Here is a 102,112-nt window from a genome sequence, read left to right as displayed (position 1 = left end):
TTTAACTTTTATGATTTTCATTCTCCACTTCTTTGATAATGTGCTTTTAAATGTCATTTTATAATTTGTTTCATTTGCACCTTGTCTCGATGCTTTTTAAGTTTTATGCAGAGCACTTTGAATTGCTCTCTTGCTGAAATGTGCTATATAAATTAACTCGTCTCAATTTGCCTCCTTTTAAAGGCAATAATGCAGGTTGCAATGCTTGGCACAGGATGGAAAAGATTGTGTATCAATGAAAAGTAAATGCGACAAAGTGCAATGGAAACACATTCAGCGAATAAATGATGACCTACAGTCGTGACATTGCCATCATTGCATAAGCCACTGCAAGCTCTCCTCGTCGTGTTTGGATGCTTATGTGACCCTTAATATAATGATAAAAAATATAAATAAAAAAATGCTAAGTAACGATGCACTGTTGCCCAAAATAATCATCAGCAAATGTAATCGTAATAACAAATGAATGTATCATATTGGCATTATTATCACTACTAGTATTACAGTTTACTGCAGCTCTGTGTGTGGTTTGTGCAGGAGGTATTTCTGTGCCGCAGCAAAACACGGCTCACAGGTGTATTAAATACCAATGCTGTTCCCGCCTTACAACAAAATGTGGCTTGTGCCTTGTTCCTTTAACTCTCTATCACCTGGCTGTAACCACTTCTCCATTCAAATCCCCCTCCACTTTCTCGACTTTAAAACTTAGCGACTGTCATTGTGCTCCTCCAGATGGTTGTTGCCGCCAAGTTCTGCCCTTTGCTCAACACAAGGCCAGTGAGGCATTCAAAGTGCTTTTGTGCTGCACTGATGACAGTGTGGGAAACTTTCACTGAGTCTTAACTCACTGGAACAACTTGTCACAAGACAGAAGGCACATCTGTTTCATCTGGACGACTCTGAGCTGAATGAGTCTGACTTTACTGCTATGCTAAATAACAACATGACAAAGCATGCATGAACAAATCTTTTTTGAATATTTGCAAGATTCTGTTATACCTGGTCACAACAGTTAAATATGTTCATTTAAAAAATTAAAGATGATTTTTAACACAATATCCTAACCATAAACTGATACTTGATTTAAAAGCAAAAATGCAACAATACACAAAAGTATAAAGTGTTTTTTAATGTTGAGGACAATCTCCCAGTCACTCTCCCACGTGTGTGATGTGATGATGAGCGTGTGCTCAGTCAAAGTCATTGATCCCAGCATCAGGCAGCAGATCTGCTCTCTCTACAGGGTCAACACTTTCCCAGATTCACACAGAGCTCTGTGAGTCTCTCTCCATCACCCCCCCAGTCCTCCACCTGTTCCCCTGAGATCTAACCATTGTCCCCCGGGGCAATACAAGAGCATTCAGCGTGTTGCCGCTCCACATGTCTTATTGTGTCACTGAGCTCTCTGATTGGCTGAGACTGTGAGAAAGTCCAGTGAAACCAGGACCCACACATTGATATGGAGATGTGGGACTATAAATAGGAGGGATGAAGCCAGCACAGATCAGATTCTCTCCACAGAGACCTCTACAGCACACAGATCCAGACATGGCACCTACAATCACTGCAGCAATGACCAATTCTCAGGAGCATCTCACTCTGACCCACAAGGTAAACTCAACATCCAACAACATTTAAATATTGTCAATGAGTGGTTGTTTTATTTCATGCAAACATTTACTCCAGAATAAGTTTATTAATGACTTTGTTGTTCTTCCTGCAGCTCAGAAAGCCTCTGGTGGAGAAGTTACGCAGAGAGCGAATCAACAGCAGCATTGAGCAGCTCAAGTCTCTCCTGGGTCCAGAGTTCCTCAAACAGCAGCCAGACTCCAAGCTGGAGAAAGCAGACATCCTGGAGATGACAGTTTGTGTCCTGACACAGCTGCAGCAGCAGCATCAAGCTGTGGACTCAGCAGCTGTCGGTCAGGGCTACTCCAGGTGTGTCCAAGAGGTGACACACTTCCTGTCCAAAGAGCAGGTGAAGACACAGTCCCAGAGAAGACTGCTGAACCACTTCAACAAGCTGCAGTCTTCCTCTGATAACAACCTGACAGAGGCTGACTTCTCTCCTCTGAGCTCCACAGTCCAGACCAGCATCACCAAACAACAGAGTCCAGTCAACAGCGCCCTCTGCAGGCCGTGGTAGACACCTACAGACTGGAGTTACTACCAGACAAACTCAGATGACCATATTGGTCAAAGATTATCAGACATATTATTCTGAAATGTGATAAATGTCTCTGTGCAAAGTGTTTTAATTCAAGTTCATACTGGACTGACATTTCCATTTATTCTTTGGAATATTTTTCAAAGATTAAGAAATCTTTTTTGTTGCGGCGCAACATTGTATTCTATGAATACCATATATTCTCTTATTGATTTGTCAATATAATCAAAAATTGGCCAACACTGGTCAGCATTATCATACCTGTCATTAACTTCTGTAAGTCTTCTGTATCATATTGATCCAGTGACAGGAGTCGGTGATCTCAGCTACTTTCTGGTGGCTCTTTCTCATTTATGTACCAAGCTGACTTTTTACTTTGTAAAAGATAATTGACCCATGTTGGGTTTTGAAGTTCTCATTTGTCATCAGTATGTCCTGTTGTGTCAACAGTACTAATGTATATCTGAAAGCCTCTCAATGAGAGAGCATTTGTTCACTTTGTTTAGTTTGAACTAAATGATTCCCAGTGTTTTGTAAAAAAAAACACTGAAGCTGTTTACTCTACTTTGAGTCCATTGTGTGGGACTACAACTTTATACTGTGATGCATCATCACCACGAGTGCCTCTATGATGTGGACCATTCAATATTTTTGAATAAAAAACATCAACTGAATCTTGAGCTGTCGTTTCATCCTTTACACTGACAACATGAACAGAGAACAACTTTATCTGAATACAATGACAGTGCAGGCATTCCATTATTAATTGGGCTGATTGTAGTGGATTACATTAGTTTGCATGGCTGTTGATATTATTGTCTCCTTCCCTCAGTTTGTAGCGTTAGCTTTACAGTACTACTGTGGCTCAAGACTACCATCTAGTGGTTAGTTTATGAATGTGCACTTAAATGCACAGAAACACATACAGTATTAGCTGCGTTACTAATGCAGTTGTAAAACACAGTGGGCCCTTTACATACAGGTTACTCATTTGTTTCCTCTTTAGTACATTTAAAGTTGAGAAAAACATCTGTATCAGCTTGTTCCAACTTTTCATTGAAGCTTTGTGATGTTATCACAGCATGAAACATTGAAACCCATGACTTCATATTTTAGGTTGCATGATTTCATCAAATATGTCACACATCTTGTGCATCTTTCTACATTTATTCTGCAAAATTCACCCTGGCATGTTTGGAACTTTTGGAAACTTTGGATTCAACACAATAATTTAAAAATAAAGCGTGGCTGCACAGCATAGTTTTTTTTTGACGAAACCACTTATGAGCTGCTGTTTGTTTATAATGTTTAATTATTCAGAACCTCTCACCTTAACAGCTACAACAATAATCTATTAGTTGAGATAAGTGGCTGTGGATACAGTAGTTGTTACCACACCTTTAAGTTCTGCTTCAGAAGACCATAATCAGTGGTTTGGCAAAAAATAGATTTGTTTCCTATCTTAAAAGTTTTTTTTTGTAGTAGTATGAGCAACTTAACAATTTAAAAAGAAGATTCCAAGAGGATTCTGGGTCACCAACCAATGTTTTATCCAGTGTTGGGGAGTAGTGAACTACATGTAATGAAACTAGAATGACTACATTCACATTTGCACAGTGATTCAAGAAGTAAAATTACCTTTTTGCCTTTTTTGTGTAGTTAAGACTGTAACTACAAGCATTTTGGGGCCATAAATGAGAGGGAATGATTTATTACTTTTATTTTACTTTCCCGACTGTAATCGAACCTCATTTGTCCACATTTAATCATAAGTACTGATCATTGCTATTCAGAGACATTGTAGCATGTTTTTTTAGAAGTTATCTGGCTGACTGAGTAATCCTGCTTGGTGCGTTATCTAAACCCGAACTATCTTTACTGATAGCAGGTGTCTGACTGATGGACACTGTGTACAAAACCAGAGCATTTCTGCTCTTCCCGCTCTTTCCCATGAATTTTTTTTTGTCTAAATTGTAAACAAGTGGGCATTTTTTTGCAGTGAACTCAGTTGTTGTTTTTTTTCTGCTTAGGCACTGTTCGTTACTTATGGGTGGAGGGTGGTGCAAAAAGGGGGAGGCATATGATTTTTAAAGCACTGGGGAGGGACTTTTTATTAGGGATTTTTATTTTGGCTTGGGAGATGGGCATACAAATATAAATGGTTGTATTTTCTTTTCTATTTTTTTACCCCAGATTTTTTAAAGAAAACAAGCATGTTGTCTCAAAATATCACCAAAATTACACCATTTATCATCGCCAGAAACTGTAAAAAAAAAATAAAAAAATAAAAAAAAGGAATTATTGTTGGATTTTAAATTCTCTGATGGTTTAGGACACATCATGTGGGACAAAATCTTCGGTCGGATAAAAAATTAACATAAAAATCAGGGTTTAGAATAGTGATTTTTCATTAAAATCACTTTTTGTCTCATTTAAAATTTGGCCAAAAATAAACCGTATGCACAAACTAACCAGCATGCACGACAACAGTGAAAATACAAGGCTTTTTTCAATTCCAGGACTTCATCTTCAACTTTTAACTTTCGAACATCAAAGGGTAAGTTTTAAAAATCTAATGACAAATTAATGGTGGAGGGAGGGTCATGCATTGTCCACCTGCCAGTCAGGGAGGCTCAAGTAAAAATAGGATAATGCATTTTTGAGGAGGGTAAAAAAGAAAGCCATCCACTCCTTTGACAAGTAAAGAACAGTCCCTTATGATTTCTTCTTCCTCTTCTTCTTTTTGTATCATATGTATATTGTCAATTTGATCTTTGTCTATAAGAAGCTTGGGTTTATCAAACTGTATGTAGCCTAAAGTAACTGGTGGCTTGCACAGCTATGCTTCAAAGTAGCTTCCCTAACATTGGTCATATCATATCATGTGTCAAATTTTCATACCAGTTTTGAGCAGACGTGCAGAGAGCCATTAATTAAATATGTCCTCTTGTCGTCAGATATAAAACAAGTGAACCAAAAGTGTTGAAAAGTCTCTGTAAGATGTTTTTCAATGTGTGTACTGTGTCCATGACGGCACTCAAGTGTTTACAGACGCCTCTCAGTGTGCGTGGCTGCTGATTGGCTGACGTGGGGTCACGCACGTATGCACGCGGCGCACGCAGCGTCAAATCGTTGCGGACCATGGCGGAATGTGTTCGGTTGGGGAGCAACACAAGTGGTCATACCATGGATAAAAGCATTATTCTGCCACCCGACGAAATATTCCGCAACTTGGAGAACGCAAAGCGCTTCGCGATAGACATAGGTACCCGGAAATACTAAAATTGTCCTTGTTTCTTCTTCCTGTTTAGCGCGAGCGCAGCCAATGTCCGTTATCACCAGTTATGCTGCAGCCTGATACTATGACAACACATGACTTTAAGTGGAAGTAAATAACACACAGCTAACGCTAGCCGCTTTAAATCGTGTTTAGGTTGAGTTTATTTGACAGACAGTCTGTTAGCTTTAAATATAGAAGCGTGACGAGGTGTCAGGATTATCTTTACCTCAGAAAACGGATTGTGTCAAACACGTCTGCTCAACTTTTACAAGTGAGACTGCGGTCAAGTGAGGCACCGTTGACGTTAGCTGCTAGCTAGCCTGTGTTGAAGTTTTCTCACATGTGTTTATACAGCTAACAGTAACGTTACAATCCACCAAGCTTTAAATCTGGACTTTAATCCCGTGTGTCAGCTGTCTAACGGGTTTCCTATCGGACGTTGTCCATGCTTCTGCTCCAACAGGGGGATCTCTCACAAAGCTTGCCTACTACTCAACTGTCCAACACAAGGTGGCCAAAGTGCGATCTTTCGACCACTCTACAAAGGTAATTATCTGCTGTAAATCAGTGTATGTAAAATCTGTGGCGTCCTGGGGATTGTGCCAAGTTTCCCTGCCTCCCACAGAGCCATAACTGCATGGTAGCCTGCATGTCTTTATGAGTAATACCTCCAACATATAACCTAACATATGTTAGCTGACCCGTTTTCACAGAAAAGGACATCACAGTGAAGCTCAAACCAGTCCTGCAGGTATTATACACTTCTCTGCACACGTATCTAGAATACTGCAAACACTCATACTCGCTGTACGTGCCAAAATACATTCTACCACACTATATAGTATGCCTGAAAAGTCCTTACACATAGTATGCCAAATACAGTGTGCCAAAAATACCAGGATGTTCTACTACATCTGGTCTGATTTTGCAGTATGCAAGCCAGCATGCTTTTCTGTCTATTCTGACCCACAATCCTCTGCAGCACATCAACTTAGTCACAGATGACAGCTTGTCAGAAGCCGTAATGGCTGATGACAGTGCATTCTAGTAACCAATGACCAGTTAAATAGTAATAATAGGAGTATTGATTGTTTAAGTGACCAAAATAATCACAAACACTATGAAAATGACAACGACAGTGAAACGACATCTGCAGTTCACTGTCGCAAATATGTTAGAATCGACAATCTGTGCCGTTATAACTTGAAAGGTAACCTGCATACATTGCAAAGTAACAACAGCAGAGCTCCCTGGGTTGATGTCCATCTCTGGTGAGCTCGGTGAACAGCGTTTTGTTTTATTTCCAAGGTAATGGATATAGAGTGTAACCTTTTAAGGAGGTAGTATGTCTTGATCGTGTGCATACTGCATGCAACAGTGCATTCTTTGCAAGGGCAGCTGCAGTGCCTATTAAAAGTAAGAGAGTGTATCTGATCAAATGCAGTATGCCAAAAATACCAGGATGTCCCACTACATCCTGTCCAGTTTTGCATTGACTTAGCCACAAACACAAGCTGATTGACTGTCAGGAGTTGTAATGACGGATGACAGCGCATTCAAGTAACTGATGACCAGTCGAATAGTAATGCTAGGAATATAGATTAGTGAACAAAATAAGAATGAATATTACAAATAACATCAGGACATAACTATGACAATAACTGACAGAATCTACAATCTGTGCACGTCTAACTTTAAAGTTAAATGACATACATTGCGCAGTCACAACAGCACATCTCTCCAGGTTGACCTCTGACTCTGGTGAACTCAGTTAGTGGCGTTTGTTTTATCTCCAAGGTCAGGGATATAACAGTAAGAGGGACAAAGTTCAGGACATTATGAGACAGTAGCGTGTCCCCATTGTGTGCATACTGCATGCAACAGTACATACTCTTTAAGAGCAGCTGCATCACCTACTAAAAGAAAAAGTATGTGATTCAGAATGCACCCTTGTGTCCCCAATAAATTGCGAAACACTTTACTTAAAGTTCAATCCTCACACTTTACTATTTGACCTTATTGTAACCTCTGTGTATGCACGCTGACTCAGCTGTCAACTCAGCCAAAAGACAGTTTGGTCCAGTCCAAACAACTTTATTTATCCCAGAGAGGCAGTTCAGTTTTACAATCTAAGCCACAGGCAGACACAAGCAGCGATCAGCAGTAGCAATATGTCAAAGAGAGAGGTCCTGTGCATACTGACTCACACGTGGACCAGGCAAAGAATAGTAATTTACATAATTAAATAAGTAAATTAGTAAATATAAATAACCATTCTAGTGCACTGCACATTACTTAACTACATTCGTGAAATGTACGAGCCTGCCATTCATGTGGAGAAGACCAGACAGAGTAAACCAACTATCCAGTCAAAGCTGTAAGTGTAAATAAAATTAAAAAGGACATCACAAAGTCCAAAATGTATTTCTGTTGTCTTTGTGATGTCATCTTGGCAAGGCAGGCTTAATATTTTCCAGTGTTATTGCAAAACCTGTGTTGAAGGGAACTGATGACCTCTCACCCAGTTGCCTTTGCTTTATTTCCAACTGGACGGCAGAGCTCAGCAGAGCCATCTACACTCCACTCTAGTGGGGGGCAGTGTCAACGGCAGGATGTAATGAAGTATTCACTCTTTCTCCTCCGTGTTTCCGTCTCATCTGTGTCCCCAGGAGGCCTCCAGTGACAAGCTCTATGAAATATCCGTGCAGGAAGAGGTCACTGCACGCCTGCACTTTATCAAGTTTGAAAATGCTTACATCGAAACATGCCTGGACTTCATCAAAGACCACCTGGTCAACACGGACACCAAAGTTATCAAAGCCACAGGTGGAGGGGCGCACAAGTTCAAAGAGCTCATCGAGAGGAAACTCGGACTCAAGTGAGTGGACGGACGCGCTGTGAATATAGCTAAGAAACTGTTGCTGTACTGTTGAACCTTATACAAAAACAGAACAGGAAGACAAATATCTGGCGTATTCTGCATGACTAAATTGGAATGAACAATGGCCCTGTGGCCTTGCTGTGACTTATTCAGACTCAGAGCAATATCCTGTCCTCTTCCTGCGAATAAGAGGACCAACCAGATTGTTTAGGAGACCTCGTGAGGGCTCTTCTGGAAAATATCAACTGTTTACTGCCTTGTAAACTGCTGCAACCACTTTGTTTGCTAACCAAACATCATGTGACAACATTTACATGAAACTTAACATGCTATTGTTGCATCTTTATGGCATCAGTGCAGCATTAGAGAGCCATATACATGTCAGTTTTTTCAGTTTTCCAGTTGAATGTTGCTCTAGGAGTTCAACTCAAAGAAAGAGACTCTCAATGTGCATACCTGCAGACAGCTGCTGAAGCTGCTGTAAATATCTAGTAATATTGTAAAAAACAGAAAGATATTGCACATTATACATAATTTACCAGATGCATGACAGAATAGTTAGTCTGCTCTGGCTGTTATTCACATTTGGCTGAGGATGATTCAATCTGATGGACTGTGTATGTGCTGCGTTGTGGCAGAGTGGACAAAGAGGATGAGATGACCTGCCTCATCAAGGGCTGTAACTTTGTGCTGAGGAACATACCCCACGAGGCTTTCGTGTATGCCAAGCACGCCGACTCAGAGTTCCGCTTTCAGACGACTCAACCTGACATCTTCCCCTACCTGCTCATAAACATCGGCTCTGGGGTGTCCATAGTCAAGGTAGTAACTAAAGTCAATGTGTATACTCTTAATCATCACGTATGACCCGCTTTCAGTGTGTGGCGGTGTATTTTCTTACTGTGTTCAGGACATTCCTGGGCACAGGTGAGGTTGGGCTTTATAAAAAGGTGGCTACAAAGTGCCAGACTGTAAGCAGCAGGCATCCAAGAGTAAGCTACGAAAATTATGGAAACAGGGCTGTAAAAAAGGCAAATACAGCGAACAAGAGTGAAACTGAGATTGGCTATTAGTGTGACTTTTGCAGGTGAAATTGTTACAAGCAGTTACCACAATTCCTGCATAGCATGCCTCCACGATATTAGTTCAGCGACAGAAAATTAATCAGTTGTTATTTTGATAATCCATTATGTTTGAGTAATTTATGAAGCAATATCATAAATCAGTCTCCGGTTTTGGCTTCTCCAATGTGATGATTTCATAGAGGAGTAACAAATGTATTAACCTGGGTCTCTCCCTCTTCAACAGGTTGAATCAGAGGACAAATTTGAGCGAATAGGAGGAAGCTCAATAGGCGGAGGGACGTTCTGGGGCCTCGGAGCCTTGCTTACCAAAACAAAGGTATCTGAAATTATTTTGTCTACTGTTACTGTCATGCTGTAATAGCCAGCCACTAAACATCGGCTTCTAAGTGCAATGATTTACATAGACTGTATAAAAGAAGTGGACATAGCCACCGTTAAGTCATCCATTGGTTTGTGGACGCTTTGAAGCCTCGAGTTTGGCATTTTGGTGGTCACCATCTTGCCATCTTGGTTTTTTTGGAGCCAGAGGTGACGTTATTTAAATGAGAGGGTGGAGCTGCAGAGGATAGGCTGTGCTGCGCCTCTATCCTGACTGACAGATCACCGTAGTAATGACCTTTGAGTCACAAGGTTGCCACATCCTAAAGCATACTGTGCTTTATCGTCTATGAACAGACTTAAAACTAGTGATTGGGACCATAATCACATTAGGAAAATGTTTACTGAGGTAATACATCAAATGACAAGTACAGTCATTTTCTCGCACACTTCCAACCAGTGCAGTGGCCTACTGCTGGCCATGAGAGAGAATTTAGGTTTAAGGCACTTTCACATTGGCTTAACATCTCAAATCTGGATGCTATTGTCATGGCAAACGATATCCTGGGCACTTCATACTACTACTTAAAGCAAACACTCATCTAGGGCTTCCAGGGCTTGGCTGCCAGTACATATATTAGAGGAGAGTGAGCATGAGGGTGCCAGGCTAAAGGTAAGGAAGATGGGCCTACCTGTTGTCTTACTGTCTTGGCCCTGTTCTGACGGCTGTCACTTGGTCTGCGTGCTCTCCGTGGTCTGACCCCGCTTAGTGTTGCCACTCCATTGACAGTTCATATGTAGACATTAGACATACTGACGATAACTTAAAAACAAAACTTCATAGGGAAAGGAGGAAACTCATGGTACTCAGAAACATCTCTCATCAACTTCAGCCCCCACCTGGTCTGAATCATCTCTCTTGATTACTTTGACACGCCCCCTTTCAAACACAGGCCCCACACCTAGGTAAGCCCAACCCACCTAGCCTGACAGCCATGCAAGACAGCCAAATAATGACACTATGTCCACTTCTTTCATACAGTCTGCCAATATTTTGTTCCCGTAAATCTTGTGAACTTTACCCTTTTCTCTCCTGTAGAGATTTGACGAGTTGCTACAGTTGGCGTCAAAAGGGCAGCACACGAGTGTGGACATGCTCGTCAAAGATATCTACGGAGGATCTTACGGGTCTTTGGGACTGACTGGAGATCTTATTGCGAGCAGTTTTGGAAAGTCTGCTACTGCCGACAAAGGTGACCATGGCGGGTAGATTGTTGCATGTGGCTGCCCAGTGGTGTTATTTATGTATATGTCCAGATCATTGCCATCAAAGACTTACAGACACTTTATATACAGTATTGTAGTTGGTATGTGCAGTTCATTCTGTTAATTAAAGCAGTACCCCGACCATCTTAAGAGTATGAAATACTCACCCTCTGTGGGCTTTAAAGGTGGCTGTTAAAGGAAAAGTTACCTTGAAGGGCAGCAGCTGGATTCAGCTTTGATTCATGGTTCAGAAAAATATATTTTAATGGTGACCCAGTTTCACAGTGATGTATCAACATTTCCACTGAAACTCAAACCACTCCTGCATGAATAATCCACCTCTCTACTGTCAGTCCGAACTCTCAAAATGTTGCAAACAGTTACTGCAATAAATGGCAAAATACACTACTTAAGTTTCAGTTCTCACACTCCACTATTGGAACTCATTGCAACCTCTGTGCATTCACACTGACTCCACCACTGCTGTTCACCAAACTTGAAAATAAAAGGGTGGAGTTCAGCTTGAAGTGTAGAAAATTAGTCAAAAAGTTCAGTGCGTATTTCTGTTGTCTTTGTGATGTCATCTTGGTAAGGCAGGCTTAAATGTACAGTGGTGGAAAAAAGTTTTCGGACATCCTTAAAATTTTACACAATCTCAAATATTATCATGAAATATTTGTGGAAGAATCTTTTTTTGTGTTTCAAAAGGTGTGGCTGCATTAGACAGATACAAACAAATACAAATTATATTTTTTTGTTTATTGTTTACAAGAAAAACTAACAAAACTAAATTCTTGACAGTTTCAATATGTCAGTTCTCAACATTGTCGGTATCAAAGTCAACAAAATAACAGAGAATGTGTTCAAAACTGAACAAAAAATAAATAAACCATCACATCATCAAATTAATATTTAGTAGTCTTGCCATTGGCACGTAGTAGAGCTCTAATCCTGGCTGGCATGTTCCCCACGAGCCTTTCACACTGTTGAGGGGTAATCTTGTCCCATTCTTCTTGAATTACTGCTTTTAATTCTTCCAAATTATTTGGTTTATGCTTTGAAACAGACCTTTTGATAATCCACCACAGATTTTCAATGGGGCTCATGTCCAGGGATTGAGCTGGCCACTCTAAGACCTGGATACTGTGCTCCTGCAGCCAAGTTCTACTGGCCTTGGATGTGTGGCAAGGGGCATTATCTTGTTGAAACATCCAGTTTTTACCTCGACGGAACAGTGCACGCGCAGAAGGGAGCATGTGGGTTTCGAGAATGGTGCAATACTTGGTAGAGTTCAATGTGCCATCACAGACAGTGAGATGACCAACACCAGCAGCACTCATGCATCCCCAAACCATGATACTGCCTCCATCATGCTTGACAGTAGGTACTGTACATGCTGGAGATAATGCTTCGCCTGGCCTTCTGCGTACCCTCACATTAGTAGGAGGAAGATAAAGCTGGAAACTGGACTCATCTGACCACAAAATCTTCTTCTTCCTGGCTGTCCAGTTCTTGTGTGCCTGGGCCCAACGACGCCGGGCTAACCTCTGTCTCTCATTGATCAGGGGCTTCTTGATAGCCTTGTAGGACCTTAAGCCATGATCTAAAAGTTGGCCACGTACAGCGCGGGTGGAGTGCTGGACACCAGTTTGGTTTGACCACTGCTGCTGAAGCTCCTGTGATGTCATTTGGCGGTTTTGCCTGCACATGCAGATCAGGATGCGGTCATTTCTTGCTGAAGAAACCCTTGGACGCCCAGATCTTGGTTTGTCTTCCAAGCTGTTGGTTCGTCTGTATTTCTGCAGAGTGTATCCAACTGCTGAAGGACTGCATCTGCACTTCCTGGCTATCTGGTGGCAGCTGTACCCTTCCTGGCTGAGAATCTTTATCTTCAGGCGTGTTTCCTGCGTTAGGTTCCTTGTTTTAACCATTTTTGTGTCTGAAGAACTTTCAGATGTGCTGGCTTTATGTAGACACGAAGCTTGGCTACAAAAATTGTGTCTTTTAATAAAAAGAACGACCTTCATCACTGGTACCAAAATGACCCAATACTCAAAATTTCTTATGTATTTTTATGGAACCAATCAATTTTAAGTTTTTAATGGCTTTTTTAGGATTTATTTAGTATTTTGGCTGTGACTGTACTAAAAGAAATTGCACTTGAAGACCTAAGAGTGATTCTTAATGCAATATTTCACAAATGCATGGGGTGTCCGAAAACTTTTTTCCACCACTGTACATTATGCAGGAGAGAGATACAACCCCAGACTGGCGTCTCACCTTGCTTTATTTGCATTTTTCGGTGATTTTTTTCACTTCCTCTTGGATGCCTGCTGCTTACTGTCTCGCCCTCGGTCATTATTTTTTTATAAAGTGCACACTGTGACCAGGAACGTGCCGTACATAACACAATAAGAAGAAAAGAACATACAGACAGAGGGCAGAGTCCACCACACACTTTAACTGGGTCATAAGTGATGATTGAGAGAGATTACGTCTGCATGAGTCTCTATGTTGTTTTTTAGGAAAATCCTGCATAGCATACCTTTACTATTTTCTAGTTTTATTGCAAAACCTGTGTGTAAGTGAACTGACGACCTTTCACCCAGTTCTGATACAGCTTTTCTCTCTCCATGCTCTGTATCTGTAACTGGGTGGCAGCACTCAACAGAAACTCACAGCTTTTACTTGATTATCACAGCAAATCCTGTTTCTATCCATCTCTGCAGTTTAAGTGTGAAAATATGGATCAGGATTTTGATATTTGTAGACCTCCTGAAGCAGCTTTCCACTTTTGTGATGTTTATATTGTGCCTGTGTGTTCATTTAACTCTGGTGTTAATTGCAGAGTTTTCTAAAGAAGACATGGCCAAGAGCTTACTCCACATGATAAGCAATGACATCGGGCAGCTGGCCTGTCTGTATGCCAAACTCCACAACCTGTCCAGAGTTTACTTTGGAGGCTTCTTCATCAGAGGACACCCCGTCACCATGCACACCATCACCTACAGCATCAACTTCTTCACCAAGGCAAAGCCTCCTCCTCTTCTTCCTCTGCTCACCTAAAACAAACTAACTAAAGAGTCTTTGTGCTTTACAAGAGTTCCTGATTGTCTGTCTGTTTTCCTCACTGCAGTGATATATTTCAGTTTAGTCCTGAAGTTGGTTTGTTATCTTATGTCGTTACCTTCATTTGTTTTGTTTCTTTTGTTGTAGGGTGAAGTTCAGGCCTTGTTCCTGAGACATGAAGGCTATCTCGGAGCCATTGGAGCATTTCTTAAAGGAGCAGAGGAGGACAGTAAGGAAACACTACACTGCACATTATTGTCCTGAGTTTGGTGTCAACAGCGTTACTGTACATACTGATAAATATTAGGCTGAAAGCTACAAACAGCACAGTGGGTAAAGGAAAGATATTTGGTCTATCTCTTTTTTTGTGATTCGGTTTTTATTCTACATTAAACTAGTAACAAATATTACAATTATAGAAAACAGCACTCACAAATGAGTACCTTTAAATAAGAATAACATGCATTATAATGTAACCGTTAGACCCTAACTATATCATGATTGCATCTTGTACCCCTCCAGATCCAAACCAGTACAGCTGGGGTGAGAATTACGCGGGAAGCTCCGGCCTGATGAGCGTCTCTCCAGATATGAATCCCATGCAACGTGCGCGCAGTGGAACGGTGAGTCTGCAAAGGAAGCAGAGAGTGATCAGATATGAAGACCTGAAGCTGGGTCGTGTGCCATGAGGCGCCCACTTAAACCTCATGACCTATTTTCACTCTGCTGCTGGTGCTTTGGTTTTTATTCCACCCGCCTTCTTCCATTGGGATATTTTTTACATCTGAACATTTTTATTTATGATCTTCTTCATCGTCACCGCTGTCCTCACTGAATCCACAAACATACAGAGACTAGGCCTGCCATGATAATTATGTTACTGACTTATGGAGGTCGACAAAAATTATTGAGGTCAGGTCTGTATATCATACGATATCGCCTGTTGTGTTTGCACACGTGTTTGTTTACACCAACATTTAGTCAACATGATGCCAAAACAAACAGCAGGGTTTGGCAGTGTATTACATGTGCCAAATGTCTATAAATATTTATTTAAGTGCAGTTTTTGTTAACAGAGCCCAAAGTCCATTTTATCTATAATGTTTGATTTATTTAAAATATTTAAATGTTTATTTCACATTCCAACTCCAATGTCTAAATACATTTAAGCATTTTAATTGTTTTATTATCAATATATTAGTGGCATAAAATGCTCTAATGTCAGTTATAGCAGTAGTAGTTATCGTGACAGGCCTAACGAAGACATTCATTAATCTCTTCTTTTCATTTCCTCTCCACACACTCCTCTGTCTACCTAACCCTCTCCTTCAGTTTCCCGTAAGTACCTCCGACTGCGTCACCTGTGTGCTCTGGTTTGATGACATGTGGCTCCTGCTCACTGCGCTTTGTTCTCTAATTGTAGACGCTCAGTATTTAGAGATGTCAGGCATTCACTTTGTTCACTTGCTCGAGGAGCAGAGAGATCTGAGAGCTTTAGCTTTGCTGAAGATCTTGCCTCTGTTTTGTCTGTTACCAAACTGTTTTTTGGTCAAATGATACTCTGTGAAGATGGGAGATGAGAGTGTTTGATGCTTTCGACAGCCACTTTGCTTGTTGATTCCTTGGTGTGATACTCAGAGCATGCAGGCCTCCGTAGACCTCCTCTGTTAACATTAGAGTCCACTCTCACCACTGAGATTCCTGCTCTTTTTCCAGCTTAGTTTTCATTAGAGCAAACTGGCAAAGTGTGATGCCGGACTGCAAATGAAATATTAGCTCATCTTTGGCGACTTACCACTCGAGAAACCTTCTATCGATGTAGTTTGTTCCTTAATGGGCTATTGATTGTGTCCCATTATTAATGAATCTGCTGGCTCCCACTGGCTTTTAGGAATAAATCTTTCTAGGACCTTCCCTTTCTCTTCCTTACCGCATCTTCCTCTCTGCTTGTTTGTTGCATCGATAAGGAAAATATACTAACAAGTGTGAAACCTTCCACAGTGTTGCTTAGAAAAAGAGAAATATTGTGAAATATGTCCTAGAATAAAAGAGTGACAGGTGGAATAGACTTTGGTGTTTGAGGAGTTGGAAGAATCTCTGTGCAGTCTCAGTTTGTGGACAAAACAGACAGCGTGCATCGTCTCTGTCTCTTTGTTGTGTCCAGTTTGACATGTTGGAGATGGACCGTCTGGAGAGGAAGCTGGTGAATCTGCCTCTGCTGCAGGACGCTTCGTCTTACATCCCCGACACTGTGGACCTCACAGAGGACGCTCTGGCCCGTGAATACTGGCTCTATTGCTTCGAAGAGGCCCTAGACGGGGTAGGATGGCGGCTCATGTTTTGGAATACAATAGCAGACTCTTGAATTAAGACGTGCCATACAGACAAAGTTTTAAACTTTTTCTTGAAAGAAAAAAAATCATAGACTGTGTAAAATAATGATTGTAGCCACCGTGATATCACCTGTTGGTTTGTGGACTCACGGTTTGAAGCCTCGAGTTTGGCATTTTGACCATCAACATCTTGGATTTTTGGAGCCAGAATTGACCATATTTGGACGAGAGGGTGGAAATAACCCAAACACTAGCCGCTAGCTTGGTTAGCATGTTGCATTTACAGTCTGTGGTTAACTGTGATAATGGTAATGCTAATTTTCTTTAACAAAAAACAAGCTTAAAACCATTAGAACAAAATGTCTTTACTGGAAAAACTGAGCATCTTACTCCTTAAATGTGTTTTAGTACAAACATGTGCAGAACAAGACTTTTTTATGCGACCAAAAAGCTACACTTATACTCTGTGAATCTGGGGTTACACCATGGTTATGTCACTTAACTATCGTTGTGATAGTGACTTGTCAAAGAATGGCACCTTCCTGTCACTGACAGAGACAACCCTCTTAATAATACACAACTTTAAGCCTCAATAATATGTAAACGGGTGAGTTATATAAAAATTAGCTGTAGAGATTAGCTGTAGCAATTGAAACCGTTTTTTGTACTAGTCTGTAAACATGTTTATTTCTGTTGCCAAGTTGGGCATTTTTAATACGGGGTCTGTGGGGTTTGACTCTCTCTTGGAACCAGTTTTTGGCACTTAAGCACTTGCTTAATTTTTCAATACTGGAGGTTGCTGCTTGGGGAAAATCTAGTAAAACAAAAGAAACATGATGATGAAAAAAAAGATACATTTCATAAGTGACTGAGGAAGTTTTGAAACTGTGATTCGAGCGTAGATGAGACTTAATCTCTGCCTCTTCTCATGGATTTATGTCTGTATGAATTTATAACAGACAAGACAAGACAGTGAATTAAGAAAGAAACTCTTGATCTTCCATCAAAATGTCACATTCACACTTGATATTTTAGACAGCTTACAGTAGAGAGTTTTTGTTGTCACGTTACATTGTATTTGGCGAAAAAAAAACAGTTCAATATCATATCAGGTCATCCATGTTAAGCCTGTTATCTGTGACAGGATTAAGATAAAAAAGGACAGAATTGCACAGCACATTCAGTGTTTACAGGTCAGTTTCTCATATGAGATAAATTGGTTTGACTTTGTAGTTTTTTTTTTAATCTGACTTAGTGCTTGTGGGATGCAGATGTCACAAATGTGGCCGATTAACGCTGTTCTGTTTTTTGTTGAGCAGGTGGTTAAGAGAGCTGTAGCGAGCCAGCCCGACATGCCGGAGGCAGCCGAGCGAGCCGAGAAGTTCCGTCAGAAGTACAGACACAAGCTTCAGACCCTCCGCCACCAGCCTTTGTAAGGATTGTTTTTGTTTTTGCATGCAAGGCCCATCTGTTTGACTACAGGTTGCTTTAAGTAGACTAGACCTCAAGTCTTTTCTTCAGCGTCTGCATTAGTTTCATGTCCTCATACCTGTTGTAACTGCCCATGAACTTTGTAAATGAAAAAGGGAGATCGTGATGGTGAAGGAATACTTTAACTTCCAAATGACCATTTGTGTATCAATTCCTCAAAAGAAAACCCCTCACATGCCTCCATGGTGAACAGAGAATCCAAAAAACTATAACAAAACTATATCAAAGCATCAGTTTACAAACTCTCACACAGCTTGTGCAGTATAATTCAAGTCTCATTTATCCAGTTGGATGCTCAGTACTTCCCATACAAACAGCGCTTTCTGACAGGGAGCTGCACTAAAAGTGAACCTTAACGATGATCTCTTCAAAGCCAGACTCCATTGAGAAAAACAGTATTTTTACCTTTGCTTAACACAGGAGTTGTTGGTCTACTGCTGCCTCGATCAGTTAGTTAGTTTGTGTTATTGTGTGACTTTTAGTGTTTTAAAGAGTTAGTTTAGGTTTAACGAAGTCAAAGAATAGCCCAAACAAACTATCAGGTGAGGCAGTGGTAGACCAGCAGCTCCCGTGTTCAGCGAGGTAAAATTGCTGTTTTTGTCAATGGAGTCTGGCTTTAAAGAGAGCACTGATAAGTTTCACAGAAAGGGCTGTCTGTTTGGGAAGTACTGAACATACAGCTGGATAAATGAGACTTTGATTATACGGCACGAGTTGTGTGAGAGTTTTCAAACAATTTTTTTATAATTGTTTTTTTACTGTTGGTTAAGAATTTTCTCTGTTTTTGGATTCTTCGTTCATTGTGGAGGCATGCGAGAAAAACTTCATGACTTTAATGTAACACGGGGTGAGAATTTGATGTACAAGTGGTCGTATGTGGGTTGAAGTATTCCTTTTGAATCTGTTTACTTCTGAGTTTTTAGGAGGTGGGTGTACTGAATAAGTATGTGTCAGTCAGTCTTATTAATCCTGTCAGACTGATGAACATGAATGAAACATGAAATTCGATGGAGGAAAAAAAAGCCAGACTTTCAGAAACCAGCTGCACATTTCAAAACAGAGTTTTCAAAAAGTCAGTTTGACAAAGTTAGTTTTTTTTTTTTTACAAGTAAAAATATCAGTGAAACCTCCCCAGGCCTCGATGTGTGTATGTTTTTCTCTTTGGCTAATGTAGAGTGCTTCTCTTCTCACCTAGTGCTTATGGATCCCTCACTGTCAGAAGTCTGTTAGACACAAGGGAACACTGTTTAAACGAGTTCAACTTTCCTGATCCCTACTCTAAGGTCTGACTGAAGTCTATCAACCTTTGTTGTTTTCTTGTGTGCTACACAGCTGCCTTGGCCCTCACTTATTTCTGTGTTTCATACTTATGTTTCATAATTTCCACAGACAGTTTGTCTCCACCCCTTAAGTTAAGCCTAGAATTCAGGCAATACGTTACTCTGAAAATCACATTTTCTCACGTCTCTGAATTCTTCTGATTACCAGTCTTTTATTCTGTTCAAAGTTGCTGCATCACCTCTCTGTTCTCTCATAGATCAAACAGAGGGAGAATGACATGGCTCTCAAGTACTACCAGAAGGCGGTGAAGTCCCTGGAGGAGTTGAGCTGGGAGGAGAGACAGTTCGCCCTGGTCAGGGGCGTCCTGGCTGGGAATGTCTTCGACTGGGGAGCCAAGGCTGTGTCAGAGTGAGTGGAGTTTATGGCTTTTATATCCTGCGAGCAGGCTGCTTGATTGGTTGCTGGCACAGCGTTGGTAGCGGTAGAGGCTCTTATCTTGCAGTTTCATGCTTCCACAGCTTTGAATGGGGAGTTTTTCCACCGCTGTGGTCGTGTATTTGGCAGCGTCTCATTGTTTTGATAAGTTAGCCACCCTGGGTTAGCCAGAGTGCACACAGTTGGCGGCATTGATTGAACATAAACAGAATGAAAAAATCTATGAAAGTATCTCAGGGCTGCTTACAGAACATCCCAGAAAAGAATCCCAATGACTTGTTATGATGTTTTTTAAGTTTCTGTTGCCCTGTGAGGCTTTGAATAAGTAAGTCTTTTCACGGGGACTCTGCAGAAAGGTCAACTATAGCCTGCTATTCGCTTCGGAACCACACGTCTGTTATAGAAATAAATTGATTAGGGCTGATTTGAGACAAGGGTTATTATCGTAAACTAAAACTGAAATATTTTCGGAAATTGAAACCAAATAAAAAGAGTAACAAATAGCCCAAATGACCAGCGAACAGAAGAGGAAGTATTGGCCTGGATATCCGCCGGCTACACCTGATTAACCTGACATATTGGCCCTCATGCTTAGAAGCTTTATCGTCACATGATAGCTGATGGGTTTAGATATTGCTGACAATCTTGCACAGCACACCTTTGAGAAAAACATAATTAATAGTGCCCGACTGAAAAGCTAATACAACAAAATAAATGCTCTAACTCTCTGTGACATTTAACCACAGAAATCAAACAGACTTGACATTCCAGGAGATGGCGGTATTCCGCAATCACTTCACAATTAATCCCTATTGTTTTTCACATGCAGTCGAGTCTTGTAGAGTTAAATGACAAGAACATGATTTAAATACTGTAGCAGATTTAAAGCCATTTAACCAAGCTGTTCAGCTCAGGTCTAATGTTAAACAAAAGTGGTCAGAATTAAACTACAGATGACAAGTTTTCCTCTGAGTGTGGTAGAGTGAGAGAGTACTCGAGTCAATTCCCAAATTATGAAACATTACGGCCATTCCTAAACAGTTCTTCAGCCATGTATTTTGTATTCACAGTACATGTAGCTACATAGTTATGAGACGTTATACCTGGCTCTAACAAAATCAAACCTTAAATAAAGCCACTGTAAAACTATGAAATTTAAACGGAACCTTTCTGAAAACCTAAAATTAAACTAAAACTATCAAACGTACAGTACAGGCCAAAAGTTTGGACACACCTTCTCATTCAATGCGTTTTCTTTATTTTCATGACTATTTACATTGTAGATTCTCACTGAAGGCATCAAAACTATGAATGAACACATGTGGAGTTATGTACTTAACAGAAAAAGGTGAAATAACTGAAAACATGTTTTATATTCTAGTTTCTTCAAAATAGCCACCCTTTGCTCTGATTACTGCTTTGCACACTCTTGGCATTCTCTCCATGAGCTTCAAGAGGTAGTCACCTGAAATGCTTTTCCAACAGTCTTGAAGGAGTTCCCAGAGGTGTTTAGCACTTGTTGGCCCCTTTGCCTTCACTCTGCGGTCCAGCTCACCCCAAACCATCTGGATTGGGTTCAGGTCCGGTGACTGTGGAGGCCAGGTCATCTGCCGCAGCACTCCATCACTCTCCTTCTTGGTCAAATAGCCCTTACACAGCCTGGAGGTGTGTTTGGGGTCATTGTCCTGTTGAAAAATAAATGATCGTCCAACTAAACGCAAACTGGATGGGATGGCATGTCGCTGCAGGATGCTGTGGTAGCCATGCTGGTTCAGTGTGCCTTCAATTTGAATAAATCCCCAACAGTGTCACCAGCAAAACACCCCCACACCATCACACCTCCTCCTCCATGCTTCACAGTGGGAACCAGGCATGTGGAATCCATCCGTTCACCTTTTCTGCGTCTCACAAAGACACGGCGGTTGGAACCAACGATCTCAAATTTGGACTCATCAGACCAAAGCACAGATTTCCACTGGTCTAATGTCCATTCCTTGTGTTTCTTGGCACAAACAAATTTCTTCTGCTTGTTGCCTCTCCTTAGCAGTGGTTTCCTAGCAGCTATTTGACCATGAAGGCCTGATTGGCGCAGTCTCCTCTTAACAGTTGTTCTAGAGATGGGTCTGCTGCTAGAACTCTGTGTGGCATTCATCTGGTCTCTGATCTGAGCTGCTGTTAACTTGCAATTTCTGAGGCTGGTGACTCGGATGAACTTATCCTCAGAAGCAGAGGTGACTCTTGGTCTTCCTTTCCTGGGTCGGTCCTCATGTGTGCCAGTTTCCTTGTAGCGCTTGATGGTTTTTGTGACTCCACTTGGGGACACATTTCAAGTTTTTGCAATTTTCCGGACTGACTGACCTTCATTTCTTAAAGTAATGATGGCCACTCGTTTTTCTTTAGTTAGCTGATTGGTTCTTGCCATAATATGAATTTTAACAGTTGTCCAATAGGGCTGTCGGCTGTGTATTAACCTGACTTCTGCACAACACAACTGATGGTCCCAACCCCATTGATAAAGCAAGAAATTCCACTAATTAACCCTGATAAGGCACACCTGTGAAGTGGAAACCATTTCAGGTGACTACCTCTTGAAGCTCATGGAGAGAATGCCAAGAGTGTGCAAAGCAGTAATCAGAGCAAAGGGTGGCTATTTTGAAGAAACTAGAATATAAAACATGTTTTCAGTTATTTCACCTTTTTTTGTTAAGTACATAACTCCACATGTGTTCATTCATAGTTTTGATGCCTTCAGTGAGAATCTACAATGTAAATAGTCATGAAAATAAAGAAAACGCATTGAATGAGAAGGTGTGTCCAAACTTTTGGCCTGTACTGTACTCTGAAAACTAACTAAAACTGAACTGGAATTTAATTAAAATGTCACAACTGAAATAAAAGTAAGAACTAATTGATGTTTTTACTCAGTGATCCAAACTCTTGTCTAACTGTTGCATATGTTATTTTACTGTCATGCAGTGTCCTTGAATCTGATCCTGAGTTTGGGTTTGAGCATGCTAAACGACAGCTGGAAGGTATCAAAGTATTTCTCTTCTCTCTGTCTTTGTTGTTGAACCATTTGAGTCAAGAGAAAACTGTCAAATTTGGGGACGTTGAGAATGACTCTGACTCAGCACTTCCTGAAACTGATTTGTTTGATCTCTTTTTTTCTGCGCAGAGCGGCCGTGGCTTGTTGATTCCTACAACCAGTGGTTCGAGAGACTAAAGGTCAGGCTCTTCCTCTGCTTTTCATTTCAAAGCCAAGTTATTTATTGAATACGTTAACATGCACACTAATATTCCACCATTATTGCAAATATGACAACATTTTAAATTTGATGTGGTCTTGTAAGCAGCATATTCTGTTGGATATTCAAAACTAGGCCTTTTTCCTGAATGTAGCTTTTTCTTTGGACATGTATACAGCGCATTCGGTGTCTTAATTTTGGTTTTAACCCCAGTTTGTGATACACGGCCTCTTGCCTGTTCACAGTCAGCTCTGTGTGTTGTCATGGATGTGTTGTGCACAAATCAACTAGCCAACAGACATGTTAGGGCACATTAACCGGAGGATACACAGCTGCTTGTAAACGTGTAAACAGCTCAGTAGGAATATTGTCTTCTTCAGTATAAGGGTAGAATCAAAATATTTTCTGTAATAAAGGTTTAATCAGCACCACATGCTGTTTAACAGGGAAACAAACACATATCTGAGGCACCAGGCACAGCCATGTTTTGATTAAGCACAAAGAGAAAACACAGATAACAGCTTTTTGTGCTCATTTGTAATGTTTTCTGTATTTGTAATAGTGTTTCTGTGTCTGTGATGATTAGTGCTTGAATACACTCCATCCTGGTTTTCTCTTGCAGGGTCCTCCTCATAAGTGTGCCTTGTTTTTCGTAGATAATAGTGGAGTAGACATCATTCTAGGCGTGATGCCTTTTGTCAGAGAGCTTCTCTCTCGAGGAACAGAGGTACACAACTCTAACAACACTTGAAAAAAAAAAAAAAAACTATATTTGATAAAATGTTATTCCAGCTCTTCTGTTTGTCTCCCTCAGGTTGTGTTGGCCAGCAACTCTGGTCCGGCTTTGAATGATGTAACAAACGGTGAACTGCAGATATTGACCGAAAGCATTGCTGCTATGGATCCAGTGATTCAGTGAGTGTTTATGAGTGTTTTTAAAAACAGACGAGATTAATTAAGACCACAGCTAATGAGCTATCATCACACAGACGGCAGTACAGAGTCAACGGACTTTTACACAACATCTTATTATCTTTCCTGAGCTGCCTCTAAGATATAATTTTCTCTGTCTGATCTCATGATTTCACACGTAAAAAGCTTTTTAAAACAGCTGAAGAAGATCGTCAGTGACCTGTGGTGTGTTTGTTGTGCAGGGCTGGTCTGAGGGACGACAGGCTGACGCTGGTACAGAGTGGTTCCAGTTCACCCTGTCTGGATCTGAGGTTGGTTATTCGGCAGTTTTACATTTGACCTTTTTACAGGGTGAGCTACTCAGCCTTTGATTTAGCTAGAGACGGTGTTGTGTGTAAGTAGGGTAAAAGAGCACGTTCATGACATGATCATGTAATCGGTGAACTGTATGAAAAGACAAATCCATTTACAGCTAATGAATCGCTCACTCTTGCGACAGTTAAAGGGAAACTTTGCCAATTTGTAACGAGTTTTGTATCATAATAATGTGGGTAGTGTGTAACAGAAATCTCCCTGCTCAACATTCAGCTTAAAATGTGTCATCCGGCAAATTTTGGCTGCCTCTAGGGCTGTTCGAACTACAGGTTGTACTTGGGCGTATTCGTATGTCCACCACCATGGACACAAAGAGTATAGAGGCAGATTGAGACAGAGATACCCGTCTCTCCAAACCAAGACTCTGTTACTGCGTTGCCTATTTCTCACCAAAAATGTTTGCAGAAACATATTTAGTTTGACATTTAACTGTAATTCGAGATAGTTTGTTGCCAGCCCGTCACCATATCGTTTTCTGTGTCAAAACCGCTAAGCTGGCATTGCATCACCCACCTGCGGGAGCATTTATTGGTCCTGTGCGGCGCAGTGCATTCTTGTAGTTGTAGGTTTTTTACCTCGAGTGAAACCAAATGCCACAGCCCTTTTTCTCTGTTTTCTCTGGTCATGTAGCACCAATTTCAAAAGTTATGGCATCATTCTACTGCATAGACTTCCCAGTTATATTGAAAGACCATTAATGACACTCACTGTGTTTTAACGTACTCAGCATGTCGGTGTTGTGTCAAAGATGGTTTCCCCCTCACCTAAATCTGAACCACAACTTTTCCTTTACATATCCATGGAGGTGGGAAACACTATTCGACAGGGGGACAGGCTTTGACACATTTTTTAAGGACTTTTATGAATAAATCTGTAAGACACAGATTCTAACAGAGAAAAAAATCTCACATTTTTTGCTAATTTTACTCAGTGGGTCTGAAAAAACAAGTAGAAATGTCAGCCACATCTATAACAAATTTATAATGCATCCGACCAGTCGTATGAAATATATGAAAATAAATGATGATCACAATATTTTATTTCATTTAATAAAACAACAACAACAAAAACAGGAGAAGTTAAAATAAAGTAGCTGTTTTTCTGGAACTGTGAACTTTCCTGTAAACGTGAACTAGTTAATTTCAATCTGTGTGAACTGAACTGTGAGTGAGCTCTGAAGTGTGAACGTGCACAACACTGCTTAGAATTACACTCCCCCTCTTTCTGAGATGCATTTCATCACATCTGGGTGAGAGGGTTGAGTTTGTGCTTCCCCTTTTTCACTTTGAAAAGCCAGAAATCTGAGCACCAGGTGAGTTCATTAAATGTACTCTGTTACAGTCATTTAGTGCAGCAAACATGTTGAATTCTGTACCTCTGCCTTCCCCTAGCCGTCTGGACAAAGTGCTGGCGATGGTGGTCCGGGAGAGAAAGACCGACCTGGTGATCATCGAGGGAATGGGCCGAGCCATCCACACCAACTACTACGCCATGCTCAGTTGCGAGAGCCTCAAGATGGCCGTCATCAAGAACTCATGGCTGGCCGACCGGCTGGGAGGAAAGCTGTTCAGCGTAGTCTTTAAATACGAGGTACCGGCTACTTGCCATGACCCTAAAGCACTGACGCCCTCCTGAGTGCGACAGAGCTCGCATTTGAGCAGGACAGAACGCCCAAGTCGAGCAACCAGGAACGGATTAGCTCTGAATGTACGGATGATGGTCGTATACTGCCACTAAGTGAACGACTGATTGCAAAAAGCTGATTGTAAAATAGAGGCGAGTTTTAAAGGCGATGATTGGCAGGGAGGTTTTACATTTTATTTTGAAACATTGTTGATTTTAGTGCTGGTTCATCAACACGAATGCTTTTCTCGCAGGTCTCTGTTCAGTATCATGTACAATCACTTAGTTTGCTGCCATCGTTGCTGCCTGTTGATCTCATTCAGCATCCAGAGTGTGTTGAATGTGAAGTCATCACTGGCTGGTTAACTTTAACAGACTGTTATGACAGATGAGATCTTCAGCTTGTAGAGGAATCAATGACAAACATTGATTAATTAATTTTGCATCAGTCACTGACATGCTGCCAACATGCGACACTGCGCACCCATATGGGCGAATTCGTCGGCTGGCATGTGTGTTAGAGAGAGAGAAAGAGCCGCAGGAGTAATGTGAGCTTTCAGCGGTAACACTTTTTACATAAAGTGTTTTTAATGTGCCTTGAGGCCAACGTGATAAAAGCACCACTCACTCAGATTTGCTTTTAGTTCCTGTTGAAACACATCAGAAATATCTTTTGTTTCCCAGCTGTCTCACGCCATAGATCAGCAAGATTCTCTTTTCCATTACTGCCAGTAAATTAACTCAGATTAAGACATGAATCATTGTCACTTGTGTAGCTGTTAAGGCGGCATCAGGGAAATTGTTTGACCAGCGGGAGAGGCTGCAAAGAGATTAGGTTGTGTTCCTCCACAAGGTGGCAGTATTCTACTGTGACGTGTGCTTTTTAAATGAGCTCTCAAATCTTTACCAAGGTGCTTGGTGTCAAAATTAACACTGCATATTTCAGGTTAAACATTCTGTCTCCGATCAAAGCATCACATTTTATCACTGCAGCTGACCAGGGATTGACAGCAATTAACCGGCATGTTCAAGTACAAACTGTAATCATCCATCCCTGAAATAAAAAATAATAATGCACTTGTTTGAAGGCAATAATGCTGCAACACCTCGTTGTAACAAACATCAGACACTGTGTGATCGTGAAGTGGCTCACTTCATCGTAAATATCCGAATTCAAGGCAGGATCTGATTCTAATCTGCCTCGGCGTGAAAATGTCTCCCAGAAGTTACTTGACATGCGGACTCACATTTCAATATTGTATTTGTCATCTGTACATATATGTGATATTTGCATCACTTCAGCTAAGCACACCAAGCACAGGTTTTGTGTATTATTCTCCTGACAATCGATTTTAATTAAATGGTGAAAACCTTTTATTTTATTCCTTTTATCTGTGTGTGTGTGTGTGTGCATGTGTGTTCATTTCTCTGCATGTGTCGGGGGAGTTCGCAGTCGTGTAGAGGAACAGGCAGAGTTGAAAGTTGTCCCATATTAAAAAACCCAACGTGCCCCCGGCGGTATAAAAGCTCGACACCCTGGTATGTGCTGGTTGATGCCTGCTGGGGAGCTGTGGGCTGATAATGCATGAGGAGGCCTGGCAGGGGGTCCTCCTGCTTTCCCTTCCGCTCATCACTCTGACTGCCAACACTGACTCACACACACACACATACACACTAGTTCTGCAAGACGCCCTTGTGGATTTAGTGACATCTATGTATAACATATGTAAGGTTTGCTCTGGTTTGTTTTTCCGTGTTTCCTTTTTTACTGTATATAATATCCAGTGTGGGCAGGAATGTTTCCTTCATCATCAGTGCACTCATGAGACAAAGGACCCCAAAGACACACAAAACACTTGTTGTGTCTATGTCAGTGAAATTTTTCAGGTGAGACAGAACTCAGGGTAGCCATGGGTCTGGAAAGTACTTGAAGGTGCTTGGATTCAAAAGAGGTCCTTGAAAGTGCTTGGATTTAGCCAGCCACAATCTGTTTTGAGCATCTGATAGTTGTTTGACTCTGGAAACAAGTTCAATAATCAATTCAATTGTGCAGTGTTTTTGGCATATTTGTGTCTCTGTGTCAGGCAGGGCCCACAGCACGAGCACCCCTTCCTCCTGTCGAAAGTAATGGGAGTATTTTTCCCCCTCTAACGTTATAATAAAGACTGAGTTGAGGTAGTAAGACTTATTGTATGTAAGTCTAGTAGTTGGATTTGTCACATGATGTGCTTTTGCCAGCCCGTTCTCATTCTGTAGTCGTCATATCGCTGCTTTGTGATTTCAGTATCAGACACTGACACCAAAAGCAACTTTTCGTGGTGATATGATAGGCCACCGCTCAGCTGGATGGCACCTGTTGCAGCAGTACGTATGATACGCCACAGGACAGGGTCAGTTTGAAATGCTGCCGGTAATGATAAAGAGCTGGAAATTCCCCATAGGGTCAGTGGGAGGGGTGGTGGATGGGTCCAACAAACCCTGGACTTTTACCTGGAAGGCCTCTGTTTGCTTCCCGTTTGAATATAGAGTCAAACCATGATGGGTTTTTTTTTCTAAATCTAACCACCTGGACCTAGCACATAATATGTAGACACCAAAGTCCACAGATAAACTGACAATATGTGACGACTGGGATGAGAACATGTTGGCTCTTGCAATATGGATTAATGATGAGTGCATTTAATATCCAGTAAAACACACAGACAACTAAAATATTTATTTATTTATTTAAAGCCAAATTCAAAGGTTAAATACCAACTCAAACCAGACACACCACTTCACCTGGCATGTGTTGGCTGTGGGAGGAAACCGGAGCTCCTGGAGAAAACCCACGGCAGACATGGAGATAACAGAAGTGTGAACCCCTGAGCCTCCACGCTGCCCCAATGCCAGGTTCATGCGACACATCATGTTTGTCTGTTCTGACGCTCTTTGCTCGCCTGATGCCAATAGCAGTACTCACCGGGTTGCTAAAGTGCCTCTGCTGTTTCACGCCATCACAGGCATCACAGACGTGGCATCAGTTACACTACACAAAATAATAGATGGATTAGCATGTACAACACTCAGTGTTATACACGATAATCCATCTATTATCACGATCCTAGCTGACTCTGTATGATGCTGCGTTGGGCTGTAATCTAGCTGATATCGTGTAGTGTGAACCTGGCATTAGTGCGAAGGTAAATCAACCTCAAAACATCTGGGAATGTGTCAGATAGATGTGTTTATGAATTTGTAGTCACTAAAATATAGTTCAAAGTTTTTCAGATATTGTCCACTTCCATTCATATGAATGGAGGTTTCTGTGAAGTACTATAAAGTTCAGTTGATTCAAAACACACCTAAAACACACTATAAACATGGCTTAAAAGTACACACATCAGCTTCACTGTAACTTGCAGCATTCACAGACTAAGCAATTGTCTTTATCTGGACACATTCAGGCCAAATCTGCATTTTTGTCACCATTTAAGTTCATTTTTAGTAACTCTTATACTTTTCTTACTTTTGTTGTTACTTTGATAGGCACTGGTTTTTGCTTTTTGCTCCTTAAACACTATATCTTGTATATTTTGAATATTTTGACAGACACTTAACACTCCATTGTTTTAAAAACTAGGCCCAGTGTGTGACTGTGACCGAATCAGACCACTGGTTGTTCTGGTCGTTACTGGCTTGTGAACGTTAATTTTGGATAAATAAACATCTGTTTAATTAAATTGAATTAATTTGTAACAGGGTGTGACTAATTTATTTACAAATATTCATTTTGTGGGTGAAGTATTCCTTTTAATTCGCAAAAGTTTCTGTATCAAGTGTGGAGTCTCTGCTGGTAACTTACTTCTTTAAATCCCAAAAACCAAAACTGATTTCTCCCACTTGAAATACATAAATTGTGATTTATTTATTTATTTATTTGTTTTTGACTCATTATCAATGAAGTAATATTACACAAGCAGGTGTGCTGTTAGGTGTGCGGTCAGGACCCAGGTGCTTGCACCAAGGTCTGTAAAGCCCCGTTTCCACCAAGCAGTACAATGCGGTACATTTCAGTTCAGTACGCTTTTTTTCTGTTTCCACTGTGAAAAGTTGTGGATGTTCCCAATGGAACTGTTCCGTACTGTCCCCATTTTTGGTCCCCCCTCTGTTGGGGTACCTAGCACACAGATCTGGTACTAAAAGGTGGAGCTGTGAACACTGCAGTCTGATTGGTCAATAGAGGACGGTCACTCTGCTCAGGGCTGAGTTGTGGCTGGTTTTCATACCGTGGAGAGTTTTATCAGTAGACTGTGACTATAGAATACCCGGTATCACTCTGAAGTCTTCAAAATCCAGTGCTTGGGCAGTGACTTGTGGCTAGAGAAACTTATGAAAAAAGGCGTCCTTAAACGTCATTATGATATGTGGCCAGTTGCTGTTATAGTTTAACGGCACCCAGCGGTGTCAGGTGGAAACATGGCGGGACAAGGACGAAAGTCAAGGCAGCGAAAGTCCAACTGGGGCAGGCGGAAGGGGTGGTGGATGGGTCCAACAAACACTGACTTTCACCCAAGAGAGCAGTGTTTGCGTCCTATAAGGTTCTAAAGCCAAACCATGTTTTTTTCTCCTTAACCTGGTTTCTGTCAAGTGCTGTACAGTTTAGTTGATTCAAAACACACATTAAACACACATTAAGTCCTAAAGTAATGTTGACATGAAGATCAGTTCTCGAAAAGTTCTTGAAATGTATCAAATACAAAAGAGCCACAACCTTGAGAACTCTGAGATGCTGCATATGAACTTGAATATTTTGTTCAGATCCACACTGACACTGCACGCACACTTCCCTTTGAAGCACGGAGCGCATCACCAGGCACAAAGATACAGTTTCAACAAACCTGTCTCAGCAGCTGCAGTGGGACAGACCATTTATCACATGACTTTTCACTGTGTAACTTTCTATTTACAGGCAAATCTCTGATACCAACAGGCCCTGAGAAAACAGAGCAGCATTGACCGTAACTGTTTGCATAACACTAATTACTGTAGTTACAGTAAACAGTTATTACAAAGGACGTTTTTCTTTCTTGAGCTTTGAATTGAACACACTGTAACTGAGGCTTCTGTGGATTCTGAGTAACAATAACATCAATTTGATTGGTTATGAGACCCCAAACGTACAATGCAGTTCTTTGTGTATCACTACATGTGAATACAGTAAGTTCCTCTTGAAGCTCCTGGGTAATCTATAGTGCCTATCTCCTTCCAAATGTTATTTGTAAGTGATTTAGTCGACTTAATGTGTTAAAAGGATGGAGCTTACTGTACTGGGACGTTCAAACAATGTCAGGGATCAGAGTTAAAGAGCCTTCAATAAGACACATTCCTCTGGCTCCTACAGTAATATATACTGCATTGGTTCCCAGTGGTCTCTTTTGTTTGACATACCTGATATTATTTAACGTTTAAAATGGATTGGGTTACAGTTATACAGGAACAGCCATCCCGGAGTTGTTGGCCTCTTTTTTTTTTCAGTAGGTTTGATCAAGTTGCTGCATGTTCCAGCTATTTATCCTTCACTTTTATCTACTATTTCTGCTTCTCTGATGGCTTTCAGTACTTTTAATGCACTTCCAATCGAAGCAGGTGATGTTCAGGTGTTTATTTTCCTCCAAAACTTAAAGGGATACCTTAGTCCCAAATCCAACACATTTTTCCTCTTACCTGTAGTGCTGTTTATCAGTCTAGATTGTTTTGGTGTGTGTTGCAGAGTGTTGGAGATATTGGCCGTAGAGACGTCTGCCTTCTCTCCAGTATAATGGAACTATTTTACATTGCGGTGCTCAAAGCGCAGAAGAATACATTTGAAAAACTCAACAGCAATGTCTCTTTACAGTGATTCATGATCTGGTTACGAGATAATCCACAGACCTTGTTGTGAGTAGTTTCATATGGGAACTATTTTCTTTTTACAGAACAACACCAGCCAATGGTATCACTGAGCAGAAGGAAGTGTGCATCTACTCGTGGACGAGAGGCTTGTACTTGTAACAGCACGCAGCACGTTTCTACAAACCATGAATACATTACATTTGCACATTATTTTGCAGCAGATACATTGAACTTTACGTTTCAACAGTGCAGTGGTTTACGTGGGATTATGTCAAGGCATAAAAACCATTTGGTTATGGTTAGGATACGATCATGTTTGGGCTTGCAGTTCCTGGTTTTTGAGGGCACAACCCCAGCGGAAAAGCAGCAACTCTGTAAAAAAAAACAACTGCTTTTAATGCCACTATCACTGCTGGAAAATCAGCGATGGGTTGCTTCAAAACACCCACATTTGGTGCCTTAAAAGCCACTGGAAACCCAGCAGTGACTCGCTAAATCACAACTGCTTTTGTCAGTCTCAAACAGTGGTCTGCAGTTTGGCTTGTGTCTCGTCTAGTAGACACATCATCCACCATACTGCGTCACTTTCGAAATGTTGATATGATACACAAGAAATGTGCAAATGTTACGCATTTGTGTTTGAAGAAATGTACAATGACAACATTTTCTTGTGGCGACTGGGCTGCAGTGAGAGATGTAAACACTAATGGTGTCCTCCTCGACTGAGCTGTGACGTTAGCTAGCGTAGTGGTGCTAGTTGAGCGGTAGATGAACACTTCAATCTGCATGATTACCAGTGTTGGGCAGTAACATGTTACAGTATTATAATTACTTTTTCCATTGACAAGTAGTGTAACTAATTACTAATAAAATTTCAGTAGTAATATTACAGTTAGCCCCCAAACCAAACAGTTCTTTACAATGTAAACGCCACGCAGGCACGTCACAAAGCAGCAAGCTAGTTTTGAACATTGAAACGCTTATATTAGCAGCTGGAAATATTCCCATTACTTTGATTTTATCAGGGGGATAGATGACAAGAACACTGTTTCTGCAAGACTTCGTATTAAAACTCTTTCCACTGCAAAGAACGTACTACAACCGACAGCACAACAACGTTAAGTTCCAGGAATTACACCCCACCAAAGGTGAGCCCTCCTTGGCCACAGACGTTGTCTGTAGCCCTACACTAACAACCAAATCTGGATTTTACTCATGGACAGCTGCAGCTACAAAGAAGTGATGAAGCTTGTGGCTGGATATGTGGGGGATGAAATGTTGCTCTATGAGTGACTCTCCATCTTTCAGACAGAGCCTTGAGAAAATACAGGTCACACTCACAGGCAACTGCAGACCCCAAGGTAAAAAAAAGAAAAATTATTTGCAAGCTTTCCAGCCTGAAATAGACTTACTGGCGTTTACCTCTACCTTATCTTGAGTAACCAGGTCATGATTTCTGGAAAGAGACATTGCTGTTGAGTTTTTCAAACATATCCTTCGGTGCTTTGAGCCCCACCAGCCGAGAGCCATCTAGTCCCATTATGTTGGAGAGAAGGCAGACATCTCTACAGCTGATATCTCCAACACTCAGGAACTCACATCAAATCAATCTAGGTTAATAAACAGCACTACAGGTAAGAGGAAAAATAATAAATTTGCTGTGAACTGTCCCTTTAAATATGTGGATATTTAAAGAGTTATTTCCTCAGCAGCTCCACAACATTTCCACGTAACTCCTGCTTGGGACTCACTGATCTGTTGCAACAAACTCCACCCCTCTGCATCTCCAGTGGAGAACACCTGCAGCTGCTCTTCATACCTGGCGGTGCTGCCAAATCCAAAACCTGTGAGAATACGTTTGACTCCCATCATATTATGATCTCTACCAAAAAAAAAGAGGCTCTTTCAGTCTCACAGGAGGCACACAGGAGCTACAGGGGGCCCATTCAAATGCCATCTCGTACTCCACAGAGCTGTTGATATCTTGCTCAAATTTGCCCAACGCAGACTGCGAGCATGAAGCAATACGTGGAAATCTCACCATGAAATGAAAGCAAAAAGAGAAGTGTTTTAATGTGTCTTTAAATACCAGGAATATTCAGTCGGATCAGCGTGCAAACTAGCCTCTTTAGTTCTTCAGCCTGTAAACATAAGAATAGATGCATCGATCAATGATGACACATGCACGAGTATGTAACCAGTTAAAACAAACCCACAGTGTGCATGTTTTATACAACTGAACTACAATATAAGACGCCTGAGCACTCAGTGCACATTTCTAAAGGCATTTTAAATGTTGGTGTGTTATCTTCCTTCAGCAGGCTCAGTCCCTCTGTGTTGCACTCACACTTCACTAAGTGGCTTGTCAGCATTGTTTGCAGTCAAACCAAATGAGTATAAAGCTTGTTTCATTGGGTTCAATAATGCTAACAAGCACATTCTTTTTTCAGGGGTGGACACACAAAACAAAATAAGAGACTAAGATTCTAAATGTCAACTAATTCCCTCGAGTGATTTATACACAATTATTCTCCACATATAAAAACATTAAGCCTGCCGACACACAACAGGCTTGTGGTGTAGACTTAGAACTGCTGGCGCTGGGACTTTGTAAGATCATGAAAGAGCGGGTCATGAGAAATAAAGCTACAGAGGACGTCCAGCAAACTGAACTCATCACTGAGTGTTATTTATCTTAATTCACTACATTGAGGAATAAACAGTTGGTCACATTTATTTTTCTCTTGAACAACTGAAGATTGATATTTGTAGAGTTTAGAAAAAGAAAACCCTTTCAGCTGCATGGCCAAAACTACTGTATGTGGACACACAAGCATTACAGATTTCTCTTTTTAAAACTAATGGGCATTAACCTGCTGCTATAACCTTTGAATTTTGGGACCTGCTTGCAGAAATCTGCTCCCTCTCAGCAACAACAGCATCAGTGACATGCAGCACTGATGTCGGGTAACAAGGTCTGGCGTCCCACTTCATCCCAAAGGTGCTGGATTCAAGGTTGTAACTACAAACTGAGGACACTGAGATTCTTACTTATATTCTGAATTTAAGCAATTTGAATTTTATTCCAGGTAGTGTGGAGGAGGCTTTGAAACACCATTTAGACTTTCATGTTGGGAAACAAAACCCACAGAGATTACACCTGAACAGTGAAGTGAATAAATAAAACAAGCCAAATACCAGTTATTCAGTAACCTTTCTGGTTTGGCTGGGTAAATGGGATGGAAATTTATGACCTCAGTGTCTCTAAAAATCCTCACCGAAGGCACTGGTTGGACTGGATCAGGATCAGAAGCAAGGTTTATTATCAAGTTGGTTTTCACTAACAAGGAATATGCTCTGGTGTTTGGTGCTCTTAACAAATAAACAATGAAATATTAGGAGCAAATAAGACAAAATATATATACATTGTAGTCTAGCTAGAATGAGAGAGCTGCAGAGTTTTGTGCAGGATGTTCTGCACAGATTCTGCCAGGGGAAGATCTTCCACAAGAAACTGGTACAAAAAACCAAACCAAACACTTCTTTGTGGACGTCACTGCACTGACAGCGGTCTTGTTGCATTGTGGGTAATTTAGGTGCCAGGTTTTGACGTGGAAGAAGTATGCATTCATTTATTCATTTTCTGTAACATTCATTTTCTGTAGGCTGGAGCCTGTCCCAGCTGACATTGGGTGAGAGGCAGTGTACACCCTGGACAGGGCACCAGACTATCACAGGGCTGACACATAGAGACAGACAACCATTCAAACTCACATTCACACCTACGGACAATTTAGTCACCGATTAACCTGCATGTCTTGGGACTGTGAGAGGAAGCTGGAGTACCTGGAGAACTCCACACCCAGGGGTTCAGCCAGAAAGTGCACCACATGCCGCCCTGGAAGAAGAATGCATGGAATAAAAGAAAAAATAATAATAGCTCTTGTTCTGCTGCGTCAGTTTTGATTCTTTTTACTGTCTGACAATGTTAAAGATTTTTCTAAAAAACAATGCATACACTTACACACAGGTACAGGTAATCCCTTTTGATCATCACTTATGACAGACTAGACGTGTTTGGCAGTGTATTTTTCTACAGAGACTCTGCCCTCTGCCTGCATTTTCTTATTTCCTTTTCATTTTCTGTACTGGCGACGTTTATGGGTGTGTACCCTCACAGGGCTCAGGTGAGCTCAGGCTTTATAAAAAGAGAGTGATCTCACACCACGTGTCCAAGAGACCCAGTGCCGAAAAAAACCTCAAATACAGCGAGGCAATTGTGAACCTTTTAGAGCGTGATGCAGAATCTCTTTTAAAGGTCCAGAGTGTAAGATTTCAGGGGATCTATTGGCATAATTTGAATAAGAATCATGTGTTTTCAATAGTTTATAATCACCTGAAAATAAGAATCATTGTGTTTTTGTTTCTTGGAATTAGACATTTACTACATACTGTGCAGGTCCTCTTTCATGAAGTCCGCCATGCTATTTCTACAGTAGCCCAGAATGGACAAACCTTGAGGCTATTTTAAAATTTTTATTTTTGTTATAAGTTCAACTTTAACAAAAACCTGTTCCTCTCATCATAAAATTTGTAGAATATATCTTTTATAATATAAAAATGATGTAAAAAAAAAAAAAAAAAGTTCAGTTGTACAACATTTAGGTAAAATGTAGGGAAACAAAATGAAAACAAAAACATTTGGGATCTGCTAAACATATGGAGTAAAACTGTAAAGTCCAGTTCAGACCAAACATTCGAGAGACGAGTTGAAACAGGAAACTACTTGCAATGCACCGGTCTGCAACGTTCTAAAAACCTACCAGTTCACACCAGTGCAACTAGATGAGACGGTGTATCATCTCTATGCAACAACTCTCTGTACTTCTGTTTTGATTTCCAGCTTTTCAGGCTTATTTTGTGGCTGAATATAATTTGCTGCTTCTTAAAATATGAATGAGGATAGTGATAGTGAGATACTGGCTACAGCTGCATTTGTAGTAGTGATGAAACGGTAAAAAACAAAAACAAAACAAGCATCAGATGGACTGTATTCATGATAAATACTCCACAGTAACATAAATAACCAGCACCAATCAATCAGTCAATGAGAATGTGTGTGTGGGAGGGGCATAAGCACATACAGTTATCAGCAGCAGTGACCCATTGTCTGACACCAGCACACCGTGAGGATGGAAACCAAGGGCTCGGCAGGGACAGAGCACCTGCCGCGGCACGCCAACATGCTGTCTGTGGTCATTTTGACTTGACCGGTGGACTTCACTACAGGCTGATTTTTTGTTGAAACAGCTGACGAGCTGAATGTTCTAAAACCAGTTGCCAGCAACTTGACCAGCTGAGTTGCAGCTGACACCATCAGTCGGCTTGAGTCGAGGTCAGCCCGGCCAGTTCACACCGCTGCAACTTTTCTCTGCAACATTCTAAAACAGTTTTGTCTTGTTGTTGCGAATCTTTGGTCTTTGGTCATGGACTTTCCACGTGCAGATATGACGTGCAAGGTACCCTGGGTGCGTTGGCTGTTGACGTTCTGGGACGAAGTGTCAAGTTCTGCCTGTTACATGCATTGTCTTATTTCAAAATAAACTTCCATTTTAACAGGAAATTTACCATTTACATACAGTCTCTTTCAAAATAAACGCACTACGTTAGTACAAGAAATTGACGTGGTTTTTTTTCCCTTCAACAACAAACACACATGGTTGGGTTTAGGAAAAAACAGTGTTTGGCTTTATAATCTTACGGGACATGAACACCGCTCTCCCGGGTGAAAGTCGCCCCACTCGGACTTTCGCTGCCTTAATTTCAGTTGTTGGCCCACTGTGTTCCCCCTGACACCGCCAAGCGCCATTAAACTATAATGGCGACCGCTCATGTATCATGTTGACTTTAAAGGACAGCTTTTTTCATCAGTGTCTGATTCCACAAGTCGCAGCCCAAGTGTTAAATTTGGACGACTTCAGAGTGAGACCAGGTTGGGGCGTAATGTCTAAATAATCTGATAGTTTTTGCCAGTTTATAATTTTTAAATTTCAGATTTTCAGTAGTGGTCAAACACATTTAGAAATTGGCATCTTTAAGAATATAAATGGAGGTTAGTCAGAACAGACAAACCAAACAGTGGTTGAGAAATGCACTCTTAGCGTTTTTGTGTTTCCACATAGGCCACTGTTCTCCTACATGCCTGGCACACAAAGTTTCAGTTCTGCGACTTCACCACTAGATGCCGCTAAATCCTTTACACTGGACCTTTAAGAACTAAATCATGCAGCCCAGACCATGAAAAGAGCCCCAGACCAAAACCACTCATGTGCACTTTGACTCTCATATTATGGGGAAAATTATTATAGGAAGAAATTGAATCTGTGAAGTTCCTCTTGGTTCCAGTCGAGGACATTTTGGACATTCAGATACTGTTAATCTCTGATGTGACAGGTTTGACAGGCTGTGAACAATCCATGATGGATCACTTATTTAAAAATAAAAAAAAAATAAAAACTCGGATGTCTCTCAGCCTCTGTTATCTTTCTCTCTCCACCCAGAACATTTACATAAAGTTCTGATACTACAGGCAGTATATTAATGTGATACTTGCTGGGACAAGCCTTCGCCGAGAGACAGCCTGACACGGACGCGCACTCGGGAGCGCGCAGCCGGAGCAGGTGGTGACTCTCCTCCTCATAAGAAGCAGGAGACAGTCCGGATGCTCGGCACATCCCGGGGTGGTGCACGGAGAGCGGACTACGGAGGTGCTGCTGCTGCTGCTGTGTGTCGGTCCTGTCCGCTGTCAGCCTGCAGCCATATGACCGAGCTGCTGCTCTGCAAACCATAAACAACAACAAAGGAAAACAACAAACAAACAAACGCGGGTAAGGAATTATCTTTTTGCACGAATTGTGTTATTCCCAGAGGAAGTGCTGGGGTTGGTTATTAGCGTTTTTGCGTAACGTAAAGCCACTAGTGTCGGTCCTTAAATGTCCCCACGGGGCTTTGTGGTGTTTCTGTGATGCTCAAATGAGTTTGCACTGACTTTATGGTCATTTATGTGATTTATAAACCCTTATTTTATGTTACTCATACATAGATTATCTGTAGTTTTCACTCCTGCAGATACAATTGACTTGAATCCTCATTAATATTAGAGGTTTATTACAACTGCCCCGTGCAATAAATACTGTAGGCTTCCACACTGATCTCCATCTGCGCGTAAAAACGCATCAGTCTCGCATCTCAATAATGTCACAAAAGTTAATAACTTAATTAATGCAAATGGTTTTGTTCCTAGTTTCACTGATAACAAGGCAGTTTGACTTGTAGAGATAGAGTCGATCAACAGAGACGATTGAGAGCAAGAATGACTGATGCCAAGCAGCAAATTAGATTGTGTCTGATAGCGGAAAAAAACAGAGTTAACCTGATAAACAATTTAACTTTTGTGATGGCGGTGTTTCCTGCTGCTGTCAGGCTTTAAAATCACATCAACATCACCGCGGAATTTACTGGATAAATGGTGAGGAGAAGCAGAAATGATTGCAGCCATTATCTCTTCTTGACAGCTCATTGTTGCTCAGTGCACACCAAAGACAGTGTGTGTGTGTGTGTGTGTGTGCATGTAAGAGTGCGCGTGTGCGTGCGTGCGTGTGTGTGTGTGTGTGTGTGTGTGTGTGTGTGAAAGAGAGATAAAGGAAGAGAGGGAATGGGGTGGGGATTAAAGTTAGGAGCCTCAGTATGACACCATGCAATTAAAAGTGAAACAGGGCTGCAGTGGAGCAACATTTGTGGACTCACATTAACAAGTTGATTTTAATTAATAGCAGGTCAGTCAGCGGGGGAAACATTAGACACAATCACAGTGAGTTGACCTCGGGCCAAAACAAAACTCAAATTCATTAATAAGTGAATTATATGAAAATGAACCCAGGTAGCCAAAATGACCAAACTCAGCATGCTGGAAGAAATAAGTTGGCCTGCATTTGGTTGCCTGACTCGGCTGACACTCGGGATGAATGATGCTCCAGAATCGTGCCAAATAAACTGGTCCGATGCTGGCTGCTGACACTGCCATCACTGGGTCATTATCAAAAATGATCTGGCTAAGCGTTGGCCCAAGCTCTGCAAACCGGAAGAAATGAGTTGGGCCGCAAGAATTTGCTTGACTCGACTGAGACTTGGGATGAGTGATGCCCCAGAATCATGCCAAATTAACTGGCCCGATTCTTGCTGCCGAAACTACCATCACTGGGCCATTATCAAAAATGACCTGGCCCAGCAGTGCCCAAACTCAGCACACCAAAAAAAAAAAAAAAAAAAGTCAGGCCACGTCCAGTTACCCAACTCAGCTGAGACTCGGGATGAATGACACCCCAGAATTTGGCCAAATGAACTGGCACAAGCTGTCGTCACTGCCATCATTTGGTTGTTATCAAGAATGACCTGGCCCAGCATCAGCCCAAACTCGGCACACCAGAAGAAATAGGGTGGGTTGCAAGAATTTGCTCGACTTGGCTGAGACTTGGGATAAATGACACGTCAGAATCAGGCCAAATAAACTGGTCCGATTCTGGCTGCCGACACTGCCATCACTGGGCCGTTATCAAGAATGACATGGGCCAGCATTGGCCCAAACTCCGCACACTGAAAGGAATAAGTCAGGCTACATCTGGTTTCCCAAGTCGGCTGAGACTCGGGATGAATGACGCCCCAGAATCGGGCTGAATAAACTGACCTGATTCCAGCTGCTGACACTGCTATCACTGGTGTAAGATAACCCAAGGACATCATGGACATCACAATGAAAAAATAAGTCGAGTTCGGTTTCCCAACTCGAAACTCGGAATAAATGATGCCCCAGATTCGGGCCAAATATACCGGTCCAGTTGTGGCTGCCATTATTGCCATCACTAGGCTGTTATCAAAAATGACCTGGCCGAGCATCAGCCCAAAATCAGCACACCAAAAGAAATAAGTCGGGCTGCTTCTGGTCACCCAACTGGCTTAGATATGGGATGAATGACACCCCAGAGTCGGGCCAAATAAACTGACCTGATTCCGGCCGCCGACACTGCCATCACTGGGAAAAGATGACCCAAACATCATTTGATGTTTGAGTGAAAAATAATTTAGTGTTGTCTCCAAAAAGTGTCTGAAATCATCTGCATTGTCATCATTCACCTAAAAGATTTAGAACACCCAGTGTAAGAGTGTTAAACAAGGACTCCAACAGCCTTTAAAGAATCCCAGTTTGTCTTCATTCTGTGCTTTCAGCCAGCTACAAAAGCAAATCTCTTCTGTTTCTTTCATCCTGAGTTTCAGCCAAAAGGCTACATTGCTAAACATCCACCCAGTCTCCTCCACCGTGGTGTGAAACTGGCCTTGAACATCACTGCCAAGCGTAGCTACATCTGTTTGATCAAGACTCTTTCAACATTGGCAGGCAGTCAACACTGCTTGCTTCCACCAAAAGGAGGGGGGGAGGAGGGGAGAGAGAAACTTTGGGTTCATATAATGCGTTTACATGCTTCACTTGATCATCTCTAAACAGGAGTGTTTCCCCCTGCTGACCGGCCAAACTGTCTGTCCAGACACAGACCCAGGTGTCCAGATTTCACGGGTTAGCAAAGAACAAGTTTTGTTGTTGGTTTGCGAAGCCAAAGCTTTGTTGTGTCCTTATGAAAGATGCCACCGACACTTTGTTCTAATTAAGACAGAATAAATCCTCCCTCTGTCTCTCTCTGCCGCTTTCATTTTTTACCGCCTCTCCTTTCCCTCTCTGTTTTGTTCTCCCTCTCCTCTCCTCTCTCTGCACATAACATCTTATTTTCTCCTTTCCTCTCACTTTCTCCCCCCCTTCCTCCTCCTCCTCCTCCTCCTCCTCCTCCCCTTTTGTCTCTCTCATTCTCTCTCCTCTCTGTGGGACGCCTCTTGCTGTGCTTCTGGTGCTGTTTGTGTCTCACAGCATTTTTGGAACATGCCTCCATGTGGGTGTCTGGAGGAGGTTTCCCCGCTGTGAGTGTGTGTGTTGTGTTCATGCATTGATTGTCTCTGTGTGCGAGTGTGTGTGTGCGTGCAGGCCTCAGTGCACTCAAACAGGAGATAAGGGGCCACGTCGCAGGATGTCGCTGATGTTACCATGCATCAGTGACAATGTTCTGGTCTCGCCCCACATCTGTTGTACCTGCGACCAAATTACCACTGAATCATTTGGTGTCTCCCTGCTCTCTTTGCTCCGGCTCACTTGCTGACAGATGGACCCTCCTTATGGCTCTTGTTTTTTTATCACCCTGTGTTGCTTCCAGGGGCCTTTGCCATCCAATACACACCTAAAAATCTGCAAAGAAAAACCCTCCCAGTCGATGTGTGAATCCACCGATATTGTTTGCGGAGGATTTTGGGAGACAAAGCACTTTTATATTGCTGAAGTCAGTTGTATTGGCCCTTGAGGAAATGAAGTTTTATGGTGTTAACTGCAGCTTGGCAGAGGTGTTTATTATGCAGAGGCATTAACGGGAGCTGTAATTTGGGTGCTTGTTATTGAGCTGATATTTATGATAATTTGGTGGCGCAAACTAGACCTATTTTACCCGAGAGGAGAGATGAAAAAGTGAGTGTTTATGCATCAAATATTCAGCATTATTACTTAAAGACAGGGAACAATGGCTCAGTATGAATAAATTGTATTTGTGTCACAACAGATAACACATTTATTTTCTCTCTGTGTCTATTATATTAAATCCTGCATTTTTCTTCTTATCATCTGTCGTGTCTGTTTAGAGCAGATACTTAAGCGGCTGCTCAGTGAACCGTGAAGCTCAAAGGATATTGTTTCTCTCTCTCTCTCAAAGTGACCTGTGTGCTAGACTATTTCTTAACTGGGAGCGGGAACTTCCTGGAGAAATAGTGCGGCACATAACCAGAATTTTCCTTTCTACCTTTTGGATTTTGAACAGATTAAACAAATGAGACCTAACATGTTAACTGAGCTTTACAAATGCTGGTAGGTAGATTCTGGTACCTTTGGACATCACTGAGCTAGCTGTTTCCAGCTGTTTCTTTATGCTAAGCTTATGCTAAGCTAAGCTAAACCATGAATACATTATATCTGCATGTTTCATACGTATCATATCAATGTTTTTAAAGTGATTTAGCATATTAGATGACGTTTGGGAGGTGGAGGGGATGGTGGATTGTGTGTCACATAAGTGCAGATCTTTGGGTTGTTTTCCACCATCTTGTCTTTAGCGGCACATCGCGATATTTCCCACTGTATTTGTGGCACCAAATATGGGTATTTTTTTACAGAACGTAGGGGTCTTTACTGGCACATCATGGCGTTTCCCAGCTGTGCTTGAGCCACTGATTCTGGGTGTTTTTAGCAGCACATCGCAGCATTTCCCAGCAGCATCTGTGGCACTGAACCTTGGTGTTTGTTAACTAAACGTGGGAGTCTGATGGCACACTGTGAGTTTCCCAGTGGCATTTGAGCTACCAAACCTGAGTATTTTTAATTGCACATTTCCCAGGGGCATTAAAGCCACCGAACCTGGGTGTTTCTGGCAGCACAGCGTGGCGTTTCCCATGGCCTTTGTGGCATCAAACGTGGGTATTTTTTTTACTGAACATGGGTGTCTCTAATGGCACATTGTGAGTTTTCCAGTGGCATTTGAGCGACCGAACCTGTGTGTTTTTTGCGGCACATCACGGTGTTTGCCAGTAGTGTTTAATCGGGTCCATATCATTGGTTCGACAGCCCATTGGTTCGACATCCCATTAGTCCGACTGTCCGCGGTGCTGAACGGCTCGCGGCGGGCGTATGGTGCGCCGCGAACGGCCTCAGGCGGAGCAGGCTCACGGCTTATGTGTTTGCCACTTTCTTTTTCATTTTAACCCACACCATGATCTTTTCCTGACCCTAACCAAGTGGTTTTTGTGCCTAAACCTAACCAGACCTTAACCACAGGGTATCATGATGATTTCGGAACGGACTTCGGAACAATGAGTTTAATATGGTTGGAACAATGGGATGTCGAACCAATGGGCAGTCGAACCAATGGGCAGTTCCCGTTTGACCGACCAAACCTGGGTGTTGTTGGTGGCACATCGTGGTTTTTCCTGCAGAATTTTTGGCACCAAACCTGGGTATTTTTTAACAAACGTGTCTTCAGAAGCACATTGAGGCAATTAATGAATCTGGGTGTTTTTAGTGGCACATCATGGCATTTCCCAGCAGTGTTTCTGGCACCAAACCTTAGTGTTTTGTTACTGAATGTGGGTGTAGTTAGTGGTTCATCGTAAGTATTCCCAGTGGCGTTTGAGCCATTGAACCTGGGTGTTTTTGACGGCACATCATGGTGTTTCCCATTGCATTTGTGGCATCAAACCTGGGTATTTTTTATAGCAGACATGGCTGTCTTTAGCGGCACATTGTTGGGCTTCCTAGTGGTATTTTAGCAACCAAAGCTGGTGTTTTCAGCAGCATATCACACCGTTTCCTAGCAGCGTCTACGGCACCAAACCTTCATGTCTTTGTACTGAACATGAGGGTTCTTAAGGGCTTCATTGCGAGTTTCCCAGTAACGTTTGAGCCACCAAACCTGGGTGTTTTTTTTTTTTTACCAAACATGGATGTCTTTAGCAGCACATTGTGGTGTTTCCCAGCAGCGTTTGTGGCACAGAACGTAGGTGTTATTTTTTACCGAACCTGGGTGTCTTTAGTGGTATATTGCTAGTTACCCAGTGGCGTTCAAGCCACCGAACCTGGGTGTCTTTAGCAGCACATCACTGTGTTTCCCAGCAACGTTTGAGCCACTGAACCTGGGTGTTTTTCACTGACCGATCCCTGCTTTTCCAGCGGCTTTTGTGCCACCAAAAGTGGGTGATATAAGCCAAAACATGATCTTTACCTTACCATGACCAAATGATTTTAGATACCTAAACCTAACCACACCTTCACCACAAGGTTGTTGAAAAGCTTAATGTTCCATTGTATTTACTACAAAATTATGTTCTGTGGTTTGCTAATACCACCATTTTTTTCTTGCAGTTGGGTTGCCTGGCTTCATACCTTCTCATCTACCCCTCTACTCTTCCTTTAATCCTCTAATCTCAGTATGTGGCCAGGAAAGAAAAGAATCTTGAAGGTGGCCTCTGCCTGACATGACAGCTCTGCTTCAACAGCCTGTGTCTGGAGTCTTTGTTTGCTGGATCCTTATGGCCCCGCTGGTTGCTATGAGAGATAAAACAACAGGAGCAGATGGCTCCTGGAGGTTTGGTGTCACAGCAGGTGAAGCTTAAAGATGCACACATACAGCAGTTTAATACCGGGGTCGCCTCGCTGCTCTTCCTCTCTCTCACCTTCCACAGTTCTGGGTCCACTCACTGTTAAGTATATTTTTATAACTAGTGTGTCACAGAGCCGCCGCCACGCTTAAGGGACAGACCGATTGATCACAGACTGCAGAGAGGTCTCTGATCTCATCAGATCTTAATCATCCAGCCCTCCAATAGTGCCCCCCTTGCAATTTCTTGAAGATTACCTATCACTTCATACTTACCACACTCTGCACTGAGTCATGTCTCCCCGGTGGCCGTCTCACACTGTACGCTGTGTTTATAAAAGCTTCTGGCACACACATATATTGTGTTTCCAACAAAATGTAAGCCCTGATAACCCAATTTTAGCTCCTGTGCTCTGGCTTCCTTAAAAAATGTAGAATTGATTTTTAAGATTTCATTATATTTTATATTGCGGTTCATATTTTCTCTCCATATGCTGCTGAGCTCAGACATCCATAAACCCAACATTACAACCTCAAGATCAAACAAAGATCCTGACCGAGGTCAAAGCGAGATATAAAATTGTCCAAGAACGTTCAGAAACCTTCATTTATTTTTTGGGTTTTTACTCGATTGCTTCTGTGCTGTAAATTTCCCCTGACGTCACGAGCATCCTCTACACTTCATACAGGATATCCTGATTCCAGACACATCTCAGCAGCCCACTGTAAACTCTGTAAAAGTGTGTATGCTCGACACACACATGCTGTTTTTATTTTGATAAACTACATTTTACCACCACTTCATTTTACTGTTCTTCTGTTGGCTGTAAGGACATTTAATTGACTATAAAGTCATTTTATCATTGGTGCTGCTACAGAGGTGTAAATGGAGTTATAATATAATGTACAACATCTAAACCGGTATAAAGTCATCATCTATCATCATCTATCTTGATTTTTTTCATCATCTATCTTGATTTACTTGTTTCATAATCAAGGAATTAACTCTGTCGTCATGTAAACGAACTCTGAATTTGGACCAAGTGTGTGCACATCCAGGCAAAAACACTCAGGTACAAGACACAAAACACTAAACTGCAGGGCATAAATGAGGTCAGCAAACTTTGGGCTCCAATTAAATAGTTTGTGTCTCTTTTTCTCTGTACAAGGCAATGTTTCGATCCACAACACTGAACAAATCTGTTTCACCAGATTCTGTTTTTTCACAAGTGGAGTTTAAAGAATTAAAGAATTGGCTGAATTGAAAAGGACTCTCACCATCATAGATGCTGTCGGCCCTCATATCATGTACGGCGTGACAGTGGCAGGTATGTTTCTTTAGTGTTCATTTCATGCGCACGCAAAAGAGAGTATCAAATCTCCAGCCTGAGGTAAAAGCTGTGATCAAATTGTGATTTAAATGTTGTTAAATCCTGATTGGTACACAGACATATGTGACATCATGCTTTACCAACAGAGCCCCGCCCACTTCAAAGCAGCGAGCTCAGTTAAAAATAGAAACGTCTCCATTTAAAAACTTTTCCCCACTTTGATAGAAAATATTTATGTTCATGAAGAACCCATCTGTAGATTAAATAGGTTTTCAGAAGTCTTAACATGTTTTTTATTCTTTGATCCCAGAACAATTGTGACGCCCTTAAAGCCATGGATTCCTGTTTTTTCATAGAGTATCAGTCACTGTTTCAATGTTGCCACTCAAACGCTGGATTATCTCATTTGGGAATGAGACTCGTCGGTTCCATGCCACTCGTTTGGCCTCCCGTCTCATCAGTAGCAGATGCTCGTCCTGCTGTGGCCTTCCTACAACACACAGCCATGTATAATACAGACTCTGGCAGGAGGCTGTGTTGTTCGCCGAGGTTGTTTATCACACACAAGAGACTGTGCTTAAAACCCGGAATGCCACCCAGCGTGCTCCATTATCGTCTCCATCCTGTGTCTCCTCAAAGGACCACCTGTTAGCGGCACATGAAAGTGTGCAAGAGGAAAACAGGGCACTGCTGTGCCGAGATACTCGGTCCCCCCTCCATCACCGCCTGCCTCCTCTTTCACATGACAGGTCTATTCAGGCCATAGATTTGATGGGGTTGACGCATGGTGGCTTCTGTTTCTATGGAGGCGTCACATCTTTCTTATATGTGCGGAAAATTAATTTTCTGAAGGGTCATGTTGTCGCGGTGTTGTGTAGCCTCTGCTATTATCTCCACCTCATTCTGAGTGTTAATCCTAAAAGAGATAAACGGGTACAGACAAGAAGTGGATGGATCCGCTTTTTTTCCCCTTTGATTCCAGAGCTCAATGAAAAAAAATTACATTAAAGGACTATTCCACCAGTTTATCTCAGTGTTTGATGCTTAAAGGTTAGATTTCTTAGGCGGAGAATTTTTATTTAGGAATAGTTCAAGATTTTGGGAGATAGGCTCATGAGCTTTGTTGGCAGGAGTTAGATGTGAGGAGTGACAACACTCTCATGTCTGTGCAGTCAATATGAAGCTGGAGCAGGTTAGCTTAGCTTAGCTTAGCAGAGTGGAAACATGGACGCCTGGCTCAGTCCAAAGGGAACAAAAATCAGCTCTAAAGCTCAATAATTAACACATTTTATTCATTTCTTTATTCTGTTTAAAGGTTTTTTAGAAAAATATATGTATAATAAAGTATAATGAAGATGTGCAGGACTATTCTTTGGTTGCCAGCAGTGAGTGCCAGGTTAGAGATTAACACATTTGTTCCACGTTGGAAAGCAAAGGTGTTTTTAATTGTTCTGAACAGACACACTTGAAGGCAGGTTGAAATGGTGGCTGTCAAAGAGAGGAGCGAGACGCAGTTTTGTTTTTGTATAAGGATAACATACATATTTTCTAATAGTCTCTACTGGATAGAGCGGGCCTACAAAGATTTTTTTTTCACTGAGAAGAGAACAACAAAAATATAAGTTAAACTTTCTCAGCAAAAACTGACAACATGTCATGCTGTTTTTCCAACCCTGATCTCACTCCGAAGTCATCGAAATCCGGCGCTTGGGCAGTCCTTTTGATGTCACATACCAGTCCTTTAACGTCGGCATGATACGCGGCTGGTTGCTGTTATACTTCAATGGTGGCCGGCAGCGTTAGGTGGAAATGCAGCAGGACAAGAATGAAAGTTAAGGCTGCTAAGTCCGAGTTAGGTGGATGGGAGGTGTGGTGGATGGGTTAACCGTGTGCTTTTGTTGCCTAAACTTAACCACATGTCCAACAAGAGTGGTGTTTGCGTCCCATAAGATTAAAAAGCCAAACCCTGTTCTTCTCTCTTAAACCTTACCATGTGAGTTAGTTGTTGAAGGAAAAAAACATCAGTTGCAGTGTTGTACTGACGCGGTGCATTTATTTTGAAAGAAGACAATGTATGTAACAGGCAGAACTTGACAAGGTGTCCCAGAATGTCAACAACCAACACACCCAGGGTAGCTTTTGTGTGGATGATCTGGAAGTGGAAAGTCCATGACCAAACAAAGCTCAGAGACGGACAACATGGACAGTTGAGGGAGGCTAAGTAAGTAAATCACTGTCCCCACACAGGAGTCTGTAGTTAAAAGAAATAACATCTTGTTGTATTAGATATTTTAAGTTAGACACCATTAATGAAGAAGACGTGAAAGAAAGTCACATGAATTCTATCTTCACAACCAGCCCATAATTTAAGTTAAATAAATCACATTTGGAGGTTGGTTTAAGAAAGTGGTGTAATTCTTGTCATATTGCAACAGTCATATGAATAAAACCTGGAACGCCACCCACCAGTGTACTAATGATTATATTCAGAAGTTCCTCACACGAAATTATAGGGAATAACACAAATGTATTTAAATCCTAGTACATGAAAGGTCTCTTTAATAATTATATAAAAAAAAATGCAAACCTAATCCTGCTTAGAACCGCAAAGCAGGATTTGTGTCGCACATGAGTCACACAAAAAGTGACAGAAATATTTGTGTAGTAAAAAAAAAAAAAGAGATGGGAGAAAGGTTAAAACCCAACTTACTTTCTAGTCTCCAAACACCGGGCCAATCGTTGCATGAAGTGGGTGTAAATGTTGTGATTATCGGTTTTGGATAGTTACTGACCTCACAACAATGTTGGGAGAGTGGGCTTCCGTAGCTGTTCGACCATCTGACAAGCAGTTGGGATGGAGTATACTGATGCCTTTAAGGAGCTCTGTACTGTTCAGTATATGTGACGTTCAGAGCATTGATATAGCAGCAAACAACTCTTTGCTTTGTAAAGATACAGAGCATGTGAGCAGACCTCGAGCAGGGAGCAGAGGGATGTTTAGGTGGAGCACAGAGCAGGTTTTTTAAAATGCTGGAGCACTGCCTTATCTCCAGCTCCAATTTCACCACTCATACCATGAGTTTAAAGCATGCGCGACCCAGAAATGCATCTGTGTGACCCCCACACACACTATTTTCTGTCTAAAACTGGCTGCTATGAGCTCGACATTGAAGTTTATAAAATACTTTCAATGGGATAATGAGCCCTTTGAGCAGGGCGCTCTACACTGCGCTCATACAGTGATTACTGCTAATAAAGCCATCCTTATTCCTTTAATATACAGTACATGTATATCAAAGGTGGATGTGATGTCATTTGTTAGACAATCCTCTATCTCATAAGTTTGGATGTTTTCTTTGCTTGTCTTAAATTAAATAAACCTTTTGGTCGCACAGCGTCTAGAAGCAGCGCCTCATGTGTTAAGCAGACACAGCGTAATCCTGGCTAAACACTTCTGTGCGTGACACGGCTGGTCGCCCTCCCCCCTCCTGACACTCTGAAGGCCTGTTAGGAGATAAAGGTCTCACCTCAGCAGCCAGCTTCACACTCTTGTTTGCAAACTGCACAGCTGGTCGAACTCCCAGAGGCCAGCCGACGCAGTCTGCCTCTAAATCCCTCAGGGCGCTGCCCGCACTCGCACTGCACATTTCCCCCCCGACATCACCAGCATCCTCTCCACACACACACACACACAGACACACACATACACAACCTGCTGCCTCTGCCCTGTTTTTAGAAACAACTAAATAACCCACTGTAAACCCAAAGGGTGTGTGATTTCAACTTGGTGTGTGTCAGTGTGATGAAAAAGCAGAGGCCTTATCCACCCCCCCCAACTCCGCCTCTCACACACACACACCAACACACACCCCATCACCAGCAGCTCAATACTTCTCCCTCATTGATTTTCTGTATGCTCTGCACCGCCGTTTGTCTTTTAACACAAAGGAGTCGCCTGCCACAGCACCATAATGGCGTTGTGTGTGTGAGTCTGTGCCGATGGATTCTCTCTTCACGTTAAAGTGGACGACAAAACAAACCAGATCATGTTTAGAGACAACACTATGGTCTGTGATCGAACAAGACATGACAGAGATTTAAAATGAGAAGAGCTGTTGTTCTCTTATCTCATAAAGAGTTTGAGTTCACACACACACACACACACGCAGGGAGGTGAAGACCAGCGTGAGCTTCAGTGAGCTTCAGTTCAAATTAAAACATGTCACACAACTCTTTTCCAGTACGCCACACTTTATTCACCTCTCACAATAATCTCAGCTGCCCTGCTCTTATTGGGGTGTCTGAGATTAGTTCAGATTTTCTTATAGAGTCCATCATACAGTCACTTATAGATTGCCATGGTGTACAAAACATTTTTATGATCATCTTCAGAAAAAACAACCATACACAGAAAATATAAGAGAATTATTAAAGAAACTCCAAAATGTACAACAATTATCTTTTAAAATATCCCAACACAAATACGGTCTTTCATTGTAAACCTTTAATATTTACTCAGTACGTATGGATTTTTACAGAAAATGGCAATACTATTGTTTAGTATCGATGGGGATGGACGGTATGTAAGGAGCCACACACTACCTCAGACTGGTGAAGTCAGTGTTTGGTGAGGTGAATACAGTGTGTGGTAGAGGAGAAAAGCTGCAACACATCTTAATTTTGATAGATGAATATTGAATCTACAGTTTTAGAGGAAGAGTGTTGATTCCAGTGTTGGGAAGATAACTTTTGAAATGCAATAGGTCACAGATTACTAGTTAGCCTTTTAGAAATATAATACTTAATTTAGTATTTTAATTACTTCATCCAACTTAAGCAACTTATTACATTTTTTATTTTATTTTTTAAAATTACTTTTCTAACACTGCATCAGTAATAAAATGTCCAGGCTGTGTCAAAAGATGTCATTATTGTATGAGGAAAAGATGCAAAGCAACAGAGTGAATTTTATATTCTACACGTAAACTTCTTACCGAAAACAAAAAATCTGGATGTAACCCCTTTGTAATCATCAACATCTTGATGAATAACTGTAATTTAATTACATGTTTACCAACATTTTTCTCAGTAAATGGAACTGATCACAGTTGCATTCATTTTCTAATGCAATTATATGTAACAAGTTCCTACCCAACACTGATTGTGCCTGTGTGTCACGTCATCCAAACGTGCTATATCCAAGTCTGAAAAGTGAAGGCGATGTGGAAGGCCTCAAACCTGCTTTCTTTCAAATGGTCAGCAGGGGGCAGTATAGAAGTTTGTATAGAAGTCTATGAAAGAATGACGCAATATCTTACTTAATATATTACCTCAGTAAACCTTTTCCTAATGAGTTTATGGTCTCAGTTGCTTGTATCAGGTCGTCTTTAATGTTTATTTTGCAAATTATAGTTCCATTTGTAAAATAGCCGATAATGCAAGGGATGATTCAGGGCATAGCTACCTCGTGATTGACAAATAGGTACCACAGTGTAGTCCTTGGGTTCTCAGTCAGATCCACCCCTCACTACTCCATTTGGTCACATGTGGCTCCAAAAAACCAAGATGGCAACGACCAAAATGCCAAACTTGAGGCTTCAGAATGGGAGCCCACAAACCAATGGGTGACATCAGGTTGGCTACATCCACTTCTTTTATACTGTCTATGATCGTCATGGTATTGTTTATCAGTTTAGATGTTTCCTTTGTTTTATTGTTATATCTCCCTTCAAATTTTTCCCCCATTTTTTTTTTAAACTAAATTCTAAATAAATGATTTCAAGCAAATTAGAGTAGTAAAAACCAACAAACATGAGTTATTTAGGTTTTTCTACAATCCGTGAAGAGTGTAATGCGTATTAGTGAACTACATTAAACATCAGTTTGCAGGACTTATACGTAACATTGAATTTACATACCTTATGTGTTCTGATATTTCAAATTAAATACACCCACACTTTCTCTTTGTGGCTTCCTAATGCTATAATCATTTTAAAATACATGTAGTACTAAATATCATGTTATAAATGCAATAAATATTAACCTAAGTCCTGAATGTAATGTAGGTTGGAACGTTAAGATGTGAATCCAACCACCATCATTTTCCTCATGTCTGTACGCGGTGCTGGGCTTTTAATGTAGACACACAGAACCTCATATTTCACTTCAGTCACACCTCACAGATGTGTTGACTTTTGTAATGAAAGGGACGGTTGGAGGGCTCTCGAGGCCGCTGAACAGGCAGTGATGACGGATGCACGCAGTGCAGTATCTCATACTGAGCAAAGTGTGAAGGTACAGCAATGAAGGCTGCGGTTTCTGAAAGGAGGCACAAGTGTCTGCCCATCTCTTTATCGCCTCCTCAGACCCAACAGGTGCTGATAAATGCGCCATCTCAACAGGCTGAGAGCGGTGTAGTCTGAATTTGTAGGAAGGCTGATGGGATGAATGAATGCAGCAGGAGAAAGGACACAAAACCTGAGGACTTCCGTGGTTTCAGAAAGAGGCTTCTGCATCGAGGGTGGAAGTTAGCTGAGGATGGTCTTTTGAAAAAAGTTAGTCATTTATGTCCCTGATATTTGCACAGGGGAATAAAAGATCATGCTCATATTCTAATATCGTCTTTCAAAATACATGTGTAAATTAAGCTTGAGGTTTACTGTTAGTTATTGGTGAAAGACTGTTTACATACTGTGCATACAAAGTCTGCAGCCATGCTAGCAGCTCTGAAAGGCTGTACCTGCTGTAGGCGCTGAGTTGCTTTGAGCTAAATGCTAATGTCAGCATCCTCACTAAGTCCACAATTATTGCTTTGGGATTTTCATTCATGTCTCCAGTGTTGTGTCGTCAAATTCTTTAATACAAACTGTACATGTAATCCAAGAAGTCACTGCATGTAGGGCTGTAACAGTTTTTATTTTTATAGCAATTAATCAGCCAATTACTTTCTTGATTCAGCCCAGTGGGAAGAAGAAAATGTTAGCATTGTATTTTTCGGTAAACCTCAAATACTTTACATTTGTACGTTTCATATGTACCATATCAACGTTTATAAAGTGGTGTATATGAGCTGAGGGAAGGGGTGAGAGCTAGACAAGAGACCTACCAAGCTACAGACTACCATTCGAGAGCAACAAAACAACGCCGCTTCTGTTTTGGCGAGTTATCGCTCGGTTTCCAGCAGTTGTTTAGCAACCTGTCACTGCTTTTTTACCATGGATAGTGGCACAAAAGCATTTGTTTTTTTTTATATATTTATTTATTTATTTATTTACCAAGACATTGCTGCTTTTCTTGCTGACATAGAGGCAACAAAAGTAGGGCTTTAAAACCAAAAAATGATCTTTTTCTAACCATAACCATGGCTATTTTCTCCATTTTCTTAACCACAGCGTCGTTGAAATGTAAACATACATTAAGTTTCAAGTTATTCACTATATAATAACATACAAATGTGACATATTTGTGGTTTGCAGAAACATACAATGCCAACATGTTTTCTGGCAATTGGACTAATGATAAATTGATTTATCATTTGATCCATAAAATGCAGATGACTTTCACCCAAAGTGATATCTTTTCATTAGCCAGAACTACAAAATATTCAGTTTATAATTCATGTAAGACAAAGAAAAGTATTAAACCCACATAGTTGCCTTTCAAAATAAATTAATCAATTATCAAAATAGTTGTCAGTGAGGGTGTGTCGTGTACTTTATGGTGTGTTTAGTGTATATGAAGGAAAGCAGCTCCCTCAGGGTGTCATGGTGAAGACGGCAGGCTGCAAAGAGTGATGACAGTCAGCAGAATTAAGTGTCTAGATAAGCTCAGGGCTACTGTTAAACCTCATGAGAAGGCCATGCTTGTTTTGTTGTGAAGACTGCAATAAAGCCATTGTTGGTGTACGGCACCCCAACACCTTGCTATCCTCTCTTCTGCAGAGTGGTCCGGACTGCTAGTAGATAGTTACTAGCTAATAACGAGCCAAACTAATTTAATGTTGATGAGCTAACGTGTTCGCAACTTGGGTTCGGAGCCAGTAAGCTGTCACTGAGAGAGGTAACACTAGTTAATTCAGCAGAACAGAGCGACCTCTAGCTCACCTGGTAGAGTATGCGCCCCATATAGGCTGAGGCCTTGCAGCAACATGGATTCAATTCCGACCTGTGGCCCTTTGCTCTCTCTGTCCCTCCTTTCCTGTCAATCTTAAGCTGTACTATCAGAAAAAGGGAAAATGCCAAAGAAGCAGCCCACCATATTGTTTGGTATGAACAGTCAGCAGTGGTGCTTAAGTTGACAAGCAGAATGTGTGCAGTACTGAGATGTATTTGCTCTTCCCAGCAGGTGGCGCTGTGCTGTACAGACAATGGCTCTCTCCTGGAGTCTCCTCCTGGCGTTCTTTGCCATCCTGACACTGTCACACAGCACTGAGCCCGGAGCTCCTCACGGCAAGAGGAGACAGGCACAGACCTCAGCAGGTGGCAGCAACGCCCTGCAGCACCCTCTGCAAGGTCTACAGGGCCACCGTTACAGCAGGGACCGCAGCGGCGGGCATGGGGGCCAGGGGGCCCGAGCTCCCAAAGCTGGAGCCGGGCTGCTATCCCACAGGCCCCTGCACCCCCTGGCCAGGCCTGAGGATGATGGGATGGGCCTGGAGAGTTTGAGCCCGGTGAGACTGGAGATGGGCCCGGGCAGGGACAGAGACAGAGTGAGAATGAGTGTGAAGAGTCCGTCCCAGGGCCGGGAAAACCAGCTTCTGGGGACACGCAAGGGAAGGGGGCACGGACACGGGAATGGGCATGGACACCATTTTGAGCACAGGAAACAAGGGAGTCGTCGTGATAAAGAGCGGCATGGAAAAGGTGAGCCGTCAACTGATCCTGATACACAGATACACGACTGCAGTGCTGTCTCACAGGGAGCCTTTTTCATTGCAGACATTTTGATATGTGGCAGTCGGAAATGCAGAGATGTAAATAATGAAATGAATGCTTTGGTTGTCATGACTTAAACAGGTCAGATCTGATGGTGCTCATATCATTAATACAATTCTATCCATAAACAGTGTTGTGCATGGTGACTCCAGATAATATAAAGATGTCACACAGAGATGTCTGTGAATTATTCAGAGTAACCAGTATTTTGTTTCTGAGAAAAAGATCTCGAATTTGAGCACCGCACATGAAAATCTATCCAACTCCACTGAAATGAAGAGGTGGCAGAAATTTCACCAAACAGATATCTGAAAAACAGACAAAATCAAAATGATGATCGAAGGTTTGCTCCTGACCTTGAAACAGTCGTTGTGGACAGTGGATTGTATCAAACAATTCTTCTCAGCACATAAAGTTCACCCAATTTTAGATGTTCAGAATTCAGTTTTCATCTTTTAATCTCACACTGGAGAGAAGCCTTGAGAGTGCATCAAAAATTTCTACGATTACATGGAAAAGCAGGCAACGTCCATTGGCTGAGGACGATGATTTGATCCAAGATAAAGCTCCTGATCAGCTTCTGATTGGATGTTGTGGTGAGACTGTTTTAAGGAAGAAAACATGTTTGTTGTAATTGTAGTTAAAGGAATACTTCACCCCTCAAATGACTATTTGTGTATCCAATTTCTCATCCTGTGCTACATTAAATTTGTGAGGGAAACCTTTGTTTTTCTCGCATGCCTATACAAGAAAAGTAGAATCCAAAAAGTGAGAATATTCTTGATGCATTAAAGTAAAGAATCTGCATTTAACAACAGCAAACTATATCAAAACATTAGTTTACAAACTCACACACATCTCAAGCAGTATAATCCAAGTCTGATTTGTCCAGTCGTATGCTCAGTACTTCCCAAACAAATGCATTCTTGCTAAAATGTTACTTGTCCTGCATTCCCAGGTCGGCAAATATCAATGATTTATCTCACCCCTGGGCATCTCATAGCAACACACAGGGCACCCTTTTGTGTATCCATGTGACATAAGCACATTATAACACAGGGTTAATGTTGTGAAACGGTTGCAATTAGCAAAACTACTTGGTTAGGTTTGGAAAAAGATCATGTTTTGGGTTAGAATAAGCATTTTTGTTATGTAATTTAAAGTGACGTAAATACAACCAAATGTAAATTAGGAAACTTTACATTAAAACAACACTGACGGAATACGAACTGCAGTCTCCTGGATGAAAGTCCAGTTTTGTTTGACTCATCCATCTTCCCTCCCTCCAGCCCTATGTGGACTTTCTCACTCTTTAAACAAAGTCAGATGCTTTCTAATTTCTAACCTCAATGTATTGAAGTTAGTTAAAAGCCTGGTGCGTCTCATAAAGACGCTCAAGGCCATCTTTGGTGTTGATATCACACATAGAGGGGCATGACAAAGCGGCTGTATTTGACACCCTGGGAAAGAGAAAGGGCTGTTCAAGCAAATCAAATCAAGTGTATTTATACAGCACATTTAAAAACAACCACAGTTGACCAAAGTGCTGTACAAAAAAAAAAGAATGGTACACAAATATGTAGCAATGTAACATGTACACGAATATAAAACAGAAAAACTCCGTAGGAACAATTACATACATAAAAAGATTATAAAATACTAAAATATCAAAACCACTACGAACATCCAAAGGCAAAACATGTATGTCTTAAGATTTGCCTTGAAAGTGTCAATGGAGGGCTAGTCCAGAGCTTTGGAGCAGCTACTGCAAAGGCATGATCAGGCAGGATGAATAACGTTTTAGCAAAATTGCACGTTTTTGAGAAGTCCTGAGCAAACGACTGGATAAATCCAACTTTGATAATACTGCAATAGTTGTTTGAGAGGTGTAAACAGATGTTTTGATATTGTTTTGCTGTGGTTAAACACAGACCCCTATGACATCTCTTGAAAGGTTTGGTTACATTAGATTTTTTTAATTTAGATAAGTAAATAAAACAAAATGGTTCCATAATTTGTTAATTGTACATTTTGTGGTGATAACACATGATTATTGATCTGGTATCGTCTCTTTCTGCGTGTCCAGGGTTTCTCCCAGAGCCTGAGCTGAGCTCTGCGTTTAAGGACAGAGATCTGTTTGAGGATTCTCTCTCCTCCTCTGCCACCTCCCCCTCGCTCAGCATGACCCCACCCAGTGAAACCCCCTCCCCCATCGCCGCCGTCTTTGGCTCCGGCTCCTCCATGGTTACCACGGTGATGAACGAGCATCCCCCAACGCTGCCCCCGGCCTCTACCAAACCCCAGGTAACCCCAACGAAACCCAAGTGCTTATTAAAGGCTGCGTCTGTTGTGCCTCAGTGTGATTCCAGTGTGCGGGGGAAAATGGGCCCCATTACTGCCGTTATGCCTCCGCAAACCTCATAGCTCATCTCAGAAATGACACACTCTACAGTGTGAACCTGAAAGTGCTGCCGGTGAAAAATATCCTCCAGCAGGCCAAAGTCAGCAGCTCTTGGTCACAGTGTGTATGATAGATGTGACCGTGTTCTGTATAATGAAACTACGCCTCTGGGATCAAAATCACACACTTCAGAGTCCAGCAGCACATTTTCTGTAACTACCTTCCTTTATTAAAACCATGGCAGGTGAAATGTATGTGAGCACGGAGAGTCTCTTCGGTGTCCGGCTGTGGGCACATGCACTGAAAAATCTGCACTCACGCAGCATGACGCTTCAACAGTACGCATAAACAGCATTTATATTAAAAAAATAACACCTGTTTTCTCAAGCCTCCTTCAGTGTTGGAACCGTTACAAATGAGATTCTTAAAGACAAGATGGAACCTGATGTCAAAAGATACCGAGCCAGCGTTCACTTCATGAAAGCTTTTACATTTGTCACAGCTGCTGATACAAACACCCGACAGCTTGTAGGGCGTCCGTGGGAAATATCTGCCTCAGTCGCAGGATCACAGATGCTGTTTGATTGACAGTTGTTTTGTTGAGGAGCGGTGCTCAAGGCAACACAGTAAAGATGTTACAGGGAAATAAAAACATTAAATATAGATTAAAAATGAGGTGATTAACAGGTGGAAATGACATAAACAGATACAACTGAGCATTTTGTTTGGAGGAAACCATACCACTGGACTGGAGTTTTGATTCTGCAGTTGTAATTATTAATCCCCATGTTACTTGTCCCAGCAGTAGGACAGGTCCAGCTACTAAAACCAGTTCTGTTGTGACAACAGTTAAAACTGAGGAAGCCTCAGAAATATCCTCAGTCAAAACTGCTGTCCAGTGATTTGAAGCAAACGTTTCAGACATTTTATTTGACTGAGATGAACTTTGACAAAAGTACTGAGTGCTTTTATTTTTATGCTATTGGTCTACTGTACAGGGGCAGTCCTCATTGATTAACAGAAAAAAAGAGCCAGTAAGCCACAGAAAGCCAATTTTCATTTTTATCGGCACCATCAAAATCGATTTTTTTAGAGTTAAAACAAATGTTGGCTTCAAAAAAGGCCAAGTTTAAAGGGTAAGCTTGGTATTTTTCAACCAGGACTCTATGTTTTTGTGTGTGAGTGACCAATGGGAACAATGGGTTTTTAAATTGGCCTGCATTAAGCAAAACCACTGCAGCCAGCAGTGGCGAAACAGGCTGCAATGTAACCACTCAGGGCAATCGTGCACCGACACTTTACGCCTTCTAGAAGTGCTTGATTTTGACACTAACAGGCTCAGATTATTTTAAGCATCTGACATTATTATGGAAAGGAGATAAACCTTTTTTGTTAAGGAGTAAGATCCTATTATTTGACCAGAAACAGCCCCAAAATGTCCATTGTCAAACCCACCAGACTCCATTTAAATAAAAGTAATTTTAGTGTGTATAGAGCCAACATGTTTTCAGATCTGGTGAAAAGGTAGGTTCAGCACACAGAAGGTCTATCAGTGGAGGCAAACAAATCCAAAAGGGGTGAGGCAGAAGCAGAGGCAATCAGTCTAAATCCAAAAAACCAAGAAAGGGACACAGGGAACCAAAAGGCTGGAGCACTCAACACACAAAGAGCTAAGACGAACTGGCACTGACAGAAAACAAGACACACTCTAAACACTCTGGTGAGGGGAAGGATGACGAGACACAGATGAGGCTAATCAGGGCGGGACAGACAATCAGACACAGGTGAAGTCATCAAAAGGGAGGGAAAACACAGGGGCAGGAAGTGAGGGGATCTGAAAAGAGAGGAGATGTGAGTTTCAAAGTAAAACAGGAAACAACATGAATGAATGAAATAAAAAAAAACATAACCTAAGAAACTTGAGCTGTGGCAAAAATAAACACCTTAGCGGACATAAATTGACGGTGTGAACACGCCCTGAGTGGTTACATTGCTGGCTGCAGCGCTCTCTCAATACTGGACCCTTTTCAAAAAATGTTTTTCCCATTAGTCACAAAAACATGGGAAAAATGTTTGTCTTCACTCTCAGAGCTATGGTCTAAATTTCTTGTTTAGTGTAATGTGGGCTTTGGGGCTCTACCTCATCATATTTCCATTATGAGGTGACGTGACGAAGAAACAAAATGTTCACTTGCATCATCTGCATTTTTAGCAAGTCTTCTTGTGGTTTGTAGTTTTGCTGATTTCGCACAAACTGTTGCCACAAAATCGTTTTTTGTTCCCACACATTAGGGGCCCTCCTCTATGGTTTTCCAGTAACACAGACAAGGAAGTGGTAACTCTCAACAAATCCTCCAACTTAAATGAGGAAATACTTCATTTGTCATTGCCATCCAAAACAACTCTTATGAGTGTTTTCTGCTCTGACGTTCCCATCTGCAAAATAACATTGTTTGAAAGTTTCTGATCTGCCTCCTCACCCTCATTCTCATTCCCCTGGCGTCAAAAACGGCAGCCTGGTCACTGGCCCACTGGTTCAGTTACAAATGTACAAGGCACCTTACAGACTCTGTGTAATGTGCACCACGCTTTCAAATAACTAGATTTTCCACAGCAATAATGTAGGAGAAGGAGCGAGAGGGTCTGAGGAGGTCATTGACCGTGGTTGTGGTGCGATAGGATTTTTGGAAATTTATGAGAATCTTAAGGGTTCTATTGGAAAAAAATGAAACTTGTATAGGACTTTTTGATTAGGGAATCACCGTGGATTGTTGGTAGTAGATCGAATGTGAAATCAAACTCTTTGTCCACCCAGCTTTCTTGAAGTTTTTCAGTCCTATATCTATGTATGTCATCCCAGTTCCACCACAGATTTTTAGGAAAATATTGAGCATAGCGTTAGTTCAGGCAGGAGACGATGTCCAGCTCAGCTTACATCCCAGCTCCATCAGCTGATCTCAAACAGCTCAATCAACTGATGGAGCTGCTGACTGATGAAGGGAGTCAGCTGATAGATCATATGATTGCTTTATAAGCAACCAATTGGTGAATCTTATTCAGGGCGCCCTATTGAAACTGCTCTGGCCTGCCTACTGTTGCTGCTTCCTGTGCAAGCAACTTTGCAACCCACCTCCACCCCAGCTCCTCCTTTTCATGCTGTGTCTGACTTATCGATGTCATTTCTGTTTGTCACTGGTGCTTGCTCTGTTTTGCTCCTGGGGGGTCTTTGCTGCTGCTCTCCCTGCCTTAGACTTTCCTCATAGGCACATGGAAGGGCAGGGAGGTTTGCTCCCTCTGTCTCAGGCTTTCCTTTTTTTGCATGTAGAAGGGCAGAGAGGTGTGCTCTCTCTGTCTCAAGCTTTGCCCAGATCAAATGTTATTTTAGATGATTAATCAAATAACCAGTGCCATCTATTTACTGGTAAGGAGACTCCCCAGTTTAGAAAAAATACAAATTTCTTGCAACATTCAGATTTTCAGATGGTGGCTCCGTGTGATCACTCCCCTGGTCAGTGTGTGTGTTAAATGTCTGCAGACTGGCCTGTAGGTGTGCTTGGTTTTCTGCTTACAAAATGACTGAGAGTTCAGCAGTGTGTCTTTACTATAAGAGGAGTCAAACATTATTGGACCACAGAAGGGAAAAAAAACCCTTTCCTGAGCCTTGCTTCAGTGGCGCGAGCATGCGGCAAGGCTTCTTAATTAATGTTCGATCCTCTGTTGATGGTTTAATGAGTAGCCGAGCACAGGCAGATAGCCCCCTGCAATTAATCTAATTGATATTTCCATATAGGCTTATTTACTGAGGGTGAGAGTATGGATCTGTTTTCATCAAGAGGTTGATTCTTATTTTATGATGGATGTCTTTCATGGACCGGGTTTTCCCCCAGAGACGTCTCAAAGTCCTGCTTAATTAATTATATGTCTAACATTTCTGTTTTGCTCCCTCTGTGTTAGGAAAGTGACAGAGGTAGCGTTTTTATGGCTTTTATTGCAGAAGTTTATGCATGAGCAAACCACAAAGGAGTTTTGTTTTATAGCAAAGTCATCAAACACTCATCTCAGTGACAATATTTTACTGAGGTAGAATATTTGGATTTATGACACTCCTACTTTTATATGAATTTATGGATAAGTGCAAAGGTATCCTACTGCTGACATTAAGTATTCAGGGAGCAAGCTAAACTTTAAACTGTTCATTATGATTTCATTTTCCCATCCCTACTGCTACAGAAAAGTACACACAAGAAGCAGCATCTTGAACATAAAATAAATAAAAATATATGAATATAAGTATGATTGATACAAAATGTTAGAGTAGTCAGATCACTGTGCAGTATTTTAATTTAAAGTTTCTCCTCTTGGGAGCCTGAATGTTCTCAACAATCTGCCTTTTTTCATGATGTGATATCCACCGTGGCGTTCTGGCATTTCAGACAAAGTTTTGCGCAAGAGGAAAGGTCAGTTGTGTGTTCTCTGAGGAACAAAAATATCTTCATTAGCTTTAGATGTCTCAGAATAAAGTTTTTCTTTTAACTTCTTAAAGTGTGTGGCTCTTAAAAGAAGTACAGAGTGACTTCAGAGAGCGCAGTTTGTATCCTGTATCCTACCAACAGTCACGGTGGTTTCTTTCAACCATTAACAGGATCTTTCATTAAAAGGAGAATTCACTAACTTTTATGTGGACGTCTAATCAGTGCTGACAGTAAATGTAGTTGACTGAAGCAACATATTGCTGAGTTCACAGCTGCAAAACCTGCATTTTACCTTTTTCAAAAAATTGCAGCACTTGGTCATTTAGATAATATTTCCACGAAATGTGCAGCTCCAGTGTTGGGTCCTTTAATTTAAGGGAATTCAGCCTGGAACATGCCTGGATTGGATTTTCAAGAAGGTGTGGGAACCCTGATTTTAGTAGTAGGTGAGGTGAGGGTTTAGGAGTGCTGAGCCAGAGTTTGTGGAGCAGCAGGGCAGCCTGAGTGAGCGGGGTTGTTGGCTGGGAAGCAGACTGATGAGATAGTGGGTGAATCAGGCAGAGATCACAGGAAACAATGGACCATGTAGGCAAACTGAATGATCTGAAGAGTGAAGCGTAGAACTGTGGTATATCAGCACTACAGGAGCATAATGAGTGGATCAGTTGCAGGTGTGCAGGTAGATTGGCAGCAGGAGGGAAATGGAGTGCCACGCCAAACAGTAGAAACTGCAGAAAACACTATGAGGGAGAGGCACAGCCTGGCCAAGACAGAAATCTTGTTAACTACTGACTTTTAAAGGGAGGTAACATCTTGAAGTAGTTTATATTTGTCATATGGATTATTGTAATTTTATTATGTTGATCTGTTCTGTACACACAACATCTTCTGCATTTCTGTCCGTCCTGGAAGAGGAATCCCTCCTCAGTTGCTCTTCCTGAGGTTTATACAATTTTTTCCCCTTTTTAAAGGGGTAAGTGGTCTTAGTACCTGCTGTGAGGGTCCAAGGACAGAGGGATGTCGTGCAAAATTGAATTGAGTTGAATTAAAGTAAGAAGTTTCTTTTTAAAGTACCTTTTCCCAACAATGCAGGCTGCTCTCATGCACTGTTCTTACATTTTCCTATAAAAAGTAATGTACCAAATTTGTACATATCCCACCTAATCATGAGCCAGTAATTTGTGTATAATCATTAATTGGGAAGCCTGCAATCATGTGACCATTGCGCTGACGAGAGTCAAAAAGGAAGCAGTCCTGAGAAGTCCTGAAAGTATAGGCAGTGTGGTTGTGGTGGTGGATAGTGTCTAAACTTAATAAAACTTTGTCTAAACTTTCAATTATGTACCTTCTTGGAAGTAATGACGTTTTAAAATAAATTTATTTATGTAGCACTTTTAAAAATGGATAGATGTTACAAAGTACTTCAAAAGACATTAAAGACAGTTCAGTCAGGAACACTTTAATCAAAGAAAACTTTATTTCCATTTGCAGTATTATATTTAGCGGTGTGGCTCTGTTCTGGGGCCCCTCTGCCTTTCCTAGGCCTACGCAGAATGCCTAAAGCAGAGAGAGCAAACCTGTCTGCCCTTCCATGTGCCTCCATGGAAAGCCTAAGGCAGGAAGAGCAGCAGCAAAGACAACAAACAAACAGTAGACAGTATGAAAAGGAGGAGCTGGGGTGGAGGTGGGTTGCAAAACTAATGCTATGCTCACTTTAAATGGAGCAGTATAAACAATGAGGTATCTGTAAATAATAAAGTGTTGAAACAAAGTACTAAAAGAAATACATGAGTGTGTATGAATATGTACATGCATCCACACAAATAGGCACACACATAAATATATCCATACACACACAAGCTCTGGGCACAGGCTTTAGCACACATGTGCACAAAACCATATATACAAACATTATATCAGGTATGTAACGTTGTTTGTGGGGCGCTGATTCGTAGGATATTATATGAACTGTTATATGAGGATATGGTGAACAATGCTGTGAATCTCTCACTAAAACTAGAAGATGACTTGACTCAGAAATTTATTTAACATAAAATCACATAGACGATACATGAATAATAAAATGTCCACCCAGGATCACTTGCAGGCTGCATTAGTTTCCTGCCGCCTTCACTGGAGAAAAATAAACCCTGTGGTTATGTGTAATGAAGTGTATGTTCAAGTCTGTATATTGTATATGTATCAACAATACAAATGATGTGATATATAAATATATTTGTATTCCAGGCTGTGGGCAGTCATGTTCTCTGTTACCAATCGATTTTCTTTTAAAGCTCTGCCTCTGTCTCTGTTCACTGTGAGCGTGTTTTATGAATCAATCAATGAAGCATTACTGCAACTCGTCACAACACGAGTCCGATGTGTTTCATTAGGAACACCCTGAACGTGTTTACCTGCAGTCCTGACAGAAAACACAGTCAACAAATCAAAACATAGTCATCTGTTGAGCTGCTGTGATGTAACTGTAGTATGTGAACATCAATCTGAAGAGACAGGATTGATCTCTTCAATGTATTCTCTACAGCAGCTCGTACGCCGGATTGCTTCACATTTAGGATTAGTTTTTAATACACATCTTCATATTCTGATCACAATTGTCTTTGAATACATAAATAAAGATGATATTTCAAATATTACTATGGAAGCAGAAATTACACAGCATGCTGAAACTAATTGAAGATGGGATTAGGTGTTACAGATCTGCATATTGGCGTGTTTGTTCTCTTCTGTTTGGATTTCTTATGGAGAACATGAGTTAATCCAGTGTGCAAATGTCCCAGCTGAAATGTAGATGAAATAACAGTTATAAAATGTAAGGTGTCGTCTTTTTTTTTTTTTTTTTCCAGAGGTCCGGAAGAGGAAAAGGACAAGGAGAGGTGATGCCAACATTGGACATGGCGCTATTCGATTGGACAGACTATGAGGACATGAAACCTGTGGACACCTGGCCGTCCTCCAGGAAGAAAGGTTAGTGTTCAGCTGTAACTGTGAATCTGTGATCATTAAAGGCTCTGATTTGATTTGGTGGAAATAATCCAAATCACACCTAAATCTCTCTTGTATCAGATTATTTTATTATATTTAAAGGGACAGTTCAGCCCAAAGATTTTTTTTCTTTCCAGAAATCATGACCAGGTTACTCAAGATAACCCGCAGACCATGTTGTGAGCAGTTTCATATAGGAACTATTTTTCTTTCTACCAAACTACAATTCCCGACTACATCAAAGTACAGAGGGAAGTGTGCATCTAGCACCACTGAGGTAGCTATGGTCACAGGAGGACACAGTGTCATGAGCTGAGCCACTCGTCCATGAGTAGATGCACACTGGTTGAACTGTCCCTTTAAGATAAATGCTTATTATTATAAAGACAATGCTAGCGTGTTTGTTTAGCAGGTATAATCTTTGATCACTATCTCGGTTTAGCATGTTAACATTCTTAAGTGCAGCTGAGGCTGATGGGAATGTCATTACTTTTCAGGTATTTGGTCATAAACATGATATTGGGCAAGGTTTGACCTCATGGTGGTACTAGATAAAGATCAAGGGGTCAAAGTTATTATGACTTGTTGTAATGCATCCATGAATGTCTGTGCCAAATTTCACAGCAATCCATCCAGTCTCAAGTCTTAATCCCAACGGTCTCAATGCTGATTGGCTATCGCGGTGCAAATTGGTCAACTTTTGTGATAAAGCATATAACGCGAAGTCACGCTCCTTGCTTTACTAGCGCCACGTCATTAGCTTGATTCGAGTCATTCGTGTTGCATTCATTGTGTCTAATCACGTCTTCGCATTGACATGTAATTCAGCCGCACAAATTGTTTTATTCATGCCTGGTGTGAACACAACATAAAAACTACATAAGTGACACTTTATTGAAAACCAAACACAGACATTCAATATCTAAACTACTTAAAGTGCAACTGTGAGTATTTAAATTAATTCGGCTTTTTATTCACACATTACAGTCACTTTATAGGAAGCTGAGTAGCCAGTGACTACTGCACTATCCAACGTTAGTGTGACCAGTGTGAGTTTTTGATTAGAACTTGACTAGATTTTCACTTTTTGCGATTTCTGTCATCAGATCATTGCTCCCTGCTATAATTAGTAAACATTCAGTGTATTTCACATTTTGGGGATTGTCAGCTGACCCATATCTGACCTGTGTTGAAATCATTATGTATGAATCAAATTAAAAACTTGCACAAACAGTAATGGCTTCACCAGAAAATACCTGATACAAAAGCATTATGTTGATACTGAGTGACCAACTGATTGATCTGTTTGGCTGTGGCTGTGTATTGAGCAGACGTTTTCAGGATCAAACTGTTGTGTTCATTTATTTTTGTTCCTGCTGCAGACAAGAGGCGGAGTAAGAACCTCAGCAGTGGAAATGTGACTGTAGACGCTGACGCCATCGAGCCATGTGACCACCACCTGGACTGCCTCCCAGGTCAGTCTGCATCATACAAGTCGATCCTGACCATAGTAACACTCTCTGATGCTCCCAGATACAAAAGGGCTTATTCACTAAAATATTTATATAACTCAGGGATAAGTTGACAGAATATGGTTTGTGGTCCTCCTTTGCCTCATTCCTACTGCACGGTTCAACTCTTCTCGACTGACTTTGGTACCAGGTGCTTTTCTAGATTTTGTTTACAGCTGCAGACAATACCCCAATGCAGGTGGGATTCTTAACTGATTATTTTAGTAACACCACATGAAACTGCCATGCCATCATCTTTAACACAACACAACAAATGTCGCTCCATCCAGCTCTTGCTTGATCAGTTCATCCGCAACCAAACAGAGGAACATCTGCACATCATCAGCTGACCATAGAATGGTTTTTCAGGCTTTTTTTTTTTTAAAGAGAGATATTTATACATCCAACTGTCTCAGGTGCAGATGCTTTGGAAATATTAATTGAGTCGCTGAACAGAAAATCTGGCACACTGTTCTTGCTCAGCTTCACAATTTATTAGTTACACTAACATTTTGATCCTACTGGACCTTTGTCTGGAGTGTTCAACACCATTTTTGGTCTTTTTGATTTTTAATAGATACTGCTCCACTCATTTCATATGCACAGGTATGGGGGACTTAATCAGCTGTGGGTGTGTCTCTCAATTAGGGCTGCAACGATTAGTCGACTAATCGATGACTAATCAACTATTAAAATAATCGGTGACTATTTTAGTAGTCGTCTAATCAGTTTGAGTCATTTTTCATAGAAAAATACTATAAAAGTACCCCAAAATACTCTTATTGCAGCTTCTTACGTTCAAATATTGGCAGCTTTACACACTCTCCCATGACGGTGAACTAAAACCCTTTGGTGTGAGAATGAAACAAGACATTAGATGACGTAATGTTGGAGTCTGGGAGAGACAGACCGACATTTTTCAACATTTCAACACATTTTTTGATAAAATGATTAGTCGACTAATTGAACAAATAAGACACATTAATCAACAGTGAAAATAATCGTTAGTTGCAGCCCTACTCAATAATTGACAACAACCTGTGTATCATATGTCACATTATATACCCAACAACAGAATGGTTAGAGTGAATTTAAAAAAATGCTGTTGCTATTGACTTGACCATCTATAAATGTCGGGTTTGTGCAGGATGTCCCATGTCTCGATAGTAACGATCCTCTCTGACCAATCAGTGGTCCGCAGTGTTTTAACTCAACCTTCTAGAATCGTGTCAGTTCACTTGAACCTCAACCAAGGTGGTATCAGTATCAGGCACCACCCACAACTTTTGCTGATGGACAACCAAAAAACAGCAGTCAAGTGAGTCGAGTTGTGCCGTGCAGTGGCAATGAGGCATTTGTGATTTAAGGGCCATGAACACTTTTCAAAGGTTGAAGTTCTGAGAAAAACACCCTGACATGTTATTTAACACTCAAAAAAATTGACTAATTTGCTACATAACCAAACAACCCTGCAACTACCATCAGACTTTGATTCAAACATTGCTAAATCTTGGGCCCTATTTCAGAAAGCAGGAATAGTCTCCACCATACATCAAATATTATACATCGTGTATTTGCATGATCAGAGCAAGTTTTATGCATTGCCCTTCGATTCTTCGGCAATTCAGCTGAATTAGAAGATACTAATGATCTAAAAATATATGGACATTGTTAATATATAAAAATGGCTCTATATTTTCTATATATTAGACACGCATTAGCGCATCACATTACGTAACGTCACTTAACATTACCTACGATCTTTCCATGCCACCTCACTGTTTAGCTGCAGCTGCCGTATTCGATTTTTTTTTTTTTTTTTTTTTGAGGACATGTTCAAAGTCCACATACACAGTCATTAAAAATCTCCAATTCGGTTGGGGTAAAATAAGTGGCTCAACTTTTAACTCCACTTTCTGCCACTGAAAATCATGTCACCTGCACTCAATTGATGGTGCTCACCGTAGACACCGTTGAGCTAATTCTGATCAGCTGTTCTGGAACCGGAAACTCAGAGTTTCTCAACTCAAGCTCAGTCAAATCGGAGATGGGGATTAGGCTCAGTTTGATGTTCCTGCTCTCTGAAATAGGGCCCTGACTGATTAATACAAACTTGTGACATCATGTTTTTCAACCTAGATCTGCCAATGAGAAAAACACAAAAACAGAAATACTTTAACGTGAAACAACCAAAACTGTTCTAACTTTGGCAGATTATTTTGTCTTCTTTTAGGACCTTATCTCTCATAGTAAGAAGCAGATTGAGAAATTAAGTATTCAGGTCCTTTAAGATGATAATTAGGATCATGCAGTTTCTTGTAGAAGCTTTGACTTACACAACGTGAAGTCTTTGGTTGCTGAATATCATGTGTTTGTTCTGTTAAAGGTTCTTGTTGTGACTTGAGACAACACGAGTGCAAACCTCACAACAGAGGCCTCAACAACAAATGCTACGATGACTGCATGTGTGAGGAAGGTGAGTGAGGAGGACGTGGTCAAACTGATTGTTACGGCTCAGGAGAGAAAGAGGTTTGAACCCATTTGACTCAGAGACAAACACGACAGGTAAAGGCTTGCTTTCAAAATGAAACAAAAACAGGCAGGCAGGCAAAACTGGGGCCTGTATCACGAAGCGAGATCAACCTTTCCTGGGTTACCCAGACCTATCGTGGGTTGACTAACCCTAACAATGGCTATCAGGATAATCGGTATCACGATGCTGGATATTAACTCGGTAACTCAACCCAGGGTTGCTTTATCAAGAGTTGTGAACGCAGCAGACCAATCACAATCATGAGAGAAGCGCAGCGTCACTGAGCATCCTCACAGAGCGCCGTATGTGAGGGGAAAAAACAGTATTTCTCGTGAGGATCAGAGATTAATTCTACTAAAATATGAGGAGGAGAAAAGCAACATTACAGAAAAGGCTAACACCGTGGCAGCTGCAGGAGGAGGAAACATGCGTGGCAACGCATAACGGGATGAATAATGTTTAGTTTTAGTTTAGATTAGTTTATTTGCACATAATGTTAAAAACAGACAGTATAACATTTACAAGATTAAAAAAAAAGAAAAGTGCCGGAGAGGTTAGAAGCCACTAAAAGCTTATCAAAGAAATTCCCCTGTCAAAACATCAATGAAATCACATAGCTAATAGAGAAGAAAAAAAACGGGTAAGGAAAGAAGAAATAGAGGAGGAGAGAGGGAAAAATCAAGACAAATCAAGGTAGCAAATAAAATGATGTGTAGGTTAAATGACTCATCACTGGTTCAAGTAGCTACAGTACCTGTACCTGTACATCTGACACTGATCACACCCTTGAATCCCATGAAATCAATGCTGCGCAGATGAATTGCATGTATTACAATTATCGTCTAACATCATTGCGTCTGATAAATTGGTCTTCTTTGTCATAACGTTATATATGCTACAATAAAGCTTAAAGCTGACGCCACAATTAAATCATATCAACACCAAATTGATAGTCTGAATAAAATCATCCTGATATTGAGCTGTGTTAGAAATTAACAGCTGCGCAAAAATATACCTAGTCTCCCTCTTTAAAAAACAAGAAGGAAAATCCCTCAAACACCATCAAGTGTAGACATGATAGGCTACTTTCCACATTTCCAGCAGCAAAGCTGTCAATTAGGCCCATTATCTTTAACAGGGATCATTTCCTCCAACAAAACAAAATGTTGGCACTAATTAATGGTGCTATTAAGTGTCCGCAAGTGATCAGTTTCTTTCTTATGACATTTCGACTTCTTTCCACTCCTTTTTGAACAATCTTTTCATTGTCTGTTGTTGTTCCTTTCTTTTCTTTTTTAATGTTCAAAATAAACTTTCAAATCAAAATCAATCAAATGAATTAAACTTCCCATCATGACTGGGCTGCATTTCTGTCAGCGGAGTCATTTTCTTCCGAACTGCTGATTGGCCAGTGGGTGGTGCTTTTTATAGGACCAGATTCAACCCTGAACTTACCCTGCTCCGGAGCAGGATAGCCGTTCAGAGTACGTTACCATGGTGATCTACCCCGATAAGAACTGAACCGGCTTCGTGAGACCGAAAACCCAGGGTTAACCCTGAAGTTACCTAGCTAAGACATTAATCCTGCTTCGTGATACAGGCCCCTGGACTGAGTGGAAACAGGCCGGTATTTATACTGCAGGGAAAGTGATGAGGGAAAGTGGCAGCAGGTGTGTGAGAGGCGAGCGGGGGAGGTCAGTAATTGTGTGATTAGGAGATGGCTGGAGTTGTGACTTCATTACAGTGTTGTGTATATATATAAACCTTTCTCACTGCAGACATTTTGACATGTCACTGTAGGAAAAGGTGTATTTAATACCATTAATGCTGGCTGTTTTCCACTTAGGGAAGGCCCTGGTGTTATCCATGCTGGCTCAGTGGAATAATACTGGGGCACTTACTGGTTTCAGCTGTGCTTCTCCTGCTCTGAGTCCAAATGTCTGTTGTATGATGTATCACAGTGTTAACAGTAGAGTATCAGAAGACATGGGTCACTGCTTTAAGGAATAGTTTGACATTTTTGGGAAATAGGCTTATTTATTCTGTGGTGTTGAGTTAGATGAGAAGATTGGTAACACTCTTGTATCTGTCAGCAGCCAGTTAATGTTCGGAGCAGTTGCCAGGCAACCAACAGAGACTCCAGGAAGTTACAGATCATTTTCACACTTTAGTTTCTGTGCAGATAAAACAAACAAGATATCATTTGTTAATTAGTGAGCTTTGTCACGTTTAGACAGAACCAGACTAAACTGTTTCCCGCTGTTTCCAGTCTGTGTGCCAAGCTAAGCTAACCAGCTCCAGCTACATATTTACAAGACAGACATGAGAGTGACTCTCAGCCACAGAATGAATATGCAGGTATCCCATACATGTAAAGCTTTCATTTTAAAGGGATACTCCACTTGGTGGTACTTTTAGCATCTATACCCTCCCGAGACCCTGTGTCCTCATCACATTTTGGGTTTGCTTGACCTTATACTTTTTTCTACTTAAATTAGACCCATTGTCCTCGTTCGTGGACATTTTTTGTGCATCTAGAGGCAGTAAGAGCACAATACACTGATCCATGTAAAAACAAGCACCTCTCTGCCAAGTCAGGCTGCAGCAGATCCCAACACAGAAGTGGACAAGGGCCAAAACCTGATCACATTTCATGGCTGAAACTTGTTTATTTATGATTAATAATGTTTGAAGTTTAATATGGCAACAAATTTGACCAGCAGTAACAAGCTGAGACACTGTCAATTAGGAAGTACTCATTTGAAGACACTGCGACTTTATTATCATCTCGTTTGAAGACATAAGGGCATTAAAGGAGCTATATGTAAGAAATCTAAAGCAAACAGTCATAAAATCATCCTAATATGTCACAGAGACTAAGGATTAATGGTCATATAACATACTGATCTCACCGAGAACAATAGTACAGCCAGAATATTCGCATTTAGACAGACACTGACAAAAAAGCCATCCTTTAACGTCGGCATGATATGCAGCCAGTCACCGTTAAAGTTTAACGGCATTTGGCAGCGTCAGGGGGAAAAGAAGGAAAGTTAAGCCGGCGAAAGTCCAAGTAGGGTGGGTGGGAGCGGTGGTTGATGGGTCCAATCAACACTGACTTTGGAGAGTGTTGGAGAGTGGAGGAGAGTGGTGTTCACGGCCCATAAGATTAAAAGCCAAATCCTGTTCTTTTTTTACTTAATCTTCTTACTTAATTCCCATTTATCCAAGTTTTCACCTTGAATATTCCTGTAAATTAGCCACCCTGCTCACAGCACATCCACACCTATCAGTTTTAACTATGCAGATAACAAGTTGTGTCTGATTTTTCAGGGTTTCGTTGTTACGCTAAATTCCACCGGAAGCGGCGTGTGACCAGGAGGAGGGGTCGCTGCGTGGTGCCAGAGTCAGTCAGCAGTGACCAAGGAGGCTTCATCACTATCTGAGCAAGACAAGGAGGACACGATGGAGGAGCGTGAAGGAAGAGGAGCAGGAAAAATGTCCCCATGACCACTTTGACAGATAGTTTAAGCCAACACATCACATGACACTGCTAACACGCCACCAAGTGCTGAAAGGTGACGGCTTGCTGGTTTATTAAATCGATGCCACAGTGTGAAACATCTGGTCAGTTGACTTAACTGGATATAGTGTTTGACTGTTGCATTGTGGGATGAGACACAAGTTCTAATCCAGCAAATCGGCACCTTTAAGCACTTCTTTAATTCAGTTAAACCCATACATCAGTTTGATTTCAGTCTTTATATCACTGCATCACTACAGAATGTACACGTTTTTAAACACATCATGACGAGGGGCTTTTCAAAACTTGCTCAGCAACGTTTTTTATTTGTTTTAAATTGGTATAAAAGATTCACTTGGCTGGCAACACATCGCTGAGTGAAATCTGTAAAAATCTCCTGGTTTATGAGTTAATATTCACCACAGTTATGGTTTCATTTTGAGCAACAGCAGATTTTATGAGTTTTGAAAACTGCTTTTTCAAATGTCTCTCACGGTTTTTCCTGCATCTTATTGTCTCTGTCCTGCTGATCTGAGTCAAACAATGTTTACAAATCATTTTGTATTATTGCATTCCTGTGCTCGGAGTCCCAAATGGATGATTTTTATTGGTTCAGGAACATTTAAATTGAGTCGAGTAAGCTGTCATTCACAGAGGTGATGCTGAAATAGTTTCTGTGTGAACTCTCTGCTATGTTTTGTTCCTTGGCTCACTCACTCTTCAAACAAATGCTGAAAATGGTTTATAAATATTATTTGAACCCAGTCTGCCGTCCTGTATTGTAAATAAGAACGTGTTTGAAACGATTTTTGTTAAATTGACGCCACTTCTCTTCAAATGTACTTAACAGTAGAAGATAAACAAAGATGCTTGTTTGACCTTCCTTTTACATGTCTTAATATATGTTTTATTTATACCGTACTTCAACACATGGTCGTCCAGATATTGTGTTTTCTGTCTTTTTTGTTTTCATGATTAAACACTTACTAGGATAAACATTTTGTGGTGTAAACCTGCCTTTATTTGTAACATCGCGCTTCATCTATATCAGGCATTAGCATGCACTCAAAGATGGGTACACTGTGGTCGTAAAGGGATGGACACAGTCAGCAACAATACTCAGGTAGGCTGTGGTGTTCAAACCATGCTCAGTTGGTACCAAGGGGCCCAAAGTGTGCCAAGAAAATATCCCCCACACCATTACACCACCACCAGCAGCCTGAACTGTTGATACAAGGCAGGATGGATCCATGCTTTCATGTTGTTTACACCAAATTCTGACCCTACCATCTGAATGTGGCAGCAGAAATCCAGACTCATCAGACCAGGGAACATTTTTCCAATCTTCTATTGTCCAGTTTTGGTGAGCCTGTGTGAACTGTAGCCTCAGTTTCCTGTTGTTAGCTGACAGGAGTGGCACCTGGTGTGGTCTTCTGCTGCTGTAGCCCATCTGCTTCAAGGTTGGACGTGTTGTTGGTTCAGAGATGGTCTTCTGCAGACCTTGGTTGTAACCAGTGGTTATTTGAGTTACTGTTGCCTTTCTATCATCTTGAACCAGTCTGGCCATTCTCCTCTGACCTCTGGCACAAACAACCATGCCACATTTAAAGTCACTTAAATCACCTTTCTTCCCGTTCTGATACTCAGTTTGAACTTCAGCAGGTCGTCTTGACCATGTCTACATACAGCACGCTGCTTGAGGTGGAAACTACTTTTATATCTTCAAGTGGTCAGGCCTCGTCAGAAGTCACAAGTTAAATCTTGGAGGTCATGAGTTGATACATGAGATTAGAATAAGAAAAACAAAAAACAAAAGTTCATTTGCGCATTTTTATTTAGTTAGTTTTCGGACTTTTGTCTAATCTTTGCTCGTGTTTTGAAACAGTGGATTGTTTTACCACTTTGGGCTTGGAACAGGTATTTAAATGGAAACATCTGAAGAGAGGAAATTTAACAACTCATGAAGAGGCAGTGTCAATGCACCATATCTTTTAAGCATATCATATGTGTTTTTCATATACATTTTCATCTAAAATGTAACTTTAGCTTTCAAATATAGTCACGTCCCTCTAAAAAACAAGGTGAGACAGCAGTTTTGGTGTTACAGAAACATGTTTCCTGACTGCATTACAAAAACAACAACAACACAAAAAAAAAACTGGGGTGTACAAAGACTGCGTCCCTGCTGCAGCAGCCACGGGCTTCATTCCAACCCATGGCCCTTTGATGCATGTTATCTCCCCTCTCTGCCCCTTTCACACTATATCTGTCCTATCAAATAAAGACAAAAGGCCAAAAAAATTGCTTTGAAAAACAAAACAAAACTATTTTATCATAGGATAGGAATTCAGCTATTACAGAGCCACCCTAATTTGGAGATTTCCCAAGTTAGCAATTCTAAATTAGGACGGCTTAGACTCTGTCCTAAATTCCAAGTAACTGCCAAAATTGGCAGCAGCACTGTTGGTAGGTTTTTATGGCAATGACATGTTTCCTGAGGAGGTTTCCTTTCCTCCATTGACTCTAGTAGTGCCTCAGACTCATCGCTAAAGCTGGACATTCATCTTTTTTTTTGTCCATGACAGCAAACTAGCTGATGACAAGTTATAACTGTCTTGCCCATCTGGAGTAGCCTGCCAGTACATTGTCATCAAAGATACAGACATGACAGGACAAGTGCAGACTGAAGAATCAAATTAACAGTTACAGTACAATTAGGGTTTCTTGAGTTAAGATTGGAGGTCTGAGATAGGAAGACAGGACGTTTTGTATCTTTGAAACTTAAGATATAAGATATATTAAGTATAAGTAGTATAAATATGAATACACTGCAGGTGGACATAGTATGAATAAGTATTGGACTTAAGAACATATCAGCCAAGACATTAAACCACTGACAAGTGTCATGAATAACATTGATCATTTTATTATGATGCATTGCTCTGCTGAGAAACCTTGAGTCCTGCATTTATGCGGATGCCACTTGACACACACCACCTACCCAAATATCCTTCCAGATCAAGTACCCACCTCATGGCAATGTCCCCAACAGGACAATGTGCCATGTCACTCCGCAAAAACTGTTCAGGAATGGCCCAGCGAAAGTGACAAAGAGCTGAATGCATCAAATCAGCAAACAAATTCCCAAAATCCCAATCTGATCAGTCATTACTAGAACATGCCAGTACACCAGAGCCAAGGCCGATCCACGGTGAGGCTTCCTTGGATCAGATTTGGCTCTGACCTGATGAGGCATGGACACAGGATCTCTGGGGTGTCCTGTGGGTTGGGAGGTGAAGTACGCATCCAATGGATGCTTAATCAGATTGGGATCTGGGGAATTTGGAGGCCAGGTCGACGCTTTTTGTCAGGTTTGGTGTATAGTACATGTGAGTGTATGTACAGTAGCGTGGCTGTAATGATGACCGTATGTATAAAGTTACATAAAATAGAAATAAAGTTCAGTTATATAAAAATTGCACTTAAGTAAAGCACCAAGATAATTAATTATCTTCAAGAACTGAGTCAGAGCATGTGGCTGACTCAGCAGGTAAATGAGCATTGGGATGATCTGAAGAAGGGTGAGAGCTTTAATGTCTTGTTTCCTTTGAGAAAGAGAAAAAATATTCTTTGAGCTGCTTCAGAGGAATAAAAAACATGACTGATTTTGTCACATAATCCAAACACATAAGTAATGAGTCAGTAATGAGGCACCATCCATCTCAATGTGATAAAATGAGCGCTGCAAATCTTTGAAGCTCATTATCTCCAAACTCCCCTGAACTGTGTCAAAACCTTTTAACGCGAAGCTTACGACACATTAGAGCAAGTGCAAGCAATAACACTCAGCGTGTCTCTGATCCGAACACACACACACACTCCCTGAGAATCTATCAATATTTGATCAGGTGGAGAAAGTAACACTCGTTTTTCTTTCCCAACCACCGGCTCAGTCGGACTGTGATTGTGCCATCCTGATTTACGGCTACAGAATAAAAGCAGTACTGATGTATATTTAATAGTTACCTCTGACAGAGTGCTCCGGTGGAGTGCCCTGTTGAAACCTGGCCAACAGCCAGCCGAGTGATAGATTACACAGAGCCACGTCCCGGCAGAGCTGTAGCTTCACATCACCAACACCCACAAAGGCACTTCTACCTTTCTTAAGGATTTCGTCAAGTCATTAATTACCAAAAGTTGCTATCTTAAGGCAACTTCTCAAGATCAAGGAACTCTGGGAAGGACACAGGTGCAACAGTGACAACAATTTACATATGAGTAAACAGAGCTGCAGGAAGTTCTCTCTGAACAATAAAACAGACCATAAATCATTTAATGAGCGGGACTGAAAATAAAAATGTGTAAAAATGAAGTGTGAAAGATGATGTGCTCACGCATTACACTTACACTCTCTGTCATTCACCGTCACAGCAGGTCAGGACGTAAAAGGGATCATTCATTTGCAGTTAAGCACATCAGCTGCTCCAAGAATTGCTTCTCCTCTGATGGTTAAAGATATTACACTTCAAATTAAATAACATGTCACAAATTTGTCACACCGCAATCTCATTTTGACACGCATAAACCCACTGGGCACTCAATCAATGCCCCAATCATGCAGGCAAAGCTTGAATCAGGGGGTCAGAGGTCAGCAGGAGGTCAGGGTTCACACTGGATCCGGGGGTGTCGGGGCCATCTGCCATGCTCGACACACACAATAGATCACCTCCTGTAAAGTATAAGAAGCACAAAGGAAGGAGTCGGACTCTAATCACAACGAGGGCATCTCACATTACTGTAGCATTTTTAAGATTTAGCTGCTTCGCTCATCCGCCGTAATTCCAGTGAGTCCAAGGGTCAAATGGGCTTTAAATCCAGATACTGACAATTTCAGACATTCAATAGCGAGGAGGGTGAATGTCAGTTGCAGAACCAGTGGTGACAAATGTTTCATAATTTTGTACATTTAAAAAGTGAGAGGAGAAAGTAGAAATGTTTATCTGTAGCGTCGATGAAGGAATATGAGTGTGCAACTTTCTTCTTGACCTTGGAAATAAACTGGAAGTTGTAAAAACAGATGTTAGAGTATATTTCTGTAGAACAGGGGTTTGAGGGACGGAAGGACAAAAACAATCTAATTACATTTCTGGATGTCACAGACAAGCTGATGAGGTGCACTGTGACTGCAGAGCAAAATGTTTACTGCAACATTTAATTTGATGTTTGAGCTGAATCTGTTTTTACTAACCCTGACCTAAACCAACTTCACTTTCACTAACAACTGATCACTGACTTCTCCATAAACATTTGTCTGAAGAAGGTTTTCTTGGTAACACACTTTCTTTTCCTTTTTTTGTGTGAGGAGTTACAGGCAGTGTATTCCTCAGACTGTAAAAATTATACAAGTAGGTACTTTGACTTTACCCATCGGTTTGTGGACTCCTGTTTTGAAGCCTCCAGTTTGGCATTTCAGGCTTCACCATCATGGCTTTTTGGAGTGAGAGGGTGGAGCTGTGGAAGAGCAAGGAGTGGATCTGACTGAGAAGCTGAGGACACTATCGGCAGACAGCCTGTCACTCAAAGTTGCCCACAATTACTTACAGTACAGGCCAAAAGTTTGGACACACCTTCTCATTCAATGCTTTTTCTTTATTTTCATGACTATTTACATTGTAGATTCTCACTGAAGGCATCAAAACTATGAATGAACACATGTGGAGTTATGTACTTAACAAAAAAGGTGAAATAACTGAAAACATGTTTTATATTCTAGTTTCTTCAAAATAGCCACCCTTTGCTCTGATTACTGCTTTGCACACTCTTGGCATTCTCTCCATGAGCTTCAAGAGGTAGTCACCTGAAATGGTTTCCACTTCACAGGTGTGCCTTATCAGGGTTAATTAGGGGAATTTCTTGCTTTATCAATGGGGTTGGGACCATCAGTTGTGTTGTGCAGAAGTCAGGTTAATACACAGCCGACAGCCCTATTGGACAACTGTTAAAATTCATATTATGGCAAGAACCAATCAGCTAACTAAAGAAAAACGAGTGGCCATCATTACTTTAAGAAATGAAGGTCAGTCAGTCTGGAAAATTGCAAAAGCTTTAAATGTGTCCCCAAGTGGAGTCGCAAAAACCATCAAGCGCTACAATGAAACTGGCACACATGAGGACCGACCCAGGAAAGGAAGACCAAGAGTCACCTCTGCTTCTGAGGATAAGTTCATCCGAGTCACCAGCCTCAGAAATGGCAAGTTAACAGCAGCTCAGATCAGAGACCAGATGAATGCCACACAGAGTTCTAGCAGCAGACCCATCTCTAGAACAACTGTTAAGAGGAGACTGCGCCAATCAGGCCTTCATGGTCAAATAGCTGCTAGGAAACCACTGCTAAGGAGAGGCAACAAGCAGAAGAGATTTGTTTGGGCCAAGAAACACAAGGAATGGACATTAGACCAGTGGAAATCTGTGCTTTGGTCTGATGAGTCCAAATTTGAGATCTTTGGTTCCAACCGCCGTGTCTTTGTGAGACGCAGAAAAGGTGAACGGATGGATTCCACATGCCTGGTTCCCACTGTGAAGCATGGAGGAGGAGGTGTGATGGTGTGGGGGTGTTTTGCTGGTGACACTGTTGGGGATTTATTCAAAATTGAAGGCACACTGAACCAGCATGGCTACCACAGCATCCTGCAGCGACATGCCATCCCATCCGGTTTGCGTTTAGTTGGATGATCATTTATTTTTCAACAGGACAATGACCCCAAACACACCTCCAGGCTGTGTAAGGGCTATTTGACCAAGAAGGAGAGTGATGGAGTGCTGCGGCAGATGACCTGGCCTCCACAGTCACCGGACCTGAACCCAATCGAGATGGTTTGGGGTGAGCTGGACCGCAGAGTGAAGGCAAAGGGGCCAACAAGTGCTAAACACCTCTGGGAACTCCTTCAAGACTGTTGGAAAACCATTTCAGGTGACTACCTCTTGAAGCTCATGGAGAGAATGCCAAGAGTGTGCAAAGCAGTAATCAGAGCAAAGGGTGGCTATTTTGAAGAAACTAGAATATAAAACATGTTTTCAGTTATTTCACCTTTTTTTGTTAAGTACATAACTCCACATGTGTTCATTCATAGTTTTGATGCCTTCAGTGAGAATCTACAATGTAAATAGTCATGAAAATAAAGAAAACGCATTGAATGAGAAGGTGTGTCCAAACTTTTGGCCTGTACTGTATGTCTAAATTTAATAAAATGTAAATGTTTGAGTTACATAAAAATTCACCCTCCATACAGTTGTCATGAAGAGGGAAATTAGCTGTCAAGATTAAAATCATTTTTTGTATCAGCATGTTTATTTCTGCTGTAAAGTTGGCCGTTTTAATATGAGTGTCTATGGAAATTGACTCACTTCTGGAGCCAGCCTCAAGTGGCCATTAGAGGAGCTGCAATTTTTGGCTCTTAGTCTTGGCTTAGGCTACAGTCCATGTCTGTTGAGGCTACTGTGGAGAAAAGTTGGATGACTGCCTCAATTACTGTCTGATGGAACAGAACATCAAAGCAAAATATAAGTCTATATTAACTGCCATGAAATTGTGCTCATACATTCATGATCCCCAGAGGATAGATCTGCATTCTTTCTTTGGGTCCTCAGTAGGTGCCACAAAGGTAGCAGGCTTTGTTTAATTACTTATAATTACTTTCATGATCCCTTAACTTCACGTTTAGTGTCATCATCAATTCAAAAGTTTAATTAAATGATCCTTCAACAGGTTCAAAACCTTGTTACAGCTTTTACTTCCTCTAGATAGTCAAGTCTGGTCATCTTCTCGGCGCTCTGCCATGGCCGATCCAATGATCTCACTAAACCATCCAATCAGTAGCGACGGGCGGTGTGTACAAAGGGCAAAGCGAGCTTATGATCCACGCTTACTGGGAATTCCTCATTCATGGGAACTAATTGCAATCCCCAATACCTATCAGTGATAAGTGGGGTTCAGCAGGTTACCCAGGCCTCTCTGCGAAGGGTAGACACGCTGATCTACTCAGTGTGGCACGCCGCACATTTAAGGGCATCACAGACCTGTTATTGCTCAGTCTCGTGTGGCTGAATGCCACCTGTCCCTCTAAGTAGTTGGATTCTAAACTGGTGACACATAATTGTCCGTAGGTGTGAATGGTTGTCTGTTTCTGTGTGTCAGCCCTGGGATAGTCTGGTGACCTGTCCAGGGTGTTCCCCACCTCTTGCCCAATGTCAGTTGGGATAGACTCCAGCCCCTCCGCGACCCCTAACAAGATACGTGGTTACGGAAAATGAATGAATGAATATACTTAACTCTACTAAACTACACTAAAGAAAACATACTTATTATATCATATTCCTTTTCTGCATACACATATAAATCTTTTACAACTGACTTTTAACTCAAAACACCACTGTGCTGAAATAAAGTCCTCACAGAGCTGCTGGTGTCGCTGTAGACAGAATTTAAACTTTTAACCTTTTAAGGGCTAATGTTCCTTTATGGAGCTGCTTAACAATTTCAAACATTTTTATTAATACTACAGATGATGAAGACCTTCAAGGTCTAAGTATTGTTTTAGAGAGTTTTCCAACTTGTCAATTCCAATATTAGTTGATCAGAATCAGAAATAATTTATTGATCCCTGAAGGGAAATTGTGATTTGTTACAGTCGCTCCAAAGAAAAGAACAGAGAATTATAAGAAGTAAGAACAAAGGTGTGAAATAGAAGTATGTAAATATAAGGCAATTAAATTAAATTAAATAGAAATGAAAATGTGCATTAGAAATAGAAATTGAATACATAAATAAAAAATAAAAATGTGCATTATGCTACAGTGTTTAACACCAGTACTTAAACATATTAAAAATAAAATATATATTGTCATGGTGCTGAGGCTGTGAGTGTGTATATACATCAATAGAATAAAACAAGAATAGGAGTAAACATTAGAAATATGAACAGTTATGTGATTGTATGTTGAATAAATAAATATACACATTCAAGAGGTGATGACTGTTTAACTGCATAGATTTAAAGTTTTGAATATAAAACATAAATTTTACCTTCCACAAACAATATTGGCAAATGTATCAAAAGCTCACATCAGTCACATTGACACCTCTTAAAATCATGCTGCTGCTGACATGTTATTTCACTATACCGACAAATACCAAATAGACTCTACAACTTTTGAATAAATCCTAATCTTTTATTTATTATTTATATCATAATCTGTTAGACAAACTGAGCAGATATGAATGATCAGGAATGCAGCATGTCTGTTTGAGCATTTAAAAAATGCATACATACTGCATTCCTGATCATTCATAGTGAACCACTGGAGAGACGCTGCTGATGCCCATGTGGTTTCTTTGGGTCTGAGAGGGAGCAGGAGGAGGAGGAGGGAGGAGGGAGGAGGTGAGAGTCACATGGGAGGCAGTCAGGCTGCTGTCACATGGTTTGTGTTTGCAGGCTGATCTGAAGGGAGGTGGAGTTTCAGGGAGAAGTTTGTGTAAAACAATCTGCGGCAGCTTTTCATGTAGCCCCTCTCAACAAGTTGAAGCAGTGAAGCGGATAAAGAAGCAGCTGCTTTCACCAAACAGCCTGTCATGGAAATCCCTGCCATCAATCTAAAGGTGAGTCTGCGGTGTTTACATGAGTGTGATGGTGGAAGTGTGTGTGATGGCCTGTTTTTGTACAGTGTTTAACGGTGTTAAATGATGAGATGATGCCAACTTTGTTGCCCAATTCATTGGTAAATCCTCTGTTTGGCAACTGCTTCTGCTAGAGACACATCGCAGTTAACTTGAGAAATCTATTGTTGTTGCTGCGTTTTAACGTTAAATAGTGGAAGAAAAGTTGAGTTATTTAGGAGATTCAGCCTCTAAAAATGATGACGTGCTTTCAAGATCATAGACAACACAGTAATGTTGTCAGTGATGTGCAGCAGCAGGCCTATGGACAGAGATAATAACATTACTGGATGTTAGAAACCTAAACAAAGAGATGATTGTGTGAGATATCAACAAGATGCATGTGTGCACAGGTTTGGCAAAGATCAAAGAAAAACTGGCACACAGTGAATTTTCCACCAGAGTGAAAAGTGATATTGTCAAAAATATTGTGATATTTTATTTTCTCTGTAACGCCCAGCCCTAATTTGAAGATGTCACTTTGGGCTCTAGGACACTGTGCTGAACATTTTTCACTTTTTTGACATTTTATAGACTAAATAATTAACTGATTAGTCATAAAAATGATTATGACAATAATCACAAGTTGCAGCCTTACTTTAAGAGAACAGTGTGTAAGATTTAGGTGGATTTAAGGGCATTTAGCAGTGAGACTAGCAGATTGCAACCAGCTAAAACTTTTCCTGGTTTTAATTCCTGGTTCGTGTTCATTATTCAGGAAGTTTTTACCAGGAGCAGAATTACCTGCAGAAGTCTCCTCCTTTCTAAAACAAGTGGTATCAGATGGTTTCAACTGGTAAAAAAACACACCAAATAAATAAGTTTTAAAACAAATCAGTGTCTTTCCGATGCTGTTTGTCACGTCGCAGATGGCCACGAGCCCAGCACCTGCTAATGTGTCTTTATCTGTTTTCTCCGATAAGCTGAGATCCAAATGTTCAGGAGGTTTTTTACCATGAGCCAAATTATCCACAGAGGTCTCTTCCTCTCCAGTCTCGCCGCTAAGAAAAAGCAAATGGCCCTATCTAGAGCCAGTATTTGGTTTGTCTGCTCTGGGCTACTGTAGAAACATGGCGGTGCAACGTGGTGGACTGCGTGGATGAGGACCCGCTCCTTATGTAGACATAAAGGGCTATTTCTAAGGTCACGAAAACCCAATCATTCTTATTTTCCAATGATTTTACACTAAAGAAAAAATACTTTAATTCCATATCTGCCAATATATCCTCCTAAATCCTACACACTGGACCTTTAAATGTTCTTATTTGTCCAACAAAGGTTCAAAACTCAAAGACATTTAGTTTACAATAATATATATGTTAAAAACAAAGTATGCGTTTGGAGTTTTAATGATTAATCTGTGGTTAGAATTGTTGATGATATATTTTCTGTCAGTTGACTGTAGACTGAAGTGTTCTGCGCCACAGGGAAAGTATTAATAACAGTCCTATATTCCTGTCTAACACTTGTCTTATATTCTGTGTTATAGGCCATAGTAATGGTGCACTGGCTGCTTACAGTATGGTGAGTGGGTTTTTTCAAAAACCTGAGGAATTTCTCTCCTCTCCTGGCACACACACACACGCACGTTCACACACTCAGAGTCTTGATTCAGACCTACTGTTTCACCTTCACGTCCCCATACTTGTGAATTCTTGATATGTGACTGTATGAATCGTGTGTTTGCTGCAGGGGCTGCATGGCGTGGCTGCCCACCTCCTTTGCTTGGGGGAACTTCAGTGTTTTAGCTGTCGGGGTCTGGGCCATTGCACAGAGGGACTCGATTGATGCCGTGCTCATGGTGAGTCTTCGCCTTGATTCCTTCACGCAGGCTGCAATCTTAACATCATGTGAGTCCAGTACAGGAGTGTAACTATAGGCTTAGCAATGCGTATCCGTGCTAACCTATTTGTCTGTGGAATCTAGGACAATCTGAGAGCGTCCCTTTGAGAAACAAGGTCTTGCCTTAATTCGGCACAGAGTGCAGTAACCGAGGCTTTCATGGTGCGCCAGTTTACTGCAGCAGTTTCACCCAGATGTTTCAGACTGGTGGTCTGTAGTGTGAGGCCGGTCTTATTTTGGCTTTTAGATAACTCTAAGGCAAGTTTTACAAATATAAAGGCACATTTCAAGCCTGCAAATGTACTCTGACACCCTACACTAACTCTGATCTATGACTCATGTTTTCATGGTAACAATCAGTGGCACCAAATGGAAAACATGGCTCCTAATGTACATGTAGGGTTTTCTAATAATATTGTAGAGGGAGCATTAAGATGGAAAATAGTTTTTAGAGAGCACAGTAACCTGGTGGAAATATATAATTTGGTTTGTCCAAAGAAACTTTACTGAGACTGACTGATAAGTCACATAACATCTCAGGTCTGCTTGGCATTGAGATTTTATGCTACTGGAAGTATTGTTACACCCAGCTAAGTCTTCCCAATAAAATGTCTTTGTACTGTAACGGTTGAATTCTTGCAGAGGACAACAGTTCTAGCCATGTTTTCTTAGTTTAAAAAAGATCTAATTTCCTCTAACTCAGTGCAAATTATTCCTGCTTAAAAGTGGTTCAGGTTCATACTTGCATTTTGGTTTCTACTATAACATGTTTGCAGCCTTTAATATTCAAAAAACACTTTATATTTTTTCAGACTGTCGCGCTTGAACACCTGCATACACCCTCTTTCTGAAACGCTCTATTGTAGCACCTGTCTCTTTGAACCCGGCTCCCGAAAAAGCCCAGTCTGCTCTGATTAGTCAGCGTTTCTGGGTCTTCAGTATGTTGGCGCTTCTGCACTGTCACTGCAACTGAGGAATGACTATAACGGAGTATAATGGCACTTTTTACATCAAAAAATCATCAATAAATGTTTTGAAACTTCTAAACGTACAATCAGACATTTTACAGAAGGAATACAATCTGAAATTTGGGGAAAAAATTACAACATCAGTAACCAAGATTAAACATTTCCTTATGTTAGCATGTAGCTACATGTAGCAGTGTACTTGCAGCTAGGGAATTAATGTGTATGGCGGCACTTTCTCCCATTAAAAATTACCACTAAACGTTTCTTAATACAACCAGATACGCTCCAGGAGGAATATGATCTGAAATCAAGGAGAAATTAACAACATGGGCAACCAAGATTACATTTTCCCTGACATTAGCATGTAGCTACATGTAGCAGTGTACTTGCAGCCAGGGAATGACTGTGTATGGCGGCACTTTCTCCCATTAAATATGGCCATTAAAGGCTTTTAAACACAGCCAGACATGCTCCAGCAGAAATATGATCTGAAATTGAGGAGAAATTAACAACATGGGCAACCAAGATTGCATTTTCCCTGAGGTTAGCATGTGGCTACATTTAGCAGTGTAGGCTACATAATGTTAACACTTGCAGTAGCGTGCCTGGAGCAGATAACCTCGTAAAGAAATCCCTCACAAGCTGACAGCTTGTCGCAAAAGCAGAAAAGCTATTAGAAACAAGGTGTTCAGAACAGTCTTAAGCCTGAGTGTTTTGCTTACAGGGATTATATATATGACAAAAATTAAGGTAAAGCATAATAGGTCCCCTTTAGGTTGGTCAAAAAAACTGAACAGCTTTGTGCAACGGCTGAATTTAGACGTCTGTCTGAAGTCTGACTTTTAGTTAAATCTTAGCCACAGTCAAAGTCTGTCTCCTCTGAAATCAGCCCCAGCCTGCCACTCTGTCTGTGAAGATGTGCTACATGTCAATAAAATACACCACAGGGTCAAGGAGAAGCACCTCTAGAAAAAACTGGCTGTCCAGCGTCTCTTTCAATGACACCTTTGACAGTAATGGATTCTGACTGTCATTGCCGTTGGGAAGTAACCATAGGGGAGCCTTTTACCTTGTGCACTTTAAAGTCTAGGGTGCCACAGGAAAAGAGCCCTGCGGACTGAGCTGGACCAAGTGGGAAAAGAAAGCTGAAAAAAGAATTAATACAGAGGATGCAGCTTTAAAATCAAATCAACCATTCATTTATTCAGTGTCTTACTCACACATTTGTACAAGATCTAGGAGAGAGTCCCACTGCCTCATGTGCCATGTAGCCTACTGCATGTTGCTCTCTGTTATAAACTCCAGGCTTCACTCTCTCAAGCGTCTGAAGGGATTTCAGTGTGTCTTTTTGTCAACAAATCACATATTAAAGTCACACGCCACTGAGCTTTCACATATGCTGTTCCCTTTCTCGAGTGATATTTGTGTATCTTGTCACTACAGTGTAAAAAAGTGCAGCTATCACAAGATCCCAAACCCATAGAGTGGAGTTGACCATCGCATTATGCCTGCTTTGGTTTATATTTTGGAGACAAAAGGACCCTCTTGTCTGCCCTCCTACTTTGTCACCCATGGCTGTGCAGATCAGAGGATGAGATTAGCACATGGTCCATGCATACTCAGATTCTGGAGGAGACTGGCTGTATTGAGAAATACCTTTGCAACCTTACTCGCCAACTGCTACACATGCTACTGTGCAGGAATTGTCAGTTACTGCTTATAAGCAGCATCGCCAGTACAAGTTTAAGTGAAAACCAATTCCAGATGTGTTTTTTGCCTCCCTATGTCTGTGTGTTTTTGGACGCTGTGTCCGCAATTTTCGTAGCTTCCGTTTGGATGTGGGGTCTGTCATCTGGTGACTACCTTTTTTGCGAAGTCCTGATTCACCTGCACGCTGTGCCCCGGAACATCCCGAACACAGCAAAATAGGACGATAATAAGAAAGCACGTGTAGAGGGCCGATTCTCTGCAGAAGTGGTCCGAGCTCACAAAAACATCAAAATACAGTTAAAGGGCAGGAGCTCTGCAAACAGAGTCACCACCACACATGAGTAGAAGCCCATAGGTGATGATTAAGCAGGATTTCATTTGTATATGTCTATATTTTGTTTTGTTTGAAAATCCTCCAGATCCTACCTTTAATAACATGTCGGGCAGGAAATCCAAAGTGTGGGATCATTTTGAGAAGGTGAAGGACGAACCCAAGGTGATATGTAAACTCATCTTCATTGGTCAACTACAAACATGACGTATCATCTGAAACATGGAAGTAGCTACATGCCCATTAGCCCACAGCGTCATTAACAGGCGGCTCACTCAGTGTGTGACGTGCACTTGTAGATAAAATATAGGCCTATATTAATGAAGGTTCATTAGTACGGTTTTGTATTTCTCTGTAATGTAGCACAGTGTTAACAATGTTACTGATACTATTCTTTCTCACACCTTCAACTCAAACCATTGTGTTGCCCCGCCCAAAATATATCATTTAATGATTAAATTAATATATAAACATGCAGGTGACTAGTCGACTAATGGCCCTAAATGATGACTATTGGTCGACCAGGAAAAGTCTTAGTGGAACGCAGCCCTATCGAGTACAAACCAAACCTACTTGAGACCACTTTTTCAAGTGGACCTGAGCACGGTTTGTTGATTCGTGCCTGGTTACAAGTGTTTACGCTAGTCAAACAAACTTGAATGGGGTCAAGTGTACTCAGATACAGCCCCAGGTCCCTGATGTAAAAGCGTCCTTAGAAAATCATTTCTTATCCCATAATATGGATTTCACTGCCCCAGATAGTAAAGGCAACAGAGACATTTCCACATTCATTGTTTTCTGTCTCATTTCTTGCATTTTGCATTCTGACTTCCTGGCAGCACTCTGGTTTTTATCTCATTTACACTCAGAAATCTCAACTTTATTTTCCACACACAGCATGTTACAAGGAATCTCTCCCTGTGGTATAATTACAGAGACGTGTCGGCGCTTCAGAGAGTGAAAACACTTTTCATACTGACACATACAGTAAGTCCAAAAGCCTGACACGCCATCTGTGTCCATTAAGACGTCTTTCTCTTTCTGTTCTTTCCCTGTAGTTTCTGATGGGGATGTTTGTAACGATAGTGACCGACATCATCCATTTCGGGATCTTCTACCCGATGAATGACTTTGCAGCAGAGAGCGGAAGGAATGCGTTTCGCTTCAGCGCAGGAATGGCCATCCTCAGCCTGCTGCTCAAACCTGCGTCCTGCTTCTTCGTCTACCAAATGTACCGTGAGCGTGGAGGAGATTACAACGTTAACTTTGGTAAGTGCTGCAAAATGAGGAGTCAGTGGTCACAAGCCTGGTCTTGAAAAAGAGTTGGCATTGCAAGGATTTTTAGCTCTGAAAAAGACATCAACAGGAAATTAGATGCTTCCACAAATAAGATTCATACAGTGGAAACTCATGCTATCTTCCAGTACACTAGAATCAGCTAAATATAATCTAATTCCCTTTTGAGGAGCAGATGACAGAAAATAAATAATTACATAACAAAATAAGGTTTCACTGAGCAAGTACATGCTCAAGTGTGGTTTTAGAACCAGTGAGAAATATCTGAGGTTTCCTCCCTACAAAAAAAAAAGATCCCTGAGTGTGACCAAAGCTGGAGGATCGGTGTGATGCATGTGTCCAGGGGCACTTTGAGATCCTCCCTATGTTGTTTTATGCCGTTTGTCATGAAAGGCCTGCCAAGTGCAGCACACACTGGGAAGACTCTGTGCTAAACCACTGGCAGATGATTCCACAGTCAAACTAATTAGTTTCAGTCACAAGATTTGAATATGCAGCAAAATATTTGAGCTGCAGTTCGGCCCGGGCGAGGAAATCATTTCTCCACAAGTTGTTTATAACATTTGTGTGTCAGCCTGGCCACTGGTTTATACTGCATGCAGGAGCGTATTAAACCCATGCAGCCTGAAAAACTTATGATGTGCCGTGAAAGAAAAATAGCACAGGTTTGATGTGAGTCCAGAGATGTATGTTTGTGCACAGGAGCAGGGATTTTGTGATGTTCTTGACTGCTGAGTATATCTCTCTCTAAGTACACTGCTTCCATTGACCGGTCAGGAGATACTCGAGATGTGTTCTTTGATTAAGCGAGTGTGGTCATTGATTTTGGGGACATGGACTCGCTTCGCTGAGAGCTTTCCCATCAGAAATCCCACTGAGCTGTGACATCTGCTGCACTCTTAAATCCTTGAAAATGTTCCTCATCATGGCTTCATCTTTATGGATTAACCAAACACCGTGGCATTCATCATTTGTAGTGAATGATTTGACGGTGAGATTGTTTCCACACAGGGAGCTTTTCTGCCTTCATAAAAAGACAAACAACAAAAATGACAAAAATAAACCAGGAGGAGGGAAGTGTAATTTATTATTAACTGTCATATCACCAGCTAAAATAGTAATTTATGACACTACACCCTGGGAAAAGCAATGAAATTTCTCCCACTTTGTGACCAACACTGCAGTCTCCTGATTTGACTGCTCGGAGGATAATTGAATATTGATGAATCTGTTCCCCTCTGTGGTTTTTACTTTAATGCCACATACACGCAGCAGGTACATCCATTAGACTGTGATTGGCTGCAAGGTGACTGATGAGTGTGGCTAATGTTAGTTTCAGACAATGTGTGTTTTAATTGCTGTCTGATTGCATAGCTGGTATTAACATGGCTCCCCTGCGGCACCAAGCACTCTGGGAACCAGGCAATCAGGTGCATGAGTGAGTAGTTGATTCAGGCGTACAGGGATACCTGAGTTTTGATTGGCGGCCCTCTTATGCTGGTTTAAATAAATCCTTTGTGTTTTTAATTTAATTTTACGTTGCTTAATATAGAAGGTGTAAGACTGGGTGATCACACGTTCAACGTAAAATTGACTGTTTGCTAAACACCTCCCCTGAACGTTGTCAGCATGTCAGGCCTGTCAGGGTTTGGATTTCTCATCATGCTGAACCACTTCTGAGGCTAATTTAGCCTACCGTTAGCTAACTACATTATTTTGTGGAGTGGCAGGTGGTGTTCAAGTAAAGTTAGCAGGTAGCAACGTTAGCAATTGGATTTGGGATTTACACTGAAGCAGCTACGGCCAAACTCATTACTACCCAGTCAGCATTTGTATGTGGGCCCCATGTGTTTGGCAAATGAGCTTAAAAAATGGGCCCTATATGGGATTGTCCATTGGTCCCATAATGGCCCCGTGCCAGTTCCTCATATGGGTGGGTTTACCCAAGTGGGCCCCACATGGGTTACTCACTGGCTACCTTGGCTGCAAGTGGGTATGGGCCCATAATGGGCATCTTATCTTTGGCCCACTTGAGGAAAATCACCCATGTGGGTAAATGGAATGGTGCCATTATGGAACCCTTGGACAATCACACCCAAATGTCGTAGAACTAAATAAATAACAGCCTGATTGTACATTTTCCTGTTCTCTAACTGGAGCCTACTGTAATACCAGTGCTAGCTAGCAACCCTGCAATACCAAGGACCTGTAAGCTTAAGTCTTGTCTTTATGAGCTAGCCTGAGTGTCAGACTAAAGGCCAATTTCCACCAGATGCGTGTTGGTTGCGTCTCCGCTCCGGCACGGCAGCGGAGCCAATAGGATTCAATTCTAGTCAATGTGTGTGTTTCCACTAGCTGCGGCTGTGCTGCGTTCCGGCTCCGTCTCAGCTCCGGCACTCCAGAGCCCTCCGCAACAGATACGCAGGACTTCTATTTTTGCCGGACGCCGGAGCACAACGCAGCAATTCAGCACAGAGCAGGTCATGCGGGGCAGGAAGTCGTGCACAGAAACACAATAAAACATCCGGTTAATTTTCAAAATAAAATACACAGTGTTCACGGCGGATCATATTTCCCTGCACTACACCTTAAAAACTACATAATGGGCAGAGGCAGGCCTGAAGTCAACAGGTCAGAGGTTTTCAGATGTCATTTCACCCCGTGAACACCATGGACGAGGAGATATTAATCATGGCAGTGCACCGAGATGTCTTCCTGCGGAGCTGCACCGCTCCGCACAGCAAACGCAGCCGGTGGGTATTGACGGACGGCGGAGCACGCAGCAGATAACCAGCGCTGCCGTTCCGCAACGGACACGCATCCAGTGGAAATCCGGCGTGAAGCTCCCAGAACCTTCAGTCTGACATCACCTCCATTGAAGGCGATTTACAAGGGGAAGGGAATTTGATTTTTCCCTAACCAATCAGTAGAGATCAAGGACTCACCCAGAATCTGATGTCATTAGTATCCATGCCTCAGGGGTGCCGAAAACAAGCGAGCATTGCCCGTTTAAAATGTCTCCGTCGTTGTGCACGCCCAGCTTCCTTAATTTGGTCCTCCATTAACGCGAGTAGTGGCGAAATACCTCGATAGTATCGTTAATATGGTCTGTAGGATCTGTAGCGGTCGCCATTGTTGCTATCCTCACCAGTTACCCACCAGCGTACAGCTTGACATCAGTGTGGCGCTGATTGGCTAATCGCTAGACCTGCCCCCACCCCCAGCGTTCATTGGTCCTTCCATCACTTGGACGAGATAAATCGCAAATTCATTGCAGTATGCCAGACCAGAGATGCAAGCCTACTCAGTTGAGTGGGCGGGGTCTATGGTCTGGAACCAGGCTATTTATGTGCATCATTAGATGGCACTGGTTTAGCCAGAGCATATTTGAGACCTTCATATTCTCATTTTGACATGTGTCAGCTGGAGACAAAGTCAGCCAGAGGAAGAGTTACCATTAATTAGCAAGCAAGCTATAGCTGCAGAAATCTGCCAGGCAGTTGTCATTTTAGCTGTAACTTCCTGTTACCTCCCTCTCAAGCCCCAAGGTTAACAGCTGCTGAAATAAAGGAAGCTAGAAACTCTTTTTTAGCGTATGCACCAGGTGGACAACTCCAATGGAATGAATAGGTGCCATTTTGTCATCTGGTAGACCTTTCATTAGTATAAATCCATGGTCCATCCTTAGTGTTCTTTCATCCTTAAGTTAGTTAATGCTACTTCACTTTTACAGAACGCTTTGTAGCCTACACATTGTATTTCCTGTTCATGTTTGCATATAGTGGTATGGGTCGTTTTCGGCAGCTCATTCAAGCACCGGTTGTAAAAAAAGAGCGCCAACGTTAGCCTGTTTTTTTTTTTTGGAGCGTAGCGAAATTGAGGTCGCTATGGCTCTCTTTTATACTTGGTGCTTCAAAGAGCTCTCACAAATATGAAGGTGACTGACGCACACCGTTTTGGGAAGGCAAGAAGTAAAGCTCTGTAGCGCTGACTGGCTTCCTCATGAACTTGACGGTGCTTTTCTTCATTTTAGGAGCAAGCCAAGCTAGCTGATTAATTTTAATAGCAATTAAAATGACTCAATAACACTTCATACAAAAATGAACGGTAAATAGGTGGCTGTATGTACAACGTATCTACAAATATAACTGTAAAAATTGAAGTAACTAACTTAAGGATGACAAAGCACATAGGTCACTAAGATCGGAGGCGAAGTTAACGTCACTGTAGAGTTGACAGGAAGTAAACAGGCATGAAATTTGTAGAACGGATAGGGGCTCTACATTGCGCAAGCAGAGAATTGTGTAAAAAAATTACCACCAATCATGAGTCATAAAATCTATAATTACTATATGAACTGTACTTGAATGTGCAGTTCAACAGGTACAGCAACAGTAACTAAGGGAGGGCGGGGCTTAGCTGTTTCCCCTGAGTGTTCTCGGCTGGCTCGTGGTGACGCAGTCAGTCGATGTGTAATCCTCATGTGTAAGAATGTGTCAACACCTGCATTTCCCTGTTCTTTTCCTGCATGTTGTCACTTCTAACGTCACCGTCTGTCCGTCCGTCTGTCACACAGTCACGTTTTGTATCATGTGACCATTTGTGTTGTCTCATGTTTTTCCTGTTATGATTTGACTTTTTGTCTTGTGTCCCCTCTCTTTTCCTTTCTCTTCTCCACTGCTCACCTTTGACCTCTCAGACTTAGAGACCTCTGTGGACAGTCGATGCACTACGGATAGTGCTGACAGTGCCTTTATTGGCCGCCGCTATTGATTCCCGGCTTCTTCCCTTTTTAGTGTTTGTCTTCTCCAATCATCTTCTTCCATCCTCTCCCACACAGGAAGTAAGATTACAAATTAGGCAGAAGGGACGAAAAAGAAACTGACTCTTTTCTCTTGGTTTTTATTTTGTTAATGTTCTGTTGTCCATCCTTCTCTGTCCCACCTCCATCAGTCCTCACTGCCCTCCCATACCTGCCTGCATAGCTGTGTTTGTCACCACTGTATGTCTATTGTATTATATGCGTTTATATGTCTCTGAAAGTTTGCATCTATGTTTTATTCATATTTTTACTCTCCAGACACCTCATTTGTGTTTGTGTATTCTGTTTGCATATATTTAAAGCAGAGCTGCATGATGGTGCACATTCTCAAATCAGCCTAATTAAAGTAATGTTGACTTATAATAGACAATGGATGTGACCTGTTTAAAATGCAGAGTGAGACTTAAGTTATTGAAGGTTTGTCGAGAAACTTGATGCAGTTTCATCAGACCTATTAATGTATTTTTTATGCTTTTACATGAAATTAAAAAAATCAAAAACATCACAGTTGTGCAAATTTGGTCAAATTAATATATAATTTTGCAAATCATCCAAACTCGTTGCAATGAAAGTGTTTGTTTGATTAGCATTAATATGTGCGTGTTTGTCACAGTTACAGGACTCTGGGCCACACAGACATAAGAGTGTGCGAGCCTTTGAACTTCCAAAAACACGTTATTGATATTCTGGCCGTGTCAGAGAGGAGACTGTTTGTTTAAGAGCATTGGGAGCTTTTTAAGACTTTTCAGATGGATTGTGTCAGTGTACTGCCTTCTTAGAATTTCTTATAAAGCATGTTTACATAAAGTATAAAGCACCCAGGAGTTGGCATGCAAAGGTTTTCAGTGTAAACACGTATTAGAAGATTCTACTCACATGAGATTTTTCAGACTCATTCTCAGAGTACTGATGATGATCTGTTCCTGTGGTCAATGTCTCGTCAATTAGCTGCAGAACAAGCAGCTTCAATCAGACAGTAGTGGGTGTAAAGAGAGTGATGAAATGGGAAGAACTCGGCACCACTCAAAGAGGTTTTCTTGTGTAATTAGCTGTTTTCTCATCCCAGCGTCCATCAGAGGCAGTGTGTGCTTTACTGCGTCTTGGCAAAGAACATTTCCAACAGTATAATCTATATTTATCCAGAGGGGGCCAGATGCTCTAATCTAGATAACAACAACTGTGCTGTGAATCTCTGTGTGAAGAGAAATGACTGTAAAAATCCAACCCAATCACCAGTAGAAATGTTGGCAGTGTACGTTTAATGCAAACCATAGATATATTTCATTTGCACATTATTGTGAAGTGGACATGTTGAAACTTTACATTTTAACAACACTGTGGTTGACATGTGGATAGGTTTAGGCATAAAATTTACTTGGGGATGGTTGGGAAAAGATCAGTTTTGGGCTTGAAATACCCAGTTTTAGGGGGGCAGAATCACAGCAGGAAAAGCAGGGATGTTTCGGTAAAAGGAACCACTTTTCGTGCAACTGCCCCCACCAATGGGTCACTAAAAAAGATGCATGTTTGGAGCCTAAAATGTCACTGGAAAAACACAGACGGAATGCTAAAAAACATCCACGTTTGGAGCCTAAAAAGTAGCTGGAAAATCACAGACAGGTTGCTACAAAACACCTATGTTTGGAGCCTAAAAAAACACTGGAAAAACACAAAAAAGTTGCACAGACCACCCAGATTTGTTACTTAAAAAGCCATTGGAAACACACAGACAGGTCGCTACAAAACACCCTTGTTTGGACCCTAAAATGTTGCTGGAAAAATTGATAGGTTGCTACAAAACACCCTTGTTTGGACCCTAATATGTTGCTGGAAAAACAATGTTAGATTGCTACAAAACAAATTTTAGAGCCTACATATCCGCTGGAAAAACATTTATGTTTGGAGCCTGAAAAGCAGCTGAATAAACACAGACAAGTCACTACAAAACCCTTACATTTGGAGCCTAAAAAGTTGCTGGAAACACACAGATGAATTGCTACAAAACTTAAAAGCTACAAAACACCCTTGTTTGGACCCTAATACATTGCTGGAAAAATATTGATAGGTTGCTACAAAACAAATTTTAGAGCCTTAATACCCACTGGAAAAACACTGATGGGTTGCCACAAAACACTTCCTTTGGAGCTTATAAAGCCCCTGGTTTAATACAGACAGGTAGCTACAAAACACTTATTTTGGAGCCTTAAAAGCCACTGGAAACACACAGATGAGTCGCTACAAAACACACAAGTTTTGTCCCAAAAAGCAGCTGGAAACACACAGATGGAAAGACACTGGCAGGTTGCTACAGACCACCTACATTTGGAGCCTAACACGCCAATTGACAAACACTGAGGGGTTGCTACAAAACATCCTTGTTTAGTGCCTAAACAGCCACTGGAAATATGCTCGGACATCCGTTTTTTTTTTATGTTGGTCTCAAACAGTGGCATGCAGCATGGCAGGTGTCTCGCCTAAGTGACACGTCATTCACCATCCCCTCCATATCCCGATGATGCAGCTAATACGCTACGTGACTTTAGAAACATTGTTAAGATGTATGAAACATGCAAATGTAATGTATTTGTGGTTTGCAGAAGCATACAATGCCAACACGTTCCCTGGCGTTTGGGCTGAAAACGAATTTCTGTACAAGCTGTCTAAGGATTCCTTGCTCGTGCAATCAGTTTTATTATGTATATTGCAACATCCTTGATTAGCCGCAGTGATTCTAAGCAGATATGATTATGAATAATACATTTGCACGGCGGGGGTTTGGTGTGTTGAAGACGTTTGGCTTTTCTCTGCAGGTTTCCCCTCTGTATCACGAAACAGAGATGCCTACCAGTCCATTGACCAGCAGGACCAGGAGTCTTCCAGCTCAGGGAATCCCTTCAACCAGTCCCAGGATGGCAAACCAGCAGTCCGCTCATACTGAGAGAACCAGGCGCTGAACCATGCAGTGTTTTCCTCTGACTTTTTATGCAGCAGCGCAGTGCTCAGGGGCAAATTTTTACAATTGATTCCACATCAGTCCCTGTGCTGTGTGCTGTTGGACTGCTGCAGATTGCAACCCTGACACCAAACTGAATGCTTTTAGTACGGTAACTCATTAGCTCTGTTTGGGCTTTAGAATTAAATGTGGCACATTTATCTTCAAAGGTTGTAATGTTTTTGCTGAGCTGGCACATCATTGCTGAATAAATACAGAGGAAAACACTGCACCACTCCCATGCTGTGTTACTGTTGTTACCGCCTACTGTTTTTAGTAGAGAGGTGTTGAATGAAACTGTCTGCATCAGTTTTGTCAGTTTACTTTTTTCCAAGTGAGTCACTTTTTACAAATCTGGCACTTAGAGACATTACGAGTGTTGTCTGTTTCTCTGTGTGATCTGTAAATTATCACATTCTCCGTGTGTGTGCAGTTTGTATTTGTTATTTTCATATTACTCTTTTTTTTCTTTTTGGTACAGCAAACGCTGTTATTTTTTAACACAAGAACTGAAATGAATGTTCAATGTCATGCCTTTAGAAGCTACCTTGTGCCTTTGTACTTTTTCAACTGGTAAGAGCTGTGAAATCCTTCGACTGAGTTGAAGACGCGATAACCAAATTGAAGTTAGAGGCCTTTCTTCTCATAACTGAGCGAGAAATGAGCAAAAACCTTCACAGTGCAGTGCGGCACACAGACTGGTACTGTTCACTCATAGTGATGTTGATCTATGCAAAGTCTGTATTAAGACTACTGTCACATGTAGCACTGTAACTGTTACTTTTTGTTATGACTTATGAGTTTCTCATTTCAAAGCATTTTAAATGTATTATTCTTACAGTTGTTGTCATAAAAGTTACAGGCCTCTAGACTGCCAGAAACACTCTTTTGTAATGTAAAACTTGTTTCAATAAATTATAGACCACATGCTGTGCAGCCTCTGATAGCTGTTGATCTGTAAGAATATGTCTGTGTGAGGACAGCAGATATGAGACAGTCCTGTCACATCACAAATTTTAAATGAAGTTTAAATGAACTTCCCATTTATTATCTGCAGCAGCACCGTGTTCACTGAGTTTTGCACATCGTTTACTGATCGCAGAATAAATTGTGCACTCTCAGTTTTAGTGTGCAGATTACACAATGTGATGACACTGCGGCTGCAGGGCTGATTTTACTGACTGATTGCATCATTTGGATTTTTTCTAAGTCCTCCTCTGAAAGTTTTCAGTTCCTGTTTCAAAATCATGATGACCTACGTGACAGGATGGAGATGTGGAAACTATGTTGGTCACATTATAGTGATGTGAAATTATCTCTGCTGAAGTACCAGGGGCTCTTGAGTCATTTAGACTATAGGAGGGATCCTATTTGCTTATACTGTATACTGTGTGTAATAACTATACCTGACTTCAGTTCATGCTCTGAGACACATTCAGACTGTCTTTTGTGATCAAACCATATAACGTTGATCGTTTCACACCTAGTGAGCCCATGAAAATCAGATTTTTCTACTTCATTTTATACCCATCATGTGAGGGGGAGCATTGTGTACAACACCACCAGACGCCACACAAGTTTAGTATACCCATACTTTCAGACATTCTCTTGGCATTTCGGGACACTGAATGTTCAACTCTGTCAAATACACCAAAATTGACTTCACCACACCACCAACTGTATGGGTCATAGCTGCTGCAGTAGTGGGCCAATCACACATCACATTAAATCAAGGAATGAGTGTGGTGATTGGCTGCGAAGACAACCGTACAAATGAAGCTGAAAAATGAAGCTAACTCAGAAGTACCAAAAACTACTTAAGGGTGGCCACAGAGGCCAGTGAATCCCCATAGACCCCCATGTTGGAATTCTTTACTGCAAACTGCGAACTTTACTGCAAAAATAAACATGTTTACACCCTGATACTAAAAAAAGCAGTCCTGGTCTCTTTAGCTTATTTCTACATTCATGAAACCTTTATGGGGATAAAAATTTGTATAACTCACCCCTTCGCATTTCATTAAGTCTTAAAGTTACAGATAATTAAGGGTTGGCTGCTTTAAGTTACAAGCTGTAACGGATGAACACCAGTTATTTGAAACAGCTTTGGCCGCTACAGTGAACGAGTTAGACTTGGCTTTTTCTCTAAAAGAGGAACAGGAGATAGCGCTCGAGTCTTTCCTTTGCAAGAAGGACGTTTTTGCTGTTTTGCCGACCGGATACGGCAAGAGTCTAATCTACCAGTTAGCTCCGCTGGTAGCGCTCTGGATACGTCACCCCGTGTATTGTTCTGATTGGTCATAGTGTTACCACAGCTCCACCCTCTCATCCCAATTTGGTCACTTCTGGCTCAAAAAAAGAGGATGGCAACGGTGAAAATGCAGAACTCAAGGCTTCAGAATGGGAGTCCAAACACTAACAAGTGACGTCACCGTAGCTACGTCTATTATTTTATACAGTTACGGAGCACCATACAAATACTCATTTTTTCTGGATCTGTATACGAAAAGCTTCCAGTGGTAAATGGACTACTCTTGTATTGCGCTTTTGTAGTCATTTGACTAATCAAAGTGCTTTTAAAATACATGTCACATTCACCCATTCACACACACACACACACACACACACACACACACACACAGGTGGCCGAGGCTACCACACATGGTGCCCCCTGCTACTCAGTAACCATTCACACACACTCACAGACCGATGGAACAGCCATCAGGAGCAATTTGGTGTTCAGTATCTTGCCCAAGGATACTTCGACATGCAGACTGGAGGAGCCGGGTATCGACCTGCCAATCTCCCGATCAGCTCTACTCCTGAGCCACAGAGTCGGGTATCATTTGACAGGGGAAGTTTTGATACTTCTTGGTAATGGATTATATCAGCTGATACCTCAAAGGTATCAAGTGGCAGTACTTAATCCTAGAAAGTCTTCAAATAACTGCAATACCAAATGATGTACGCTTACAACTGTGTGATGACTTGGCAGAGCAACACCACCATCGATAGAGAGTACACAACTTGCAGCAGCAGTCTGTTGGACGCTCAGTGGCAATAAACCAGGATGGTGTCTGCAGAAGGACTTACAGAAAGGCAACAACAACAAAAAAATGTAAAGTTACCGAATGGTGTTGATTTATTACATCCTGTGAAAGACTGCTAAAACATTATATTTCACTGTGGAAAAAGTCATTACGTAGAGTTTTTAAACAATTTCTGTTATCTTCATACCTCTATTGAATGTTATTTTTCTTGGAAATTGAAGAAATATATAACATGGCAAGACACCTATCTTTTTTTCTCATTTGTTTTAAGGATTCTCCTGAAAAGGCGGGCATAACCTAAAAAAAGGCAGCTGGAGTGGCTTCATTTTGTCTCTTGTTCCTAAGAAAGAGTGGATTTGAAAGGCACAAAGCTGGTTTTCATAAAGATAAGAAGACTGTTACTACTGCTGAAATCTAGTTTTCACTAAATGAAGATTACAAGAGGAAAGGATGATAAATGTGGGCTGCATGTTTTCACGAAACTACTGCAATTCCATCTTTATTTTTGTCCTGATTTTTCCAGATGTTCTTTTTATGATTCACGTGCCACATTTGTTTTCGCCAAAATGAGAGTGTTTGTTGTTTTTAATTTCAGGGTTGCTTCTGAAATTTCATGTGGCAATTTATTTATTTTTCTCTTAAAAATAGAGAACAACGTAGAACATTTTTACAAAGATAAACAGCAGGCACAGAGGATTTACATGACATTTGCATCAACTCCTCACTCCTGTCCACATTTGTCTCTCTCCATTCTTCTCTCATGTATTTCTTCTTCTTCTCTGTCGTCACATATCTCTGTTTACTCTCACCCTGCTCCTCTCACAGATCTCTTTATTTGCCTGGCTTTTATTTATCCAACCAGACAGGACATTTATCTTCCTGCTTTTCCTCATTCTTGCCCATTTTTGCACTCCACTGTGCATATTCCCAGAGCCAAACCCGCTTCGGCCTTTTCAATGAGTGCCAAAACTTGCCAAAACTCAGTTCGACCACGAGGTAAAACACTCACTACAGCAGCACTTGATTTAAAATGACACAGAAATGTCAAAAAATATGAAAAGCAAACATCATGAAAGATGTATTTACTGTCTGCTGCCTCTTACATTAACAAGTAGAGTGATGATGCTGTACGCACCTGGAATGCAAAAACACCTGATTTTCATATTTCAACCACCCAAAGTGAAAACAAGTGTTCCTCAATAATTTACATGAAGTATTGGAGTAGTACACACAGAATGTGAACTTGCAGTCAAGGTCTCCCCCCTGATGGCTTTCATTAACGCAGCGCAGTAACTGTGGTTAGCTTGAATGGTCTATTGTCCTCAAATGTGTAGGCAGCGGAGCCGCAAGTCCTTGAGGTAAAAGCCTTGTCATTTGTTTGTGGATGTAGTAGTGCCTCCTGGGCCTCTTAAGAAGGCATGAATGGAAATTCTATTACTGCTGCAGTAAGGGCAGCAATCTTGAACACATTCACATGCATAAACGAACACAAACATTCCCCTGCACCACAGCAGCTGCATGTTCAACACCTCAAGAGTACATTTTTACATATTAAAGATGAGCAGCAGACACCAGGTTTTGCTGTCAGTCCGTCTGAAATCACTAAATGTTGCACTGAGAGAACAAGAAAGTTACACATTTATCTTTTCTGAAAGCAGCAAGTGTACGGAGGCTTTCAGAAAGTGTAGGAAAAACTAATGATTAACTATTGTACACTGCTAAAAAAATAAGGTCACAATTTAACACCAAGTCAGTTAAACTTCAGGGATCAGTCTGTCCATTTAGGAAGCACAAGTGATTATGAATCAGTTTCACCTGCTTTGGTGCAAATCAAAGTGACAACAGGTGCAACAGAGAGGCAAAATCAAGACAACACCCAAAAAGGGTATGGTTTCATGTGTGGTGTCCACAGACAGTTGCTCTCTCCTTATCCTTCCTGACTGATACTTCTCTAGTTTTGTGTTCTGCTTGTGTCCTTGTCACTACATGAGGCGGTACCTGCAGCTTAGTCAGGTTGCACAGGTCGTCCAGCTCCTCCAGGATGGCACATCTATGCGTGCGGTTGTAAGAAGGTTTGCTGTGTCTCCCAGCACAGTCTCAAGAGCATGGAGGAGATACCAGGAGACCGGCTGTTACCAGCAGCAGGACTGCTTTTTAAGGGGTCCATAATTTCAGAACAATTTTCTCGTACTTTCCTAGTAAGTTTCCTAATATAGTACTCATTCATTCATTCATGCATTTGCTGTAACCACTTATCCGAGCAGATGCAGGTGGGCTGACAATGGGTGAGAGGCGGGGTACACCCTGGACAGGTCACCAGACTATCACAGGGCTGACACATAGAGACAGACAACTATTCACACTCACATTCACACCTACAGACAATTTAGAGTCACCAATTAACCTGCATGTCTTTGGACTGTGGGAGGAAGGCGGAGCATGTTGATTGCAGGAATGTCCATCAGAGGTGTTGACCAAAACTGAATGATTGCTTCGCCACCGTGAGTCATCTCATCTGCAACGTTGTGTCTGTTAATTTGGCAGTACAAAAATAAAAAAGGATTGTGACGATTTTGCCTCTTTTGGCTGCTTGTGTTTGTCTGTGTGTTCTGTGCTGCAGGTGCTGGTAGGTGTGTTCAGGTTGTTAGTTATCGGAAACACCTGGGGTCCAGTGTTCCCAGTATTATAAAAGCACACGCCACTTACTGCATGATGAGAGAGAAAGGGGAAACTCTGCTCCACATGTGCCACA

At 41.4% G+C, this 102,112-nt stretch overlaps 4 protein-coding genes across 5 annotated transcripts; all 4 read left to right on the top strand.

The window, feature by feature from the left end:
• The first annotated feature begins 1,473 nt into the window (after positions 1 to 1,473).
• LOC117256742 (transcription factor HES-5-like) lies at positions 1,474 to 2,841 on the top strand. Its single transcript, XM_033626359.2, has 2 exons — positions 1,474 to 1,611; positions 1,724 to 2,841. The coding sequence occupies exons 1-2, from the start codon at positions 1,489 to 1,491 to the stop codon at positions 2,144 to 2,146; spliced, it is 546 nt and encodes a 181-aa protein (XP_033482250.2). The 5' UTR covers positions 1,474 to 1,488; the 3' UTR covers positions 2,147 to 2,841.
• A 2,449-nt stretch (positions 2,842 to 5,290) lies between these two features.
• Positions 5,291 to 27,136, top strand: pank4 (pantothenate kinase 4 (inactive)). The gene is made up of 19 exons (XM_033627205.2): positions 5,291 to 5,432; positions 5,911 to 5,993; positions 8,117 to 8,325; positions 8,967 to 9,150; positions 9,637 to 9,729; positions 10,831 to 10,984; positions 13,846 to 14,027; positions 14,214 to 14,295; positions 14,589 to 14,689; positions 16,231 to 16,386; positions 17,719 to 17,831; positions 19,086 to 19,173; positions 19,428 to 19,579; positions 22,583 to 22,638; positions 22,782 to 22,831; positions 23,474 to 23,578; positions 23,666 to 23,766; positions 24,006 to 24,074; positions 25,530 to 27,136. The coding sequence occupies exons 1-19, from the start codon at positions 5,309 to 5,311 to the stop codon at positions 25,771 to 25,773; spliced, it is 2,346 nt and encodes a 781-aa protein (XP_033483096.1). The 5' UTR covers positions 5,291 to 5,308; the 3' UTR covers positions 25,774 to 27,136.
• Positions 27,137 to 38,313: 11,177 nt separating this feature from the next.
• draxina (dorsal inhibitory axon guidance protein a) lies at positions 38,314 to 73,635 on the top strand. Of its 2 annotated transcripts, none has more exons than XM_033625670.2 (7): positions 38,314 to 38,522; positions 54,602 to 55,119; positions 57,278 to 57,495; positions 64,932 to 65,052; positions 66,453 to 66,545; positions 68,968 to 69,057; positions 72,448 to 73,635. In XM_033625670.2, the coding sequence occupies exons 2-7, from the start codon at positions 54,624 to 54,626 to the stop codon at positions 72,558 to 72,560; spliced, it is 1,131 nt and encodes a 376-aa protein (XP_033481561.1). In that variant the 5' UTR covers positions 38,314 to 38,522; positions 54,602 to 54,623; the 3' UTR covers positions 72,561 to 73,635. The 2 variants fall into 2 exon arrangements, with proteins under 2 accessions (XP_033481561.1, XP_033481560.1); XM_033625669.2 differs by having other exon boundaries at positions 54,599 to 55,119.
• Positions 73,636 to 82,134: 8,499 nt separating this feature from the next.
• On the top strand, positions 82,135 to 97,237 carry agtrap (angiotensin II receptor-associated protein). Its single transcript, XM_033625819.1, has 5 exons — positions 82,135 to 82,292; positions 83,839 to 83,873; positions 84,042 to 84,150; positions 88,259 to 88,469; positions 96,129 to 97,237. The coding sequence occupies exons 1-5, from the start codon at positions 82,266 to 82,268 to the stop codon at positions 96,254 to 96,256; spliced, it is 510 nt and encodes a 169-aa protein (XP_033481710.1). The 5' UTR covers positions 82,135 to 82,265; the 3' UTR covers positions 96,257 to 97,237.
• Positions 97,238 to 102,112: the final 4,875 nt, after the last annotated feature.

This window comes from Epinephelus lanceolatus, chromosome 1 (genome assembly GCF_041903045.1).
Source record: "Epinephelus lanceolatus isolate andai-2023 chromosome 1, ASM4190304v1, whole genome shotgun sequence".
In the NCBI taxonomy this organism is placed as follows: Eukaryota; Metazoa; Chordata; class Actinopteri; order Perciformes; family Serranidae; genus Epinephelus; species Epinephelus lanceolatus.
This window is presented reverse-complemented; position numbering and strand designations above follow the sequence as displayed.

Coding starts and splice junctions, on each gene's coding strand:
- LOC117256742 (XM_033626359.2), top strand. CDS start 1,489: ATGAAGCCAGCACAGATCAGATTCTCTCCACAGAGACCTCTACAGCAC. Junction 1,612..1,723: donor ATCTCACTCTGACCCACAAG/GTAAACTCAACA, acceptor TTCTTCCTGCAG/CTCAGAAAGCCTCTGGTGGA.
- pank4 (XM_033627205.2), top strand. CDS start 5,309: ATGGCGGAATGTGTTCGGTTGGGGAGCAACACAAGTGGTCATACCATG. Junction 16,387..17,718: donor TCGAAGAGGCCCTAGACGGG/GTAGGATGGCGG, acceptor TTTGTTGAGCAG/GTGGTTAAGAGAGCTGTAGC. Junction 19,580..22,582: donor GGAGCCAAGGCTGTGTCAGA/GTGAGTGGAGTT, acceptor ACTGTCATGCAG/TGTCCTTGAATCTGATCCTG.
- draxina (XM_033625670.2), top strand. CDS start 54,624: ATGGCTCTCTCCTGGAGTCTCCTCCTGGCGTTCTTTGCCATCCTGACA. Junction 57,496..64,931: donor CGGCCTCTACCAAACCCCAG/GTAACCCCAACG, acceptor TTTTTTTTCCAG/AGGTCCGGAAGAGGAAAAGG. Junction 69,058..72,447: donor TGACTGCATGTGTGAGGAAG/GTGAGTGAGGAG, acceptor CTGATTTTTCAG/GGTTTCGTTGTTACGCTAAA.
- agtrap (XM_033625819.1), top strand. CDS start 82,266: ATGGAAATCCCTGCCATCAATCTAAAG. Junction 82,293..83,838: donor TCCCTGCCATCAATCTAAAG/GTGAGTCTGCGG, acceptor TCTGTGTTATAG/GCCATAGTAATGGTGCACTG. Junction 83,874..84,041: donor CACTGGCTGCTTACAGTATG/GTGAGTGGGTTT, acceptor TGTTTGCTGCAG/GGGCTGCATGGCGTGGCTGC.